The 121,896-nt window shown below is 44.2% G+C and overlaps 3 protein-coding genes and 1 pseudogene across 7 annotated transcripts; 2 read left to right on the top strand and 2 right to left on the bottom strand.

Annotated features, from left to right (window-relative positions):
* Positions 1-4,781: 4,781 nt before the first annotated feature.
* Positions 4,782-68,296, top strand: MTMR2 (myotubularin related protein 2). Of its 3 annotated transcripts, none has more exons than XM_068669598.1 (15): positions 4,782-4,957; positions 26,759-26,864; positions 43,023-43,098; positions 46,659-46,753; positions 46,957-47,067; positions 49,106-49,207; positions 50,029-50,112; positions 57,833-57,982; positions 58,775-58,963; positions 59,969-60,154; positions 61,035-61,241; positions 62,595-62,687; positions 63,804-63,917; positions 65,214-65,390; positions 66,282-68,296. In XM_068669598.1, exons 1-15 carry the CDS (start codon positions 4,872-4,874, stop codon positions 66,441-66,443), a joined length of 1,938 nt encoding a protein of 645 aa, XP_068525699.1. In that variant the 5' UTR covers positions 4,782-4,871; the 3' UTR covers positions 66,444-68,296. The 3 variants fall into 3 exon arrangements, with proteins under 3 accessions (XP_068525699.1, XP_068525714.1, XP_068525707.1); XM_068669606.1 differs by lacking the exon at positions 4,782-4,957 and adding an exon at positions 20,942-21,128; XM_068669613.1 differs by lacking the exon at positions 26,759-26,864 and having other exon boundaries at positions 4,786-4,957.
* Positions 14,292-16,807, bottom strand: LOC137850028 (ankyrin repeat domain-containing protein 13C pseudogene; annotated as a pseudogene).
* Positions 68,297-69,350: 1,054 nt separating the features above from the next.
* Positions 69,351-85,701, bottom strand: CEP57 (centrosomal protein 57). 2 transcript variants are annotated; one of them, XM_068669624.1, is made up of 11 exons: positions 85,549-85,701; positions 82,966-83,122; positions 79,804-79,983; positions 79,388-79,509; positions 78,409-78,522; positions 74,807-74,884; positions 73,641-73,745; positions 73,409-73,489; positions 72,853-73,097; positions 72,036-72,180; positions 69,351-70,580 (listed from the first exon to the last, which is right to left on the bottom strand). In XM_068669624.1, the coding sequence occupies exons 1-11, from the start codon at positions 85,642-85,644 to the stop codon at positions 70,344-70,346; spliced, it is 1,560 nt and encodes a 519-aa protein (XP_068525725.1). In that variant the 5' UTR covers positions 85,645-85,701; the 3' UTR covers positions 69,351-70,343. The 2 variants fall into 2 exon arrangements, with proteins under 2 accessions (XP_068525725.1, XP_068525735.1); XM_068669634.1 differs by lacking the exon at positions 69,351-70,580 and adding an exon at positions 70,612-71,178.
* A 144-nt stretch (positions 85,702-85,845) lies between these two features.
* Positions 85,846-98,444, top strand: FAM76B (family with sequence similarity 76 member B). 2 transcript variants are annotated; one of them, XM_068669653.1, is made up of 10 exons: positions 85,846-86,021; positions 86,996-87,060; positions 87,173-87,227; positions 88,811-88,966; positions 89,891-90,087; positions 92,021-92,068; positions 92,268-92,348; positions 93,023-93,155; positions 95,118-95,219; positions 95,869-98,444. In XM_068669653.1, the coding sequence occupies exons 1-10, from the start codon at positions 85,914-85,916 to the stop codon at positions 95,956-95,958; spliced, it is 1,035 nt and encodes a 344-aa protein (XP_068525754.1). In that variant the 5' UTR covers positions 85,846-85,913; the 3' UTR covers positions 95,959-98,444. The 2 variants fall into 2 exon arrangements, with proteins under 2 accessions (XP_068525754.1, XP_068525747.1); XM_068669646.1 differs by having other exon boundaries at positions 93,020-93,155.
* The last annotated feature ends 23,452 nt before the right edge of the window (positions 98,445-121,896 follow it).

The raw sequence follows: 121,896 nt of genomic DNA, 5'->3' as shown, positions 1-121,896 counted from the left end.
TGCCATTAAAAATTAAAAGCATAAGGCAGTTAAAAGGCGGGTGAAGTGCCCGGCTCCAGGCAGCGGGCCGTACGCACCGAGCACACGTTGGAATGGGTCCTGACACAGCCATTAGCCCGTCTGATATGTGATGTCTCACTGCGAGCTGGTGGGGGGGGTGAGGGCGAGAAACCGCTCCCCAGGCAGAGCAGCAAGGGGGATAAATACTCAGCCTGTCAGCCTCTGGAAACGGGCAGCAAGGTATCACATGCAGGAGTAGGCTCCTGCACAGATCTCCACACCTGGAGCACCCCGTACATGTGCACAGCTACATAAAAAAGACATCAAGTGACAAAATAATAATAATAACAATAATATTATCAATAATAATAATAATGGTGGTGGTGATGATGTGTCAGAGGCCCACTGATCATCAGCTTCTGCTTCTGTCAGGCGCGTGGGCTGCAAGGCAGAAGCACGCTCTGGGTGCCATCACAATCCAGTAAGGAAGCACACCACGGGTGAGGCAGGGCAACCACTCCGGTCAGGATAACCTCAGGAACAGCGATCCCGGAGACATGGTGACAAACAAAGTGTGGCCATAAGCCCCTCTCTGGGTTTCGATGAGATTCCAGCTTTGACGGCGCAGGCACCGTGCATCAGCAGGGCCGAATCTGTGCATGTGCCCCATGACCAGCTTGTAACAGATGTTCTTGCAACCACAAGCAGCTCTAGCTCCAAATCACAGCCGCAGCATGTTGTTCTCCATCAGCCTCTCTCTGTGTGTGCCAAAGCTCTTGCTGTTTCTGACCTCACACTCTATCAGCTGATGGGGCTCGACAAAAGGAACACATGCCACCTCCAACGTGCTCTGGTGATCATACATCACCGTGGGATCCAGCCAGCGACAATCTGCCCTTCCCAAGGCACTGAGAATCTTTTATCAGCTGCCCACTGCCCTTAAGCTGTACAACAAGGAGACAAGGAACCGTAATAAATCTGAGAGCCATTTTAATGAATCAAAGGGAGAGACGAGGGTGTCTCTGGTTGTGTGGTTTTCAGAACAATTATGGGATTGAGTCATGCTCCAGATTTGTTGGACCCACTGATGTGGACTACTGGAGAAGAAGGCACAGTGTGTGAAGCTGCTACTGCCATGAATTATTTAGTGTTGGTTAACAGGGCACAGGCAGGGGTAGAGGAATGCATGAGTAGCATGGGGAAGATATGGGAGATCCACAGAGCTCCATCAGGGAGAGCAAGATTTGGACTGGATATGATTTTAACATTGGCGTTGGAGTGAAGGAGACAAGGGTACCATTTTCAAAAGGGATTAGGGCACCCGTCCCTTATTATTTACCAGGCTTTCAGATAACTGTGTTGGGTTGTGTGATGGGGAGGAGGGGAGAGAAGGGAATGCCTGATGAGCTGTACCATGCAAGGGCAGGTTATGACAAAGATTGCAGTGGGAAATGCTTTCTTACAATCGATTCAGCACATGGTCCTGCCTCACGATGCACCCTTTGACTAGTGCAGAAGCATGACTCCTCTGCTCCGGCACCCACTGCCCCGGCTACATTCAGTCAAGGAGTCACAGACCTTGGCCAGACATTCCCATAAGATCCCTATGAGCAGGGAGACAGAGACAGGTTGTGCCTGGACGCTGGGCAGCGTGACCGACCCTAGTTTTGGGGAGCGCTGTGCTCGTAGTGTGAGACACGAGGCCTGTGTGCTGAGCAGCAGCAAAGCCAGGGAGTTCCAGGCATGGGATATTTGTAACATCTGGCACATTCATCTATCTTATACCAGATGTATGCACCACACACACACAGCTAGAAAGGCCCTTGCTTAACAGGCACGCAGTTTAAATACAATGGACGCAAACACTATCTCCCTTTCACACTTGAAGGACTGAGCCAAAAATTTTACTTCCTCTCACTTAATCATGTTTTACATGGTGCATAAAATTATCCCCTTTCCTCTGTATTCACTAGAGCTTTGGCAGCCTCTAAACACCTAAGAAAGAGGGGCTATATATTTTACACTTCTTTTGTGTTATAATCCAAAGTTAGAACCGAGTACAATTTCAAAACCTACCGGAGGATGTCTGCTCATCCTTTACTTGGGAAATATCTTCCACACCTTTGCTTGAAGAAACTTTCTTGTCAGTCTTCAAGGACATTATTTACTTCAGCTGTGTCAGTGACATGTCTTTAAAGACGAATACCGATAATTTTATTATTTATCCTTCACGTTAATTTTCCTCTACTGTTTCCCATGCTCAAATCACAAAATGATGGTGCATAAAAAAACAACTGATGATACGTGTAAAATAATGGTAATGAAAGGGATGTGGCAAGCAAAAGTAGGCTAACATACTGAAATGTGGTTATTTTGTGTCAGTTATAAAACAGTCCCGTGAATTGCCCTTAATTGGTTTTGGTTATGCCAGGGCCTTTAGTTAATTCTCCATCACTTTTAGGAGCCCTGAGGTAACTCACTTCACAGACAGAAAATTCTGACTGACTCTGAAAACGTGGTATTGTTGAGCAAAAAGCCTCGCTGAGCAGACTGGTAGTTTCTTTCAGCAGCAGGAGAGATCCAGGAGGTGATTAGCTTTGTTCTCATTTACAAAGCACCAGTGGGAATTTCTAAAGGGCTTCACAGGCCCTGGGGATAAGGCCAAGAACAAAACAGGGCAGTGAAAAGCAAATAGAGCACTTCATCAATAAACTACTTAGAGATGCCACATCAATGGCAAATTAGGAAGAAAAGAAGGCACTCTAATACTTCCACATAGCAAAGGGGGCTTATATATTGTTTTTATTCCTACTTGACTTTTTTTTTTAAACTGCACCACTATCAAACTATGTCGGGCAGTGGGAGTAGGGGTAATAGCACCTCACCAGGAGGCTATCAGTCTGATAAGCCTTGAAAGGGAGCCCTGCACAGCTCCACACTACTTCTACAGCACCAGCCTCGCCTAAGGGTTACCACCTTCAGGGGCTCAGTCCTGAAAGAGACTGGGAAGAGACTGCAGCAGTGGGAGAAGGTTTCCAGGAGCTGTGTGACTGCTTCCCACAGCTGCACATCCACCGCTGCTACAGCACCCCCTGCCAGCTCCTCTCCGACAAAACGCAGCTCTGGCAGGCAGTCTGCTTGCCCAGACGCAGGTGGGGACGGAAAGCTGAAGCAAAAAGGAGTGGGGGAAAACAGTTTTACATTTTCCACTAACAAATGGCACTTCTAAAAGGTTTCCCGCCTCAAACTAGGGGGAAAAAAATCAACGTTTGAAAAATTTTTACAGCAAGAACAAAATCAGGACAGGTCCATTAATCATTTTGATAATGTCAAAGCATTTTGTTTTGACTTTAACCCTGTGATAACACACTCATAATTAATTTTAATTGATTTTAAAAACAGAAATCTCACTTCTAAGCAGAAAACAGTTCGTGTTTTAGAAAAGTTTACAGGAGCTCAGTTTTTTACGCTAAAAAGAAAGGCTAGACAAACGCATTTGCCAATTTATAAACTTTTTTTAGAACTCGAAATTAAAAAAAAATACAGTGAAAAATTGCTTCAACAAAGCCGTGCTTTCAAGTTTAAACCAGCTTGAAAACCATCCCACATCAAGCTTGCTCAACAGCAGCCGAAAGACGCTGCGGGAAAAGCGAGGGAGGAAATTTCACAGCAGCCTAGCGCTGTCTCAGGCAGGGCTGCTCCAACATCCTGCTCGTCTTCACCGGCCTGCGAGTGACTCAAAGTGCTCCAGAGTTATACCCCAGCGACAGGAACAGAACGGGAAATAGGCAGAGATATATCACCCAGCTCGCTCTTTGGAGAGCAAAGGGATGTTTGAGTAACCATTGACAGCCACAGAGCGCTCAGGCTGTTCGTGTTTCAAGTGGATGGCCATTTGGGGTGATGTTCATGGCATTGGGTGTTTGCTTTACCAACAGGCAGCATGGATGAGCGGGGTTTAGTGGAAACCCACCTGCCTACTAACAGGTCCCCAGTGTTTTGGTTTCTTGTCTGCCTTGTAGGATTTTTGTCAAAACAGCTGTGTGTTCAGCACCCGCCCTGTGCGAGAGGGGAGCGTCAGCTGCAGTTCCCCAGTCTGTAAATAACGCAAAGAGCTCTTCTCTCGCTCGCCAGATTGCTTCAAGGAACTGAACGTTGCCCTTCCTGCAGAACTACCTGCGTTTCGATAGCGATCTTTGATGGTAAAGAAATGGGCACAACCCGTGGTATCTGTACTCAAGCTGTCAGCCCAACAACTTCTTCCTCCACGTGTGCACAGTGGATCCACGCCAGCACCCTGTGAAGCTGAGTAATTTGGGCCTGGTGGAGGCCATCATCTTCAGATGGGATCCTTGAGTGATTAAGCATTGTGTAAGGGTGATTAAGGATTTTGGGAGCACAATTCTTTTTTAGTACGTGAACAGAGCTTAGCATAAGGGGGGAGGGGGGGGGTCGTGCCTCCTGCAGGCTAGTGTAACAGAAATAATGCCACTAACAGAGGCTACAAGCCTCTAGGAATGACTTTAGTGGCCAGATGCAGAGGGTGAATGCCCAGGGGAAAGGAAGGGTGACCAGTGACTGGATTTGGCCAGGCTACCACGGGTGGCTCCTCGCCCATTCCGCCCCCCACCCTCTCCCCCATCCCCACCCCTCTTCCCTCGCTGCCCCGCCACCCCACACACAACCCCAGCCTCCCCCTTCACCCCCAGCCACCACCAGCCGATCCCCCAAGGGCTGAGGGCAGGCTGCGGCAGCCGGGGGCCGAGCCGAGGCAGAGCCGCCCCGCCTCAGCCCGCCCTTCCCCGCGCAGCACGCCGGGCCGCCATGGCCGCTCCCTGCGCCCGGGGCTGAGGGCCGCCCCGCCGCCCGGCATGGAGGAGAGCTCCAGCTGCGAGAGCCTCGGCGCCGGGCGGCCGGCGGCCGTGGGGAGGCCGCCCAGCGGCGATTCCCTCTCCAGGTAACGAGCAGGGTCGTCCCCCATTGCCCTCCATACCCGCCCGGGGTCGTAGCGGGGTGTGGGATTTGGGATTTGGGATTTGGGGGATGGGGGGGAGAGGGTGCTCGGAGGGATGTAGGGCACGGCGCTGGGGCAGCCGCTATGCGACCGATTTAGGAATGAATTGTAAAGGTTTGGTAGAGGTGCCCCCGCCGTCAGTGTGTAATCATGCTAATTAAAGCCACGTTTCTGCGGTGGGTTTGGGGAAGGAGCTGTAAAGGTGGGGGTCTGCTGGGGCGGCAGGAGGGGTGCCAGGAGCTGCCCGGGGGGCTGCACCCCCAGGGGCGCTCGCTGCGTGCCAGGCTGGGCCTTGGTCTGTGCCTTGGTCTGTGCCTTCAGCAACAAATCCGCGGGGATGTGTCCCCTCCCAGCCCTAATTTGCAGTCTTAATGGCCTTTTAATTCTCTCTGGGTGATTTCCGAGGTCCTTCAGTCACACAAACTGGAAAGAGGCGTCCCGTGCCTTGCACAGGTTATCGGGGAGGAAATGAGAAGTATGCAAAGCAGCCATCGAATACAGCATCCACGTACTGTATTTATACCCGAAAAATCAGTTTTCTCTATTGGTATTACTTGAATATGGGATGGAACACACAAGAATTACGTTGGTCTGAAGTTCACGACTCGTGGAAATGCTTGATAATTACATTTCAGGTGAATTTCATCGTAGAAGTTGAGGGGAGGCCTCATCAATGTGTTTAAATATCTGGGGAAAGGGTGTCAAGAGGATGGGGCCGGTCTCTTTTCAGCTGTGCCCAGTGACAGAATGAGAGACAACGGGCACAAACTGAAGCCCAGGAGGTTCCAGCTCAATACGAGGGGGCACTTCTGTACTGTGAGGTGACAGAGCGCTGGGACAGGCTGCCCAGAGAGGCTGTGGGGTCTCTTCTGGAGATATCCCAAACCCGCCTGGCTGCCATCCTGCACAACGTGCTCTAGGTGATCCTGCTCGGCAGGGGTTGGACTGGGTGATCTCCAGAGGTCCCTTCCAACCCCAGCCATGCTGTGACTCAAAAGCACGTCTTGCTGTAGGGTGTAGGAGCACGGGGCAGGGGAGGGATGGGACCTCAGAGTGCCTCAGCCCTCTGTCCCAGCAGGGACAGCACTGGGGGCAGGTCAGGCTGCTCAGGGTTTTTTTCCAGACTGGGCTTGGAAACCTGTGAGGACAGAGACCGCACAACCTCTCTGGGCAGTGCATTTCCTCAGTACCTTCTGTGGAGGCACTAGGGGTGCTCATGGATCCATCCTAAGCCTCTCTGCTCCAGGCTGGACAAGCTCAGCTCCCCCAGCTTCTCCTCAAAGGGCATGTGCTCCAGCCCCCACATCTCAGGGGCCTCTCCTGAGCTCCCTCTGGTTCATCGGTGTCTTTTCTGTACTGGGGGGCTAAAAGCAGGATGCCAGAAGCACTACAGTGAGTGCTGAGTAGGAGGGATGATCTTATCCCTGGATCTCCTGGCTCTGCCCCTGTTCGTGGTGGGGTTGGCCTTTTTACCAGGTCACCCACAGGCCCATGCTCAGCTTTATTGCCCCCCAGGAAGGCACAACCCAGTTTTCTCCTGGGATTCTTCCTTCTTGAGTCCTTCATGACTCCTCATCCTCATTTTGCCCTCCTTCATCAGATTATTCTGTTCTCTCTAATAGTTTCTTTGTGCAGTTTACCTGTGCCCTGCCAGACACCTAGAGGCTCTTTTCACCTTTTCCTCGCATCCCCAGTATACATTTTTTTTCCCTCTGCATCAGTTTGGGCAGTGTGGACCCATCTGAAGGTCAGTCACCATAAGAGACATGGCCTGAGGCCATGGAAGGAAAGCTTTTCTTGGAAGAGCCTTTCTCAGCAGCATGCCCTGCACTGAGGGAATTACTGGGAAATTGGGATGGTAAATCTGTCTCTACTGAGCATGCACAAGACACTCCTCCAAGTCTTGAAAGGGCCTCCACTTGAATGGATTTCTTGGGGTATTAAAAAGCTTATCCTAAAACTCCAGAATTTCAAGTCTCTTCTCCAATGTCTAACTTGGAGGAGAAAGCTAGCCAAATTTTTGATGTTTTCCAAACAACATTTCTTTTTCTCTAGCTGGGTATCAGAAATACATCTTTTTCCTTTGCTGTTACTGATCGAAAAGCGCTTGTCTTGAGTATTCTGTGAAGTGGTTAGTTGGAATGGTTAAGATTAGAGCAAAATTACATGGACGTAAAATGAAGTTCTTGTAATGACAGACGCCTGGGGACCTTCAGAATATTTATTACCAGCTCCCCCTACAAATCTGGTGATACTTGTACACAAATAATCAGCTTTCGTATGAACTGGACTATGATCCCTTGCTCTTTTTATTTTTATTTATTATTTTTTCATTAAATCTGCAGTGCAATCTGATTTTATGCACCAAAACAATCTCTCTGAAGCTAACGCGTCGAAACATATTTGTACGGACACACTTATTTTCATCTTTTTCTTACTGTGTTTATTTAGTTGTTTGTTTGTTTTTTAAGTTCATTTTGGGGTTGATGTGGGGAGCACAATGAATTATGAGGGTGTTGTTATCAGGCTTTGTAATCTCTTTTATTTAAAAGGAACGACAACAACAACTGGGCAGAAAGGCACTCATCCCAGATTCACAGTTAACTAGCAGTGTGAAGAGTGAGAGTTTTGTTTTGGTGACCTGTTTTATGCAAGATTCCTCATACTTGGAAAGGTGCTAGTATCAAATATATCCAGCAATACATACTTTGGATTCTTTCAGTTCCAGCTCAGAAGCTAAGTGAGTTGCATATTTCTGGAGATATTTACGACCTAACACCTCAGCAAGGCACGTCTGATAGAGTTTATTCACACGTGAAGTTGCTCACATAAATAAATGCCTTAAAAAAACATATATTATTATGTTCATTTGTCTTTCAATAGTGAAAATGGAGTATTATAATAATGGTATTTGACAGCAAAAGTCGCTTTGACGTTTTAATAGACCCAAGTAATGTGCAGTACCAGTGATCCTTGAGTAAGATATGAGAATAACCAAATAAACGTTATCTACTTTCCGTCCCAATTATAAATATTTGAAAAAGTGTGTGAGGCCCACAGTATAGCTGTTTGTGCGTTGTAGAAAACCCCCAGCTCCGTGTGGAAATACTGAGTTGGTTTCAGATGAGCAGGTCACAGGCAATTAACCCAACTGCCCTCTTAATTGTGCTGATAGAGCTATTCTGCTTCTCAAGCCTGAGCTGTCTCACCTTGTGCTAGCTTTGGGTGGCAAGGCACTGGGTTCTGCAGCACCCTGGGGTTTCCAAAGGACAATATTTAGGATGGGCTTTCCCCCAGATCCTGTTCTTGTGGAAGGCAGGTGAGCATGAGTCAGCTGCTCCTAGAGAGATGCACTGGTAGGGAACTAGCAGCTTGCAAGGAGTGCTTGGGTGCCAATCCAGGCCAGGAACAACCCATGGGACAGAAAGGAGCAGGGTAAAACACTGATCCTAATGTTGTCTTTGAACTGCAGCATGGCTATGTGCGGAAGAGCAAGCTTTACTCAGTGCTTTGGACTCCTTATTTATCTTTAAAATGGCCTGGGGATGCTGGGTGAGTGAGAAATACCTTTCACCTGCGGTAGGTAAGGAGACTTCTTTGGAAAGACCTCCCTCAAAATGAATTTTTAGGTGGAGTTGTGGTTTTGCTTTTTAATTTGAAGCCGCACGTGGGCCCTCTGACCTCTGGAATTCCGAGTAACAGCCAGCAAAACTCCGCCGTGACCTTGCCTTTTGTGAAGGAAAAGCCAGATATAGCCGTGAATGACTTTAACAAAGCACGCGACCTTAAGGAAAAGGTGACATCAAACTTCAGATATCTCATTTACTTTTCATTAACGGGGATTGGGTATTTTGTTTGTGCAGCGTGTGATTCTGTGCCTTGGTGTCTGAATGAACATATCTCCTTGTGTTCCTGTAAAATGTTCCCTGAAAAGCATATTGCAGCCCAGCCTGAACAGTGGTCAAAGAAAACAGCTGAGAGTCTTTCTCTTAGGCCCGCTGGAGGTAAATTTGTACTGCCTGTGCAAACGTGTGGAGGTGATTGTACTGGAAGGAAACTGCTGCAGGAGATGTCAGTGATACCTCAACCTCGGTATGCAATGAGATAAGGCAGTGGGCAGATGTTTCCTGCCAGCGCGAGGGTAGCAGTGTTTGATGTTACCACTTTCTGGTTGCTTGTTGCCACCTCTCTGCCTGTGATTATCATCCGCTGAGGTATGCAGCTACAGAGGATCCCGTGCACTTTCTGCTGCAGCATGTGAAAATAATCACGCTCCTTGTCCTTATGTTTGCAGGGATAATGCTGAAAGCATAAGCTCTGTGTAAATCAGTGCAGCCCAGCCTGCTGAAGCAATAGCTCCATGAGGTATGAACTCCCCCGTTCATCTCCAATAAGGTCCTGTCACTACCTGCTCTGATTTAAGGCTGTGTTGAAGGAATTCTTTCCCCGCAGATGAGAGCGATGCTGGAAGGAGCTGGGGCTGTAAGCCGTTGGCTGAGGAGGGCTCGCTAGCACCACATTGCTACCAGATGTGTGAGATTTGCTGATTGAGTTGTTTTGTGATGAGTCATTGAAGTTAGAGGCTGAAAAGGAAGATTTTTGCCAGTTCTGGTGTTTGGTGAAATGTGAGTAGCTGTCTTTTTCTTCCTGGAGTTTGAGAGTATTTCTTGCATTTGATTTCTTGTATGTACAGAGCAGGTTTTCTCGAGCATTATTGCTGCTGAAGACAAGTACATTGCTGGCTGAGTGTTGATAATGAACTGATTTTCTGTATCTGAGAAACTTAACACTGTGCCTAGAACCAATTAGCAGCTCCAGGCAGGCTCATTATCGTTAATTTTAATAAGAGAGTGATAATTTATAACACTTACTTGCAACTAAGGTCTGTTCTGAGAGATGTTCTTCAAGTACTGTATATTGTGAAGATAAAGAACAGTTTGACTTCATGATACGTAAAATCATGGATTAACAGAATGGTTTGGGCTGGAAGGGACCTTAAAGCCCACCCAGCTCCAACCCCCTGCCATGGGCAGGGACACCTCCCACCAGCCCAGGTTGCCCAAAGCCCCATCCAGCCTGGCCTTGAACACCTCCAGGGATGGGACATCCAAAACTTAAATGGGAATCTGTATTTAGAATATGAATATTTGGGGCAGAAAATCGTGAAAATACGGATCTGAAGTCTGTTTGAATGGCTATTTTTTTGCACTGCACTTGGGAAGAGAAACTATTACCTCTGAAGAACACAGGAATTGTTTTTAGCAGCAGTTTTTGGCACCTGTGTTTCAGCTCCTGCCTCTTGGCATGTAAGGCCTTTGCCCTTAGTTTTCCTGTTGGGCACGCGCAAATTCCTTTTTCCAGGCTCTAAACGCTCAGTAAAAGTGCACACGTTTGTTTTTTTAAGTACGTTTCCATTTGAGAGCACAAAATATAATTGACGTTCACCTGTTTCTTGTGTCATAATTAACGTTGTATTGCTGTTCAGAGGCTGTTTCTGTGTTGAAAAGCCAGGGACCAGCTATTGCAATATGCTGAAGCCAGCACTCCTCTATTTTTACGAACGCCTGGTGGGCCGCTCCACGAAGCTGTTGGAGCAGAGTGCTGGGGCTCCTTGCTGAGATACTGGGCGAAGAGCGAGAGGATCTGGGGATGAGATGAAAAACTGCTGTGGGGAGATGAGGCAAGAGCTGACAGCTGGTGTGGAGCAAAGCTGGGCTCAGAACACGGCTCCCTTGGGTCCCGTCAGGCACTGCCTTTTCTGAAGAGAGCTGGTGCTGTTGTGTTGACTAACAGCCTGTTTGCTGGACAGCTTTAGGTCTTACGCATGGCTCCTTAACCACGGGCTGCTTGCAGCACAGGCACCATCGCAGAGCCCGAGTGTTAAGACTTCAGCTGATCTGGTGATGCCAAATTACACAACCCCTATCTGTTACGTGATTGTGCTCCTGCTATAACTTAACACTGATCTTGAACTGCTTTGTTACCTATTTCTGACACTTTAATGGTCACTTTTGCTTCTTTACTAATTCTTTTATCGCTCTTGTACAAAGGCAAGAACTGCATTTGAGAAGGTCATAATGCTTCTTGGGCGGCTCAGCAGAATCGGGAGTCCGCAGCTTCTTTTTCAGGAATGTTTTCCTGATGCCCTGCCTTGCTGTTACTGTTTTTTCCTGCTGGAGGTATTGGGTGATGTAAAAAGAGACCCAATCCATACCCGAAACAGCTTGTGTTACCAGAAGGGGGGGGAGAAAACCAGCAAGCGTGTGTCAGAAGTCTTCCAGAGGTCACGCTGATAAGGTGCCATGTACAAGGTGTAGCTTGTAAAAGGGGACGTGAGAAAAGTGATCTTGTCATTTGTCCACGGGAAGCCCATTCCAGCGTAACGAAGAGGGCGCCGGGAAGGTAATGAAGTGCTTTGCTTGTAGAGGTGATGGGGATAACCCCGCGATGGGAGACTGCAGAAGAGATGTTTTCACAGTAATTACCCCAAGTCTTTGTTTTTAACTAAAAAACATCTGGCTGTTTTATGGCCCCAGTAACTGGGAGATAATTGAAGAAAAATTCCGTGAAAGACAACAACAGAAAATCAGTGGAACTTTTCAAAAACAAACTCTGTTTTTCCTTTTCCTACCATCTGTGGTTTCTTTTGCCAGACGATGTTCTCACTCAGTAATTTTCCAGTGATTTCAAGGTAGTTCTGTGCCTTGCTTCTCTTCCGCTTGTCTGCTCCATAAATTCTTTTCCATTGTTTTCTAAGCCCTGATGCATTTGATGAAGGGAAAGCGTTAGCAGTTTTCTCGTCCATAACCCCTACAAAGTGATGTTTCCAGTCATTTTGCTCCCACTTGACAGATCTCGTCATCCTGCAGTCTTCTGGCCGTGGCTGCAGTATTACTGATGTTAGATCACCTGAAGGTTTGTGTTTGATTTGGATCAGGTGTGGGTGTGTGATAATGTTTCTGCTGTTAGTTAGAGAACACAAGTTTATGGCATTTTTTTTTCCTTTATTCTGGGAAGACAGGTGACACCTGGTTAGAATAAACAGTTTTATCTGGATTAATTTACTGTGATAGAAAGAGTGTGTGCCAGCACAAAGTGTTGCACTCAAAATCTTGTTCATGGGCAAAAAGGCAACACAACTGTATCTAACAAGAATTTGTTGTTTGGGTAACTGAAATCCTGCAAGCCAAATCGTTATTTGTCCAGATTGAATTGCTACAGAAAAAGAATAATTGGTTAAAACTATTATACGTGCAGATGTTAGTTTCTGCCCGTTTTCCTGGAGTTAGGCTCACCCCTTTCTTGCTCCTCTGGTTTTTATGGATGAAGGTTTTGTTCTGGTGGTGGTGGCTCTTACGTAGAGTTGTCAGTATCCTTTGCTGTGAGGAGTGAGAGGTTCTTGGTGGTGGTGTCTGCTTTCCTTACTGCAGGATCCACCTGGGACCATTTCAATATATTTGATAATACAACTTTACACATTTCTTCTTTCATCAGTCTGCAATTCCATGTTGCCTCTGTTTTTTACTATATCTGATTGGTTTTACAGATACTAGATATTCTTTCTGTGTTCTCTGTTACCCCTAAAACCAATTTTGTCCAGCTCCTAGTCTGCGTTTCTTCAGCTGACCATTGGTGAGTTGTTTATAGCCATGGGGTCTCCGTGCCAAGCCCTTAGCATCCTTTGTGCTCTTCTGTGCCACGTCCTGCATCTTTACTTCTCCAAGCCTTTGCTATCGTGCTGGGCTACTGCATTTCTGTGTAGAAAGTTGTAAGTATCTCATTCCATATAGAATAACAGCTTAGTACTGCTGTCAGCACAAAACTGTGGTTGCAACATACACAGATAACAAATACGACAAATTAGGTATAGACATCTGGCCAAAGAGAGAAATTGCTGTCACAACTAAACCAAATTTTTGAACAAAAATTTAACTGATGGACTGAGTTCATGTCCTACATTTATTTATTACATTGCTTGTTTACTGAGCAAACTGGGTTTGTTATTTATTTTTATTTTTTAATTTTCCTGGCCCAAAAGACACTGATATCTGAATTACTGAACTCCTGAACCACAGCCTCATCCATACCTCCTGCCTCTCCTGAGAGTAAAGCATTCCTGCTTATTTTTATTGTTCTGTTAGGAAATCCCGTTGTTGATTTTCGTTGGTACCACAGTGGCAAGATGGTGGCCTTCTCAAAGGGAAAGATTGTGCAGGTAGGTGGCAGGACCAACCCCATCAGCTGTTTCAGCTGACTCTGCACTGAGCTGGTTGCACGTGTGACTGGAGGAGCTGTCCTGCTGCTGTGGAGAATCCTGCAGATGCTGGAGGTAGTGGGGAGTGACTGCAGCCTGCGCTACCAGAGAGGCACTGCTGGAGGCACTGATGGCTAAACCAAGCTCTACTTGACTCCGAGCAGAGCTTGGTTTAACCAGTGGTTGGATACCTCTAACGAGGACAAAGCGATCAGCATCTCATAGTAATATTAATAATATTTGTAAGCGGAACACCTCTGGTAAAGAGATGAAAAATGGGGGATCTTCTGCTTCCATTTTAGCCAGGTTGGCTTTCAGAGTAGGCTTCTCTTGAAAATCTAGGCTGAGTCCTTCAGTCTAGGAATCGTCATCCCACTTCTACATAGAAAATGACCCCTTACACCTCTGACAAAGTTTTTCCCAAGCCTTTTTGCTCAAAGGTTAGGGATGCTATCAGAACGGTCACTGAAAGCCAGGGTGAGAGGAATAGGATGGGGCTGTTTGTGGACGTGCTCAGGGCTTGTGCCCTTCACTTGCAGACACTGCTGGGGTGCAGCTCCTGGTGGCCACTGCTGCTTCTAGCACCATGGGGGTGATATCTTTTTTTTCTTTTTTTTTTTTTTCATTTCTTCTAATATCACAGAATCTCTAGGTTGGAAGAGACCTCAAGATCATCGAGTCCAACCTCTAACCTAACACTAACAGTCCCCACTAAACCATATCCCTAAGCTCTACATCTAAACGTCTTTTGAAGACTTCCAGGGATGGTGACTCTACCACCTCCCTGGGCAGCCTGTTCCAGTGCCTAACAACCCTTTCAGTAAAGAAATTCTTCCTAACATCTAACCTAAAACTCCCCTGGCGCAACTTTAGCCCATTCCCCCTCGTCCTGTCACCAGGCACATGGGAGAACAGACCAACGCCCACCTCTCTACAGCCTCTAAGGTATCTGTAGAGAGTGATAAGGTTGCCCCTGTTTTTTTTTTTTTTTTTTTTAATAATGATACATAGTTTACAATTCTCAAAAACAAAGCTTGAAAGAATGTAATACCGTCATCTTAAAATATGGTGGGATGTTTTAAAGGACTGATATCCAGCTAAGACATTTCCACTTTTACGCTAATGGTCCAAGAGTGCTTTTTGTATCACCAAGAAATGTAAAAAAATTTAAAAACGAATGATAGTCCTCACAGCTGTTAAGTATTCTCAGGGTCATTGAGGTGTCAGACTACCATGCTTGCAGTACTGGATGTATAAAAGTGTGAACAACACAGCAGGAGACTTGCTGTAAATCAGGAACTAGATTAGATGCCCGTTAGAGTGAGTATTGGTACACCAGTCATTTGATGCACGCTACCTTTTATTCTGGATTAAGTTTATCCCTTCCTTTATGACCCACTCCTTTATCTACATCTGTGGGCTGTTTGCATCCATTTGCTCTCACTGTGGTACGCTGGTATTGTTATTGTTATTCACCATTAACCTTCCAGTTTAATTAGAGATCAGGGAAACAGCTGGGGTCCTCCTTGTAATCATCAGGAATAGTGAAGATGGATTCATCAAATTCATCGTAACGGAACTCCTGAAAAGTCACAGTGGCTGTGATGGTGGGAAATACAGAAATATCTAATTTTACAGGAAAGCCTGGTGGAAGCTTCATTTGAACAAATTCTCTAAGTTTGTTAAAGTGCTTGAAGGGTGCAATTACTTCTAAAGCATTCAATAATGATTCAATTCCTAAGGAGAATTCCTGGCTCATAGCTATTGTGGCTTTAAAGGTCTTCTTGCTTTCTTTGCAGACCAGCTCTCTACCCAGATGAGGAGCCTTTCCATTTTCAGCAGATATGTACTCTTCCCATGTAATTGTATTGGGTGATGGTGGAGTTAGTGACTGCCGTCTGACAGGCTCAAAATTTTGTTCCATTAAGTTGCCACCTTTACTCAGGCTCTCCATGATAGCTTTATTTCGAAGAATATCCTCTTCACTGAGATGTTCTCTTCTTTTTCTTAATTCTAATACAAGTCCATTAACTAGGTAGAAATCTGCCGAAAAGTTTCCTACTCTTTCTGTTTTGTCTTCTCGAAAAAGCCATCCTGTTTGGGCACGCGTGAAGGTAATTGATTTGGTTGATAATGTTGCTGAGTAAATATCACTGCTCATCAGAATGTCAACCTCTTCCTCTGTTTCCATCTCCGATTCCTCGTGATGTATTCGCCAGTAAACTTTTTGTTCATTGTCTAAAACTACAAAAGATTCAGAGGGTGCTGCATCACCATTAAAAATGAAGCTTAAATTCCCTTGTTGGCACTTCATGTCTGTAAAGTCTATGAGAGTGTCGTGGTTCCGCTCGAGTGGGCAGCCGAGCTCCACCACAGCCGCTCTCTCACTCCCCCTCCTCAAAGAGGAATGGGGAGAAAATATGTGAAAGGGGCTCAAGGATTGAGATAAGGACGAGAAAATCACGCAATAATTAGTGTAACGGGCAAACCAGACTCAGCATAAGAAGACAGATAGTAAGATTTATTGCTCATTACTAACAAGCTAGAGAAGTGAGAAACAAAGGAAAGAAACCAAAAGCACCTTCCCCCCCCATCCACCCTCTTCTACCTCCTCCCCCCGAGCGGCGCAGGGGAACGGGGGAATGGGGGTTATGGTCAGTCTACAGCACTTCTTCTCTGCCGCTCCTTCTCGGTCACTCTCGTCCCCTGTGCTGTGGGGTCCCACCCACGGGATGCAGTCCTTGACGAACTGATCCGGCGTGGGCTTCCCACAGGCAGCAGCTCTTCCAGAACTGCTCCAGATATGGGTCCGTACCACGGGGTCCATCCCTCAGGAGCAAAGGTGAAAAATGCTCAGGGATGGAGCCCTCTTGCAGAAGCCATCAGCTACGGAGACAGACAAATGATTACAGCACTCCTAAGGAAGCTTCAACAGCAGTTCAGGGAAAGTGTTGAAGAAAAGCGACCTCGGTTATTAAAAGCCCTGAAAGAGCTAGGTGACTTCTATATAGAGCTTCACTGGGATTTTCAAAGTTCGGTGCCTTTACTTTCCCGAATTCTGCCTTCTGATGCTTGTAAAATACACAAACAAGGTATAAATATCAGGCTGGACACAACTCTCTGTAGTGGGTTTACGTGGCAAGGCTTTGGTAGCAGGGGGCCATAGGGGTGGTTTCTGTGAGAAAGATCTAGAAGCTGCCCCATGTTTGGGAAGGGCCCCATTGTTTTCCAAATCTGAGCCAATAAGCATTATGGGCTAAAAGCAAGTGGGCACATTCTTTATGCCCCAACATCACAGCAAGATGCAGAGGAGCGTTTCCGTGGCTGTCCTTCTGGCCGATGTCCTGCGTGCGGATGAGGGCCGAGAGACGCCGCACGTCGCCCTTGAAGACGGATTCGTGCACCGGGAAGTGCGCGGGGTCCCTGCCCCCGCCGGGCGCCGCCGCGGCCGCCTCCTCATCGCCGGGCCCCAGCATCCCGCCGCCCGCCTTGCAGGGCCGGTGCTCGCGGCGCACCGAGCGCAGCTTCTCGCTGGTCATGGACGGCCGGCGGGGAGCCGTTGGCAGCCGTTCGGCATCGCTCCCTCCTCCTGAGGCCCAGCCCGCAGCCGGCACCGCCCGCCCCGCCCCGCTCTCAACGGCCCGGTGCCGCCGCCATCTTGGCCGGCGCTTCTAATTAATAACTTTCTTCTAACGACTTCTAATTCTGGACTCCAGCTCGTGCTTCCACCTTGCATAAAGAACAATACAGGCATCCTGGATGGGATTTGCCTGCAGACCTCTCTGATGCACACCTCTGCTAGTCTCTGGGTTTCTTTTTGCAGACAGTGGGGACTCATCTCGGTTTCTCCCCAGTGCGTGTATGAGAGCCTGCAGCGACAACTTCAGATGCAAACACCTCCACCCCCTCCTCATCTTGTGTCAGGGACAAAGAGTGTATGGAGTTTGGCTTGGTCTCTGCTCCAAAAAAAGGAAGGAGCTATTTCTTAACTCCTGTTATTCCTCTTTTTCACATGGTAGCTAAATCTCTTGGCAACTGAGAAGAGAGCAGAGATTTGTAGCCTGGTTTCCGAAGCCACGTTTCTTCATGTGCGGGTGTACATCTGCTGTGGCCACCAGTAGATTCTGTAACCTTTGAACAACTTTAACCATGCTTGATGGAGGAGTAAAAGTAATAACTTAGGACAAGCTTTGCGTTTAAACAGATGGAGCTGTGAAGGGTGTCCACATCAGCTTTTCCATTAAGGAAAACGCTTGTTCCCTTTTCAACAGAAGGAAATACCTGGATGAGGAAGATGTCGTGAACGTGTGCGGATTCTCTTGGACAAGACTTCTCTCAATAGAAGTACTAATCTCTCTTATTCTTGCTTTTCCTTCTTTCCTTGTGCCTACTCTGGTGTCCACAAAAGGCCGTGCTCAACTGAAAACAAAACCAAACACAAACCTCTGTGCCACACGGCACTCACCTTGTGGAAAGCAGGGTAGGACCCAGCTCAGATCTCCTTGTGGGGCAGGTATCTAACACCTCCCTGCCCTCAGCACCAGCACACTCCCCAGGTGATTCAGCTGAGCAAGGATGGCTCTCAACACTGACAGCGCAGAATGATGTTCTCAGCTCCCCTGACAGGATTTCCATCGGCTGAGTGGGAGCATGGAAACTGCTGGTATGTGCCCGGAGGAGCTGAGCCTGTCCAGACCTCGTTGTTTCTATTCCTTACTGGGTTAGGTTGATCTCTGCAGGCACTGATTGCTTCTGGAGGCAAGCAGAAGTATCCGGAGGAAGTGGCTGTGGCTAGATGGTGGGAGATAAGCTCATATTCAAACACACGGGAACTGGTATGGACAGTGTGGGAATAGAAATGTTGTTTTTGCAGAGTTACATTGTTTAGAAGGAGGGAATGTGGTACTGAGATATGCTTACAGTGATAAGAAAGTTTAGCAGGCAACCTAGTAAAATGCAGACAACCAGTCTCCTTAGGACAATTAGGTGAAAATCACGGTGTCAAGTCAGATAAGTGAAGAAACATTACCACTTCAAGCAGTAAAAATGTCAAAAGAAATTTGAAATTTAACAGGCCGGCAACTGAAGACTATGCATTGTTTGTGAAGCATCAGATAGATTGTGAACCTGGATTACCCACTCAGTGGGGAAACAGGGGAGGGTCCTGCCATCAAAAGGTATATAAACTGTGTTTTGGAACTAGTAGATGCGCTCTCTCCTGCTTGTGGGGCGCCCGCCATTGCAATCGCGAATAAATTACTACTTCACTGAGATCCTCGCCTGAGCCTAAGTTATTGGCTACGGAGTGTTTCTCACAACAGAAAACCTTCAGCTGAGCTCGTAAACTTTGTGTATGTCTCACTTCAGTGTAAGGTGCCTTTGTTTTCAGCGTGTACCCAACCTACAGCTGGCCAGTGGGGTGGGCGCGCGGAGCCCTTTGGCAAACTTGGGCCATAACAGGAGGAGTCGATGGCTGCTGAGCACTTTGGAAACTGGGCGTTGTATTTAGGTAATAAATGGGATTATGTTCCTGGAAAACCTGGACCCAGCTGTGAGTGGTGAACCTGGGGGCTTTGAAGAACCTCAAACCTCAGAGTTGTTGAGCACGTGTATCTTCTGTCAGCTTAAGGAGAGCCCAACGTTTATGAAAACCTCCTTGGTTTGAACTTCTGGAAAGAAACCCACCAAATTATCAGACTCTTGATAGTATTTTAGCTTTGTAACTCCTCTGGGGACCACCTTTGCGGAGGGACTGTGCTGCAACAGAGCATTGCTGTTCCAAATCCTTTTTTGAGCTGTCCGTGGCAGAGCACGCAGCTGCACGGTGTCTGTGAAAGCATAGCAGGGTATTTTGCTGGGTGTTACATGACTCTGCAGACTGGCTGTATTTATATATCCTTCCCTCCTTCATTTGATTATTCCCAGTATGGAGCAGCTCCTGTCTTTGATGAGTAAATAGCTGGTATTTTTAATTCCTGTGGGTGTTTGGTGTATTGGGGTGAGTGGGTTGCGTGGTGCGTGTTTGAAAGAAAATGAGAACATTTAACAATACGTGGTACTTTCTTACCCAGGTGTTTTTTAAACAGGGACGTAGAAAAGAACCTAAGGAAAAACTGAAAGAGCACATGAACTGGGGGAAGTACCCATACGTTTGGATAAACCACACGTAACTGGGCCTCAGCATGTAGCTAGAAACAAGAATTACCAGAATACAAGCAGTAAAAGAGAAGTTGTACCTGTCTATTTATCCCGATTTCCTTCCTGTCTTCAGATGAGTCCCTCCCAGGATAGGTAGTATTTTGATTTCTTTCCTTGATCAAATGAATAGGTTCCTTTAAATCAAAACAGAGAACAAAAAAACAAGGTTTTTAAAATAAACAAAGTATTTATTTTTGTTTATAATGCTTTGCTATATGAGGTCATATGTTGCTCTCTGGTTTCCTGTTTCTCCTTGCCCTCAAACTTTTGGGTTATTGCAATTCAGCATGGGATTGTCAAATTTGCATCAAAACCCCCATCTTTGTTTTTCTTGCATGTTTTACTCTGGCTTCATATACTTTGAAGGACGGAGGTGGAAGCTTGTATGGTAAATACCGTGAGCAGCAAACGTGGTTTTGAACAGCGTTTATGATTTCCATAATGACTTTTGTTTGTATTCAAAGTACCCGAGGAGGAAGTTGGGTGTTGCCAGCCCTCTGTAGCCAAGGTGCGGTGGTAAATCCGAGGTTGCTCTGCTGGAGGAGATGAGAACACCACCCACGTCTCCTGCTTCTCTGCATGAAATGAGCCCAGGAAATGGCCTCTTGCCCAGGTAGAGCTGAGACACTGATGGTCTCTTACCACCAGCAAATGCTTGGATTTGGATTCCCAAAGGTCTGACCTGGAGATTGGACACCCAAAAGTTTTTAAGCACAGCCCCAGATGCGCAGAAGCACCTGCAGAAAGTGTCAAACCTCTTTGACATGAGCAGTAGGGCAGAGCCACAGCAGCTGGCCTGACTTTCCCCTCATCTCAGCTGGAGATGGGTCGCTGGCCTTGCTCACCCATCCATTAGGAACTGGAATCAGACGAAAGCGTTGGATTATCAGCCTGCTTTCAGGACATAGGAACTGATTTTGGACTCCGAGAAGCTGGTGAAACAGAGGCAAAATGTCAGTTCCAGCAGAAGTCTAAGAACTCCCTGACAAAATACATTTTTTTGGCTTTCTGTTTCCTTCCTCCTATCATCCCACACCAGCCCGGAGCTTGTCAGAAACCCAGCACCCCTTTTGTTCCTCATGTGAAAGCAGATCATTTCCTGATCATCTTCCACGTGCTCATCAGGACACATTGGTTCAGGCCTCTCACTGCTGCTGTTCTTCCTCTTTCTTTACCTTCTGGGTCATTTGACTCATGACAGCGTGCTACGTGGGGCTGCTTGCTGGTATTAATTACATGCCCCGTATTGGTTTGTCTTTGGGTGTTGGCTTTCTATTCTTGGAATCCTGCAAATATTTTCAACAATCGGCCTATTGTTCAGCAAGCGCTCCACGCACACTGTAGGCCTTTTGTGATTTTCTGGTAAGTAAAAAAAAAATAAAAAAATAAAAAGAATGACTAATGGGGCATGAACAGTGCTCGTGACACTGTAGTGCATTGTGTAACTGTTGAGAGCAGCATCTGCATTCCTAGAAAAGCGTGCTCACGGTCAAAATATAGGACGTTCCCTCTGGCTCATGGGAGAAGACGTACTCTATATTCAGCTCGGGATGCTGCCTAAAAGGACCAACTTCTACAAAATGACATTTTCTTCCCCTGGAACGTGAAGTCAGGCTGAGACCCGCGTTTGCTTGGCAACAGGAGTGAATCCTTTCCGTTCAGGCAAGTGGCACGGGGGCTATTTTCGGTCTGTCACGCACATGCGCGGCGCTTTGTTTGCTGAAATCTCTTCTTTTTATGTTGCCAGCTCTGCCATTGGCAGCTCTGGTGAATGGCGAGGGCACGTTATTTTAGTATATGGACTGGATGCCAGGGAGAGCCTGGCACCCGCTTCTCTTCTTCCCTTCAAGAGTGTGTTTGTGTGAGGCTTTCTGCCACCTCTGAGCCTGTGGCAGGTTGAGCAGGGGAATGTGTAGGGCTACGTGTGCAGGGGACTTCCCATACAAACACAAGTACCTATAAGGACTGCGGGGTCCTCCTCGCCTTGCTCAGCCCCACAGGGAGCTGCTGGAAGCCGAGAGCCTGATCTCTCAGCAGCTGGGTTCCCCAGGCAGCTCCAGCCAGGACAAAGTGATATTCACGGGGAACAAGCGCTGGTTTGTCTCCTGCTGCTCCCATAGGACCCAAAAGGTTTTTTGGTATTTTTCTTCCCTTCTGTGAAGGAAACAGGAGCCTTGAAAGTATCGAAGAGGGAGAGCTGTTGGCTTGAGTGTGGGAAGCAAGCGGGGAGTGCTCAGTACCTCTGCGTAATTCTGCTCTTAAGAAAAGTGCCCAGGTGCTGCAGGTGCTGTCAATTCGAACCTGTTGGATCCTGTTCCCTTGGCATCCAAAGCTTCCAAATGAAATTGTATTTGCCACCAGTCGACATTAATTTGCTGTTTCCACCTTGATTAATTTTTAGGAATGCGCGTAATGAGAAACTTCCACAAAAACAGGAAGAAAGGAAATGGAAATTTGCGCTCTGCGGTGCTTTTCTCATTTATGACCTTTGCAACTCAAACTCCATGTCGTTCCTGTGACTACTGAAACAAAACACACAGGTTGATAGAGGAGAAATGGTGTGAGCAGCCGATGCCAATTAGCATCTGAGTAATTGGCACACCTTTGCAGGCAAGGAAGCAGCTGCTTGTAGTGGCAAGGAAGGAATATTCCTAAAGAAGGCATTGGAGAGATGACTTGATCATCTGTGGCTGCAGTTGGGTTGTTAATTATCAGAGGGAGCCAGGTTAGTATTTTCAGATAGCAGTTGAAAAAAAAAAAAAAAACCAACATAAAATTGTAATTATTATTAATTATTTTAATTATTATTAAAATTATAAAATAAACAGTGAGTAGTTTTTCAGAGAGTTGGTACCCAGTCCCTTTCTGCATAGGATTGTTACTTATCTTTAGGAAGGTGTCTATATATATATGTATATATATATAAATAAATGTTTTTGCCAAACAGAAAGAGGCAAGCCTCCTAAGAGCTCTTCCTAGAGATCTCCTAGGGGCCTGAATTCACGGGGTTGCTCCTGGACCCTCATGTGGTCAAATTGCCGCCTTTGCTTTCTTCTTCTCTGGAAAACTGTTGCTTATGTACTCTAGGAAAGCAGTAATTTCATCCTCAGACTCCCTAAATAACAGCTAGCAAAGCAAACAGCAGCAAGTTTATGTTCCGTGTCCTTTGCCTTTGTCTACACCACATTATTTGAATCGGAACAAGGGTCGGGGGGTGGAGGTTGCCTCGGGTGGCTCTGGCGGATGCTGTTTGATGGCAGTTTTTGAAGCGACCGAAGACTTTATCACCGCCTTCCCCCCCAGATATTTCCCCTGCACCTTCATAGTGTAAGTTTGCGTGTCTCAAGACATTTGTTTGCAGTTTCTGTATGTTGTTGCTGACAGTTCAGGCTGAGCGTGCTGGCGTTCCCTCAGCGCTGCTGCAGCCAGCAAGACCTTTCAGCTGCCTCAACAGGAATCACCAGAGGGCATCTGTCTGGGGTTGGGTTACGTTGGAAAACCACCTGGCGTGTTGTGGGGTAGTCTTTAATAACAACAACGAGCACTTCATCAAGAGTTGAGGCGTTGTGCTTGGTTTCCGTTGTGCTTCTCGCATGAATTGTGTGGACGGGTTCCCTCCAGCCCAGGGGCTAATGCTGCACGGTGTGAGACCCTTGTGCTGGCAGCCCTCATTTGGGCTCATTTCTCACTCAAAATCTGGCCGTAAAAATGCATTTAAATAAGAGTAATTATTAAGCTGAAAGACGTATGTCAGCGTTAATGGCATCCTGACCCCGTTTTCTGCTTCTGCTGGGGGAGGAGTGGGAAGAGCAGTGACAGGAGCAAGGTGCTTTCCCTGACGGTGCTCCTGAACCCAGCAGGGTCTCTTCTGGCACCTCACAGACATCAGGACGGGTGCTGTGGAGCTGCCTGGGCATGCAGCATGCGAAGAGCAGTGCTCCTGGAGGTCCTTGGTCTTCACGGGTCTGTTCTGGAGTGTCTGCACTCTGTTCCCTTCCTGTAGGAAGAGCCAAAAGTACTTGGGGAGCCCAAATGCTGTGCCCTAAAACCGTAATGATGTTCCGAGGCAGTGGCTATTTACGCACCTCCCGGGCTGCGGGATCTTTCTTCTTGTATTGGCAGCAGGGACGAACTCTGGATTGCCTAAACCAGTGAAGCTAATCAACTTCTTGTGTGCCATCAGGCTAATTAGCTCTCCAGGCAGTGGATCTGGAGCCTGAACGTGGCAGGAGGTGAGGCAGCAGCGGTTCGGTTCTCCGCTCCCTCCTGTGGGCAGCTGAAGAGGACAGACACGAGCAGCCCCTGCACGACCTACACGCAGCTGTGCGAGGGGACTGTCCGTGTGCACGCAGGCTCTGCTTCCCAAAAGCTGCCCCTGATGCCACTGGTGGCGCCACTGGTGGCTTCTGCTGGAGCATGGGGACACTGGTGGAGGGATGCTGGTGCTGGGAGCCTCTGAAAAAATCCCTTCTAAAATGCAAATGCTTTCCTTCATTAAAACCCACTTGAAACCAGGCGTGATCAACAAACACAAAATGCTGTCACAGCTCAGGAACGCTGTGGATTATGGTTCTCTTTTCTTTCTCTCTCTCTCTTTTTTTTTTTTTTTTCCCCTGCACAGAGCAGTTTGCCCCTCAGCCTGCCAAAGCAAAATTAACCAAGAATTTCATAAAAAATCTTTGGTTTATTATGATTAGATAATCACTGCTTGTGTAGTAGGTAAGGGCTGGGATTGTACGGGGGCAGACAAGTTGTGTAAGCAGAAAAACTTTAATCATTTTGGTAGTGCTTTCCCCTGGGAGCAGTTAGGAGCAGGCCAGACACAATGTGGGGTTGCTTGGGTGTAGCTTGCCCTAGCTTGGGGGCAGGGGGAGAGACTGATATTCCCGGTGAAAGGTCTTCCCAGCTTCATTTTCTGTGACTAAAGGACGTGAAATCCGTGATGCAGATGTTTTTATTAACACCTCACTGCTCGGTGACTTGGCAGTGGTCACTCTGAGGGTGCAAACGAAGCCAGGCACCTGGGTTAGGCGCTGGTGCGTCCCTCACTGAGTTATTTCCACCTGTGCTGAATGTCTTGAAAGTGTTGCTCACCTCAAACACACATTTCAGTGCACACAAGCCTGGGCTGGCGGAGGCTCCTGCCGAAGCTCTGGCTCCCCCGGCTGGAGCTGCGGGAGGAGAAGGCGCAGCGGGGGCCGAGGGAGAGGTGTCGGAGCCCGTGGCACCTCCAGCATCTGCTGAGTTTTACTAAGTGCCTTCTCCGTATTGGGTTGCTGTGCAGTAAATTAGTGCTGCTTTGAGGAATGACTAAAAAAAAGTGTGATTTTTTTTTTTCTTAATGTGCCTTAAAAAATCAAATTAGTTAAACAGTTGCAAACACCAGGGTGAGCGCTTGGAAGGTGAGGTCTGAATGTGAGGAAAGCGCGCTGAAACGAGGTTCGAGGGCATGCATCCAGGGGGTCTGAGCTGGTTTGAGGGAAGCATCATAACGCTGTGGTTTAGGGCTAAGCCTGATTTAGCATGCCTGCGGGCTGCTGCGAGCAGAAGTGCTCTCAGCCTTCCTCGTCATCTCCAGATACGGATTCCCTCCTCCTCCTGTGCGCTGCCTCACATTTATACGGCCACGTGGTGAGTCCAGCCAGCGTTGTTACCCAGCAGAAGATTGTCTTCGTGTTTAGCAAGTGATTGCTGCCCTGAGAGATGAGCAAGTGGAGCCGCGTGTCCCCGTGATGCTTGCCCAGGTCGAGGAGAGGAGGAGGAGGTCGGTTTGGTTGTCCCACGAAACCCCGAGCTAATTCCATGTACACGGGAGGACCTTGGGCCTGGGAGAACAGCAGGCTTGGCTGATGTGGTTCCCGTTACGTTGGTGTGTGATTATTTTCTGTCTGGGCCAGCCACGGCGGCGTTGTGTGCTGGGGTGATGCTGTCTGTGGCTGGTGAGCTGAAGGGTTAAGCGAGCTGGAAAGCCGAGCGATTAGTTCATGAGCTGCGCACAATAAATGCATTCAGCGGAATCGTGCTATTCAATTGGCACAACGGCATCATTTATTTTAATTTTATTTATTTATTTTTTTACTGTTCCCCAAACTTCCATTTCTAAGTTTCTGTTTCATAGGATTAAAAAGTTGCCAGCGCTCTTTAATCCTGGAGGGAAAGGAGTGAGTCCCAGCAAGAGCCCAATTTTAGCACAGCACCTCCTGTTTCTAACGCCGCCCGTGTCATACTTTGCCAAACTTCGAAGAATAGAAACAAACCCGGAACATTTTGGCCTTTCAGTGCCTGTTTACCAGCAGTTAAGCAGCAAAACAATTTTCAGACAATTAACAGATCTCCAGGCCCTTTGGAAGCTCAGATAAAGCTGTTTGACGGCTGTCAAATGTCTAATTAATACAACTACTAAGGGGAATGCTCCTGGGAATATCCTGCCTTTGCCAGGGCTGGGTTTGCAGCTCGGTAGCTGCTCCGTAAGGGTGGCTTTACACCCAGGTAAAACCTTCCTGGGGTCACTAAGGGCACTGATTGCTCCAGGTATTGCTGCCTTGCTGTGGCTTTGGGGTTGGGGACGTTGTTCCACAGAGGGGCTTTCTTTACAGTCACGTAGGGTTTTAAAAGCATTATTATCAAATGCTAATTTCAAGCAATTACAGTTCTAGGAGAGCTTGCAGCATAAAAATGCCATAAAATAAGCTTATTTTAATTGCTTACAGCTGGCCTAGAAAAAAAAAAGTATAGAAAAAGATGATGGCTGGTTTTGCTTTGTTTTCTAGCAAGTCGCGCTTTGTATCGCGGCAGAGGTGTGCTGGTATGCTGCGAGTCTTCCTAATTCTCCTGGGGTTGTGCTTATACCTGAAAGAGGAAAGCTACGTGTGATGGAAAGAGTTTTAATCCTGAATTTAGTCCACGGCTGTAAAGCTGTGGTCGGAGTTGTGCTGGCGGGCGTTCAGGATCCTGTCTGTTTTCATCCAGTTGCAGCGCACTAATTCCTCCCATCTGAAGGGCTGAAATTGAGGCCCTTGGTTTCGGTGATTGAGGATTTGATCAAGTTTGCGATCGTGATGGTGTTGGCTCGCTGTGAGCTGGGATTTGGTAGTGAATCGCGTGTGCTTTGGTAATACGCAGCCACAGAAGGTAAAACAGGTTCTCTGAAACTGCTGCTGGGGACTAAATAACAGAATGGGAAAGGTGGAAACTGGGGAAAACTGCCTGATAGACTGCAGGTGAGTGGCCTTACCTGTTAGCTTTTGAGTAATGGTGAGCACAGTTTAATTCTGTGGTGTTTCTCTTTACAGTGCTTCCACTTCTCACTCGGACCACTCTGTCCATACCAAGTCTGTTTCTGCTGTGTCGTCGGACTCGGTCTCTACCTCAGCAGACAACTTTTCCCCAGACTTAAGGGTATGTGTGCTTTGTCTTAACAAAGAAAAGGAAAATATGTGTGTGTGTGTATATACAAATATAGCTAGTGGCCTCCTTCACTGGCTCTTTCTTGCTCCTCTGAGTTTGGATACGGTGAAATGATTTCAGCTTTCAGGGTAATGCCAAATTGTATGTAGCCAAGGCATGAAAGGTCCCAAAGTCAAACAAGTGAAATAGAAATTGAACTTTAATCTCTACCATATTATTTCCCTCTTTATAAAATTGTTTAATCTTCAAAAAGCTGTCTCTGCAGCCCACATTTGGAGATGAATTTTCAAAGGAATTCCTTTTTCTTTTAAGTGCTTTAAGTAAGTGAAGATCCTCAACTAGCCAGTTACATATCCTTTTCTTTCCTTTTTGTGTGTGTGTGTGCATATCTATGAGACGTTCTTTTTGAAAACTCCTGCTTGTTTGTAAACACTGAGTCCTTGGAAGTATCTTTCAGAGAAAGATCATTATCTTCAAGCTGATAAAGTAGTCTTCTGTTACAATAAATTGCTCTTGCATTAAAAGTTCCAAACAAGGCTCTTCCAGGTCTGTTAGTGATTTGTTAATGTCACATCCAAAGCTTTAGTTGAGTGTCAGAAAAGTTTTGAAAACTGTCTGTGCGTTCCTCTTAGGAAACCGAGGGGTTTGATGATTTTCCTTAGCTTTGCAAAAAGGTCCCCTGAGCACAGAACTGGTGGTGTCAGGGCTTTCTGGTAACGACTTGTAGCATTTCTCAGCTGTGGTTGAACAGCTCTTCACAAACACAACTGCATAAAAACTCTGAACGCAAAACTGATTCCTTCCTCTGACAACCGTGACAATTTTTTGTTTGGTGAGTTGTCTCAGTAGTTCATAATTAGCAGAAAGTCTTCCTGTTCATAACTGGCAAGAAAGCAAATGTTTCTTTTTAAAGGAGTCTTATTAGCCAGTATTAAGCTATGATTTGAAAATGAATCAGGAGTTTGTGTAAGTGTTATTTTTGCACCTTTTACCCATGGATACCAAAAAAACAGTCTTCAGAACACGTCTGGATAAAGTTACATGTAATAGGTCTGAAGTTTTTCCCCTGTGAAGTGTTCGGTTTCCCCAACATACAGAAAACAGAGTTCAGGCTAAGTGATTCATTAATAAAATACAAATAGATTGCAAGCACTGCTACAGCTGTAACTGTGTATATAATGCCATCAATTTTACACTGACTTTTTTTTTTTTTTACACTTAATTTTGCACAACCCGGTGCACAACTTGACTGCTCTTTTGCAATTTTTGTTGCGTGTGGGGATTACCTTTACAGATAGAGAACCAAGTAATGTTCTTCTTCTACATTCAAGGCTGTCTTTGCTTCCTGGTGGTTGAAGTGGCTCAACACATTTTCCTTGTGACTCCAGATGTGTCTTGTGTCTCCTTCCCTCCTTTTGTCACCTTGTCTGCATGACATGTGAGCCCTCTGGGGCAAGGACTCCTCCTGCCATGTATTTGTCTGGTTCCCCCTCCAACAGGGCCCCCATAATTGCTGGTAATCAAAAATGATGTTAGCAGAGGAATGTTCACTTAGCTGCATGACACGTTTTTCAGCCTGAAGATGCGTATGAATTGTTTGCTGGAGGTTATTAAAAACCACTACTTCCTTGCTGTGCCCCGGTTCCTGTAATTTGCAGAATGATTTCTTCACAGCCTGCCTTTTTATTTTATTTTATTTTATTTATTTTAATTATTAAGCAACCTAAATTTCTGCCATGGCTGGAATAAATGCCGCTCCCCTTTCATTTTACAACAGCGTTTAAGGAGGGATGGTGAAAGCAGGGGATTATTTGTCTACAATAGAGGCGCTTCAAGCCAAGTGTGAGCACATGCCTCTGCTGGCAGAATGCTTCCTGCTGGTAATGTGCATCAGCTCTGTCGGGCCTGAATTCAGCATCTCCTGCTGTGCTCCACCTCAAGCCTGCTCCCGCAGAGGTGGTGCGAGTGGCTGCGATGCTGTCGTGTGCAAGCACAAAGCTGGTTCCTGTGATTGTGCTTGGGTGAGAGCTCGTCGATGCTGGCTGCAGAAAATTGATTCCTGTGCACCTACATGTAGTGGGGTATGGTGAGGAAAGCCTGGTTTCTATTAGGACAGGTTGCCTTTCTCTCTCCTACAGGATTTCCAGCAATAACCAGGTTGTTCTTCATGGCTGAGAGTGACTGGTGCTGGCAAACAAGCCTGGGAGGGTGTGATGGAAATCTGTGCAGCCTCTTGTGTTGGTATCGCCAGTGTGGCTGCAGTCCCACAGCCTGTCCTCAAGGCAATTACAGCCAGCACTGATGTATTTGTGTGTTCTGGGCTTGTTCTTGCAGCCCAGCACTAGCTCCTCAGTGAGAAGGCTCGAGAATGGAAGGTTTGTTCTGTCTGCTGATCAGCTAAAACTGATGGCTTTCAGCTCTCAGTGCAAGTAGAACAGATGTACTCGCTCTGGGCTCATCATTCTTCATCCAATTTTCTCTCAGTTAACATCTCTGCCATGTGACACTTCTTCATTATTTTTTTTAAGCCAGCTCACTGAGAAGTTCTTTGAGGTCCCGATTGTTCTTCCAATTTTCTTTGACCTTTCTGAGATGTGGCTTTGCCTTTGAAAATGTGGATAAGTTCACAGCGTTACCTGAAACAGCAGCACGAGTGTGCTCTGCACACCGGGCCGTTCCTTGCACACCTGAGCATCTCGTGGCACTAGGATTGACACAAGACAGGGAGAACTCCCAAGTCTTAATACCTACTGAGGTTTGAGCTAAACACCTTATTTCTTCTAAGAATGAGAAGTTTGTTCCACAATGCTCCAGGAAAAGTGTAAGAGAATAAGCACTGCAGTGGGAACTAACACGTTTCTGGTACCCCTGTGATACGGGAGACAAGTGCCTGGGCTCCCTGACGTTCTCGCAGGAAGGGGTTGCATCAGTGAGCTTTAAGAGGCTGAAAATAAGCATTTCAAGATTTGGGAGTGGATCTGCCACCCGTGGGGTTGTGCTCCCGATGCATATTTCAATTTTCCCCGCTAGAATGAATCGCCGCATAGATCCATCATCACTCCTACCTCTGCTTGCTCTCTGCCTCTGTGTGCGCATCGACTCAAATTTAGGAGCTAAATTTCTGTGGTGATGGAAAAACACTTTGTGATAGCTACAATTAGCACTCTTTTTTTTTTTTTCTTCTTTCCGTGGGGAGTTTTTAGCAGGGTAGTAGGCGTCCGTCACGGGGAGGGAACGAATGGGAAGGACCCACATCATTTCTTGCGGTCTGTGCCTGCGGATTTCTTTTGGAGTGCAATTAACACTCAGTGTGTGTGCGTGCGTGTGGGTAATGAGGTAAATGAGACAACCACTGGGGATTCCTACTGAATGCGTGTGCAGTATTTTTCCTAAATCCTTTTCCAAAGTGGTACATAATAACTTTCATGATTTTTTTTAATGTGTATTGAGCATTTCAGTATCTGGAGCTAGGATTAAATTTATACAACACTACAATTTATAGAATTTTCACTTCATAAACTAACTCTAAATAACTTTTGGCTGCTTTAGTTGGCTGGAATTTTAAATAAAATAAATTAAAATACCACCCCTCACCCCCTTCAAAAGCCCAAAGCGCTTTTGGGTTCTAGTCCCCTACTGCCCCATCCCTGCCTGGTCTCAAATCTGAAGCTGGTTAGGACTGATTTAGGGAATGTGCTTTTTGAAGGAATTTTTAGCAAATATGCTGCCATGTGTTTTAGCATAAGTTGCTGATCAAGCAAGACCAGAACTGAGTAATTAAAAGTGAAAATGAGCTGGAAATTCATAGATAAGTTGTAATTTGGGATGGGAGTTTAAAAACGCTTTGGAGCCAACGTTGCCAAAGGTGCATAAGTCTCTCTTACAGATTTGGGAACTTGGTGATTAGTAAAGCACAACGAGATTCTTGCTCCACAGTCCTAAAGGTGGTATCTTCTCTTATGTACATGGGCAGGTGAGGCTGTGCAGTTTATAGCATTTCTCTTAAGCTTTGTTGCTAATGCTCAAGCTTATCAGTCGGGGCTTTCATTTTGAGTTGGCTGTTGATTTACAGGGTAACGCCTGAAAGTTACAACACTGAAAGCTTCGGAGTAGCTGTTGGAGAAGGGTTGGATCCCTTCCATCTGCAGTTGGGAAGTGATGCATGCGGCCAGCAGAGTTTGCAGCCACTTTCCTTAAGAACAATACCTTTGCCTGAAAGTTAAAGGTTGATTGTATTTAGTTTGGGATTGTATGCAGCAACAGACCGAACCAGAGCTTGGAAATTCATCGTGTTGGCTTTATGTTGCTTCTTGCTGCTGTTCTGTGGGCAGAGGAAAATCTGTTAGCAAGTCTCCAGTACGCCAGACCCATATGTCACCTGCTTGGTTGTGCAGCCTTCAGAAAAAGTGGTTCTGATCTTTGATTTTGCCTTTGTTCTTTGTGACCACTTTGTGTCGTCCCCTTTGAGGAAAACGCTGAGATCCACAATTCCTGTGATTCCTCTGATGTCAAGCAAGATATTGTACAAGCACGTGTCCTGTTCTCCATTATGGTCTGCTCCATCCATTGTAGCATTTTTTCCTTTAATATAAGAGGAATCAGTGGGTTTGCAATGGACCTGTATAAAAGATACAAGAACACTTTCATGGCGTTCCCAGGACTCAAAGGTTAGGAAAGGGAGGAAATGCGTAGTTGCTTGCATAACCTTCGTTTGTTATCCATGGCGTGCATTGTTGAAGACTTTAGGCAAGCCCATGTGGTTTGTTTTGTAAGATAGATAACTCATGCATGACAGAAGGTATATGAAGTAGTTTTTTCCTTCCAAGACAGTGAATGGATGCCATCCCCGTCTTCGGTAGGCTTCCAGAATGAAATTCTTTTGAGCAAGTCTGCGTTCAAGCTAGCCAACCACAAGTTCTCTGTAGTCAACGGAAAGAAAGACGTCGTTTACAACGTGATTTATTGTGATTTGTTTAAGGAAATGCCACGCTAGGTGAGAACACGATGTAGCTGAGCCGTGGAAGCCCTCACTGCAGGACGTTGTGAGCGCTGTTGGAGGGGCAGCAACTGGTTGTTCGGAGTGGAGCTCACCTTCAGCTGAGCTCCAGTGAAAGCGTATTTCAGTCTCGTTGGAAAACTCTCTCTCTTTCTCCTCCAGTTACGAAGAGAGTTCAGAATAACCCGTCCAGATGTAGACCTCTAAAATTGAAGTAAATGCCGTCCCTCGGGCCGTGTTGGGTAGGATTAACTGCAATGCCAGTCGCTGACTTTGCCACCTTCACGTTACTTTATTCTAGCTGTGGTGCAAAGTGGCTTAGACTGGCTTTATGTAGAACATGTATATTGTTAGTAGGAAAACATATTGAAGAAAGATGTGATTTTTTCCCCCCTATCCTTTGCTGTAAATCACTGGAACTAGCCTCAGCGAGCTTTTCCATTGCTATCTCCCTGCCAACGCAGGAAGTGTGTCAGGCTTTGGTTATGCGTAACACATGTTCGGCGAGAGCGGGGCTGTAGGGAGAGGCATCACTTTTTAAGCTTTAGGCATTCATTGAAGCTATTTTTTAAAACTTTTGCTTTTAAGGCACTTCTTGGTTAGTGGATGATAGCTTAGGAGCACTAAATCATGGGGAAAACGTCTGCCTGAGCACCTCCAGGGTAGTTCAGGGCACCGTCCTGCCACTCGGTCCCACCCCTCGCGCGGCAGAGCTCTCCTGTTTCGGCCTGGCCCGTGGCCCTTCACGTGGGGCTGCCCACAAGAAGACCGGTTTGTAGGAAATGCAGAGATGTCTCTCGTGATGGGAGCCCTCCTTCCCAGCTCACCGGACTGCAACTGCTATTAAATTACAGCCCATATTGCATAGGCCACCAGATGGGGAAGATAATTGACCCATGGTCACAGAAGGCTTGGCTGGATGCGAACTGGTGATGCTGCAGTGGATGCAAACAAACAATCCATCTTTTTGCTGTCATCTGTGAAGACCTGACCATATGTGTTGCTCTGTGTCACCACTTTGGGCACTGTTATAGCCTGACACAGAGGCACAGCTCACATTCCTGCAGGTGTACTGAAGTAGAAGCTTCCAGGGGAGAAAACCCAAAGTGACTGAACTGGGTGCCAAGTCCAAGAGGGGCCGAAACTTCACACTATCACAGGGAGCAAGCAGGGGGGACTTAGGGTGTCTGAGAAGTAGGAAAATCTTAGGGGGAACAATTCTGACTGTGTTGAAATTCTGGTTTTTGGCTATCCTAGTTGCATGTGTGTGTCTGTGGGAAATGGGCTTCCTTTCTCCTCTGGAGCTGACGACGAACAAAGGCACAAAAGGCTGGTTCTGGAGGATGAATGATGCTCTTGTCCATAAGCATGGTCATTCCAGGGCAGCCCAGCGAGGGACTGGAATTCAGCCCCCGCCGTCAACTTGTTTTCGTAAGACTCCAGTTTCCAGGACTGTAACTGCTGTATATTTCATGAGAATTACAAGCTTTTTAATCTGTTTTAAGAGATGGAAAATCTCGGTCCCTTCCCTCCAGGCTCTAGCCATTAAGTCCCTTTCTGTACCTCCCCCGTCAAGGAAACAGAAACACTGAGTAGCCAAACTCTGGGTTGCAAAATATTGATTTCATGCAAATTAGATGGGGGAAAAAGCCAGATGCAGTCGGTTTTCTGTCTCCTTTACACGGGAAATAATACTCCCTGAGTGCTTCTCTAGTTAGAAGAGAGCAAAGACAGCAATCGTAGCTAATTTTTATTATGTAGAGGTACCTGAACGTCTGAATATGAAGTAATGGGAAGTGAAGGAAATCTCTGGAAGTGTTTATGATTGCCATCTACTAGGAATGGAAAATTGAGGAGAAAAAGAAAATGGCCTTCAGATGTTCCTCAATAATATTTTCAGCTCCTCCTGATCAACTGCTGCGTTTCTCCTAGCTACAAAGTGCAAGAGTTCTCCTTTGGCTGATTAAAACCGGGTAAGAGGTGGTTATTTATTTTTCCTGTAGTTTTAGTTTTGTAGATCGAAGCACGAATTGGGCAGGAATGAACAAGCATGGTATTTAAAAGGAGCAGTCAGATTTGTGACTGCATGTAGCACCTGCCAAGATCTGATTTTTTCTGTAGATGTTTTTGCATTGAATGAAATGTCTTCTTTCCCCCATGTGTGATTGTTTATTGGTTGTAACTATATAATTATTTATGTCTTGACTCCTTGTCATACACACCACTCATCTCCTAACTGAAGTTCCTGGTAACAGAGACACTTTTCTGTGGCTTATTTTGGTTGGCAGAATTTTTAATTCATTGGTCAGAGCCTTTTTCTGTTATTTTTTCAGACTGATGGTAAGAACTTCACTGACTGAGTTCAAGGTTTTCCTTGAAAATTGTAATCTCTTTTCCCTTATCTGTTTGCTAAACAAAGCAGAGTAAAAGCAAAGAGAGGAGAGAGCGAGCCTAGAGTGCTGTCCAAAATTTTTGAGCAGCCAATGGAGAGCAGAACTGTTGTCTTTCAGGATCCCTTGGCTCTGAGGAAGGTTCTGTATTAAAAATTGTTGGACTTGTTCGAATAGATAATATCAGCAGTCTTCTGTGCCAGGGACTGTTGCTGTGTCGAGTCAATGACGACTTTCTGCCGGAGCCTAACAAGAGAATTGTCTGGAGGCACCAAGCCATGCAAACTTGAAGAGACAAGCCAGCCGTGGTTGGGCGAGTGGCCCTCAACAATGCGTTCCTTTGAGCTTCTGAGCTTTGCCTTGTCTTTGCGCAGCAAGGGCCCACAGGACTCAGCAGCCTGAAGAGACTGCTCTTCACCACCAGAAGCTTGGGTCTGAGTGGAGAAGGCTCTTTGTGGAGAAACAAAGCAGAAAACCCCAAGGAAATACTGCAAGGTGGCTGCTTCCTCCTCCAGAGGAGTTCCTTTACTACCCAGCTGTCTATATTATTATTTTTTATTTGTAACACACTCGTCTCAGTTTCTTTCTAAAGATTTTTCAAGGCGGTGGGAAGGAAGCAAGTGGATTTCTCAAGCCTTTTTATACTTTCTCAAAGCACACACGGTAGGTAGAGATCAGAATTTGTGATTTGTTTTTTTAGACTAGGAAAACATAACTGAAAGGCAGCTGTGGTGTGTGTTGTATGTGATTATCTAGAGTGCTGTAATCATCTGTTGTCAGAACATTTTGTTGATAACTTAAATGCCTCTTGTGATTTTTTTTTTTTTTTTGACCAAGCTAGGAAGCCACCTTTGGTTGTATGCTTTCTTAGGAGCTGAATAAGTTTGATGTGGTCTTGAACAGTGTGTTTGATTCTCCGTGTGCTATTCTGAAATGATCCATGAGCTCATGGTGTTTTGTCTTTCTCCCCTATTCAACTTCTAATATCCCAAAAAGGATAAGACACAAAGCATTTCCCTGCGATTAATATCTTGCTGGTCTGAATGTCTAACAGTTTTCCAAAGCATCTGGTCATAATCCTCAGAAAAATCCCCGCGCCTCAGACATGCAGAGATACTGCTGTTCTTTCTGCTGTGGTATTCTTAATGATTCAAAAATAAGCAATGAAGTCCATTTACTTGCTCAATTTGTGTTTTATTACATTTCCAGTAGGATACTTAGTACATAAATCTTCTCAGAGTACACTCGAAATAGCCACAAGTGGCAGCTGAAAATCTTGCCAAAGTAGCACAGCATTTGCAGTCTAGAGGAGGATTTATCAAGTAAGCACAGCCACTGCTTCACGGCTCTCCTAATTGAGCATTAGGAAGGCAGAAGCATCTTGGCAGCAAAATGCTAGGAAAAAAACGTGCCCTCAAAATTTACCCCTTCTCTGGTGTAATAAGTGTTTCATTTAGAGAGGAAATCAGCGTACCAATGAAAAATTATCTGAAAGAAGCGTGTGGGTTTCGATTCTGCACATATTAGTGGCAATTCTGCAGCTTTTGTTAACACAGGTTGGACAAAATTAGGCCTCCATGTGTTTTCTAAGGTGAGTGGAGAAAGAGCTTCTGTATCTGTTTTATTTTAGAGTTTTTCACACCGTCACTGGTGTAATGATGCATCCTCATACACCTAACCATGGTGGCACTGTCCTTTGTTGATTGGCATGTATGGCAACAGTTGTAAAAGAGGAAAGGGTTGTGGGGTGGCAATAAAGGGGAAGCAGCAGGTGGACGTGGTCTGAGACAACAAAAAGGCAGTTCAAAGGAGAAAGGCATTGGTTACTGTGATTTACTACTTAGATTCACAAATAAAATAAAAAATAAATTAATAAATCAAATAAAAATAAATAATAAAAATAATAAATCAATGCAAAAATAATCCTATGGCTAAGCCTTTGCAGTAAGACTGATGTGATACTCTGAGACAGGAGGAACCTAAAGCTGTCACTGGTAACTCAGCTAACAAGCCCTATGCTTTGAGATCATGCCTGTTTTAATGAATTTGATGCAATTTTTGGATCTGAGCATGCTCATCTTTTGCTGTCTCTGCACACAGTAAGTTTGGAGCTCTCTGGAAAGTACAGGCTGACTTCTCTGCGGGATGTGCAGAAGACAGGGCACTGCTACACGGGACACAGTGAGACCCAGGAGCTGGGTGTCACCCTGCCATACAGATATCTGCATCAGAGTGGGTTATCCTTGTTCTCAGTCATCCTAAAGGTTAATCTTCCCGGTCTCCCCCTTTCCACTGGCTGTAGAGAGAGCTCGGACGTAGATCTGTGGTTTTAGGTGAAATAGATACTCCTGCAGTGTGCTGGGTGCCCTGCCTGCGGAGCGGCATGAGTGCTGATTCAGGAGGGCACTTAGTCATCTGCCAGCCCTTGAGAGAGAGAAAGGCAAAAAAAAAAAAAAAAAAAAAAAAAAAAAAAAAAAAAAAAAAGGAAGGCTTAGATTGGGTAACTACAAGCAGATTCCCAGGTAGTCCATTACAATTGGAAGCATCAGACAAATGTTTTCCTGTCAGAGATAGAAACCTTTCCTTGGCTATCGAGTTTCAAATCCACAAAGTTTCTCCCATAATTTGAGAACAGCTTATTTTTACACACAGAGACATAGCAGGTTTCATTCTTACATACACATATGCACAAATTCTTGTGCCCCCAGCACAGATCCTGCCTGCTGCTGCTGACCGGCGCACGATCACGAGACAGACATGCCAGACCCGTGAGTTCAGGGGCTGTAGATGCAAAGGCTTTTTTTGTGCATATAATGTTTGTCTGTATGCCCAGGTTAAATATGTTTACGTCAGGGGACCAGGTAAGAGCCCAGTTTCCTGCTGTAGGAAACAGAACAGGGCTGTGTGTTGCTGGAACAGACGCAGCTCCAAGCCTGGAGAGCTCGGCTTTTGGGTAGACAGAGCAGACGTGGTTTGGGGGGAAGGAATAATGCAGGAGTGGGGTGGTCAGTGCAGGCCTGGACGTGGCTTTATACATAATTAATCTATTCACAGAGTGCAAAAATCATTTGGAGTGTGTAGGAGGTTAGCGAAGAGAGATTAACGCAGAGGGGGAAAAAACGACAATAATTTTTAATTGTCGTGCATTTTAATTTTGTCTGAAACAGAAAGGATTCATTTTGTTCATTCCAGTTGTGGTTCACAATAAAGGAGTCTATGCAGAGACGGTTACACAGCGATTTGTTAACACACACCTGCAGTCTCCCTTAAAAAAATATGCATAAATTCAAAAAAAAAGAAAGTTGTGTTTGGGTTTCAGGACTCAAGTGTTCAGGAGAAAGAGAATAATTAGAAAATGGGTAGGAGAGGCCCCAGGTGCTCTCTTAGCACACCTCTTTGTTCTGAGGCTCCTGCTTTGCTACCAGAAAGTTTGAGCTGTGGATGTTGGTGTCAGGGCCAAAGGTACTGTCCCAAATCGCAGAATGGTTCGGGTTGGAAGGGACCTTAAAGATCATTTAACTCCAACCCCCTGCCATGGGCAGGGATGTCACCCGCTAGACCAGGTTGGCCAAGCCTGGCCTTGAACGCCCTCAGGGATGGGGCATCCACAGCTTCTCTGGGCAGCCTGGGCCAGGGCCTCACCACCCTCACAGTGAAGAACTTCTTACTTATTTCTAATCTAAATCTACCCCTTTTTAGCACCTCTCCTGTGAAGACAGGCTGGGGGAGTTGGGGTTGTTCAGCCTGGGGAAGAGGAGGCTCCGGGGACACCTTACAGCAGCCTGCCAGTACCTAAAGGGGGCTACAGGAAAGCTGGGGCGGGACTCTTTGTCAGGGGCTGTGGTGATAGGACACGGGGAGATGGCTTTAAACTAAAAGAGGGGAGATTTAGATTAGATACAAGGAGGAAATTCTTTAGTCAGAGGGTGGCGAGGCCCTGGCCCAGGCTGCCCAGAGAAGCTGTGGATGCCCCATCCCTGGAGGTGCTCAAGGCCAGGCTGGATGGGGCTTTGGGCAACCTGGGCTGGTGGGAGGTGTCCCTGCCCATGGCAGGGGGTGGAGCTGGGTGGGCTTTAAGGTCCCTTCCAACCCAACCCGTTCTGTGATTTAAAAAAAACCAACACCACAACATTAAGCTAGTCCAGGCATCTTGTCTGAACCAGATATGGGAGCAATTATGTGAGCCGCTCTGCTGGCAGGTTTGACAGGAGGCAGTGATCCTGGCTCAGCCTCAGCCAGGGCAGGATGTGTGCTGTCATCCTGGCCGTGCAGCACAGCTGGTAGGTAAAAGCCCGCAGGAAATACAAGAAGAAAACCTATCAATTGTTCTGTTCGCAGGCACAGGGAAACTCGAAATGCAGAGTTTGAGGCACCCTCTCAGGTACCGTGCCCCAGCACCCAGCAATGCTCAGAGCTCTGGGCCCTGCACGTGGGTTTCTGGCACCAGGCTGGCTCTGCACCCCCCGAGCTGGCTGCAGCCATGCAGGGTTAGCTGCCTGCGTGAGTCGTGCAGGAACATGAATCGGGAGAGGGATTTTCTGGCTGCTGCTTTAGGAAGCAGCATGAACACGTGGCTGGAGAGGCTTGGCAGGAGCGCACCGTCCTGAATCCCAACACAAAGGCGTGAGGGATGAGGCGAGGAGCAGCCCTACCCCCTTAGCAGGACCTGAAGCTCCTTGCCTGCCCCTGTCCACGTGAGCAAAGTCACTTTCTTGCTGAGATCTGAAGGGTTTGCCTGCAGCAAAGGGTTTTCCTGCCTTTGGCACTGTAAGTGGGAGGGTGGGAGAGAGCTCTGCTTCCTCAGCCGGGGGCGGGTGGGACGGAGCTGACACCGGCTGGGATCCCGGGGTACGAGGAGCAGCTGTGAAACGTCGCGAGTGTGGGTTTGATCTGCCAAGTCGCTGCTCGAGAGCAGGACAAAGGTGGGTGGTGGCATGAAGTCCTCGCACCCTCCCCGAGCTGAGGCAGGGCTGGGTTAGGTGCCGAGGTGCTCGCTGTTATGGGTATGATGGGTGCAATGGGGAGATGTTGTTGCTTGGTAAAAGAAGGCAAATAAAGATCATTCTGGCGTGTAACTAACCTCATCATCCTCCTGGAGATTCAGTTACCAAGCATCATATTTTTGTGAGGAAGAAGATACTGAGGACCTAGTTTAGCTTAGAGGCAAGGCAAACTAGCCCACAGGTTTTTGGTGCTTGTGTTTGTTACGGAAATCAGTGCTGGCTGTGATGGACACGGCCAGTGCGTGGCTCTGCATCAGAGCGGCCCCATCCGAAGTAACGTGATTCTGCCCAGCTCTGGCCTCAATCTTTACTGTGGATCTCAGAGCAATTATTTTTTTTTTTTTCTACTGAAAATTTAAAAACCTGAGGCTCAAAGAGGTGCAGCATCTCACTTACAGGTGTGTATGATTGCTGAGGCATCAGGAGCCAGCCTGCTTCTCAAGGCTGCTGGACTGGTGTCCCTGAGCTCACCTACCTGCTTCCTTGCCTCCCGGTAGCCCTTACTTTTGTTTTGCAAGATGTGCAGAGGGTTAAATTTACGTTTTTTTTAGGGTCCAGGAGTGTTATTTTTAGAGCCTTGAAAATAGGCTAAAGTACATCAAAAGGATTTTTCTGACAGCTGATGAGCCGTTATGGGGTGGGGGACCCACACGCAGTGAGATGGGGAGGCTTTCACATCATTTCCTTACTCATACAAGGGCAGAGGGTCCCTCCAGGGAGCTAGTGGTATCCCAGAGCTGCATGTGGCTACTTCATCATCCCCTCCTTTCTCTCCCCTTGATCCGTTTCCAAAAATGTTCTGTTCTTATCTACCCATTTCTCTTCCCTCCTGTAGCTCCCCGTCCTTTAGTGCTGCCCCAGATGTCTTCCCCGTGCCCGCTGCCTGCGTTGTCAGCTGTACACAGATTGTGTTTCCCCAAAATCAATCTGAAGGAGCCATCGGTGGAGGCGGGTTTCAGCAAAATGCCTACTGCTCGTTTCTAGGTTTCTGCCAGGATGGTTTCAGGTATTCCTGTTCCAGCTTGGAGGCTCCTTCAAGGTCTAGCGCTAAGCAGACGCCGCAAAGACCAGCACACTGGGGAAGTGTTTGGGCTGGGCTTTCTGACCGTGTCTGTCACAGCCTCTGGGAAGGGTGAATGTTGTATCCCTGGGGCACATGCAACCTGGGGCTTTGCAACCATCAGGAAAGAAGTCCAGGCAGCCCTGAGGTGTGTCGTGTGCCTGAGGTCAGCTGGAGGATGGTAAAAACACAACGATTTAGCCCTTAACTCTGCAAAAAAGAACAAAATAAAGCGGGGGGGTGGGGGGGGGGAATAAAAGACAAAAAGCCTCGACCCTTGAGTGCTGTGCTTGCAGGAGATCATCTGTCCGCTGCCCTGCGTGGAAGCGAGCGTGGATTTGGATCGCTAACCCCTTCCCCTGGCCCTGGGGACTCCGTGTGTCAAAGAGCGTGAGTGAGCAGCTGGATTTTATTAGGCGTAGAAGAGCTGGTTTTTGAACCAAAAAGGCTTTGAGCTTTGGCTTTGACAGGATGGTGAGGATGCAGATCTGTCCTCCCTCCCCTGCTTTCAGTGCAGTGCAGAGCCCACCAGAGCGCTGCCCACCTGCTGACCGCAGCAGCTCTTTGCCGTTCTGAGTGCTTTCTCTGTACCTTACCTCATGCTCATTTTGGCTTGAGACAGAGCTCCATCCTCTGCATGTTTACTGCTGGACCTGCTCCCACCAACATCTGCAGGAGAGCGGTGAGCCCAGCTGGTGGCCGGGGCCATCCTGCAGCAGCTGCTGCCCTCTTGGGCACGGACCTGCCCGGAGGAGTCGTGCACCGCGTCCCGAACGGGGTTCTCACATCCTTCCAAGATAAAAGGCAGCAAAGACGCCCACTGCTCAAGGACTAATTAGCGAGAAGCCTCCGTCTCATTTGGCATAATCCGGAGGACATCTGGGTGACGCCGAGTTTCAGCCCGGCTGATTTCAAGGCTGCTGTTGGAGCGCAGAAGTTGCCGCAGAGGAGCTGGGGCTGGGGCTGCATCACAGGCTGTCAGTCAGGGCTCTGATGGGGCGTGTGATCTTTGGCCAACACAGCTGTGCTGACGAGAAGTCCCCAGCACAGTTATACCAGCAAAGCCCTGTTTTCACCGGTATTGCTTTGGGGGGGGCAGAGGGAAGAGAAGTTTTCCTGCGAGTTCAGTGCTGACCTCCCTCTGTCCGTCCCCCACACCCCAGCCCTGCTGCACTGGCAGCCTCCCAGGTGAGAGCTGGTGTAAGTGGGTGCGTTCCTGTACTGCTCTTCCTGCTAGGAAGTCAGCTCCACGCTTGCTCTTTTGTCTTTTTTTTTTATTATTGTATTTTTTTAAGTCACTTGAATGCTTTTTTTTTTTTTAAACGTACATCTTGTTCTCAAGAAGGCTTTGATCTCGGTAATCTTTTCATCTATCCATCAGTCTGCTGTGTGAAAATGCCCGAGCGTGCTTTTATTGTGGCGTGGGATTTCTTTGGGTTTTGTTTTCCTTTCTCTGCATAGTTTAGAGAATTTCTCCTCCCCGAGGCTCTCCCTCTGGCTTGATCCTACATGAAAGTTGACCGCAGATGTGTCAGGCTCTAAGTGCCACTTTAGGCCGTGTCTTTGAATCTTCTTTGTAGGGATTTCCTGATATCAAATTAAACCAATTCTTTCTCCTTCCTCACGTTAAGATAAAGGAGGCATTTTGGCCAGGTCTGCACGTTTTTGTGAGCAGCCGTGAGCGCTCTCTGCCTATCTCTACCAGGAAGGATACATGCCAACTTTAAATCCAAGCTCTTGTGGCTGTTACAGGATGAGGCAGAGGCTGGGCCAGCTTACCTGCTCTTCTCTGCCCATGTTATGAGGTTGAGCAATGTGGCTGACTGTGTTTTTTTGGCTGATTCAGGGCATTACCATTCAAATCCATCTACATTTGGCCATGTAGACTTAGCCTTAACCTTGGTCTTGCCTACTTCTTACCTGATGTCCAAACCCATGGTTGAGTTTCCGTAGTTGGGGATGTGCTTTCTTAAAATGGCCATCTCCTTGTGCTGTGCTGTTCTAGTGAAAATTCCTGTTGAAATGCAGTTATATCTGTGAGAAGTAACGCCCTGTGCTTAACTTCCACCCAAGGGAAGACAGAGGAGAGGTCATTTGGCAGACACCCCTTAACCCAGACACCCCAGAAAACCTGATGCCCTTTTTACAAGTTATGACTACTGAGCCAAATCGAGGTCTTTGCAGTTTTTGGACCCTCGTTGGGGACGTTGATGTGATAAGTTGTCTGCTGTCACTCTCCTTAACGTAAACTACCAATTTCTCTACACAGTGATCGATAGCATCCTGGCACTAGCTGATGACTTTAATCAATCCCTTTGGTTCTGCGTGTAGCTGTGTGGGCAGAGAGTTTACCTTGTGATGGTGTATAGGCTGAGGAGAAGGTTGGGGTGTGAAAGCCACCAGGTAAGTGTGCTGCCAGAGCACACAGCCCGCTCCAGCAGCTTCTCCATCACAAATATCCTCGCTTAAACACTTCTACCTGGCCTAATGGCATGTTCCAAGATTGCAGGACTGTGTCGAGGTCTCTCTCATGCTCAGTCTTGACCTTACAGAGGCTGAGACACTGGGCAGTACCTCAGGATCCTTGAATATTTGTTGTTCTTGACGTTGTTGGCCTGTTGCAGGCCAACTTCTTACTAGAAGTAAACTTCTTAGTGTATGAAAAAGTAATGATTTTTTTTTCTGCCTCTTTTTACGCAGGTCCTGAGGGAGACTAATAAATTAGCTGAAATGGAAGAGCCACCCTTGCTACCAGGAGAAACCATTAAAGACATGGGTAAGCGAAGAGTAAATTTCCTGTTGTTTGCTTGACCAAATAGAAGATCACAGAGCAAAATGCCCTGCTGGTCATTGACCAACAATAGCAAATTGCTGATGTTTTGTGACACACAATCAGGTTATTTCATTAATCATTGGGCATCACGTGAGCCAAGGTAACTGTGCAGTTCCTCTTAGCATGGAGCAAATACAACACTATTCAATCTTCCCTTCCTCTGAAAGTGATATTGAAGAACACAACTTCAGTCTTAAAAACAAAAAAAAAACACGAGCAAGTTTGCTGATGACACCAAACTTGGAGGAGTTGTGGACTCGGATGAGGGTGGAAAGGCCTTGCAGAGGGATCTGGATAGGTTGGAGAGCTGGGCGATCGCCAACCGCATGAAGTTCAATAAGAGCAAGTGCCGGGTCCTGCACCTGGGATGGGGAAACCCTGGCTGCACGTACAGACTGGGCGATGAGACGCTGGAGAGCAGCCTAGAAGAGAGGGATCTGGGGGTCGTGGTAGACAGCAAGTTGAATATGAGCCGGCAGTGTGCCCTGGCAGCCAGGAGGGCCAACCGTGTCCTGGGGTGCATCAAGCACGGCATCGCTAGTAGGTCGAGGGAGGTGATCGTCCCGCTCTACTCTGCGCTGGTGCGGCCTCACCTCGAGTACTGTGTGCAGTTCTGGGCACCACAGTATAAAAAGGACATGAAACTGTTGGAGAGTGTCCAGAGGAGGGCTACGAAGATGGTGAAAGGCCTGGAGGGGAAGACGTACGAGGAACGGCTGAGGGCACTGGGCCTGTTCAGCCTGGAGAAGAGGAGGCTGAGGGGAGACCTCATCGCAGTCTACAGCTTCCTCGTAAGGGGGTGTCGAGAGGCAGGAGACCTTTTCTCCATTAACACCAGCGACAGGACCCACGGGAACGGGGTTAAGCTGAGGCAGGGGAAGTTTAGGCTTGACATCAGGAGGGGGTTCTTCACAGAGAGAGTGGTTGCACACTGGAACAGGCTCCCCAGGGAAGTGGTCACTGCACCGAGCCTGACTGAATTTAAGAAGAGATTGGACTGTGCACTTAGTCACATGGTCTGAACTTTTGGGTAGACCTGTGCGGTGTCAAGAGTTGGACTTGATGATCCTTAAGGGTCCCTTCCAACTCAGGATATTCTATGATTCTATGATTTGTCTAACCCCCCAAAAAAGCCAACCCCCCAAACCAGAACATTTCAGTGCTCAGTCCTTTTCTCTGCTGCTTTCCTTAAAGACTCTGAACTCTTCCTCTAACCATGGGCTGCAGGCTGACATCTAACTCACTCCACAGGCACAGTTAGCTCTGACAGCAAGACTGTAATCTGTTCCTGGGAATGGTTTCCAGTGTCTTTCTTCCATATGGATTCTTATATCTAACAAAGACTGAGCTTCTTAGATTTCCCATTGGTAGCAGCACTAGTACAGCCCCTCTTTCACTCTTGCCATCCATTCTCCCGAGCAGCGAAGGAATTTAATACCTTGGAGGAGCCTGTTCATCAGATGGATGCTGCTGGAATCATACAACCATGGTAGGGTTAAAGTCAAGTAGCCAGGCATATGATGCTACGTGTGTAGGTGTGCAGGGTAACTAACTAAAATTGTTTCCTTAGGAAACCAAGCTAACAAAATGTAAACACGAAGTGTGGTGTGCTTTGTAAGTTGGTAAGACCAGCTTGAGATCCTGCCTAGGCTTCCTTACCTAGAAAACATTTTTCTAGCTCCTTTTCCCCTTTACTGAGAAGTCAGACGCATGTGCACATTTTTCTTATTGGCTGATGACGATGATGATTATTATTACTACTATTATTATTTCAGAACATTTGGAAACTGCTCTTTCAATAAAGAGAACTGTAGTGGAAAAGCCAGGCAGGGTGCCCTCACTCTTATTATGTGTTTCATGAGGCTGCTTTCAAACCCCTGTCAATCTACTCTTTGAAAAAAGTGATTAATAATCAGCCAGTAATGAAGTATTGGTTTAATTAGAGCTGAAACATTTTGTGTTTAATAGCCCTTCCAACAGTGACGTTTCAATTTAAGTAAATAATGAAGTCACTAGCATATTTATTTATTTATATTTTAATCCCGAAATTCTGTGCTGCCTGTTTTGCTCCGAACTCGTCACTTCCCATCCCTTTTTCCCTTGAACTTTCTAGCTGAGGCTCTGAAAGGAACCAGAGCTGGCTCAGGCTGACGTTACTGCTGCCCTGCAGACCCTGCCTGCTGATGATTTTTCAGGATTCCTCGGGAGTCAGCGGTGACTGTGTAGAAGCAGAGCTGATGTGAGGGTGAAACGAGTGCCCTAGAGCCAAGGCAGTTTGCCTCCCTCCCTCTCTCCAGGCTGAATCTCGTGGGATAAAGGCAGAGGAAATTTGGGGTGTCAGGAAGAAGACCCAGCAGCTTTGTGCCCCTCGTGCATGGAGGCTGTCACCTGGCTGGGAGGCGAAGCTTTCTTTACAGATTTCATGCAGCCCTTTGCAAAACGAATCCCCTAGGGCTCGGACGCTTAAGGTTATTAAAACGGCCCGGGGTTTTTTTGTTTTCTTTTCCAAATTTCATGGAGCTGGCAGCTATAGTCGGTGGCTCTCCTGAAAGGCTGCCTGTGTGTCCAAGGAGTGTTGCTCCTCGTTGGTGACAGCATCAGCCGTGGCCACGGCACCGCCAGCCAGCTGTTTGGGGACAGGAGGTGTGACGGGTCGTGGTGGGCGCTGGGGGCAGGGAACAAGGCGAATGTCGGTGTTTTTAATTGATGGAAACCAGAAAGGCAGTCAGGAGAGGTGTTTGCTGGGGAAAACCAGCAGCACCTCTTGCCTTTCGCTGGCACAAGAGAGCAATGTTTGAGGCTGTTTATGAAGGGGACTGCTTTGAGTCACCGTCACTCAGGTTCAGAAGGAATTGAATTGGTGCAGGGTAACTTGATCACCGGCTCAAGGCTTCACATCGCTGGCGATTGGGTGCTATCCAGATTTTTGGCTGCTGGAAGTCACTGTAGCTCCACTGGTTTCAATCAGGGCCATTAGCAGGGACTCTACATCCCAGGGCTGACTCTGTGCGTAAGGGCGTACAGGAGGACCTCAGCATCCTAAAAGCCATCTGTAGGGGAGCTGCTTTCTCTAGCTCTTGATGGCACAAAACGGATTGCTGGCAGTCATTAGTTTTTCATGCAGATTGATGTCAGCTTCAAATACACGCATTCAGGCAGGAATTGCATCCACTTCTCTCACGCGATGATCTCAGCTACTGGTAGAGCATTGCTTGGTAAGGATGGCACCAAAGTTTGCTCCTAACGCTGACACCCCTACTGGGGTAGTGGTTCTGTACAGGTGGGGGATTCCAGGTGATGGTACTCACCTGGAGTTTGACTCACACCCAAACTCTTCTCAACAAAACTAAAATTTCCATCTTAGCTCTAGGTGAGCACCCCCGATTAAGCTTCTTTTCATTTCATGGTCTTGGAAGGTAGAACTCCCTGAGTGCTTTTGCTGTAATAATTTTCCTCCCATAAATTAATCATGAAATTAACTCATCTTTCTTTCTTTTTTAAAGCTAAGGATGTCACATACATCTGCCCCTTCACTGGAGCAATCAGAGGAACCCTCACTGTTACCAATTACAGACTCTATTTTAAAAGCATGGAACGGGTAAGCTTTTGTAACCATCTGCTTTTGTGGGTTGTTCAGTCTTCAGACCTAGGTGTGTTTTGTTTTGTTTGCTTTTTATTTTTATTTTTTTGTGTTCTGTGTGAATCCTAGCTGTATGGTTGGGCGTATTGGCATGAGGGAACAGAAGCTGGGTTTTTCACCCCCCTCCCCTTTTTAAACTCACAAATTTCAACTGTCTACAGGACCCTCCTTTTGTCCTAGATGCATCTTTAGGTGTAATCAACAGAGTGGAGAAAATCGGAGGTGCTTCCAGTCGTGGCGAGAATTCATATGGGCTGGAGATTGTATGCAAGGTAAATTTTTGTGTCTGTTTTACATTGGGGAAGGGGAAAATATATTTTAAAAGGTTTTCTCTATAGTACTGTAACAAGTTCTGGATGAGATACAAACCTTTTTTCAGGCTTTATGCTAGATAATGGCTTTCTTCATGGTAGAAACCTAGGTCTGCATCCCAGTAATGCAGTCCTCAAGGCTTCTGTGTTGCTCACCAGGATATACCAGGAAGACTTCGCTCATTGTGCTGCATGGGATGACTTTCATGCACTTGAATTTCAGAAGCAAGAACGGGGTGCATGTTTCCCTTGAAATCATTAGCTTGTGTCTACCTGCTGCTGTGCTTTGTGGTGAGGGACGAGTGAGTAGCCTCCTTGAGGCTATTCCCTTCCTTTCAAGGGAGTAGACATTTGAAATACGCTTCTCAAGAGCCCTTGGAGTCATTGAAAATGCAATCTTTAATAAAAATTAGCAATTCACCTCCCAGTGTCTATTGTAGGCTCGCAAAGTAGATAAAGCCACTGTCTCCAGGCCTAAAGCCATACCTCCTACCCACCTAGGGCACAGCCCCTTTGCTTTCCTGGGTGGCAATGTAGGAAGAGCTGGATTCTGAACCTTGTAGGTCTCAGGCTGCTTAGAGCTCTTTCCAGGCCCCCCTGAAGGCAGAACGAATGCTACTTTCTGGATAAAAGCAGATGGAGGCCTGAAAATGAGCCCCAGACAGCTCTGGTCACTGCTGTGATGTTGAGGCACCGGGAAGCTGAGCAGACTCTGAAGCTGCGGGCACGCTGAGTCACGAGCGTTGATATTATCTGCACCAAATCATCCAGCTGCTCCCTCAGCCTACTGCAGTCGTAATCCTCTCTGGCCACCACGGGGTGCCTGTGCTGGCAGGCCAGTTTGTTCCCTGTTTTGCTTTGAATTCTTGGTCCTCTTCTCAGCCATTTTGCCTAGATGCAGACGTGCACACACAGTCAGGTTTGGAGAGAACTGCCTTGTTCCCTTGGGTGGGAAACCCAGGCACAGAGGAAATGATAGATATCTTGGCCCCATACAGTGTATTTATATGCATTATATTTATATATATATGTATATTTCTTTATATATATATTTAAATTATTGCCTATAATATAATATATATTATATTACTGCCTGGCCTACCTGGCCCAGGCAATGCAGAGCAGTTTAGTGCTGGTAACAGAGTTACAGATACAGCTTCTACATCCTACATTTTCAGTCTGAGCCCTGCCACCTCATCTCAGTCTTGTAAGACAGCTAAGTCCTTAGCCATTTTTCTCACTCCCTGGCTTGCTGTGCTGTCTTCGTGTGTTTGACCTTGATGGATCATTTCCTGCTGGTGGCTTTTAAACTGTTTACTACAAGCGTTTGAGTTGTAGGCTTGGCTGAAAAATCTTGGCACCTTGGAGATGCTTTATTTAGGTTCTGTATTTGATTTTGGAGATGAGTGCAGAAAGGAGGTCCTGGCTTGCCACTTGTGGGAACTGTGCTGCTATGCAAAGTGGAGGAGTTGTCAGCTTCACACAGCCTTTTGAGTGCTCTGAGATGGAGGCTTTCAAGGGAGATGGCTTCAGTTACTTTGCACTCAACTAGCTGGACTTGGGCTCCCTACATGCAGTAGCTCTGTGGAGATGGTTTTTGAGGCGGTCCCTTCCAGCAGTCTTGTGGCACAGCTCAGCTTGGGAGCCCCGTAAGAGCTGGGAGGTCTGCCTCACAGGGTGCTGCCGATCAGACAGAGCCTGTCCCTGAGCCAGGTCTCTCCCCTAGGCTTTCAGCAGGTGGAGAGCTTCGTTTAGAGGCAAGGCAGTGCTGATCAGTGGCACTTCTGCACTCCCTTTGCTCTGCTGTGGTTGTGGCAGGCTTTGCTGGAGGCTTTGAGCCAAGCTGAGTTGCTGTGCAGCACTGTTCAGTGTGCAATACTGAATCGGTACTCGAAGGAACATCGTGACATGAGCCTGTGGTGAATGCTGGGGTTTGGAGTTCCTTTGGCTGCTCAAGTGAGTAACAAATCCTACAGTTTGACTTCCTTCTTTTCCCTAGGACATTAGAAACTTACGATTTGCTCATAAGCCTGAAGGGAGAACTAGGCGATCCATATTTGAGAACTTGATGAAGTATGCTTTCCCAGTTTCAAATAATCTGGTAAGTGTTTGGGTTTTTCCCCCCCCACCCCATTACCAAAAGATGCAGAGTGGCAGTAAGCTGTTCTGTTGAGTCTCATCTGTCTGGTACAATATTCACATCATGCATTTTTTGTTGAACAAGTAGAAATGCTGATTTTTAAATCAGTCTGAAAATTAATTCTGTAGGAATTCAGATTGTATAGAGAACAGGAAAAGTCTAGTGCTATGGGGCTGGATTACTTCCTGACTGGGGAATGACACTGATCATCCTCGTACTGGATGGAAAATATTCAAAGCACAGTGACATCCATCAGAGATTTGCAACTAATGGTGACTGCACTGCTCCCAGATCTGGAATGCAGTTTGTCTGTTCACTGTACAGAGTCACTTTATGACTCCACAGTTGTTGCTTCAAATACTGGCTGAATCACCCAGGCACTGGATAGCTGAGGTTGGAGGTCATCTGGTCCAGCCCTCCTGTTCAAGCAGGGCCACCTAGAGCAGGCTGCCTAGGATTATGACCATGTCGAAAGAGTCTAGTTCTTAATACGTAAGAGTGTTCTTGCACAAGTAGTCTTTCCTTTCTCTTAGGAAAAACTCCTTGTCCATGAAGTATTGGGTCGTGGGCAAGAAGGATCAGGGATACAGAGGAAGGTACATTGTTGTTGTACAAATTTCCTACTACAGCAAGTGTGGTGATCTTTTTCACAAAACCCTAAGAGAAAAGTAGTAGGGTAGGGGCAAAACAAGAAGGACCAGTCAAGAGCTGTTACTGCAGATATTAAACATCTTGAAAACGGGCTCTGAGTGGGCTTTTAAGGACAAGTTTTTTTCTTTCAGCCACTTTTTGCGTTTGAGTACAAAGAGGTTTTTCCAGAAAATGGATGGAAGGTGTATGACCCCATTTGGGAGTACAGAAGACAGGTGAGTACCGTGCCACATCCTTCCTCATCCCCTCTACTTCTCAAAAGTGAGGCTCTGTGCAGCAATACGATTACCAGTTGCATGGAACAGAGAACGATCCTGCTGACAAATGTCTTGCAAAGAGGACTAGGACATTGTTCTCCATAGTGCAGTGACTGATGACAGCAGTACAGCTTTAGGGGTAGTAGCATCCACTGGGAGATTATTCAGGCTGCAGAAGGCTGACTTCAGGCTTTGGTAGAAAAAGACTTTTGCTCTGGCTTAGTCGTCTGCCACTGCTGGTGGTAAGGAACTCAGGTAGGTATTTTTGCAGGTATAGACATCTCATTGTGGAGTTTCACGCCTCTATTTGTGCTTCTATTAGTTCTAATTCTTTCCAGATTTCTGTAAGATATCTCAAAAAGGAACCTGGGAGGAAACAAATAGTGTAGAATGCCTTCATTTTCTTGGGGAATCAGAGCAGGGACAGTTGTAATGCATCTAGAATAGACTGGTCAAAGGTTTTAATGATTGTGAAGTCACAGGCTGTCAATTAGGAATGCCAGCATAAAAATCAGAATGTTTCTCCCTGAGGAAAAAAAAAATATAAGTGATTATTTATTTTTTTTTATAATGAAATCATTCTTCTCGTAAAATCCTCAAGTTGAGGAAACAACACACTTTGGTGGCAGTTCTGCCCTGGATACAATAAACTTTTGCCTCATCCAGATCTGTCAGGATAAAATCAATTTTCCTGTGTAAAATTAAGACATTTACAGCCATATAATTTAAAGATTTATTTGGATCTTGCCCATAAAACAGAAGGAAACAAGACCTATGTCCCAGTGTAGTTGTTCATCTGATTCCTAACATCCAAAACCTAGGGAGGGGATTCATTTTACTAGCTGTAGTCTTCTAAAATCTGGGCACGCCTTCTAAATTGCTTATCTAGGCCTGTCATTAACAGATGGGGAGAGAGTGCTTCACTGTTGGGGGTGATTTGTTCCCTCCTAAAATAGCTGCCTAAGATAGATCACTGGCTTCTAGGCTGCTATTTGAAAGTGAGATGAATTTTACCCCCTATCTTCATTGCAAAAAAAAAAAAAAAAAGTATGTATTTTGCAACGAGATACCACAATGTAAAATCACAGAGACAAACTCAGATTAGGTATGATCAGGTTGACTTTGACTAGTTATACCAGATAACGCAGAGATTATTGCTGCATTTACAGTCTTACCTCCTGGGAGTATTTTAATGATCGGTTTTATAAAGAAGGATCTGCAACCCGAGTTGTGTGGGAAGGATGTTTCTTTACAGGACTGGGAACTTTGGTGTAAAGACTACAGGGTATGTGTTTGCTATCAAAATAATCTGTATGGAAAAGCACAACATACACTTAGCTAAGCTTCAGTTAAAAAAGACGGAGGATAAAAGGCATTCTTACAATACCTGGAAAGAAGGAAGGGTGACCTTTGAGGATTTCAAGGAAAATGAATCCAGCTTCTCAATCCTGGCGTGTCTGTTTTTAGCATATAGGGCTTTTCTGGCCATAGGAGCTTATATATTCTGATTGGCCATACCTTAGATTTGTCAGGAGCTTGGAAGGATACAAACTTATTTAAGTGCATGAGATTTGAAGCTCTTATGGTCTTTCTGGAAAGCAATTAAGACTTAGTGTCACGGGGTCTTTGTTTCTGGTCATGTGAGGTTGTGTGTTAAGTATCTCATGGTCATGACGTTGCTTCCACATGAGCTCCTTTTGTTACGACCTGCCTTTGTATCATTTTTGAGTGGACAGGAAGAACTTAGCCCAGCTGCTTTTACGTCAAGAAACCGAACTGGTGTCCATGTGCTAACGCCCCCAGCCATTTGCTTATATTGGGAACTGCAAAAATGAATCCCAACCGGGATATTTGCAGCCATGGCCTATCTGGATTTTATCCATGATGGGTTATGGGTCATTCCCATTCCAGATCACACAATCCATCAGTCCCAACAGCTTATCTCCTGAAGTGACCAACGCCAGCTGCTGAAGAAGAGGCAAACCATGCTGCGGTAGATGTTTATGTTGTAAGCTGGCCAGGAGGAGAATTTCTTCCCTTTCGCTAGAGTTGATTTAGGTCCTGCAACATGAAGTTTTATTTTCCCTCCAAAACTTTAAGCTATTTCAGTCTGTTTATTTAATTTTGGCATTTATAACTATGGATGTTCAATTTATCTGTGTGAATGTCTTAGCCTTTTTTTTCTTGCTCCAGCCATGTTCTGTTAAAGCAATAACTACTGCTACAATAAATCAGGATTACATCCTGAAATGGCAGCAGGGATTCGTTAACAGTGAAACAAAACTGGCATCATCAAATCAGATAATGGGATTACCTGTCTCTGCCTGTATGAATTGTGATCAGAAATAGAAGAGCAGGACGCGTGCACTATCTGCAGGACCTTTTGGAATTGGTTTAAAACCTAATACAGAAGAGGTGGCCTGGGGCATAAGCAACCCAGCAGTACGGTCAGGCGTTAACTTGGTGCATTTTAGGCAAGGCCAGTTGGTTCCCTGTGGGAGCAGGGACACAGAGAGGGGAGCAGAAGCAAACTACAAGGTATCCAGAAAAGACTTTTAGAAGAGGATCCACGGTAGGATCTCTGTCTACACTGGTAGACGTGGCAAGTTCTGCGTGTGGTAAGGATTTTTTTCAGATTAATGTAAGTGTGTTGATACAATAGAGATCGTAGCAATTAGGAAAGACATTCAGCAAACCTCCAACTTCGCTGCTAGTGTTCTTGGGAAAGATGGAAATATGTAACTTATTAAAAATCTGCGATTGTGTAAAACTACGGGGAGTAATAAACAACCTGTGGAGAACAAAAGGAACTCAGAGAGATTTGGGATTTAGTCAGTAAATGGAATCACATGTGGCAAATGAAATTTAAAACTGAAATTGCTCCCTGATTTTTATTACACACGGGCTGGCAGAGTATGAAACAGAATTGCAAAGTGAGTAAGACTCAGTTGAAACCAAAAGGCCTTGAGATGCCTTTGGAGTAACTTAAAGCTTTCATTTTCTTTAACAAGGTGGAGAGGATTTGGAAAATATTACAAGGGGTTGTGAAGCTGGAAATGTGTGATGTTTCCCTACAGAAGTTGTGCTTCTCTAATCCTGTGCTCGGGTCTAAAGTACCAGGGAGCCACAGAACAGGGCTGTGGCTTTCAAAGAAAGCATGTGGAAATGAATTATTTAGAAGAGAAGCTGGAAGTGGCAAGCATCGGTTCACAACTGGAGCGGGGGAGTTAGAGCCTGAGAACAGAAACCTACAGAGGAATGGTGTGTACAATTTAGGAGAGAAAAATGAGAATTGAATTGTTAAATTTCCCATAGTTTAACAGATTCTGCTTATGCAAGGTGTGTCTCTTCTACAAAACAGGTCACAGCTCTCTTGTGACAAGTGGAGACAACCTGGGCTGAGCACATGGCAGAGGGGCCAGCTCGGCTCTGGCAGCTCTACCCTCTGTTGGTGCAGGGATGTGCCTGAGCAGCTAATATGCTCAGCCTCTTGGTATCTTATGGCCCAAAACCAGTTTGGGAGGGGAACGACTGGTCTGTAACTCAGGATCCTCCTTGCCTTGCTTAGGGTGTACCTGTGTGGCTAAGCTCAGCATCAGTCAGTTGGGTCCAGCAGAGAGATCCTGCTTGACAAGGACACGATGTCTTTTTCCTGTCAATGCAAGATTGTCATCTGCTTAAATTTGAACATGTCTGTGTGCTTTGCAAGGTGCTGATTTCAGTGTTGTGCTGGTTTGTCTTCAGCAGTTTCAACCTGCGGACAAAGTGAACTCCAGAAGGCGTGCAGCGTGTAGGTCAAGTGATAACTGAGCACAGGCGGCTGAAGTAAGGCAGGGGTGACTAGCCAGAGGAACACTGAGTCTGCTTTGTGCGTGGAGATGATGCACCAGCTGTGTCTTTGTGGTTAGATGATGTGGCTGTAAGGAACATAACTGAGCACTGTGGCAACTTCTTTGTGAGTTCAGGCATAGCTTCAGTCTCTAACATGTCAACTAACATGGTTATTTGGCAGCCATGTTCCCCAGCAGCTTCTGAATTGTTGTACCCTGTTAGTGAGGCGTGCTTGGGTTCCTCCTGCAGGTGCTCCTGGTGCTGGTCCTGAGCCTTCAGATGATTCCTGAGCTGCATCTGTAACAGTTTGGGTTGACTTGATAGTAGGCTTCTGGGTGCTTACCACTTACCAGGAAGCAATGAAATGCATCTTATATAAAGCACACTGGTATTTCCTCACATCAGGCTTAGCTTTTTCTATTGATTCCAGCTGGAGAAAGTGCAAATCTGAAGCAACACAAATAAATGCATTAGTTACACCGCATCACAGCAACTGTCCTGGGAAGATGTGAGTTCAGCTCCTCTTCCAGCCCACTTTGTTTATTTCTGCTTGCTTCAAGTCCTTAGAGAGAGTCATGATCTGAATCCCAAGTCCTCTTTGGGTGGTGCTGTGATTCAAGGCTCCTGTGCTGGGGAAAGCAGACATCCCCTGTGATTCAAAGGAAGTGAAAACCTCAGTGACACACACCCTTTTCTTTCTCGGGAGGATGTCATGGATTTTCTTGGTCTGGGCTATTGCAGAGGAAGGATTTCATTTGGATTTGTCATGGTGGCAGTAAGAGTGGCAGCCACAAGACTTGGAGCTTTGGAGGTGTCAGTTCTGGGCTAAGCAGTGTGTGCTGGAGCCATCCTGCCCAGTGCTGTGAAGAGGATGCTTTGCAGTGCCACTGACTGCTTAATCTTCTCTGTGAACATCAGCAGAACTAAAGGAAGCTCTTCTCCCATGCAACTGTTTGTCAGCCCCTGTTTTACTTGCCAAGACTGTGCCGAGAGTATGGTTTTGATTCAGATTCGGAGGTGGAGGGGTTGAAATCTCTGAGCATTGCTGATGGATGCAGCACAGTCACATACTGTGAGAAACATCTCAAATAATTTTCTTCAGACAGGATCTTTTGTGAAGCTATTTTATTTGTGATTGCAATGGCGGGCGTCCTGTCAATCAGGAGTGCATTTTAGTAAACAAATCATCACCTTTTATTCCGTATTACCTGACACCTGATCACCTCCCCTGTTTCTGCATTGGCTGAGTACTACAGGTTCACAAGCTAATTGATGCTCCTCTATCATATATGTACATTTTTTTCTTTTTTTCAACCCTTTAATTTATTCTTTCTTACGTTTTGAGAACTTGTGATCTTTTGTTTTACTGTTCTCACACTGTTCTTCCTGTTTTTCTCAAGCTTCCTCCTTATTTTGGAACAGTGGGGCCTTCTACTGTCCGCTTACCTACTTAGCATTGGCTGCACAGCTACCTTGGAATACAGAAAATTATTTCTCTGCTGCAAAAACACAACTTATTTTCTCACAGTACTTATTAGGATAGGACTGAGGACAATTTAGTCATTTACTGTTAGTTCACTTCCAGGTAGCAATCTGTTTGATCATGGCTGGTGGACAGTGCCAGCTTTCCCCTGGCACAGGAGCCTTGCACTGCACCACCTCCCAGTCCTGCTGTTCCCTGGCTGGCTGTAGAGCTGGGGGAACCAGGAGGTCTCGGCCTTACTACGTACAGCACATGCTGAGCATAGCATCACAGAATCATGAGGGTTGGAAAGGGCCTCCAAGATCATCTGGTCCAACCAACCCCCTACCACCAGTGTCACCCACTAAACCATGTCCCCAAGCACCACGTCCAACCTTTCCTTGAACACCCCCAGGGACGGTGACTCCACCACCTCCCTGGGCAACCCGTCCCAGTGCCTGACCACTCTTTCTGAGCAGCAATGTCTCCTCGTTTCCAACCTGAACCTCCCCTGGTGCAACCTGAGGCCATTCCCTCTAGTCCTATCACTGGTTACCTGTAAGAAGAGGCCGACCACACCTTTCAGGTACCTGTAGAGAGCAATGAGGTCTCCCCTGAGCCTCCTCTTCTCCAGACCAAACCCTCCAGTTTGCTCAGCCGCTCCTCATAACCCTTGTGCTCCAGGCCCCTCACCAGCTTCGTAGCCCTGCTCTGGACACATCGAGGGCCTCCATGTCCTTCTTGTACTGCGGGGCCCAAAGCTGAGCACAGCACTCAAGGTCAACACTTTTCATGAAGTTAACTTTAAGACAAAAGCAGTTGGTCTCACAGGGCTCATACCCACCAGTACATTTGGTCTGTGTGTATGTATAGTTTATTCAAGGTTTCTGCCACTTTTTTGGTTTCGGACAGCACCAAAACCAGCTTTTCTCTGAGGTTTTTGGACACCCACAGTCCTGGCAGCTCTGCTAACTCCTCGTAGCAGCATTTCCTCAGGGCGGGCCTCAGGCCCAGGGGTGTTTCACCAGCTGGGTGTGAGCAGTGTGAGACACGAGGCCTGTCCTCTGCCCCCTCAGTTTTCTGTCCAGGACCTGCTCTGACAGGATGAGCCACTGCTCCCATGGGGAACTGCCTGCTGCTGGGGTGGGTCAGCCCTAATTACTACAGCTCATCTGACCAGGGTTAGGTTTGTCATTTATTTCCCCCGGGAGCCTCGGCAGCGGTAATCAGCCTCCCACCACCCTCCTTAAAGTGAAGCGGTGTTTATTAGAGCAAAAGCGTGTATTAGGAGCTGATCTTCCTCTAAAACAGGCTCTCTGCTCAACACCCCAGCCACACTCACTGCACAGAGGACCTGTAGTAGATGTGTCTTCTCCCAGAGATGCTCAGTGTCAGTGCTCACCCCCAGCATGTGTCTAAATCTCTCCATGCGGGCATGCAGCAGGAACCACGCCGTTTTGATCTGCTGCCTCCCAGCGTTGGCCAAGCTACATCAGCAGGTTTTCAGGATCCTGTTGTGCTTCAGGAGTTACCTGGAGGGCATTGCTTGGGAAGCTGTGAGTTGCTTCTCACCCAGGGCATGCTGAGTTCAGTGTGTGCCTCTCCCAGCCTGAGTCGGACTGACACAGCCAGAGAGCTTAGGCTGAGGGGAGCACTGCGGGTACACATCCCTGTCCTGATCACATACAGACACACAGCTGGAAACATGCAGTTATGAGGCTATTGGTGGTTTTAGGGGATTGCACAGCTGTGCCACAAGCACTGAATAAGGCCCAAAAGAGAAGTACCCTTTGCTATTTTCCTATCCAAAATGCCCCTGAGCAAATAACACTTGATACACTCCTGTGCCATACAACAGTCCTTATTTACAAATGGAAAGTCTTTGTTGACCCAGCAGTTTCTTTATGTCCCTTGGCATTGATTTTTGAGGTTTCTACTGCCTGCTCTCCCTTCTGACCTCCCCTCCATCCTGTCTGGGAGCTCTGCTTTCTGTCTCCAGTTGCCACTCACCACGTTTGAGCTGAGTGCTGTGGGAGGAGCGGGGCTGTCAGCCACCAGTTCTGCCCTGCTCCTGGCCCTCCCCTAAACACCACTGTGAGAACAGGAGTTATGTTAAAGAAGCTCTCAGGGGATCGCCTCATATGTAGCCTCCACGGTTCGTTTGCCATGGATCAGCCTGCCTGCAGTCTTCTAATTTTCGTTTTCTTAATTGACCCGAGCAAAACATCTACTTCTCTGAAATGCTAGTTAGATAATGCAGTCTTGGGCTCCAGCCCCAGAAGTCCTTCATTAACAAAAGTTTCCTTGAATTTCAAGTCTTGGAATTTGACTGTGCCAAGGCCTCAGAGCAACTTGTTTGCTAACCTGCTCTTGTTTTCTCTTCAGGGAATTCCTAACGAAAGCTGGAGGTTGACCAAGATTAATGAGCGCTACGAGCTGTGTGATACGTACCCTGCCATTCTAGCTGTGCCCGTAAACATTCCCGATGAGGAATTAAAACGAGTAGCATCTTTCAGATCAAGAGGACGCATACCAGTGAGTGCAACAAGAGAAGCTTCTTTGATGTGGTTTAGTTACATACCTTTGGGCCATAAATAATGCCAAGATAGAGCTGAGTGGATTCCAGGGACCAAATAAATGGTCAATGGATAATAAAAGTGACAGCAGCATGTTTGAGGAGTTAGAAAACAACATTATCTGCTGGAACTACTGTTGTGAAAGAGATGTAGACTAAACCAAAATGAGGAGATAAGATAACTTAGCACAACCCAGACTGAATCTCAGTTCCGTTCCTGGGAAACGCAGAGTAGTCCTGTTTGGTTGTTGACATTTGTCTGGCCTGCTCTTACTTTCAGGACAGAGGAATATTAGGGATACTCGTTGTGAAAATGCTTATTAAGTCAAACCAAGACAAATGACATCACTATGATGTTTTTTTCAGCAGTAACAGAAAATGGACTGTTTTACTTCTCAGCCTTACAGAAAATTAGATCTGTTCCCAAAGTGCTTACATTTTCTATGCTGTAACATGGAGAAAGACATAGCCCAGTGATTGTAGCGTGAAAAGGTGTGTTTGTGACTCATACAACAGTGAGAAAACGTTCAGACTTAAGCCTATTCAGTCACCTCTTGTTTGTTTCAACTTTGGGAAGGTAACCAGAATGAATAAGTACAATAAGTTTCACTCAATCACGATTTAATGGATTCCAGCCTTTTGGAACCAACTAATGTATGGCAGGGTCCCAGAGCAAGCCATTGCAGGTAAAACACTTCACTGGTTTAATGAATCCATATTTTCCCTCATTTCTTTCTCATTTGTTTCCACAGGTATTGTCATGGATTCACCCAGAAAGTCAAGCAACCATCACTCGCAGTAGCCAGCCAATGGTGGGAGTGAGTGGCAAACGAAGCAAGGAAGATGAAAAGTACCTTCAGGCCATCATGGATTCTAATGCTCAGTCCCATAAGATCTTCATATTTGATGCAAGGCCTAGTGTGAATGCAGTAGCCAACAAAGTAAGCTTTGTTTTTTTTTTCTTTCCTTTGTCAAAAGCTAGGAATTTAGAGCACACATCACACCAACATTTCAGATCATTCCTCAGGATCACAAAGGGTTTTCCACTGAGGATACATCCACGCTGATCTGATCTGCTAGGTAAGAGATTTGCTAGACAAGATTTTCTAGGCAGTTTTACCCCTGTACTGGTAGCAGTAGATGTCAGCATGACTGCTAAAGGTCCATTTGGATTAATCCATAAATCAAAATGAGATTGGAAGGGGAAAAAACAAGGTGGCTGAAAAAGACACAGGCTACTGAGGTCAGTAGTATCTGCCAGAGAGACTCTAGCATGCTGAATCATCTACGTCACCATCCTTTACTCCACATAAGCTGAAAAACTGCCTCCTCTGGCTGTACCAGACTCTGTCCTTGCTAACCCTGAAGGGAGCAGGAGATGTTCAGCACATCTGAAAATAAGGCATCGTGATCTTTAATTTCAGAAGGAAGCTGGGGTTCTCTAATGGCCAGGAACATCACTGTGTTCTTCCTGCTGTTGTGTTTCATGCAGTCACTGTAATCCATGTTTTAATGGTAGAACTGCTTTGCTGCACTAATGTTGAATTATTTTTTACTTTCCCACTACTTAGGCAAGGCAATTAGTGTGTGGGATATACTCCTCTGTAATAGAATGGTAAATTTGTAAATGACAGAGTAGTGAATCTAATGAGCTAGCAGCTTGAATGGGGAGAAATGATAATTACTGAGAAAAAGAAAGCTTGTAATGTGATATTATCCAGTAAAAGTTATAGCATTCATTACTATTGCAGGAAAGAGAGACAAAGTGTGTCCATGTACATGTTTGTTCTCAATTGTAAAATAAATCCAATGTTTTCTGCCTGCTTTAGATAGCATAGCCACGGGGGTATTTTGCCAGCCGATCCCTGCTCAGGACAAACTACTGGGATCAAATATCAAATATGCTTTCACTTAGCTAATTTTCTATGGATTTTCTTTTTCTTCAGGCTAAAGGAGGAGGCTATGAGAGCGAGGATGCCTATCAGAATGCAGAATTAGTGTTCCTGGACATTCACAATATTCATGTCATGAGAGAGTCGCTGAGAAAACTGAAGGAAATTGTGTATCCCAATATTGAGGAGACTCACTGGCTGTCTAATTTAGAATCCACTCACTGGCTCGAGCATATCAAGGTATGCATCCACTGGATGAGGCTGAGTATTCACAGGTTTCTACCAGTCTGTTCATTGGAAAATATTATCCAGAGCTAACTCCAGTGACAGACTTTCGATTAATAAGAAATTTCAAGATTAAAAATGTTGCTTTTAAATAGGAAATTTTAAATTTACAAATCCACAGTTTCCTGGAATGGGGAATTTTGAAGAGGTTGGAAATAGAACAGGAGAGGGAGGTTTTGAAATACTGAAAGATGGTGTTTTCAAAGTGAAGTGTGTTCCTGGGTAATGTGTAATCATAAAAACCCTTGGTAGAGCACAAGAGTCCCAGAGTTTCCAACCTGTTTACTCTGGGATTCGTGGCATCCTGGTGTTACTGCCTGGCCCAGACCAGCAGGTGTTGGGAGTTCTGCCCTCTCAGCCTTCCAGGAATCCAAGCAGAATCAGAATGACCAGGGCGAAATAAATGTTCTGGCTTCTACAAATGTTGGCTTTCAGACTAAGCTCTTTCCAGGTCACACTGTGTCTGCCTGTTAATGCAGAAAGGAGCCAGTCTGCTTCTTGAGCAGTTGCAAAGCGATGACCGGTTGTTTTCATGTTCAGACACAGAATGCTCCTGGGCTCAAATCTTCACCTGTCCAGACACTGAGCATAGTGCTGGGGCTCTTCTAGAGTTGTGCCTGCATTGTGGTTTAGATATGTTGGCAGCTTGGTAGAACAAAAAATGTGTTCACCAATTTGCTGTCCTAGTTATGAAGTAGTTGGAACTGCTTTGCCATTCTCCTTGAGGCAGATGGAGCCCTTGGTGTGCCCTGTGTTGTCAGTAGCCATTTCTCACGCATAGTTTCTGTTCCAAAGAGATTTTCATAACTTATTTTTTTTTTTTCTCTTGTCCTAGCTCATTCTTGCTGGAGCCCTTCGGATCGCTGACAAGGTGGAGTCAGGGAAGACATCTGTGGTTGTACACTGCAGCGATGGCTGGGACCGGACAGCCCAGCTCACTTCCCTCTCTCTGCTCATGTTAGATGGCTACTACCGAACCATCAGGGGCTTTGAAGTACTGGTGGAGAAGGAGTGGCTGAGCTTCGGCCACAGGTTTCAGCTGGTGAGTTACTACCCCTTGGATGGGACTGAACAGAAAGTTATTGCCCACCTTGAAATCAGAAGGATTTCTGCTGGTAGTAGGCAGGGGACCACTTTTTTTATTTTGTCTGTCTTTTTCAGTTCAGTCCATTTTCTGAAACCACTTGGACACTGTCATCTAACAAATGCCTTGGTGTTGAAGACACTGAGGATTTTGTTGGTGGCCTTGATCTCACATTTTCTTTGGGTACATTTTGCTTTTGAGGAGGCTTGCTAATTGTTCAGGCAAAGGACCAGCAGCTTGAGTAGTTTGTGGACGAGTGCCCAGAGTCTTCAGAGGGGCAACTTTGTCAACCTGTGGCTTGGCTGTTTGTTACCATTTGCGTTGATGGAAATTGGGAGGACACTTAAATAGTATTCTTTGTCTGTGTTCCTGTCGTGTTTTGCTCATTGCTGTTCTCTTGTGGTTGTTTAATTTTGGCAAGGCCTAGAACAAAGTCTGTTTACAACGTAGGCAACAGCAGTGTGCTCAAATGCTGTTCTCCACTTCCAAAGAAGGCAGGATAACTGAGGCACCATGTAACTAAGGGGTCAGCATCAGCAAAACTGTTACCTGGTGTTTGAACTACGAGCATTTTAGCTTCCAAGTCTGTAAAAAGGAGATGGCATCGATTTCCTCTGCTAAGAGAACAGTGTTACAGAGGAGTTGGGGATTGCTCTGTTACTTACGTGCTCTTGTTCTGTCTTTGCACAGTGCTGAGGGCTCGCGGGTAATACATGCCAGCAATGTACTATCCTAGGAATAAGGAATCTTGCCTCATGCCTTATCCAAGGCCACACAGCTGGGGCTGGAGGCCTACTTCTGGGGCTCCTTTCATAATTGCCTCTCTGGAGGTGGCAGGAGATGGGCTGGGTTGCTGTTTGTACAGGGCTTGGAAGCTGCGAGGTGTTGCGTGATGGTTATCACCACACGCTGTGGCTGTAGGTAGTGGTTGGATCCAGCACACGCTCCTACTGCAGTAGCCAGGACAACAGCTGCAACCGAAGCAAAAAGCTTTTTTTTTTTTTTTTTTTTCCTCCTTCTGAACTTTAGCTATTAACTGAAATCAGTGCCAGCATAGCATCTGGAGCCTCTACTCAAACAACTCTTGTTTTAATTTCACATGGAAATATCCCCCTAAAGAAATTTCACTTCAAAGACTAAGGGAGTAGCTATCATTTACTCCTTTACCCACTAATGAGGACAAAGCAAAATCAAGATTCATTTGAACCTTCTAAGAGCTGTTGATACAGGCTTGGGTGACAGAGGTGAGGCCCCCACCTTTTCCCCATGAAGCCCTGAGTGACTCCTGTTCGTTGTCCTGCTCTGTTTCAGAGAGTTGGCCATGGAGATAAGAATCATGCAGATGCGGATCGCTCTCCTGTCTTCCTCCAGTTCATCGACTGCGTCTGGCAAATGACAAGACAGGTAAATTGCTGGGTGGCACATGTGTCCACAAAGCTAAGGTACATCTGCAGCCAAACACGTTGCTCCTCATTCGTGCTCGAGTTACAGAGCCAGGAGCCAAGTTCCTCACTCAAAATCAGGCATGTCAAAGGCATAGTTTAGGAGGGATCCTGTATGGCTGGTGCGGGTTTTTATCCCTATGTGTGTGGGGCCTGGGAAATCCTTATGGTCTGCTGTGATCTCTGTGCTGTATTTTGAAGCAAATACCAGCAGTGATCAGGCAGTTGACTGAAAAAATCAGGCTCATTATGGACTATAACAGGTGAAATGGGGAGTAAAAAAAGGATCCCACTGTACATGAAGCCGTACTGTATCCAGGCAGAGAAGGAGGGAGAATTGCCTTCCTCAGAAGTCACGTCCCCTGTGCTCTCCTCAGAGCTCTGAGGAGCCCACGTCCTGATGTGCAGCCGGTGAGGCAGCAACCAGGGCAGTCTGGGGAGAGAAGGGTGTTTTCCGAGGGAGGAAGGCCTCCAGCTGGCCTCTCCGTCTCCCCAGCACATCTTGCACATACACGCCGTGCGCTGCGTGCGTTCCTCCTGCCCCTTCGTGGCGCGCCAGTTCTCCCTGTGACGTTTGATTGTTCTGTGTGGTACCTCAACAGCAACCACAGCCCCATCCGCACAGCGCCATTCGTCCTGCTGCTCGGTGGTGCGTGGTGCCTCCCTCTGGAGAAGCACTCTGTTGGGCACACAGGTTATTTCCTTTTGGCGCCAGGGAATTTTGGTTTCTTTTTATGTATTATTTCACATATGCTCCAGCCTTTTGTCCATGGCCTCGTTGCATGGTCTGTCGTAAGGGGCAGAACAAGCTTCGACGTGAAGCAGCACTGAGTGTGTGTAAACACAGCGGTCAGACCCTTCGGACCTCTGGCTTCTGCTCAAAATTCTTCTCTGCACATGTAAAGCAGCTTTCCAAGAGAGACTCTTGCTCCTGGAAGGAACAAAATGATACCAAGTATCCAGACAGCCAGAGAACAGAGACAAATCCTGTTTTAGTAATGAGACTAAGACCACAGAGTGGGAGAATTTTATTTTATTTTATTTTAGGCGATTTACTGTTTTCTGTTTTTGTCCGAAGTTTCCTACAGCCTTTGAGTTCAACGAGTACTTCCTGATAACCATCCTGGATCACCTGTACAGTTGTTTGTTTGGGACGTTCCTGTGCAGCAGCGAGCAGCAGAGAGTGAAGGAGGTAAGGCTGCTTCTCTCCAAGGTGAAGGTAGGGTGCTGCGATTGCTTCAGCTGGCCAGGTGTTGCCTGAGAAATTGTTTGAGTCCTCAAAGCGAGTCGTAGGTGCAGTTCTGGGTACTGTGTCAGCTGCTGTCAGCCGGGGATTTTACGTTTCAGAGCACCACCATTCCCTTCTGGACAGGTCCACTCTTCTCAGCGTGGCCTTTGGCTACTTGCTGCTGGCTCAGTAGCTCCTGGCATTTCCCAACTAGCTAGAAATCCAGTGTTCCTTTGTACTTCAGTTTAGTTTAATCTTCTCTGTGGAAACTGGTACCTTTTTGCCCCCCCTTTCCTTGATGTGGCCCCTTTAGCAGGCTGCTCTAGGTTTGTTGGTGACCAGCTCCCAGGGAGCTGTGTGTAGCTGTGTACAGCCAGATACATTCAGACGCTGCCCTGCTCAACGCCAGCTGGGAATCAGAAGGAAAGGGAACAGCACGGAAAGGGAACAAGCATTCTCTCTCCTACCTGAGGACAAAGCATTTTATCACTGAGAGGTTGCAGCCCAACATCCCCCAGGACAGCGCTGTGTGGGCTTGCTGTGATGGTGTTTGACAGCTCACCAGTTTAAAAACTAAACTGAACTAAACTTACTGCTGTACAGAAGCAATGGCATTATTCAGACGTGAAATCAGAGTCCCTGTTTCTCTGGAGTCCACGGTGATTGAATAATTGTGATTTCCAGAGATGAAAACCTGCCTGCTGTTTGTGGCTTTGGAATTTTTGCTTTTTGTTTTTTCTTCTAAGGCCTCAGCTTAGTGAGGTACTTCATCTATGAAGCCCTTCAGCTCCGGTTTCACTGGGACTATTCACAGGCCTAATTACTCCACTCCATCAGGGCCTGAGTCAAACGCGGTGGACGGTTTTGTTTTTTTCCTCTTTGCCCTCCAATTCCATACTCCAGCAAGTCCTCCCGGAGCTCTTTAAAGAGCTGAAGTTTAACCAAGGCGCTGAGAGTTCACGCACCAGTTCTGCAGTGTCCCCTTTGCTGCCCCAGTGGCGATTCCTGGGCTGTACTGGGAGCTGGGTGCTGTGCCAGGGCACATGTGTGTGCCTGCCTGCAGGCATCCATGCGCTTCGATTACAGAAACCACATCAAAAGAAGAGTGCTTTTTTTTTTTTTTTAAGCTACACGAAAGCAATCAGATCTGTATTAATGACAGGCACATGTATACGCTGTTGTAAGCACTCCTAAAGCTTTTGGAGATAAATGCTAGCATTTGTATGGGAAATAAAACCTCCTCTGCCCCTCCTGTTGCAGGGCCTTCCGAAAAAGACTGTGTCGCTTTGGTCTTACATCAACAGCCAGCTTGAGGACTTCACCAACCCCTTGTACGTCAGCTACTCCAACCACGTCCTCTACCCCGTGGCGAGCATGCGCCACCTCGAGCTGTGGGTCGGCTACTATATCCGCTGGAACCCCAGGATGAAGCCACAGGTACCAGGCTTGTTTCACTTTCTTCCAAGGATTCTGCTTTCCTCTCCCTCTGTGCTAGTCCTAATGCTGTCGTGGTGGAGCTCCAGGCCTTTAAAGCACGAGAAGTAACGTTCAAACTTAAGCTGCCACCACTTACATCTAAAAACAAAAGCCTAAGTTCAATGGCATGCGAATTCAGAGCAGGATTTCAGCTGGCTGGTGCTTGGCTGGAGATCGCCACCTTGTGAGATCTGCAGGAGCTGAAGCTGCTCAGCAATTTGTAAAATAGTTTTGAGGAGCAGCAAAAGTATCCAAGTGTCTCTACAAAAAAAAAGAACACACCTAAAGACCCAAGACTTGTTTGGGTATCTGAGCTTTGGGGCTGCAATTAGATTACTAGTGGAAGGAACCTGCTGCTTGTTTTATGTGCCTGCAACTTTGGTAACAGCAGAACTGGTTTCTCCAAGGCAGGCACCTGAGATGAGCAGTCTGAAGATGGCTCTAAATGCTTAAGTTGCTTTTACATAGAAGGGAGACAAATTCTGCCTCTACATGTATATCTTAACTGAACTTAGCAAAATTTTGCAAATCTGGAGCCCAACAAACACTTTTCAGTACTGTTTAACAGCCAGGGCTATGTGAAAATACTTAGAAAAATTTATATTGCTCTTTTTACCCAAAGCTCTGAAGTTGTGGCTGGGCTGAGATTCCAAGGCCAGTGTCTCCCAGAAACGTGAGATCAGAGTTCTGTAATTTTCATCTTTCAAACTAACCTCTTAAGTTTTGTTTAGCTGCTGTTAGTGTAGCTGCATGCATTGGGTAAAGTACAAGTATCCCCAAGGTACTGCTGCGTGGTTCAACTTCCCACATCCACCCTTCCCTCCCAGCACTCAGCTCCGTGTTTCCTTGCAGGAGCCTGTCCACAATCGCTACAAGGAGCTTCTTGCCAAGCGGGCTGAGCTGCAGAAGAAAGTGGAGGAACTGCAGCGAGAAATCACCAACCGCTCCACCTCGTCCTCGGAGAGAGCTGGCTCTCCCGCACAGTGCGTCACCCCCGTGCAGACTGTTGTATAACACTGACTGTTTTTTTTTTTTGCCAACTACCTTCCCAAGACCACCGGGACAGCTTTTCTGAAACCCTCCGGATTCCCGTTACGGTGTCTGGGAGACACCAACCTATTTATTTATTTCTCTCCAGGATAATTTATTAGTACTGTAGCACTAGAGGAAGCTTAAGCAAAAACAGAGGAACAACTGAGGCCCCCTATGCAATTAACCTTCTCAGTGGCTAGGTAAGGATACGAGCTACTTGCACTTGCCACTTAAAAGAAACCCAGAACTCTCTTTTGCTCACTTGTGTTGGAAATCACTTTACTTTCAAAAAGGGACTGTGTGCTAGAACGAAGTACTATGTAGGAAAAATGTCTACTCAGGAGTTTGAAAAAGCTCCCTGCTAAAGGCTTTGAATCTTTGTCAGAGCCTTGAATACACCTGTGTGAAGTCATGAAAGTGTGGTACTAACACCTGCATAGCAGTGCAAGGGGGTTTGCCAACACACTAAGAGTAGTGCTAGAAGCCAGAACATACCAGTTATTTTTCCTTTGACCTAGATCTAGGAAGCCATGTAATGATGCCTTATTTAAGAAAGGGCATCTTCTACCCAGAGAAACAGTGGTAGAGGAGCAACCTCCATGACTTAACTTTATAGGACTATGTTTACTTCCATCTTGGCAACTAGATTTTTGCTCATGGTTTACATGGATCATGCCAGGGTATAAATTAAAGCACCTTCATTCCTGAGGGATGGAGCAGAGCAAGGCTCCCTCGGTGCTTCCTGCAGCTCTTTGTTCTCCAGTGCCTCAGCCACAGCAGGAGGAAGGTGGGGGGATGCCCAGGGGCACACAAACTGCTGGGAGCAGTCATTTCATTTTGCTTGGGTAAGCGTAATTAGCAGCATTTGTGCTTCTGTGCAGGCTCATAGTGGCATATTTAACAGAAAATTGAGTTATTTAACTAATAGAAGCAACCGTATCAACCAAAGAAGCCTTTTTGCCTACACTGCAACTGGTACTTCACACCACTCTGGTAGACTAAACAGCTTAGCTGGTTTCTGAGCCCTAGCATTGAAGTCTTTTTCCTCATAGCACCCTTCAAGAATTAGTGACACCTGACTAAACTTAAGTACAAATTCAGTTTTAATACAAACTTTTATTTTAGAAGTAGTGATGAAAAACATCTGGTGAAACCACACCTGCTGCATTGCTTCTCAGACACAGAAATAAGGGGCTGTAGGTGGTAGGGCTGACACTGTCACAGCACATCTGCAAGGATCTTCATTCACTCCAGGCTGCTTCTCACCTCTGCAAGGAAGGAAATCATGCATGGCTTGGGCTGGGTCCCTGTGCTGCTCATACAACAGGGTCCCACACTGTGGGCTGCTGCTTAATCTGCTCATCAGCATGCTTTTACTCTTAGCCTTTCTCCCAAGATCGGTATTTTTGAGAGGGTAGAAGAGTGGACAACTCACAGATAAGGAATTGCCTTCCAAAAGCCACATTCCACCTACGGAATGACTTCCAGCTGCAGTCTATTTCTACCTGCTCTGCTGCAATCAACATCTCGGTACTCCGAGGGAAATCCACTGCCACCTTCTGACAGAATGACTAACAGCTCGTGTAGCACTACTGCGGTTGTACAGGGTGGGCTGAGTTCATGGCTTAATAGTGCACAGAACCCCCACAAAATAGCTTCTGAAGGACTTGAATTTGCTTTAAGGTTGAAGGGCAGACGTGCTCTTATGTACAATCACTCTAAGACAGCTCATAGCATTATTGTCTATTAGCTAATTGGCTGTGTGTATATGTTGCTTTGTTTTTTTAATGAAGGCTGTTTGGTTTCTTTGACACTAATAAAAATAGCTAAATGGATTAAGTTCTTCTTGGACTCATGTTTTCAGCTCCATGGTTAGCAAAAAAGGTGTAGGCATGTGAACAAGAATAGCACTGACCTTAGCATGTCAAATCCGAATCTTACTCCTCCTTACTCATGCAGTTGGGTTTGCAAAATGCTCTTGTTCCAGCGCTGAAATTTAGAATCACAGGGAAACAACTGCTCTTTGGACAAGTTTCTCTTACCCTGTACAGACCACTTTCAGCACAGATACAGTACATGGGTGCATGGTAGTACAAAAGCATTTCTAAAATGACAAATAACCCATCTCTGCAATTTATAGTGCTTTAGTACAGGAACTTCTGTGAAAGAGTGTCCTGGTTTCAGTTAGAACAGAGTTTTCTTTAGCTGCCAGCCGGGTTAAACCACAACAAAGAGGAACGTTCACATTTCTCCATGGAACTCACGTTAAGTCCAACTTCAGCAGGATAATTTGAGATCAACAGCTCAGTGCTTACTCCCTGACACTCCCATTCCCAGTAGGCCTAACTACAACCTATGCAGTGCACAGTGACTGAGGTACGTAGCTATGGAGCCTGAAATACTCCTGAGCCCTACCTCATTTACAACAGCCTGAGGTACTAGCCCTCCTCCAGCCATCCTTAACAAGCAAACTCAGTGATTATAACCTCAGCCACAGATTTCAGGCCCCTCCAGGAAGAATTTCAGCTACCCAGAGCCCATGTCCCCAGCCCCAGGGAAGTTCAGGAGGCTGGCACCAGGTGTAGTAGACAGCTTCTGACTTCTCATAGCTAAAACCTCCGCTGCCTCGGACACAAGGAGATGACCAGGGTGCATCACCTAGAGATAATTCAACTCAAATTTAAACTCAAATCACTTCCACCAGACTCAGTCTGACCTGCACTGACCCCACAGCCATCTCTGCTTGTTTGGCTACACCAGGGTGGACAACTGACCTCACCTTACCCGCAGTTTGCTTGCTCACATCACCAAGAACACACACTAGAAGGGGCACAGCGCTGCTGCAAACACTCAGCCAGTTCAGAGGAACTGCAGCTTTCCCACACTCCATTCAACAGGCAAGCTGGCTTTATTGTTTTTCAACTGTATAAACAGATGATCTGGGTCTTCCATACATTCCATGAATAGGAAATTCTTTACATTATTAACATAATAAATAACATTCACTCAGCTGTGCAAGTCAGTGCAAAGCGAGTTGCACCACTACCAAAAATCGATAGCTCATTAAAGCACGTTTCAAGTTAAAAGCAAGATGCCAGGACCGAATGGCATGATTGAGGCACTTGCAGTTTAAAACACTTGTGGTTTATCTCACTCCTTTACTGCCCAAAGCCATGGGCTAGAAGAAGGGTTGTTACCCACATTTCCTATAGCTTTTTCAGGGAAGTACGAGTTCTGAAGAAAAATTCACTCTCCAGACCTTAAATACAATCATTATGCAAAGTAGTTTGAAGTCACTTTGCTCCTTTTGAGTACACAAACATCCACTGCCATTAATGCTGACTAATGAATGTGCAGACCTAGGAATGCTTTGTGAGAACTAAAAACACTTTAAAAAAAGGAGTTTACCTGTTCTCCCTTTCACTCAGTCTGAGTAAGGGCAGCTGCACACAGCTCAGAGCTGACAGCAGCCCTCAGAACATGGCACTTTTCAAAGAGATGCATCTCGAGAAGCCTCCCAACGCACAGAGTTCAACAACAGCAGTGTGAAATCACACTGGCATTTCACACAACCCAACCCACACGGACACCGCGTTGTTTGGGGTGCTGAAAGGAAAAAAGGGAGGGACTGCTGGAATCCTGACATGAGGGGGGCTGCTGGGGGGAGACCTGTGCTGGGATACCTTAAAAATGGAACGCACTTTGAACTAGGCCACAGTATATACAGCCAAACCCACAGGTGGAGGGACTAAGGACCCAGATTGCCAAAGTGCACTTCGCATACAGTAGCCTCTTTCACACAGCAAGAAAGGCAGCTGCTTTATATCCAGAATGTGAGCGAGCTTGACTGGGGCGGCTTCAGGAACATCTCCCACAGAGCAGTCAGTAGTCCCAGCTGATATCATCTTTCTGCAGCGAGGTTTGGATGGTCTGCATGTCCCTCAGCAGCTGAAGGTTTTTCCGACTCTTCTCCCCAGGTTTCACTTTGATGGGACCAGCATCCTTCCCTTTCGTGGTCACGGTAGTTGTGACTTTGACCTCGCTGACAGGGCGCCTGCTGTCTTTTATTGGTTTAGCAGGAGTCTTTCTGGGCTTGCATTCTCTCTTCAGTCTCTCTAGCTGAAAGAGAAGCCCAAAGGAAAACAAACTGAAACAAGGTCACTGCTTGAAGCTCTGCAATTCTTCCAGACAGCTGGAACATCCCACTGCTCATCTCACTCAGCTAAGCAAACAGAAGCTTCCACACCACCCTGAGCGAGCAGTATTTTATTTTCCTAACACAGCAGTGCTATAGCCACATCTGTAGAGATGTGACAACCAAACTGCAGCACAGGTAGCTTCCACAGGGCCCCTCATTTTACGTAGTGATGGGCTCCCCTCCCAGTTTATAGCAGGCAGCATTTCTCCTAAATGCTGACTCTGAGAACTTGTCAGTAGCTAGTCAAAAGGCTGAGTATATGGAGAATCTTTACTACTGGGGACTACTGCACATCTGTTCCTCTGCAACAGTTCCTCTGCAGATCACAAGAGAGATCAAAGGTAAAACGCTTTTAACTGCTTGAAAACATATTTCACATGCCTCCCTTTTGGATGTCATCAGCAGTGTGCTCAGTACATATTTGATGTATAAGCTACACCAGATGAGGGTGAATCTTCATGGTTCACAAGAACTGGGCTGGATTAAATACATCAGGTTAAGCCCCTTGGAAAGACTTCACTAGAATGATTAGAAAAAAACAGAATTGAAAAGTTTTTATAACTTTGAATGAACAGGTTACGTTATTCAAAAAAACTTTGAAAGGGGTTTGAAGTGAACAGATATTTCAGGTTTTATAAAGTACAAATTAAAACAAATAGGCTGTTAGCACCAACAAGAGGAGAATCACTAAGAGTGAGCTCAACAGTGAAAGCCCCTGGGAATCTACCTCTTTTTAAACCCAGTGTAGGTTACTAGAAGCTCTGAGTTTCCTTCAATGTAAAGAACAGCATTTCATGAGGCCTTTCCCCTGCACACGATGTGCAGCTGGCTGTTACTAGGACCTCCCTGCAAAGCAAATGCTTTAGTTAATTCCCCATCGCTGTTTCACATATGCTGGAAGCAGGAGTGGGACTGATCTGAATGCACAGGTACCCGATGTGTCAGGAGACACAACCAGGAACACTTCCAGACTGACTGCTGGCTGCCCAGGAAGTAGGCTCACCCCTTCTTGCCCTATGTGCTGTTTCTCAGTGTGTGTGCTGCCCAGCCAGTTTGTGCTGTGTTTTAGACTTCAGACAGCTGTGAAATTTGCTATTGTACTCTTCCCTGTTTTGGGGATGAAAGGAATATAGAAGGCAGAGTAAGAAGAGATGCAAAATTCTGCATGGCATGGGATAAGGAGTGAGCACAAGGTAACATGGCAAGAAATGGAAACACAGAGACAGGCAGACTCTGGGACATGAAGCTAAATAAAGCTAGGCACAATGCTCTACAGTAGTTATTTCTACTTTATTGCTGCTACATTAGGATGTAAGGCAAAAAAAACATCTTAAGATAGCAATTTCACCGAGCACAAACACAGGCACGTAACTCACCTGCAGCCAATGCCTCCGGACCTTGCTGATCTGGTCTGCCTTTGCCTCCATCTTTCCCACCAGTGTCTCAAGTTCCCTCTCCAGATCTTCCCTCACTGCAATGGTTGGAGCTTCCTGGACAAGCTTTGACAGCTGCTGGTGGTCACTAGCATGGGATTTAGACAGAACAAAGCTTGCGTTAGACACTCCCAGTTTCTAGAGCTTGTGTAAATAGTTCAGAAACAACACTTCCAGGAATCCACAGCATCAGCAGCCCAACACATTCAAGGCGTCAGAACAGTTTTGTTGGTGAGTAGCATCAGTGAAGTAGCACACCTTAGCAGCAGACAGCTGCAACATTAAATTGTCAACAAGAAGTGGCTTCAAACTTCAGCATGCACACTTAAAGTTACCAAATGACCCCAGAGGAAAGCATCTCAGCACTTGTCCCTTCGCTGTTTTGTACATTTGCATTTCTTGCAGCTGTGCAGTCAGGTAACAATTCATGTTCTGTTAGCCAGGATGCACAAAATGGGCCTTTGAATACGGAATATTTGTCCACTGCATCAGGGCTGTTATCACACTTTCCCCCTACTCTTCACAAATTTGATATTGATGCATATAAACACCGGTATGGAGTCACTGTTTATCAGAATCTGCCTTTAACTGCAAGGAGAAATGAAAGCCTACGCAGCCAACAGAAGAGATCAATTACATGCTAGAGATTTTACAAAACTAATTCCTTTCCCCAGAAAAACCTTCACAACTTTAAAGCAGAAAGACAAAGATATAAAGCATCCACATTCATAATCTGCAACGTCAAATACACCAAACTTACAAACTCATCTGCCCGAATTCATCCTGTAGAGTCAGCAGAACTTCTGAGAGCTCTTCGTGGGATGAGGAAGAGTCCTTTGGCAGCGATGCCTTTCTGCTCTTGCTGGCGGGATGACCAGTGCTGATGGATTTTGCTAGCGGGGTGTCATTTACCACACGGTTGTTACACAAAGCTTTGGTGTGCTGCTTCATCAGGTGCAGGACGTGTTGCACATTGGCGCCAACTGAATGGCTGGGACTGGTAGACTGGAAGGAAAAGACTGCTTTTAAATGACATTGTCAACAACCTCCTTGATTATAATGGAGAACACCAAAACAATATTTATTTTTGCTTAAACATGCATAACAAGAGCAGCTTGACTAGCAGCATGGAGGGAGCTCATTTTAGGAAATACCAGCTCAGCAAGGTACTGATATGCAGCAGGCCTTTTGAAGATAAAGAAGCTCGTCAAAGAGCACAAGATGATCTGACCGCTGGGTGTCAGGAGCGCACCAAGCCAAAGCCACTGAAGGAGCTGCAGCTACTGAGTGTGAAGCTTTGCAATTCGGCAGCTCACCTTCCCAGCTACAAAGGGTACATCGCCCAGACACAGTCTGTAATGGGGCTGCGTAGTGAGATGGCTTGTGGAAGAGCATTTCTGCAAGGAAAGGAGAGAGAAACGTTTACCACAGATGACACTACAGCAAACCCATTTTTTGCTTTGCAATAAGAGGCAACTTGCTTTCTGATTGCATGCACAGATCCTTATTTAACTCCTCAGTAATTGCCCTTCTCTCCCCCTCTGTTACCTTCTCTGGCTGCTTAGTTTTTTTCCTGGGTTTTCTTGCTTTTGGAGAAAGCAATGGTGATGCTGCTTGAATCAACAGTCTGTTGGTTTCCAGGCCTGTCTGAAGCTGTAATTGAAGGAATGAGGGAAGTTATTGAAATTGTATTAATAGATGATCAGAGAGAATGCACTAAGATTTGCAACACAGCATTTTTTAAACACAAGCTCTCTGAAAGTAAGGGCTGCAAGTGTGTAGGATGCCTCTGCAGTCTAATTTAAACATTAAATGGGATTTTTGCCTCAGATAACACATCTCATCACTAATCTTGGTTAAGTTAAAGAATCGTTCGTAGTGAACTACTCCCATGTAGGCAAGTGCCAAAACATCAGCTGTATTTTATACTTGGCAAAGTATTAGGGAAGTCAGGTAACCAGCTCTGACTGCTCACTTGATTTTGTGGCATACAGTTAGCAGACAGCTATTCCTTCTGATCTATTAAATTTGACAGGAAAAAAACATCTCTTGAAAGAGCAGAAGATTAGAATTGTCACTGTCAAAGACCTCTATATACTTTGTTTCTATCAACATAAAGAAAAAACATAGCTTTAGAACTCATCTCCTAACTGATCTCATCAAGAAGCATTCACAACACAATTATTCATGATTAATTTGAGCTTAGCACTCATTAGAAAGGTTAATGCCTGCCACGTTACTTACATACTTCTTAGCATACAGCTGAGTATGTAAAGACCACAACACTTCAGGGTTAGAAGGCCACTGTCCTTAAAGACCCATACCAAATAGTACAGGGCCCTTTTTTTTTTTTTGCCTTTCTGCAATATACATGTATCTAGGTGCAATTACAAAAAAAAAAGAAGAGTATGCTTTTTGACCTTGATGTATTTAAAACAGAGATCCTTATACATCCTCAACTACAAATCAGTCTGAATTTTTTTTTCTTTTCCCACTAGTTTTTTCATTAAAGAAATGAAGCTTCAGTGCAGATGCTGTTAGGAAAAAAATTCTGAAGCACTCTGAGAACTTCAGATGTGGGGTAGAGGGAAGACTACAATGTTTTCATTATTCTCTCTATAGGATAGATTATCAGCAAGTTTAGCAGAGAAAGTTGAGGAAAAGGAAGAGCTAATTACAGTGCATACTGTACTAGAGAAATTTCCTGTTGTTACCTCAGCTGCTTTTTCCTGAACAAGCTTCCTTGCGTGTTCTTCCTCCTGAAGCTTCTGTTCCAGCTCTTTCATTTTTTTCTAGTCAAAGGTGAATGAAAACAGTTACTACTGAAACATTTTTTTTTCCCCTGAAGTGTAAAATACCAAGAGATTGAGCAAAGCTGTTATCAGTTCAGCTTGCAATTTCAGACTAGGCAAAAACTTCAGAATTAAATTCACTGCTGAAGTTCCACCTATACAGGCATAATAAACACAGCAGCCAAGTTCTTATGCCTCTGACTGAATTGATTTTTCTATTTTTACTTCCACAATGGGTATGTGGATTTAAGTCAGAGCCTACAGGGAGAATAATATGCAAGGTTGAACTCTTAGACAAGAAAGATTTTTGAAGATCTAGCCACCTCCTTAATTAAGAGCAGAGATGAAAGTTCATGATGCTTGAGTTACCTTTAAGCAAACATGAATTGACTTAATCTTTTTATGATAAAAATACTGTAAGAATTTCTTAAAGCCCCTTTCAAGAAAAAAGAGTTAAAAGGAGAGGCACACATCTTTGTAGACATTTCAACAAGATGAAAAACCTGTTTAAGTAGGATATGATTAAACTCCCAATATGTAGGTTTTTTAAACAACCTTCTAATTTTATACAGCAGAGTGGAAACGATCCAAAGTTCCAGAGCACACACAAAAAAACAACCTTCCCTTCTCTTCCCCCATAGACTGAATATTATTCACAGAGCCACTAATCAAACCTAAGCCAGAGAAGCATGCAATTCAAAGCAGCAGCTAATTTTGGACACTTTAATTTGCATTATTTATAGAGCCAGTACCCTAAAAACTTAAGAGGTGTTAAATATTTCAATTCACCTTTATTTAAGCATTAACTGTAAGATTAATATAACCAACTGTTACATGAAGGTGTTAAAATGCAAATCCCTGAGTACACATCCAGGACAAAGGCACTGTGTAAAGAAACGAGCTTTTCCTGTTGAATCTTTTTCTCCCCATTCCATAGGAATTAGAAACATTCCAAGTAACTTAAAATCATCTTCTATCCTTTGTGCGTCAGTTTTTGATTTCCACACAGACACCTCCATGAAAATCCTTCTTTAGCCTCTTACACATAATCTTTACTATACAAATGCTGCAGCAAACTTTCTGTTTGAGCTGAAGACTGACATGAACCCAAACCACTGCTTCTGTGCTGAAATGCACCCAGTGTCCACTCAGTCAGTTGTCCTAGCTGCCATGTGCAGCTCAAATCGTGCAGCAAGCTTGCATCTTACTAAGCTTTCAGTGACAGACCACATTGGAAATTCTCTAAGTGATATTTCCAAATTTTTTTTTAGTCAGCACCAAGCTGACTAAAACACTTTGCCTAGCCCCCAGTAACCACTGTAAGAAAAAAAAACATAAAAAAAGCCAACAAATAAATATTTCGACATTATTTCTTCCCCTTTTCTGAAACAAATGAAATTTCATGGAATCACTGCACACATCCTTTGGGCTGTCGCAGAAATAAGTTTCCAAACAATCTTAACAAGAGGTATGACCTCAGAGACATGAAGTGCCTTTATTTCTGCAAACAGGGCTGCTGGGACAAGCACCCAGTTCGGTCCATCAGAGAGGAAGTGCCTGTGGTGTGAGGACAGCTCACATCTGTGCTTCACTACCCTGAATATCAGCACCTGCTTAACAGCTGAGCAGCCAAGTGCTGCACCTGGTGCAGGTGCTGCTTCTCACCACCTGGCAGGTAGGGGAGACAAGAAAAATAAGAAGGGTGGGTGGCATACCTATAGTTACCTCTGCTGGTCACAGAATGGAGGGGTTTTGTTCTCTTTTTAAGTCTCAGTGTTAAGAGGAGATTGATTACTACCAACTTCAGCTCTTCAAAACACATACAGTCAGATTCTGCCCATCTAACACCCGAGACCAGAGCCCTACCCACTACTTTAGGGAACAGCCCCATCCCCTACCTCCATCCCCACACACAGACACACTCAGAGCCTCTCAGCCAGCTGTCCAGACACTGCACTGCAGGACTGCAGTTGCAATGAACACACACTAGGAATTGTTTTTGAGGTCAGCACTCTGATTAGGAGACCATCACATGAATGAGGAGCTCCACAATCCCTTTTGATATGCTTATATGGCTAGGTAAAGTAGCAGCTCTGCAAGTTTTGGAGATTAAATGCTCTCAGCAAGTCAGTAAGACACACACACATTTCACTCTGGCAAAGTCTGAAATCAGTCTAAAATCCTTGCCCACTCATGAGTGGTCATCTCACCAGTTTGTCTCAGTACACTGTGCATGGAAGTAGTCCTTCTTATTTACTTCTAGCCTCAAATTAAACTTGCAAATGTTCCTGTGGTCTTGCCACAACTAAAGCAGAGATCACCAAAAGCAACCGCTGTGACTGTTTTGAGCAGAGTGCAGCCACCCCTTGAGGACTGTAAGGTCCTGAGCACACGGAGGGAGGCTCATAGAGGAACGTGACCAACAAGCACAGAGGTAGCCTGACCTGCTGGCCAAAGGAAAAATGACAGGAAAATGATCATAAGGAAAATCACCTTCAGACAGAGCTCAGTCTGGATTTCTCTTGGTTCTGAAAACTGATTCAAAACTGTAAATTTAATTACAGTTAGCCCAATTCCACTAAGACTGATTTAATTATGACGACCACTAATTTCTAATGATACTGAAAAATCAGTCTGAACCAGGAAAAAAAATTATGCTGGAATTACGTTCACTAGCCAGGCACAAAAAGACAAATAACCCAGCCCCATCGAACTTCAGCTGCTACCAGACAAGAACTTGGTAAAAACTTGTGAAAAAGCAATGCCTGTTGCTGAAGCAGTTATTTCAAACCTGACCCTGGATGAACTTACTGCTGCTTTCAGGGAACAAGAGGTGGGAGAAGCTTCTCTCTTGGAGAGAGGTTTGCCCAACTAACGCGGCCTTTTTTACTCCCCAAAGGGAGCCCGCCACAATGGGGTGTCAAGATCAACAGCTTGTCAAAGTTGCCTTGGGTCAGAGACTCCCAAGAAGAGTTGTAGTGTCTAGAAGGTGCTGCAGCAGACCAGCCAGATGAAGATTTACTATCAAACATCTTAAATACTCCTGGAGTATTTAAACACATGGGAAGGGCTGGTAAGCAGGTGGCAAATGTAAAATTTTGGTAATAGTCCAGAGCTACCCCTAATACCACAGTCTAACAACACACTAACCACTCTGAAAGGGTGGAGAAGTGTCAGAAAACCACACCACAATCTAAAGTGAAGTCTGGGCCATAATTGACTAACAGCCAGCATTCAGCAGAGTACAAAGTAACTCTGAAGTGTTCAGAAACACTATCTTATGTGCCCCTGTGCCATCCAAACAAAAAATGAACACCAACAGATCCTGTTAAGTCTCAACTAAACTCCATTTCTTTCTTGTAGTGACCTACAGCCTGACTTCCAGCAGTAACTGCAAGTTTTTACACCACTTCAGCTTCAAAAAGACATTTTAGCTGCTGTATTTTTCCTGTTATCAACACTGTAACTATGAAATGTTGATTACAATAAACAAGGTAAGTCTGATGCAAGTGCAAGTGACAGACCTCTGCTATGGACTGCATGGTAGTAAGCCTGGTGTACTCTTTCTCCAGCATATCCAGCTTTTCCAATTTAGACTGGACTTGGGATTGATCGAGCCGGTCTCTCTCCAATGAGCCCTTGATGGGAGAAATTAAAAGCAAAACTGTTATAAGCACAAGGAAACATAGCTATAGCAAGCCTTACATCTGCATGATAAAGAAAGACCATAAACAGATCAAAGGAATTACTTTCTCTGCACGATTTTAAGTGCTGCTACAATTAAGGAGCAACTGGGCATTTTTGACACAGTTGGAAACTGTGCCAACATTGGGGATCTCACAGCCAGCCAAAACCAGGTGAAAATGTGCAGTCTCTCCTCCCTCCCAAGCCAAGAATAATAAAAACCCTTTACTCAGCTATTAGAGGTAATTTTCTTAATTTCAGTGAATATTCAATACTCATAAGACAGCCACAGAGACTGTGGAACAGAGAGCACTAAGTGATAGATACTCCTATAAAACAAAATTCAAAAGCTCATTTTAGATATAGGACAAATCCCACAGTCACTGATGGCAGGAAACAAATTTTACTATTATTTCTAGATGAACTGGGTCTGCCATACTGATTCTCAAGAAAAGTACCAGTAAAAAAAAAGAGTTAAATACTGTAAACACAAAAGGGAAGGTTTTTCCACTGGCACACAGGTATTATCCTCTGAGGGATACAGATGAGCTAAGGCAAGTCAGTCACACAGAAGCAGTTAATTCTAATTAACACCAGAACCTACAGAATTGCCTTAGAGACAGAAGCACAAAGACAGAAAAGACCAGGGTCCTCACAGGACTGAAAATTAAATAGAAAAATTACTCATACCTAAGTATATAAAGGCCAGCTCAATGACATCTACAGCTGAAGGTATCAAAATCACAGTAAATGAGAAGTTGTGATGTAGTCACTGATTTTTTTTTTTCATTTAATCCTGAGATAATCTTAGGAGCACACCTGTTTCTCCAAGAGATGTGACTTCTCATTTTCTGCATGCTGGATCATTTTTCTCATGTAGTCCAGCTGTTTCTCTAAGAGGCTGCACCGAGACTCAGCAGCTGCCAGCTGAGAAGCCAGTTCTGTAGGTAACAAGGCAGAAAAATGAAATCATGCACTGCTTGTGCCTGTTGTTTTCAGGACAGTTCAAAAACAAGCAAGAAAAGTACCATCTAAAACTCATATTAAGCTGAATTAACCATTCATGCATATAAATTCCTAAAAATAAGTATGCTTTAGAAATTATTTCTTCAAAATTCCACTGTAAAGTAAAATATACTGAACAAAGATAATTGAAATAGTTTTGTGCATTGATAAAAACTCAAGTTTTATCCACATCAATGTTCAGTAGTGTGTATATAAACGTAGCAAGCCACCTTGATTTTTCTTTGACACTTCAGTTCTGTCCTGCTCCCTGTGTTGCATTTGCTCACTCAGTACTTTCTTGTAGTCTGCTGTTTCTCTGCTGAGGTGTTTGACATTCTCTTCTGCCTGCAGCCGCTCCAACTCCAGCCGACGAATTTTTTCCTGGAGATTCTTCAGAGCAGAAAATATTGCTGTAATTGAGCAAGGACCTTTTGTTAGTCACTCTTCAAGATAACATTGGACTCGAAACATGTTACACAAGAAAGCCAGCGTGTTCCTCACCACCAGCCAGGACTCCTTCCGTGAGTTAGTACCCTAAACTGCAACCAATCCTAAACCAGGTCTTAAATAAATAGGTGCCTTTGGTGCATACCTCCATCTGAAACATCTGGGAAGATACATCCATTGCCCAGGACAGGTCAAATAAATATTCTGCACATTGAGCACAAACAGTGCCTCTTCTGATATTTTTTTTTTTTTATCAGAAGGAAATTAAAGGTGATGACTGAGTAGTTGAAGCAGTGGAAGTTCTCTGTATGCTTATTACTGTTCCTCTGCAAGTGCACACTAGTGGGACAAATATAAAACAGCACTCACCTCGCTGATCACTGAACAGGATAAGTGTTAGAGATCAGAGCTATAAAGATGTTTATTTCTCCAAGCATCAGCTCTTCTGGTTTAGCATTTGTGATGGCCTCCTGCCCACAAGATACGCACCTCCTTTGTGCCAAACAGCTTTCCCACTTTCCATCCACTTCCCTGCTCTAACAATTACTCAAAGCCTTTATATATTCACCACACAAAAAAAGAAAGCAGCTGTAATACAACTCATCTTGCGATTAGACCATCTGCTGGTAATCTGACGTATTGCGTCTGGCTGTATTGTTTAAACCTGCAAAGGGAACCAGAACCATCAGCCCCTTCCCCTGTACACAGTCCTATTAAAGTAAAACGTGAGAACTACCCTATAGGCAGCTCATACAGCAGATTTATCTGCGAGGTCACTCCTTAGCCTACTCCTTTGTGCTTAAACACACTCTAGAGAAAGAATGGAAACACAGGAAAAGTTAAGGCTGTGTATTTGGTTGAGCATCACATTACAAAAAATGAAGAATAGTTATCAGAATGAGTTTTCCAGAGTGAAAACACATCAAATCCTGAAATGCAGGATGGAACAGAGTATCAGAACTACCTACTCTAAGGTAACTTAAGTCATTAGGAAGTGGGTGACAGCAGCCACAGATAAAGGGAAAGTTGTTGATAGCCCGATCCTATTAGCAGGGTCACCCTTTTCCCCTGTTTATGGCACTGTTATCAGGATTCAGTTGAAATGGGCACAGCTGGAACCATAAACAGCTTTGTTACACAACACTTAGAGCTCAATTAAAGTCTGTGTATTTACAGTAACAACAAGCAAAACACATCAATGAAGCAATCTGAGCAGTGGGTAGGTAAGGGTGAAACCCAACAGGATGCCAGGTAGCAGGGAGGGCAGGAAACAAGTGTCAAAGTAACAGATATGTTGCAACAGTCATCACAGATGCACAACATAGAGGAATTAAACCCCAAATAAGCAGGATTTACTTAACTTCTGGATTTTTTGTTTAAGTGTGAGGTAGGAACAGAAAGGGCCCTCAAGAACAACCAAATCTATTTTCTCATCTGAAGATAACTCCCAAATCCTTAACCTTATACACACTCCTGAACTTGTAAACTTACTTCAGAGTTGCAAAGCTTCTACAAAAAAATAGAAGTATTGCATGAACTGCCTGCTGGATTTTTATTTTCTATACGCATTGATATTTACATAAACATTTTAGGAGTCAAAGTCTTAAAAGGCCTTTATTTTCCTAAAAAGGGATATGGCTTTCAGATGCTATCCCTCTAACTGTATTTATTTTAGAGTTAGCAAATTACCTGCCTGAAAAGAGTTGCCAGGTGAAAATTTGGAAATCAAAACTTTGTCACTAATGCAGCACACAATACAGTCTACAGAAATACCCTTGTATCAATCATTTGCAAGTAAGCCCTTAGCTTAACATCCAAATTTGTCATACAAGTCCTTTAGTTTTGTGTTAGCCACACTCAAAACTGATCACGTTGTGCATGCCAGAGCATATATTACATTTTAAATGGCACTTCAGGAACTCAGGTTTCATCTACTAGATAATTAACATAAAAGTCCCTGGTAATTTCTACATGAATTACATTACTGGAACAGGTACTGGAGCCTACTGTGCTGTGTTTTCCCCCCCAGTCTGTCTTATATTTAGAGTAATTTAAGGGTTCATCCTAAATCTCTCACTTTTCTTTCTGTAAGTAATAAAATATTTTTTCATAGCCCTAACCCCCACACAACACCAGTCTTCAGGGGTTATTTTGTCAAGGACCCTTAGCCAAGAAGCTCACAAAGGATCCGCCCTGCCCCTGTCTCCAATTCCCTCAGCTCCCTCCTGTACCTACCCCCAGGCAGCTCTGGGGTTCCTCTCCTTGTAGGAGAAGCCAATTCGTTAAACAGAAAACTAGCAAAAAATGTTTTTGTTCATCTCTGGTCAGGCAAAATTAATGTTTGGTTCTGCTGTTCACTTCCAGATGAAGTGGGAAAGACAGGAGAAGAATAAACCAGAAACAAAAAAAAAAGAATAAATGGGAGCACAACTTTCTTCCCCCTGGGGTAATGGTGAGCTCTCAGTTCAGCTCTTTGCCACAAAACACCTCTTTTCTTCTGTATGTGGTAAGCACTTCCCTGATTCCCACCACACCCTTCGAACATCACAAGCCTTCTCAGTTCATCAACACCGATTCTCTTCCTTTGCTCCAAGCTGTCTGGAGAACTCCAGTCTCATTTCAAACTCGGCTGTGAGCTGGGGCAGGGAATGACTGAGGGATAGGAGGACCAGAAGAAGGAAGGAAGAACATCTCAAGCCCATTTTACAGCTCTCTGCTACGGAAGTGAGCATCCTTCTCCAGCTGTAAGACAGCCTCTTTCATTAGGCATGATTCAAACAGCAAAGCAAAAAGGATTTACAAAACAGGCAATCTGCACATCACTGGGAAGGAATAAAAGGCTAAAGAGACCATATCCTCTGTGTGCACAGATTTTTTGTGATGCTTTCACGCACAGCACAAGCAACTTGGAAACAGGTAAAAAAGCAGCTTAGCTGAAGCCTTACCTCTGCTGTTACTCTCGGGATATGGAATTACTGGTTTCCGCGGGGAGCGCAGCAGGTCTGAGTTGATGAAGGGCTTGTACTTCGGGTAATCGATATACGACGTTGCAGAGAGTCCATCTGTGGCTGACGCAGACCTGTGAGCTTTGTGTAGATCACCCTGAAAATAAAGCAAAGCTGTTATTCAGCACATTTGTTTCTCTGTCACAATAAAAGCAGAATCAATTTATAAGATGTGGAGAAATACTGCTGCAGGAGACCTGTAGCTCAAAGGCTGTATTTTCTTCCTTGGAGTCTTCAGCACATACAAAGTCCTGTCTGCTAAAAACAGTATCAGAAAAAGTTTTGCAAGCTAGTTTCCAATTTCTGCTTTTGTTTACTATTATTTATACGCTTGCTTACTGTGAGAAGGCACTACACCAGACAGGGAGGACAGAGCTCTCCCCGCTGTAGCCCCAGCCCCTCTTTCCCACCTCTATCTTTCACAGCCTTCCACGAACACCCTGAACATCCCCAGCAGAAACACCAAGATGACTTCACCCCACAGCTGATCAGCGGCACTGGCACAAGAAAAGCAGCAGCAAACTCAAAGCCAAGAAAGGAGGTACCTCTGCCTCTCAGTGCCAACAGGCTGCTAGAGCAGCTTAACCCTGGTCTCAAAACAAATGTCCACAGAAGCCAGGTATTTTCCAGCACTCTACATCTGCTTTCCAAGCATTTGATACATTTTAGAGATTGCAATAACCAGAAGGGATCACCTTGTTGTAAATACGCTATGCAGTCAGGACACCAGCAACTGGACGCTTTCCAGCAAAGTTCTCCCAAGCCAAAGGGGCACAGCACTCCACACACCGTGTCTGTGGCTTTGACTGAAACCTACCTTGTCTCAGCTTTGCGTACAAGCTTGGTGGATAAGAGAGAAATAGAAATACGGCTGCCTAGTTTGAATGTGCTAGGAACCTTCCTGCAGCCTGAGGCAGAAATGGGCTGCAAGCAGATGCTCTGGATCCTACAGCTCTTCACAGATTTACTTCACTAATAAGGCAACCGAGTAATCGCTCACCTTGGCAGGGCTTTCCTAAGCTTTTGCAAATACCAGTTATTGTGGGCATATTGTGACCTAAATTAAAATACAAGAAGTATTTGTGCAAATACCTCATGGCAAGTTAGACAATATACCCAAAACACATCATAAGAAATACAAAGGGAAAAAAATAAGAAAATTAGTAAGTCACTTGAAGCCTACACACACTTAATTTTCCTCATACGGAGACAAGAAGACGAAGACCCTAAGCACGCTGAACCTTTCAGGCGGTGTTTCTGTTTTATCTGCAAAGCAATACGTTGCGTGTGTTATCTCCTACACAGCACAAGTGCTTTTCTTGGAATAGCTGCATTTGTACTTTGGCCACTACAAAAAGCTGATTAAAACACAAACGCCTAATTAAGAATATATTAACAAAAATATTTTGAGTAGGTCTGTGTGTATATGGGCTCTGTTTTATGCTTCGTAGCCACACAGAGCAAACTTTGCAGAATGAGTAATGTTAGAACGGAAGGAAAGGCTGTTAGCAGGGACCTCAGCCCTGCAGATACACCAGCCTTACGAGGTGCTGGACCGCTGCGAGTGGAATAAGGAATAAGATTAAAAGAGCAAAGTTAGAGTGAACGAAGCAAAGCACAGCATCTCATGCAATAGGCAGCAGAGCATCACCAGCAGCAATGTGAGACCGAGTGGCAGAAACTATTGATTCTAACACCACTCTGCTATTGGTGTGAAACAAAATTGGTCTGCTATGGGTGAGAAACAAAAGCATCTGATGGTCCTCGGGGCTGAGAGATGGGGATCAGTCTGGGATCAACGTAGGGCTGCCACGGACCTGAATTTTCATAGGTCTCTATTTTTCACCTGGAAAACGTTGTCTGTGGAGAATTAAGAATAACTAGGTAAAACAAACAAACAAAGAGTAAACAGAAAACCTAACCTGCTGCCTTTTTTGGCCTTTTTTTCCTTTTTAAACTGGCAAAAGCGGCACTTACCTAGCCCGCACCAGGCTGACCCCAGGAGAAAGCCTACACGCTTCTGCAAAAACTACATAAAGTAAAGCAAACACAGGCGTGTTGGCTAGCTGCATTTCTTACAAATATCACCTGGAGGGAGGCCAGGGGCACAACTTTCGGTGGCATCCCGTCAGTGCAACCCCTAAAATAAACCCCACAGTAGCGCTGTACAGGTGGGAGCCGCCACCAGATGCATTTGCTACACGTTTAACCAAGCCAGCTCCGCGTGCTGCTTCAGGAATCCCTGCTAAATATTCCTGACTGAAATAAAGAAGCGACAGAATTCCGGAAATAGAGTCCAGGTTAAGATCCATTTAACGCTGCTCCTGCCGCGGGGCGCACCACGGTGCGCTCACCTTAGGAAAACGCTGAAAATTCAGGAAAAAAAGCCCCAAACGGGCGAAGATGAGAGAACTTATAACGCGCTACAGCCCCCAGCCGCCCCCCAGCCCTCTTTCTGGGCAGCCCCGCGGCTCCTTCATGCTCCCAGCCCCCCGCAGCCCCCTCCCCGCCCCCGGCCCTCACCGTGCGCTGCCGCCGCCCGCCCGCCGCCGCCGCCATTTTGTGCGCGGGCGGCCCCCCTCCCCCCGGGGCCCGTCCCTTTAAGGGCGCCGCGGCCATGCGGCGGCCATGAGCCGGGCGCGGGCTGAGCGACGGCCGAACCGACCAATGGGCAGGCAGGACGGCGCCTCAAGCCCCGCCCCCCGCCGGCCTTGAGGGACGCCACAGAGCCGCGCTTGAGCGGCGTGCCCGCCGTCCAATGAGAACCGAGGGCGGAGGCTCCCGGCCAATGGCAGGCCGAGCCCCGCGGGGCACCGCCCCCCGGGCTTCCCGCCCCCCCCCACCCCGGTCCGGGTGCGGGCCCCGCGTCCCCGCCGGGTGAGGCGCGGATGGCGGCGGCGGCGGCGCAGGCGGCCGGGCCGGCTCTGTACGCCTGCACCAAGTGCACGCAGCGCTACCCCTTCGAGGAGCTGTCCCAGGGGCAGCAGCTGTGTAAGGTGAGCGGGCCCGGGGCCACTGGGGGTGTGTGTGTGGGGGGGGGAGGCCGGGCAGGGGGAGGGCAGGCGGGGAGGGGTTGGGGCTGGGGGGGAGGCCCAAGGGAGGGGGAGGCCCAAGGGAGGGGGGCCAGGGGGGAGCTGGGAGCTGGGGGAGGCTGAGGCTTGAGGGAGACCGGGATCCAGGGCAGATCAGGACCAGGGAGAGGTTGGGATCCAGGGGAGGGTGGGCAGGGGGAAGCCAGGATTCAGGGGGGGTTGAGGTTAGGGGGAGGCCGGGACTTTGAGAGGTTGAGCACGGGGAGGGCAGGATCCAGGGGAGGACAGCACCTGGGTGAGGTTGAGACCCAGGGGAGGCTGGGCAGGAGGAGGTTGGTACCCAGGGGAGGCCAGGAGCCAGGGGAGGACAGCACCCGGGTGAGGCTGAGACCTGGGGGAGTTCAGCCAGGGAGAGGTTGGGACCCAGGGGAAGCCAGGATCCAGGGCAGACCGGCACCCAGGGAAGGTTGAGAACCAAGGGAGTCTGACCAGGGAGAGGTTGGGACTCAGGGGAGGACAGCACCCTGGGGAGGCTGAGACCTAGGGGAGTCCGGCCAGGAGGAGGTTGGTACCCGAGAAAGGCTGGGATCCACAGGAGGACAGCACCCAGGGGAGGTTCAGACCCAAGGGAATCTGACCAGGGGGAGGTTGGGACCCAGAGGAGGCCAGGAGCCAGGGAAGGACAGCACCCAGGTGAGGTTGAGGTTAGGGGGAGGCTGGGACTCAAGGGAGGTCAAGCAGGAGGAGACCGGGATCCAGGGCAGATCAGGACCAGGGAGAGGCCAGGACTCCAAAGAGGTTGAGCAGGGGGAGGCCAGGATCCAGGGGAGGACAGCACCAAGGTGAGGTTGAGACCTAGGGGAGGCCAGGACTCAAGGGAGGTCAGGTGTGTGTCCCAGCAGAAGGAGCTGACCCCGGTGTTTTCTCTCCACCCCTAGGAGTGCCGCATCGCACACCCCGTCGTGAAGTGCACCTACTGCCGCTCTGAGTTCCAGCAGGAGAGGTACTGGGCTTGGGGGGCATTGGGGTGCCCGGTCCTTGCTGTCAGCACCCACGGACAGAGCGTGAGTGAGTAACCAGGGGCTGGTTCAATATCTGTATGTTTCTATTTCTAGCAAAACCAACACCATATGCAAGAAGTGTGCCCAGAACGTCAAGCAGTTCGGAACGGTGAGTAGGCTCTCGGTTCTGAACGGTCACGTTAGGTCCAGCCGCCTCGTAGCTCTAAAAGTTCAGGTGAGATCCATCCCTTTCTCAGCTCTAAAAGTTCAGGTTAGGTCCATCCCTCTCTCATTTCTAAAAGTTCACCTTAGGCCCTTCCGTCTTTCAGTTCTAAAAGTTCCCGTTAGATCCATCCATCTCTAAAAGTACACCTTAGGTCCATTTGCCTCCTATAATTAAACAGCTTTCAGAACCAAATAACAAAAGCTTCTGGAAAGGTGATGAAAACTACAGGCAGCTCTTCGTTTCCTTTACGGCTTACAGTTTCTGTTTTTTCAGACTTAAAGGCGTTGTGGTTATGTGTGGTTTAACAGTTATGAATAACTGCAATGGAGTTATTCACAGCAAAAACAATGTTAATTCACTTTACGCATGTAAAGTAGTCCTTTGCATATGCTCATGAATGCACGCTTGACAGCAGGAAGACTATTAGCTGCCTGTGTTCTTAATGAGTGGTAAATGGGAAAATCTAATCATACCACATCGCTCATATTATGTAAGTCTTCAATTTTTAGATGCGCGTTAATCATCTTAAGCTGCTGAGTAGAAAAGATTTACTTTATTCCTGTTACTTTGCATTTTGCCCATCTTGAATTTTCAGCGTGGGTTCCGTTAGAGAAATTAAACTTTTTAATATATGAACGTTGTAGCTGAGTGCCCTGCAGACACTTGTTCAGGGAAGGTATCAGGATAATCTCGTTTGGGAGACAAAAGCCCGTAACTTCTTCATACTTGACATCAAGCACGCTAGATGAAATTCAGCTTAGTGGAGAAACGTAACAGCTGTTGGTATGTAGTCAGGCATTTGGTGAATGTAAATGATGTAAACTGAACAAAGAACATTCTTTGAAAAGCTTAAAATGTAGTGCAATTAAGAACAGGGCAGATCCAGCAATGTTTTATCGGTAGTTCATCAAGAAAAGGGAACTGCAGGGAAGATAATCAGCTATTTCTGACCTATGGAAACTGTCAGGGGTTTTATTTTCTACCACTGTATTACTCTGGCTTACTGTCTAATCAGAAACTTGATTATCTGTCCCAGTGGTGCCTGAAGGGCGTTTTTTGTTGCTTCCTTTTATTTAAGTTTCTTACAGAATCACAGAGATGAAGATACACATCCTGGAGGTGCAGGGCTATCACATCCCTGAGTAGTTCAGTGGAGAGGGATGTGTTCAGAACCTCCAAAGTCTAAAAATAACTTGATTACTCTTCTTTTAAATTTAAGTAATTTGTTTAGTAATGTAGTAAAACAGAGAGATAAATATATATAAAAAAGACGGGTATAGCAATCAAAAAGTATTTCTTTTACTAATTTTGTATGTGAGCTTTCTTGGAAAGTGCAGTGTTTTTTGATCTTTGAAGGACTATTACTGTTATTACTAAAGACACTAAAGGCAGGAAAAAAGTTTTTCTTAAGGCATATCATACGAACCCATAGTAGTTTAGAAGCATCGTGTGATTGGAATGAACTGCGTTAATGCTTTCCTGTTTCTGGAGTGAACTAACCTCAGTTCAACTTACCTCTTTTCCAGCCCAAGCCTTGTCAGTATTGTAATATTATTGCAGCGTTTATTGGCACGAAATGTCAGCGTTGCACCAACTCAGAAAAGAAGTATGGCCCACCTCAAACGTGTGAACAGTGCAAACAGCAGTGTGCTTTTGATCGGAAAGAAGAGGGAAGAAGGAAGGTAGGCTTTGTTCCAGAGCTGCAGTGGCTTAGGTTGACAAAAGATGTTCCTGCTTCATAAAAGAAAGATGAACAGGAGTGTTCGAGTTCACTAATATTAGATTAAAGATGCCGTGCTTTTCAGTATTTGAATTACATTCATTAACTTGCAATTTTTACATTCACTACAGGGCTATTTTATTTTAAATTAAATCACTCTTTTTTTAAGTAGGCTTAAGAATACTCTTGACAGTGGCCGCTGGGAGCAGAGCAGCTGAATAGTTCTTGGTGCTTTGATTTTTTTTTGTATTTCTCTATTCATTGCCTCTTAGTATGCCCTTAACTTGATTCTGTCACATTGCCTCTTCCCGTTTGCCTGCCTTGCCTTAAAATACAGCACCAGAGAGGTAGACTCTTTTTCACCTCTCCGTGTTTTCTTAAATAGTTTTGGTGAGTCCCACTTTCTCATTCCAGAAGGTGCTGAGGAAATGACCTCAAAAGCCTCTTGCCCGAACCCAAGACTAATGCGGTTTTTACAGAAGAATTTACTTGGTACGAGTGACACGTTGGCTGGACATCATGATTCTGCTGGAATACCATGGGTTGAGAGAGGTTACATGGTGTCTAAGCTAAAAATGATTTGCCCCTTATAAAAGTTGTTGTCACTTCTGTGATACAGAGTAAATCCAATATTTGCTAAGACTGCCTTCTAGCGTAATTTCCAATGACAAAAATAAAAGGAATAAGCTTCACTTTATTAAAGAATTACACGCGTATGTTGGAGATACAGCAGTGCTGTTTCCTACCAAAGGGATGTCTGGATTTTTCCCAAAGCTATCACACAAATTGAAGCAATTGCAAATAATAACAATAATACTGAAATGCATCATTTTAGTGCGGGTATACCTGGGGAAGAAAAAAACGTGTATGAATTATTTCCCAACAGGTTGATGGGAAGTTGTTGTGTTGGCTCTGCACCCTGTCCTACAAGCGAGTGCTACAGAAGACAAAAGAACAGAGGAAGAGTCTAGGATCTTCACATTCTAACTCCTCATCTTCATCTCTTACTGAGAAAGACCAGCACCATTCAAAACACCACCACCATCATCACCACCACCATCGTCACAGCAGTAGTCATCATAAGTAAGTATTTCAATAATTAAAGTAGCTTTAGGTATCTCTTCTTATTCTGTGTGCTGTTAGTACTGAGATCAAAGTAAAGGAAATCAGAAATGTGGTTTAAAATATGGCATCAAAAGCAGGAGCAGGAGGTCTGTCAAAACCTTTGTATTCTCACAATTTGGCTGAAGAGAAGTCAGTCAAATGCAGAAATTCTTGGTGGCCGTCAGACTAATTGATTTTACAATAGGTAGCAGGGCTAGAAAAGATACTTGCAGGATGGCTGCAGAAAACCAAGGTGCTTGGGGATAAACTTGGATTTCTAAGCAGCAGCTGCTGTGCGATACCTGCTATGTGGCATGCAGTTACCGTGCATGTATTTGCACCGTAACTTCATTGTGCCTTGTTTGTGCGCACATCCTTGTTAAATGGAGAAGCAGGAAAAGCATGGGATCGCCTTCTATCTGCTAGCAGTTTGCATCTCTTTGCTACTCATAATCAAATCCTTTTGTAAGAAGCATTTTGTGAGTGGCTGTCCTAGGAAGACAGGAAAATAACACTGTCAGTTCATTTACTGTCACTGATAACATTTCAAATAGCTATGTCCAATCCCCTGCAACTTTTCTCAGCGTGTCATCTCTGCTGGTGGTCTAAGCAGCATACCAGCTTTAATTTAGATACCCCCCCTATCAAATCATGCCTCCCATGTTTCTTATGCTAGTACAATAGCTGTCATGATTTTTATTTTCATTGACAGGCTTATGGCAGCGTAACTTTAGATCTTCTTTTGTTTTGTATATAGTGTTGGATAGTGAATGCTACAGCTGCAGTGGTAATGACCCCTGTCATGAAAAGACACGCAGACTTTTTTATTCCTCAAGCTTAACTTTTCCAGTGCTTTTTTGTTTTTGACTGAAACTTGTCTGGCTAAGCATGACATAAAGATAGAAGCAAAATAAGCTGCAATAATACTGAGAATGGGGAGAAGAGAAATGTAAATACTTTCAATTTAAAAAGAATACTTTTTAGGCACTTGAGAAAGAAAATTATTCTTGTCATACAGACAATTATTGTACTGTTTCTGTTCTCTAATCTACTGAAAATTGAGTTACAACAAGTTAAAACATCTAATTTAATGCATGTGACAGGTGTAGTGAGGATTAAATAAAAAAAAAGTTAGCTCTTTACTATAATATAGAGCTTCCAATATATTCAAGAGTTACGAAAAAATATGACCTGTATAGAGATACGCTTAATGTTCCTTGCTTAGCAACTTTTTTTCTGTAGCCTGCCCTGGGTCAGTTGCTTCTGGTCCAATAAATAAGAATTTCTTTCCCTCTCCATTTCAGTTATTGTTGAGGTGAGAGAATAATACAAGAGAGGCATACAAAATCGTTGAACTATTTGATTCAACGCAGTCTTCTAAATTTTATTATTCCTATGCCCATGCTGTTCAGTAAAGTTACTTTTGAAATTACTGGAAACGTGTTGTTAGAGTTGAAAAAGTTATTTTCAGGGATCCGAAACTTAACATTGCTTATATGCCACCACATAAGCACCATTTTAGGCAATGTTCATATTGCAGTATGGGAATCCCAAGAATGCTGTTTTAGGTCAGCGTACTGATATCGAGATTAGCAATATGAAGGGCACAAAAATTGGGAAATATCAGAAAAAGCTTTAACTGTCAGTCTTGAAATCTACCCCTTGCATCTTATGGTAGTGTGAATATATAGCTGAAATAGGTTTTTTTTTTAGCATACTGACATAATAGAGTTGTCATGAGCATGACAGGCAATACAACTGCCCAACTGAAATTTTAAAATTGGTAATGTTTGTAATTTACCAAAAAAAATAAAAGGAGGGGGTAATTTGTCTTAAGTACAGATACCGTTCACACTAGCTTAGAAATAATGGCATGTTTGGTCAGTTACCAAGTACATTTCACATATTTCAGAATCAGCAGTCTGAGTCCAGAACAAGATCAGGGACTGTGGAAACAGAGGTAAATATGATATTATTTGTTAATTTCTTGTTAATTTATCTTGCAATTCTTATTTAAAAGACTTTCTTTTTCTTTCATTTCTGGCTAGTCTCTAGCATTCCAGCTAGGAGCATGAGTTAGTTATTTTACATGTACCAAATGGTGTTGTTAGAGAGTTACATAGTACAAGGCTTTAGGTTTACATTTTGTTTGATTTCAGCCATAAATCCTCTGCAGCTATTCAGAATGAAACTCCAAAGAAAAAACCCAAACTGGAATCCAAGCCATCAAATGGAGATAGGTAAAGTTATGTTTTTGTAAAGCTGAGCCATTTCAACCAAAACAGAGCACTGACTTGTGGCCAGTTTCTTCCTTTTCCTTTTTTTTATGTTTGAAGAATGAGGGAGGTGAAACTGTTGTCCAGCCAAACAGATTATTGGGTGGCATCTGAGTGCTGTCAGTTAACTACATTACTTTATCAGCAGAAAACTGGCACAGCATTCCTTCTTTTAGGCTCTGTGGGGCAACATTAAAGGTTAAATTACAAGGCAACAGTTAACAGTGAAATAGTATTCCCTAATATCACTGGTTTTTTAGATTAGGTGCAGGGTTGAACCCACTGTTTAATGTTAACCTAGTATCTAAATAAGTATTTTGGGTCTTAAAGTGTGAGACTGAATCTTTATTCTGTCTCTGACCAAACAGTGGGAATGAATGTAAAAGTGGCTGCTTCAGTCAAAAGGTATTTGTCCCCCTCAAAGCTAATACTTAATTATATTTCTGCAGGTGTATGTAATGTGTGCCATTAGTAAGGTAATTTGCCAGTTGCATCCATTTCTGTCAGGTACATACTTTTTTTGCATTAGTCCTTAAGGATATTTGTGGAATTATTAATTTTTGAATATGAACTTTGAAAAAATGAACTGTTTTTTACTATTGATGTTGCAAGTAATTATTGTTTTCTATTTTTAGTAGCTCTATAAATCAATCAGCAGACAGTGGGGGAACTGACAACTTTGTTCTCATAAGTCAGCTGAAAGAAGAAGTAATGTCGCTTAAACGTCTTCTGCAGCAAAGAGATCAGACTATTTTAGAAAAAGATAAAAAGGTAAACTTTTCATCTGCTCAGTGAGAACTTTATCATTTTATTGTCAGTTTCGTAGACTCCTAACAATGTGAAAATAGTGAGATTAAAAAAAATGCATCTGATTTTTATTTTTCTAGTAACTAATCAGATCTTACCTTTTAAAGGACAAGTATATATATCGTATATATCATATATATTCGTGAAACTATATCTTGAATATGTTTTGGCTCTAAGGCAAAGAGGAATTCACCTTACCTTACTTCAGCCACCTAGACGATAGCAATCTGGTCCACTGTTACTCAGGCACCATGTGTCAAGGGTGACAGATAAAATGCCAGACAGTAGGTTTTGTGTTTTAGATATTTTAAATTGGATCACAGCAAAAGTCCCAAATTACCTCTGTAGGCTGATGGACACCCAAGATAAGAGGAGGAATAATAGTAAGCATTTCAAGTTTAGCATAGCTTTTGCTTAGTTCTAAATTTAAGATACTATAGCCATAATTTGTGAGATGGTGTACAAATGTACGTGTACAATGTATGAAAATTGTTTAGATTTTTAAATACTGTTAGTGTATGTGTAGTGTAGCTTGTCAGATCTTGGTCAGTGACTGGAAGAGAAGTTTGAATTAGGTGTCTGGCAGTCAACAGAAGTTAAGCAAAATATATTTAGGCCCAAATGACTACAGTGAAACTCATACAAGAGATTCACCTTTCGAAAAAACTAATGTCTGGCAAGTAAAGAGAAATAACTCTAAATATGTATAATACTTCTTTTAGTCTTTATTAGAGCTTAGTTCTTTGCCGTCTGTTTAACTGGATGGATTTAAGACACTATCCGTAATGGTGGCTCTAGACTGTCTATTCAGGATTGAGTAAGTTACGAAGTTATATTAATAACTTCGTAAAAAAAATTAATAAAGTTTCCACTTTCAGGCTGCAGATCAGTATCTGAACTTCTACACTTCAGTCTGTTCTGTGGAGGGTACTGGAACCTTTTCAGTTAGTATCACTCTTCTAATATACTTGCTAAGTTTTAGAACTGCTTGCTACTCCAAGCCTTTAAGTGGTTAATGTGAAAGAGATGAGTAGTCTGTCATGGATGCTCTTTAGGTAGTTTCTTCAAAGGACAAGCATTAAAACCTCTCTCTTATAAAGCCTACAGAAGGTCACAAGTCAGTTGGAAATTCACTTACCTATTTTTAAATTTCATCTACCAGATAATACTAGCAAAGGGTTAAGTAAGGAAATGTCACCTATTTCTGCATAGTAACTTTATTTATGCTGTTCCCATAGGGAGAGCATTTAATAATTTTAATATCCCCACTGTTAAAACTGTTTGTTCAACCTCTGAGATCTTTGAACCTAAAGGCTCCTTGAGGCATGAACTATTCACTTTCAGAATGTCACTTCAGCTCCTAGGGCAGGGGAGGAAAAGCTGAGCATACAGTAGAACGTTTGCATAGGTGAAAAATTTACAACAAATGAATGCACTGTGGGGGGCTTGTTTCTTTCTTTACTGTGAAATAGTAAATATAAAGATGCTTGCTTAGATAAAAGTCTGCAAATACCAGTCTTGAACCAGATTTGCGGGACATTCTTGTCCTAAGGTTTGTGTAAGGACGGTGCTTGAACAGTTTGGAGTGCTCCAAAAGAAAAGTCTTTCAAATGTATAACTTGGGGCAAAACCAGCAACTCAATACACCAGCTCTGCAGTACTCTGTAGTACTCATTAGTCAAGATCTCAGCCATGTCACTATCAGTGCTTAATGACTGCCGTGCTAGCATTTTTTGACTTTCTGGATAAAATGTGAGACACCAAGACATTTCCGTAGGTCCCTGAGATTTGACCCTCAGGAAGGAGGCACAATTTCCTGGAAGTTCTGGTTGCATACTTTCTTACAAATAATCCATAATCCATAAAGACTGATTAGAAAGCATATTGCAGCAGTCCAGGGAATCTTCACAGAACTTGTGTTTTTAGTTGACAGAGCTGAAGGCAGACTTCCAGTACCAGGAGTCCAACTTGAGGACAAAAATGAACAGCATGGAGAAAGCTCACAAGGAAACTGTGGAACAGTTGCAGGTAAGTAGCTGCTTATCGATAACCCAAGCAATATTTCAAATGGAATTAGGTATCAGGCTGTTTGCTCACTGCAATGAAATAGTACCGAGTCTGGAATGATCGTTGCTACATTTAAGTTTGTACACATTGTACAGCAAGCAGTTCTGCAGTCAACAATCTCCATGCAAATTAAACTTACTGTAAGAATTGCTTTCTAACCTGAAGAGGTAGAGGCTTACCTCTTGCACCTTCTGAAACGTTTTGTTGGTTTTTTTTTGTCTGTCCTCTGATACTTCATCAGTTGTCAGTGTGCTGTTGATCTGATTTTTCAGCTTAGCATAATGCAATCAACAGTGAAATATTTCATGTTAAACTACGTGTCTACTTTGACAGGAAGAAAACCTGAATTAATTGCCTTACAAATCACTGAATGAGCAGATGTTCAGTGCAATACCTCAGACACTGAATTTTGCTATGCAAGAAGTGTGGTTGCCTGTTCTGTTAAACACGAAATATACATATCAAATCTTCGAGTATTCTTAGCATGTACGTTTTGAAAGATAATTTCATAAATGCAATGGGAAATTAGTGCATGACACTACTATGTGAGGCTTTACAGTAATTCATAAAACATCTTTTTTTTTTTTTTTTTTTTTTATCTGTATTGCAGGCCAAAAACAGAGAACTGCTCAAACAGGTTGCAGCATTGTCAAAGGGTAAAAAGTTTGATAAAAGCGGGAGTATATTAACGTCTCCTTGAGGAACTGGTTATCCGTGGGGTCTACTACTCAATGTAAATTTGAGTAATTCTGTGAAGCCCTTAAAATCCTGTGTAGTCGAAAAAATATTTTTGCACACCAGATTAGTTGGCATGTTTCCTACACATTTTTATAATTAATATGCAGCTTTTTTTAGTTACTGTTCAGATAAAATACTTCAACTGGCTTGAAGAATGTTTTTTATTTTTTTTATATTGGAAACCTTTTGCCAGCAATAGTATTAAAAAATGGCATAGAGAACATAGCAGTGCTCTCTCTAAAAGGACAACATGCAATAACAAACTAGGTGTACTTTTTACAAAGCAGCAACTGAGTCTTTTAAACTGTACGGATGTCAGCCAAAAGTTCATGAATCTGCAGTGACGCTGAACACTGGTTTCTGGCAACTGTTCTTTTACTTTGTATCAAAATACAAATTTAGAATGGAAATCATGGTGCTCAAGTGAAACTGAAAAAAAAAAAGACGTATATGTATTTGTAAATACAACTGTAACGGTTATATTCTTAGTTATAACAAGTAATTAGTGTTTTACATTCTTGTGATAGGGATTTACTGAAAGAGTATCTATTGTACAGTAACAGAGGCAGCGTGTTTTTTGTAAGATTTACTGTAGATTTTTCTTGCAAGTGCCTTTCTCCAACTGTTTATTTATAGGAATGTTGGTATTTTGTACATAAGGTTTTTATGTTTTAAAATCATGTTTAATAAATGTTTTATGTAAATATAAATGTGTGTACAGAGGAATCTGAATCACAGATCAAAGTGGCTAGTGCAGTGCTTGAAGCAGCATCAAGAGCTAGCTAATTCATGGACAGTGAGTATTGGCTTTAGATAACCTTTGTAGCTCGTCTGTGAGGTGTAGAGTTCTGTTAGTGCTGCTCATGCCAAACACGTCCTGAACAAAAAAAGAAATGTTTTTTGTTTGGTTGTTTTTTTGTGACACTAAAGTTTAACAGTTTGTTTACATATCTCTCTATTTGGCACCATGCTATAATTTTAAGTCCATGGCAGGCATTGTACCCCCAATGTAACATTTTTAATTAGTGATATACACTCAAATTTAAACATATATTCCCCACTGTCTGATTTAATTACTTAGTTTTAAATTACGGTTGCTCTTCTTAATGAACTGCAAGGTTCTTATCCCCTGGTAAAGACAGACAACGTGAAAAGAGTAGCCAGAACTAATGATCTTGAAATGGAGAGTGGATATGTTGTCAGAGGGAGGGTGTTTTAACGTTTTTGGGTAGATTTTGATTCTAAATTACATCAGTTTAGTTTTAACTCTGCTCCTAATGGACATCAGTCATGTTTAGAAATTTCTATTAACCATAACCTAGTGTATACCCCAAGGTCTCTGTTCAGGGAGGTGAGTTACAACTCAGCGTAAAGTGAAGTAGACTTACATGAGTAAAAGGTTTAGTTCAGCTCTGGGTACTGACTGGTAGCTCAGTAAGTTTAACTGTAGAGTAAGCTATGCGCCTTTTAATAAAAGAACTGAAATCTAAAGTTACTTGGCTGTCCACCTATGAACTCAACTGTGAACGCCTTTTCAGTAGTTCAAACAAGTTCCAGCAGTGACAGGCTAGCGAATGATTTGAAAAATCATGCTAGCTTGTTTCGTATGGTTTACGTGTATTTTTATACACTACAGTCAACTTCGTATGTTTATAAATTCTCCTTCTTTAAAATTTCTAAACTAGGCTAGAGAAAGCTGCTATCCTTTTGGGATGCTAGTCTTTTTTGGGTTTTAATATACAAATGTATGACTTTCGTTAATTCAGAGTAGTATTTTGATACTATTTTTTTCCACGTGAATGGCAACCCGCGTTTGGTGAAATTGGTTTTAAAACATGAAACTGCATAGCAAATTGAAATATTTAAATTAGAATAACTTCTTGATACCTGTTCAAGCTGCAGTAAGGACACTTTAAAGGAACAAACTGAAATTCTGTGTAAGAAGTAATTGATTTTATAATCCCAGACAAAAACAAAAACTTTTAGGGGCTTCACAGTATTTGGTTCTAATTAAATACCTGCTCTTTTTGTTCCGTGACCTCATTTTTAAACTCGAATTTTTTAAAGTTCTAAACTAGCCAGCTGAATTCCGATCTTGAAAATGGTGTCCTGGAGCTGTAGGTTATTGACCTAATAAACTGATGTTCTTTAAACGTGGATCTGCAAGGAGGTTGTTGTAACGTATTGTGCTTTTTAGCCTGTTTCCAGATGTTGATTAGCGTTGACCAGTAATGGCCATTTTGGCTCAAGTTATTTATGTATTTTAAGCCTGTGAATATTGCGGCCCCCTTTTAGCTAGGATGTCTAAATACGCGTTCTGCAGTGAGGCTCTTCAGCTGTCCACTTGTATAGACTATTGAAATACTGTACTGGCACACATCTGACTGTTGACATTTTGTACCTTTTCTAAATCCGATGTTTCACAATAAAATCTTGTCAAAACATTAATCTCTCCTTCTAAAATCATTCATAAATTCGTGTTTCATGTTAGTCCTTCACGGTATGTCAATAATTAAGACTGTGGCACAAAAAAAAAAAGTCAGAATTTAACATTAACATTTGATACTTAGATTGCTGGGAAGATTAGGCACCTTGAGCTGTTTACAAATTATTACAAATCAGAATTTCAAATTAATTTCTTAAGAAAAATTCTGTTTTTGTACAGCGGGTTCATAATATGTAGGAACCTGTTGTTGAGAAGAAAGAAAAAACTTCAGTTTAGGAGAAAAAAAAAAGAAAGCTTTAACAGACATCCAGTGAAATTGTGATTTAATAGTCTTTATCAAGCTTTTTATGCTCTTCAAATGAGGAGGGAAGATAAGCATCAGCACTTGTATTTAGAAGTACCTGAACTGTTGGTCAGTTACCTACAAGATTGTTCTTCCTACATATGTTGTGTACAGGGAGGTGATTGAGACTGGAAGTGAAGCTGACAATTTCTCTGTCCATTTTCTTTGTTTAGGGAGAAGTTGGGCGCCCATACACTGTGCTCTAAGTCACGGTAGTCCTGGTGTTTAAAGCTTTTGTGCTGTAGTTCATAGTTTTTTTTTGTATTTTTCTCAGACATCAGTTCCTCTTCCCAAAATCTAGCAGAATGCTTCTCATTTAAGAATTAAAACTTCAGAACAGGGGAAAAAAAAAAGTCAAAACAAGAAATAAGAATCTGTAGCTTTCTGGTCAACACAATTATCTACAAGGGGGGAATATTTGGGTTTCAGAGCCCTGCTCTTACAGCAGTGTGAATTTTATATTAGATATAAGAATGAATAATATGTTATTATAATATTGAATTGTTCTTAGCCACATCTTAATGCAAATTTGCAGTGGATTTGGTGAAGCCATTTATTTTTAAAGCTGACAACCAAGCAAAGCCATGTGTGGTATCTAGTTTAGATGTAGTTTCCACGTAACCCATGCTAAACTTGTATAGCTGGCTATGCAACAGATTGCCTCCCTAGAAGAGATTTGCATCATTAGAAGCAAATTTCTTTAAGAAGTTTTATTTAAAATTGATGTCACCTGTGTGTAAGCACTTAAACTATTCTTGATGGTCTTCAGTAGCTTTAGAAGCTCTAAATCCACACTGATCTATTTGAAAACACTTAAGTTTATGGTTTCAAGCTGTAATCTTAAACTTTTTGAAATGGAGTAAAAGCTGTTCATGCAATGTTGTGTTGCTTCAAATGAGTTGCTAATCTTGTTTCAGTTGAAAATATTGCAATAGAAAATAAGTTTTCTCATGTTATGTGCGATTCCTGTTGCTTTCCTCATGGAAGAGGTACTGATAAATAAAATGATGTGTGCTGAATCACACAGAAGTAGTAGGGGGAACCAGGCCAAGGGGATTGTTGGGGTAGAAGACAGATGTTCGACATGTTCCTGAGGAATGGAGCAGGGTGATAAAAGCTAACAGAAAGAAATCTCTGAGGTGTGTTACTCATTCAGGTGATGTGCTGAATCACAAGGAAGTTTTCTTCAAGCCACAGGTATCTAAGTATGCAGAAATGGCAATCCTTTAAGATAAAATGCAGCATTGTCTACGGGAGGGTTTTTGGTTTGTTTTTCTTTTCACAATAGTAGAGAACAAATTCAAGAAGCAAGCAGAGTAAAGAGCTTGAAAATATGAAGATGTGCAATGTAAAATACATCTTATAAGAAGTAAGTCATACTGTTTAGGCCTAGATTAAAAAAAAGTAAAACTGTAACAGAGTACTGTACACGTTTACCACAGCTGGGTCATGGTAGAAGATTCAACATACAACTTGAACCCATTTTGTCCATCTGATCTTACACATTAGACAGAAATCATCCTTGGACGTAAACAGCAAATGAATCATTGATGTTTTCTCTTGCTTTAACCCAAACAGAAAGCACGTCTGGATTTGCAGGTTTCCCTGTGAAAACTTTCATTTCGGTGTGCTGGCACTGCTCTAACTGACCTTCTTACTCCGGGAGTTTCTTGTCTCTATTTCTCCTTCTGCTGGGTAAAGGGAATTCTGCATTTTGACTGAATGGAGTTTAAGTACCAAGGATACTGATGTGCTGAACAAGCCCGGTGAAAGTCAGGTGAAAGTAGGGATTTGTGGTTTTGTTTGTTTGTTTGTTTGGAGAGATTTTCCTTCTGTTAAGGTTTTCCTACTTTTAGAGTGCCTATAAAGTTCCTAAATTTGCAATTGGAAAAGAAGCCTTCCAACCTCTGAAGAATACTAATGGCTGAAGATAAACCTGCATCATCTTTGGGTGTTAAAGGTTGGTTTTAGAGGCATAAGCAGAAGACTGCTTTTATAGTGACACATTTTTGATTAGAGAAGGCTTGTGGACAAAGAAGAGTCAATTGGACCAACAAAGAGGTCAGAGCTGCCAAGGTGATTGTACTTTGGGTTGGGTCACAGGAATTTGATGCATTCCTGCTGTGGCTTTTACAGGTATTACAATTTGCAGCCTAAGCTGATTTTTTAGCTCCAGATGTAACCCCTCTTTCAGTAGTAACTCATAGCACATTATCTGGAACTGGATGCTGAAGTTCTGGAAATGTTTTCCCTTATTTGAATCAACAGATACATGTTTTGCCTTATTTCAACAAAAGATAAGTACATTCACAACTTGTCCTTCATCACGTATATCCGGTCAAGTCCTTTCCCTTTTAGGGAAGTTTTGGGAGCGAGTTGTATTTACAAATGTTTGTTAAGAAACTTTTTAAACTTTCTTAGACAATTCTTTGCGTACTGCTGCAGATTTTGCAGAATTGTATGTGTTAATTTCCCCTCATGTTTGTATGCTCAAAATTCCACTGCATAAATGATAAAATTATTTCCTGGAATGTGTTTGTTCAGTCATGGTCTGCTGTTGAAAATAGTATATGCCTACATTGATTAAAATTCAACTTATGAAAATTTACTATCAACTAAAAACAAAAAATGTTTACTGCCAGAAAAATGTCTTTTTTCAGGTAGAGATTATTCTGCTTGTTGGATGTGAAGGTAAAAGTGAGGCATTTTCTTTCACCACTGAAAGTCTGATGTGTTAATCTAGCTGAGTGCACTGAAGCAGCACTAATAGCTCTCCTACAACCTGGACAGTGCCATAGTTGCACAACACATTACCAAATGCAGCTGGGAATGGTAATTTCAGTAATTCCTTTGGGATCTGCAAGAAGTTGCTTGCCAGTGACTTGTCTGACTCAGGCTGTGCATCATTCATCAAAGTTATCTTGGTGCAAGATGCCTTTATATCATACAACAATAACATCCACCAAAGGTTGTGAGTACTTGTTCTTAGTCTTCCTGGAATAGCATGAAGTCATCTTGCTTCAGAAATAGAATAAAATAAATTGCCTTGCAAGATTCGGCTGAAATTTAATTTGAGTGCTCCTGGGTTAAAGATCATTCAATCTTTCTTCCTCTAATAACTCTGCTCCAGTTTCTTACGGTGTGATGAATAGTCATTTTCCTCGTGTTTTACATTAAAAGTAATTATATTTAAGGATTTTAATTTTAAAACAAACCCAACTTTAGATCTTGTTTATCAAAAGTCTGACGGAATGAAACACCTTTCTTCCTACATTCTAAGTTTACTAACTGAAGCTAGAGCTAAATAGGAATGACTGCCTACATCAGATTAACCACTAGATGCTGCTTAAACCACACAGTTTCTCAGCAGAGTTCAGCTGTAAATGCTTTTTGCACACAATCTGGCACTCACAACGGGTAGCTCTTCCAGTTCAAACAGAATGCTAAAGCTAAAATGGGAATATCCTAACTACTGAAGTGGTTGTACTTTGGAATATATGTTAGAAAATATGAAATATATTTTGGAAAAATAATCAGTGATATTCAGTATATTTAACATAGTTTTATATATATATATGATACTATATAGTGATTTCTCAGATTGATTTACCTTAAGAAAGAAGCACCCGTGTTTTGTACATCAGGAAGAATATGTTGAAGTCTTACTCAGTCAATATAGATGAGTGATAAATCCATAGCGTTAGTCAGCGGATCTAGCATCTGAACCACGGATTAATAATGTAAATGATTTACTCATACCGCAGTAAGCAATACAAAGGTGAAAAGAATAGACTTTTTACTTGGAAAAATAGGGTTTAAAGCACACTATTTTCCTCTTTATTGGAGTCTGACACACACTCCTGATATGCATTTTCCCCTGTTTGAATCAGTAGGTATACATATTTAAAATCTTGTAGCTTTCTAGTGAGAGATGTCTGCTCATCTGCTCATTGTTTAAAGGCAAGATGTCTTGGGTTCACAAGGACCTAACTGTAGTACAAGAAAACATGTTTTAATTTGTACGTTTTATTGGCATTCTTTGCATTGTAATTATATCTTCTACAAGCAGTAACAGCACATCTTAAGGAGGAAGATCAAGGGATATGTGTCTGCAGATGACACAGAACTTGGAAGAGTGGCTGATGTGTCACAGGGTCATGCTGCCATCCAGAGGGGCCTCGAGAGGTGGGCTGACAAGAATCGCATGAGGTTCAGCAAGGAGAGGTGCAGATCCTGCCCCTGGGGAGAAACAACCCCAGGCACTGGGACATGCTGGGGGCTATCCAGCTGGAAAGCAGCTCTGCAGAAATGGACCTGGGGGTCCTGGTGGACATCAAGTTGAATGTGAGCCAACAGTAGCTGAGCCCTGGCACAGGCTGCCCAGAGAGGTTGTGGAGTCTCCTCCTTGGAGATCTTCAAAAGCCACCTGGACGTGGTGCTGGGCAGCCTGCTCTGGGAGTCCCTGCTTGGGCAGGGCTTGGACCAGATGGACCCAGAGGTCCCTTCCAACCCCAACCATTCTGTGATTCTGTGATCTTGAAACTTAAGTGAGTAAACATATTTTTCTTCACTTGAACTATTAAAATACATGACTCTGTTATGAGAGAAAAAAAAAAAGGCTAAGCAATCTTTTGATGTTTTCAGCTTTTTATTCACTGGGTTCAATTTAATAGAACTAAATAATAAAATAAAAATTCACCTGTTAAGCAGCGTTGCATAGTGAAATACTTTAACTGAGAGTAGATGATTGTTATGTAATCACCAAGATAGTTTGCTGAGCTTGGAAAATAAATTGTTTTGCTTGAAGAAGCATTTCTATAAGCTATTTTTGGAAACAAATGTTAAGTAAACAGAGCAGGGAGCTGTAACTTCCCATCTATTTGTTTCCCGTTAATCTGTTGCCAGCATGATATCATTCTTTTACAGCATGGCATAATTTTTTTTATGATTTGAATAAGTCTGTTTGAAAATAGGGAAGTATGGTTATCTCGCTATCCAAAACCTTAAAGTCCTTTTCCATTATTTTTTTATGATTAGTAACAGCATTCTAAACAAGTTTGAGGTGAAGGTTGTATGATGTTAAGACTACATATAGTTTTTGTGGTGTTTTCCCTTTATCCTAAGTCATATATCTTTTAATAAATATGTATGTTTTAAGTGGTGTCTTATGTGAAATGTCAGTATGTAACATGACAGTGTATGCTCTTTGAACACCTTGCTTTTGACAACAGAGCATTTAGTATATATACTATATACCGTGTTTTTTTTTTTTTTTTTTTTGAAGTCCTAAGTATTTTTAGTATTTTTAGAGGAATTTGTGTTTTTTGTTGCTTTCTAATCAGGCCTCGTGTTAATTTAAACTTCGCTTATACATCAAAATCACAGATCATGCAATAAGAAAAGCATTATTTTGGAACTGATTGATTTTATTATGCATTTTTAGTCTATGCATTTACTGTAATCTATATGTCTAGCCTATACATTCTATACATAAAAGAGCTAACTCGAAGTACAGAGTAGTTCCTCACTTCTTTCTTTGTGGCAGGAGCCCGGAGTCCTGCAGTTCAATGATGAATGTAATTTCCCTTTAGTTTGTTGTTTTGATAAGAACAGATGCTTTTTTTTTTTTTTTCTGAAAAAAAAAGTATCTTTCCAACAACACACAGAACATTACTTCTGAGTGAAAACACAGGGAAATAGAAATCACAGCAAAAATCAGATAACATCTTAATCCATTTATAGTACTGTCATACTTTCCATTAAATTGAGTAAACTAGGTGATAGTGGAAAAAAAAAATTAATCCAGATCATTTTGAAAAGCAGTAAATAGAAATTTTATGGTGATTCAGAGTGCACTCATAAACTTAGTTCTGCTGTCAAGATTGCTATCAGGCTGATAAACAAACATTTGATCTCATAACAAAAAAAAAAAAAGGCATGTTTTACAAAACAGCAAAATAACATGTTTCCCATGCTTGGGTTGTAGTTAGGAGCATAGATGTTGATATATTATTTACTGGAATAGTATCAAAGCTTATAAAAACAGTAATTTATCTAGTCTAGAAATATCACTGCTACTTCAGTAGAAAATGAAAGAGATTTGGGGTAATTGATACAAAATACTCTCGTGGCAGATAAGTTTTCTTTTTAACCTGTATTGAAAATTTGTGTGTACCCTAATTTGTTTCTTAAATCTTGTGCTGTGATCTCAGCTATATATTATGAGGAAAAGGTCCACAAAAAGTCATCTACCTGGTCCTGTGCAACGCATTGGACACTGTTCCCCCATGATATCCTTGTGTCTAAACTGGAGAGACATGGATCTGATGGATCACTTGGTGAGTAAGGAATTGGCTGGATGGTGGCACTCACAGAGTTGTGGTCAAAGGCTCAATGTCCAGGTGGACAGCACAAGAAGGACATGGAATTATTAGAGCAGGTCCAGAGGAAGGCCAGGAGGATGACTAAAGTGTTGGAGCACCTCTCTTGTAAATACAGGCTGGGGGATTTGGGGTTGTTCAGCCTGAAGAGAAGGCCCCAGGGAGACCTTACAGCAGCCTGCCAGTACCTAAAGGGGGCTACAGGAAAGCTGGGGAGGGACTCTGTGTCAGGGGGTGCAGTGATAGGACAAGGGGGAATGGCTTTAACTAAAAAGGGGAAGATTTAGATTAGATATAAGGAGGAAATTCTTCCCGCAGAGGGCGGTGAGGCCCTGTCCCAGGCTGCCCAGAGAAGCTGTGGATGCCCCATCCCTGGAGGTGCTCAAGGCCAGGCTGGATGGGGCTTTGGGCAACCTGGGCTGGTGGGAGGTGTCCCTGCCCATGGCAGGGGGTGGAGCTGGGTGGGCTTTCAGGTCCCTTCCAACCCAAACCATTCTGTGGTTCTATGATTCTACATTTCTAAATTCTGTTTATTTCACAATCTCTATGAGGGTTCTTTCTTAGTTAATATGTTTGTTGGCTTAAAACGTAAAGGCTCTAACACTGCCATCCGGGATCGGCATATTCAGAGATCCTCCTACTGTTTTTTATTCAATTAAATGACTTTGTTGCTACTCAGCACCAATGACTTTATCTCTTTGCAGTAAGATGTGTTCTTACAGAAGTAAATATGTTAGTCACTGTGCACATGAAAGAAAAAGGACCCTCAGCTCCTCAATATAAAATGCATTTCCATCTTCTTGACTCTTGTTCTAGTGCTATTTTTTGCCAACAGTATAAATTCATGGGTTTGGGTGCTGGAACTAGTGAAAGAGCTTTTCCGGCTCTCTGTGAAGGGACTCCACTGTCTAGTTCCTCATCTCCCCCACTGAGCTGACCGAGGTCATAGTACCATGGACGGTCCCTCCCGTGTCCACCCGCGGTAGTTCTCCAACAGCCACCATGTGTTAGGGCATGATGGAGCATGCGAGAGGTGAGGGAGGGTGAATAGGGATCCTACTGTAGTGATTGGGACAAATTGATGTCCCCATGCTTATCTGGTGGCAAGAATATGCTCTACAGCAGTGGTTCCCAAAATCAGATCTGGAGCCCCATGGTCGTCATTAAGTAGCTCGGAGCTCATCTGCAAAAGCACGGTGCCTTTGCAATGTGTCCAGTTATACATCTGTTAGTGAGTGTTTGTAGTGGAGTACACATGGTCTTAATGACTCACAGCAAAACACAGTTACAGAAAAATTGAAACTATTCCTTCAGAAAAAGAGTTCCACTTTCTTAAGCATGGGATGGGGTGTTGCTGGGCAGTAAGTCTGGTCTGGATCTTCTCTCTCTTCATCTCTTGAAAGAGTGTTAAAAGGTGTAGAGTTAACCTAACAACACTTATTGGGGTACAGTCAGAGGATGGAAACTCTGGGGGGAGCAAATATATGAAGCTCATTTGAGAAGGAAGGGGCAATCCAGATGGTAGACCCCTGAAGGAAAGAGCAGACTGTTCAAGTTGTGTCTTTATTAGCTAGCTCGAGACCAAGTTGAGATATTTCAATGTCCAGTTCCACCAAAGGGGACTGGTCTGGTCCAGCACATTCTTAAGGCCATTTGTGCTGCCCACATGAGGAGGACAGTCGATCTAGGCTTCCCATCAAGTTACCAGGTTCTTCTAGTGAGCAATTTAGAGTAAAACATGAACTCTCAAATTTGTCCTCTGCCTATTTTGCATCAGTGTGTACATGTCCTAATTCCCTAACTTAGGAAGTGTGAATGCCCACAGGGTAACTTTTCCAAAAGAGGTCTCAGTTGGACTTATTTATTAAAGCAGAGTGCACATGTAAATTCTAGCCAGAATATGCTACTGTGTATTACCTCCTGCATTCCTGCAGGAAATCCTTCTTTCTTTTCACTCATCCAGTCTTTTAAAATGTAATTGCATTCACTGATGCAAGTTCCAGGCAGAGTTCTGTGCCCTGCTGACCATACAATAAGGCTGCTGAACAGACGTATCTGAGTAGCTCTGATTTATGGATATATTGAGAATGTCTGGTTACCTGTCGTTACTTTCACTCAATGCAAAGCTAGCTAACAACTACTGGAAACAGTAGCTTGGGTCCTAGTCATGCTTTCTCTTGTTTGTAGACTTGTTTTCTTCTAAAATCAGGGAGGCTCTTTCCACTCAGCTGCCCTCTGATCAGTCTGTAGATATCAGTAGGATTCTTCTTTGGTTTGAAACCTAAATGGGTGGAATAGGGAGTGGAGAGTGGTTTGGTTTTGAAGTTGTGGGGTTTTCTTGGTGTTTTTCTTTTCAAACATCTCTTTTCCAAATACATCTGGTCATCCCATGAAAGGCCTCTGTTCCCCCGCAGGGAGGGACTGGGATCTGTTGTTGTCTCCAACAAGTAACAGGTTAATGACAGTTCCCACTCAACATTTCCAAAACAATCGCCTTGATAAGCCTCCTGCAGGACACCTCCCAAGTTAAGGTGCAAGTGGGTGAGTACTGTAAGGGCTAATCTCTCAATGGACAGGCAACAGCTTAGGTAAAAGAGAAAAATACACTCATAAATCATACCTAAAAGAATTAGCACACCTCTGATTAATATTTTACACTCAGCAGGAGTGTTTATTAAGCCCAAACCAATCTCAGAGCTGTAGTGTAGCAAAAAAACTGATAAGGTAACCCCAAATCGAGCAGGAGGACAGGCTAGATGCTCTGGTGAATGTAGGTAAGAGATTTCATTTCCTGTATGCCCCAAGCGTACTGTCTCATCGTTAACTCATACTTTTGTTTTCAGTCGAGCTCCTACTGGATGTAAATTGCTAAACTGTTTTCCACTTTGTGCCTTCCACTTATCTCTGCAAATTCTCCATGATCGCATTCTCAACTTCTTTTCAATAATAAAAAAATAAGAAGTGAGCAACCTTTTGTTGCCGATCTGCAGCTGCTGAGTGCGATGCTATGGTCCCAAATAACACAAATTCGGCATCACTGTATCAGCTAGTAGTCGGGCTTGTGTACTTTAGAGCATTTCTGCTTTCTGCTCTGGGATGCTAAACATCATATGTGTTTTGCAGTAGTAGCATATTTCCAGCCATCTGTAATTGCCTCCTACTTGCATATGCTTAGTCACTGCATACAAACATACACCTTCTGCTGAACTTTAGAATTATGCTCCCCTCTAGTAAAGCTCATTATGTTTTTAGCCGTATGGTATTCTACAAAGCCTCTTTTGACAACGTTAGAGCCAAGTAATCCAGATTTACCGCCAAGGAGGCCAGAGGAGATAATTTAACCAAACCATTATTGTAAGTACTTACTTTCTCATGTGATCTGGTGACATTTTGATAGAACTTTTGTTGTTGTCATCAGTTTTGCCAAGTAAATGAAAACACGCTAATATGAAAAAAGTAATGAATTTAATAGTGGTAGAGCCAAAATAGCATCGTAGGAATACTCAAAAACAGCACAATTTAATAACAATTTTACTTGCCCCATATTTTTTATTACAGGTCTTATATTAACCTTCATGCTTTTGCCAGCTGAATACTTCTCAAAATCATGGAGTACTCAAGGGTGCATTTCTCTTTTCCCTCCAGCTACTGGCCTGTAACTCAATAGTTGTCTCTTATTGTCTTGTCTCTGAGTCTGTTTTTTCCAAAGTGGATTTTTGGGGTGGGAGGTTTGCCTACCTCTGAAATCTTGAGGTTTATGAATACCCAGATTTCTTCTGATTGTCATTTTTTGAGTTCATTGACAAGTCTACTGTACAAAGTCTGCCTCCCCTTACCCCACCATTTGAGAATTTAGCCAGATCACAGCTCTCTTTGGCAGTCCCTGTCAACTTAGGGAGAGGTTATTTGGGTCTGTGATCTCCAGGGTCTGGAAGCCAAGGAAGCACACTACCCGTGTTCTCCTCCCTCTGCAAATATCAGTCTGCAGGACACTGTAGAGTGAAGCTAAATACCAGGTTAATGCACTTTGGGAAGCCTCTGTCTTCCAAGCAGATGGCTTCCTAGGATCTGGACCAACACTCACAAGTGGGTCTTTTCATCCTGAAGAGAGGACAAATCTAACAATAATTAGTTGTGTTTGGGGGAAGAAGAGCACGTCTTGGAAACTTGACTCACTTCTGGCCAAAGACAGGATCCTGAAAGAGGAACCAGATACTGAGAGCAAAGATATTCTTTCCACGATCACAGATATTTGAAAATTCCAAAATAGGGAAGACTGTCAGGCTATACCCCGACTTCAGGATTTTTCTCCCTCAGAGTTTGATAGCACAGAGATTTTTAGAAAAGAGTCCTTTTCCCTAAAATTCCTAAATTCAGGTCAAGAAAGACTTAAGCATGGGCCCTGATGTAATGCACCCAGGAGTGCTGAGAGAGTTGGCTGATGCAATTGTGAGGCCACTCTGTCTTTGTTTGATCATCACAACTGGGAGAGATGCCTGAAGATCAGATGAAAGCAAACACCTTTCTTATCTTCAAGAAGGGCAAGAAGGAGGACCTAGGGAACTACAGGTTGGTCAGCCTCACCTGAATCCCTAGGAAGGTAATAAAACAGCTAATTCTAGAAGACATTTTGAGGCATGTGAAGAAGAGGAAAATCATGAGGAATGATTTGCATGTCAGCATGAATTCACCAAGGGGAAGTCATGCCTGACCAACCTGATAAGCTTCTTTAATAAAGGACCAGCCTGATGGATGAGGGGAGGGCAGTGATGGTCTATCTGGACAGCCTTCATTAAGTCCTTTGAAACTGTCCCCCATAATACCCTTGTAAAGAACATGTTGAAGTATGGTCTGGATGAGCAGACAGTGAGGTGGATCAACAACTTTCTGAACAGCCAGACCCAGAGGGCAGTGGTCAGTGGCACAATGTGTAGTTGGAGGCCAGTAACAAGCAGGGTATCCCAGGGGTCAGTAGTGGGTCCAGACCTCTTTAACATCTTTGTTAGTGATCTGGGTGATGGGATAGAGTGCTAAGAAAGCTAAACAGTATTCTTGGCTGCATTGGGCTAGTATTGCTAGAAGGCTGAGGGGGGTGATCCTTCCTGCCTACTCAGCATTGGTGAGGCTGAGCCTGGAGTCCTGTGGCCAGTTCTGGGCTCCCCAGTGTGAGAGAAACATGTACGTACTGGAGAGAGTCCAACATAGGGCAATAAATGAGGAGAGGCTGAGAGAGGTGGGACTGAGGAAGATGAGCCTGGAGAAGAGGAGGCTCAGGGGGGATCTCATCAGTGTCTATAAACACCTGAAGGGAGGGTGCAAAGAAGAAAGAGCCAGGCTCTTGTCAGCAGTGCCAAATGTCAAGACAAGAGGCAACAGGCACAAACTGGAACACAAGAGGTTCTGTCTGAACATCAGGAAGCACTGGCACAGGTTACCCAGAGAGGTTGTGGAGTCTGCCTCCTTGGAGATTAAAAAAAACATCTGGACATGGCCCTGGCCAACTTTCTTTGCGTGTCTGACCTCCAGAGGTCCTTTCCAACCTCAACTATTTTGTGATGTTCTTCCAATCTATGCCATTTTATAGCGGTCTAAGAAAATCCTTTGGAAATGTGTCTAGTCAAACTGTTATTGGCATTTCAGTCTATGCTGCTGCATAAGCTCTCCCAGTCAATCCCATTCCTGTAGGGTTGAACTCTGGGGGACCGATATGTCAGCAACACAGGTAGAGCAGCTATCCTGGGGTATCCTGAGAGAACTGAATGAAGTCACTGTGTAATCTTATCCTTCTTTCCCACTTCTGGCCAAAGAAAATGAAATAATGAGCTCTGCAAACACTTATGCAAAATAGTGCAAAGGATTTAGTAGCTTGATTAGGGATTTGTGGTACCTGCTCACGAAAATGAGGAAATCATCTCTTGCTGCTTACTGCTCCTGTTTGATCTGAGTTCTGTCTTTGTGAGAGAGTTTCAGCATATCGCTAATATCCAAAAAGAATTGGCAGGCTTATTCTGGAGCACTGTACAGACTTCTAGAGGAGGGATATTGCTATGCTACATCCTGTATGTTGAATTAAATTCTGTGGGGAAAAAAAAAAAAAAAAAATAAAAAATTAAATATTACTCCCTATCAAAATTCCAACCAGTTCATAAGAGAGTATTTTAGGAGCTGTTTCATGCAGCAAAATGTTTTATCAAGCAGAAATATGTGGTCCTGATGCTCAGAGACAAAGCAACTGTGCAGTTCTGTGGCTGGTGGGCCCAGCTGGCTGCACCCTGGTGCCTGCACAAGGGGACCTGTGAGCGTGGCACAAGGGGAAGACACACTCAGCCTCTCCATCAGCACTGTGAGCCTACATCTGTTCATGCTTTTGATGAAACCATGCTCACAAGCTCACCCTCTGTGCTTCAGTTCTCGATCCAGGCATATGGGGATAATAGCTCAGGTCTATAAAAATACATTAAGTAAAGTGAGACGGTCGAACACCAAAGTAATGGGGAGTGCAGAAGTACTTTAATGGATAAATAGAGAAGGTTGCAGTTAAGATCCAGATTTTATGTTGTTGTTTATGTGGAGTGTTGTAATTGTGTTGTGATTTGATTAAAATACAAGCCTTTCAGAAAGAACAAGAACAAAACACATTGTCTCTGCACTGAGATTGTAGAAATAATTCTTAAGATGATGAAGAATAAGCACTCTTTATAAGGCAACATTATAATCAGCTAGTTAAAATAATGAGCTGTTTGGAGAAATTATCAAGGGATAAAGCAATTCTAAGGGAATAAGAGGCATTACGGGAAGAATAAATGCCATGCAAGACAACACCAGGAGTTTTTAGTTATCCTTTTCTAGGTTTGTATTCATAAATTGCACCACTATTTACTTTGTCTATGGACACACAGTTTTCTTTTTGTTTTCACACAGTAAGACTAGAAAAGCATATTGATAAAGAGAATAGAAGATGTTGGAAAAGATCAGTAAATACAGTTACTTTAGTAAAACACAGGTCCCTAGATTTGATAGATACGTGAACTGAGAAGCATAGGAAGGAAAACAAGCAGATCTCAGTAAACATGTGATATTGCTCTCTCTTCTTTATAATGGGGAAAAGCATTCAAAAAAACATGAGGCAGATCTACAACTTTGACATTTAACATCTGCAATGTGCAATGTTTTGAAGAAAAAAAAAATCAAAGCTCAGATTAAATCAGATGACTGTGCTGATTAGTCTTAATTGCTGCTCATAAAGGTAGGAAATTAAAGGGGATTTAAGACATTTTTATTACTTTAAAACCTAGCCGAGCTACTTGCTGGATGCTAGATATTGAGACACATATTGAGTCTTCAATGTATTACAATTAAGATAATGGAAGGAAGATTTGAGCTTGACACTGCAATAGTTTTAGGAGAGTGGATGGTTTCTGGCTTTTCTGGTTTCTCTGCTAACCTTCTCTGGACTTCTCCTCTCCATTTAGGTTCCCTGCTTTAGATGGAATTCAGGTTACTTTCTCCTATGCTCCCTCTGTCTTCCTTGTGCATTTTGACTGGAGTTGCTCATACTTCTTTCATGTTCTTTGCCTTTCCATTTGCTCCTATTCATTTTGCAGAAGAGGAGGATGTCTGTCCCCCCTTCCCATGCATAGGTAAGATCTGCATGTGTCGAAGATCCTCCCTGTTCTTAATATCTATGCATGCGTAAATGTTGGTATCACCTGGAATTTGTCACCCACTGTTGGTGATATAAGAACAATTCAGGAATCTTGCTTGTGTCCCACTGGGGAAGGGTATGCCCACTTCCATTTCAAGGAAGACACACTTTCTGTGTGCCAGTGCTTTGTGGTCTTGTTGAATTCCCTGGTGTGTAAGCTTCATTTGCCTATCACTGTTGCACAACTGAACAGCTGTCATCCTTGATCTCCTCATTATTTAACTTAATACAACTATATGTTAAAAGGGGGTAAGCTGTGCTTTTGTGTCTTACAATGGCACATCGTAAGAAGATGGCTGATAACAGGGTGAGAAGAAAGTGGAGGCACCAGTTGGTTCATATCACAACTTTTCTTCCCTTTAAAGGGCTTATCAATTGTTTCTAGCCTTTGCACTGTTTCTTACCTTTCTCTGCAAAGCACTTGCTTGATAGTTCTTTGTACATCCAAGTGTGCAGAGTTGATTCTTCTTGGTTATTAATGTTTTGAGCTTATGCTATCAGCTTACATTATCTGTATCTACTCCAACACCATTAATGGTTCATAGTTTCCATCATTTCAGTGACTACTCTTGGGACATTTATGTCTGAGATAAGCCAAGGATTTGTATGTTTCCATGCCTTCTGGGCACTTGAAGCTCTTATGTACAATCTAGAAAACCGAATGTTATTTTCATTTTCAGAGACTGAGATAAAAGAGCAAATAAACTGAAACCCACCAAAATATGCATGAAACCTCCGGCCCAGAAACTTATTAGAAAAATTCATAACAACTCTTGACAATCTTGGCCCTGTTTTTCTTGCCCCCAATATATTCTTTCTCCTTGTAGTCATTAGGGTAAGCACAGTATGCTAAATCCAGCCCTTCAAGAGGAGCTATCGTAAGGCTTTTGCATTATTTATGTCCCTCTTGAGTCTTCAGAACTGGCCTTTTCTACAGAGGTGAATTTTACCCAGTGAGAGCTAGTGTTTTGTCTCACTGTGTAGCCATCAGCCTCTCGTACAGCCAGGTCCCTGTAACAATATTTATAAGCTCTTTCACATCTACCCTTTCAAATAACATAATAGTTCGTTCTCCCGGGTTGTTGTTCTCCCTGCTTGATTAGCTGTATACTGCTGAATAAATTGCCTGAGACATTTCAATGCCTCAGACACTTCGTACAACTGGCAATTATGCTGGTTGGCCTTTCAAGAGTGTTAAGCCTTGTCCAGATGTTGCTGTCTTGCCTGGTAAGCATTACTGCTTTGGCCTCTCGGTCGTTTGCTGTGCAGTTTTGGCAAAGGCAAGGCTCATGCTTTTGTCCTTCTTTCTCACTTTGAATGGTTCTCTGAAAGTTTCTAATTCACATTCGATACAGAGCTCTACTTTTCCCTCATATCTTATAATTGGTTTTAATCCTATTAACGTGTATGGAAGCTTACAGCAGTTTCTATTGCAGGACTTTGAGTCATCCATGCTTTTTCCAGTATTTAGTTTATTGTTCTTTTTTGTTTCCTGTTTTTCTTGAACTTGAAACCTGATCTTAAATATTCCAAAATCTTTTCATCTCTAAGATAATAGATTTTGCAATTAGTCATTAAATTACTAGCATAATGCACTTACTGGAACTGTCTGGAAATTGTTTTGCCATTTGACTATTTTGCTCGTTAAGTATCTGAAAAGGTATCATATGCTGATCTCATTCAAACTTGCTTAAATCCAGAAGGACTATGCTGAAAACAGAGGAGACACCTTCCTGTTAAGTTCATGTGCTTAGGATAAGGATCTGGGCCCACCTTATTTTTGCTTTAGTCTTCATTTTTGTGGAGTGGAAGAATTCACTTCCCTATACAACGATGTTTAATAAGTTGTGCATCCCAAAACAGAAAGCACGTTTTAACAAAAGCAAATAGCTCTTGCTATTAAACTTTTTAGAAGTGATAATTTGTTTCAAATTCATTTATTTATCATAACACATCCCTGTCAAGGGAGCCATAATAGCAGAAACTTTGTTACTGTAAAAATAGCAGGATGAGATGCTGATATTTACTTAGCACTTTGTTTGCATGTTAACAAACAGTTGTCTTCTACAAACCTGCACACCCTGAGCTTTGTTTGGAAGAAGATATGTTTCCTTCCTAGGAAAAATGTGCTGAAAATAAAAACACAGCCGATTTCTTTCTTTTTGCAGCTCCCTATCAGAAAGTGCAGAAGAATATTCCCACCTGTTGCTTGTCACTCCGTAATCCTGACTCTTCAAGGTTCACAGAACTACAGTCCTTGCAGTGGTTTGAGACATCTGTGCCTATTTTTTGTGTGGAATATACTGCAAAAATGTTTTGTTAACAGCATTTCAGGCTAGGCTGGTAGTCTAAAGAATCAGCTTCAAACAATGGATAGGAGATCATTATTTAACAATGCACACGTGTATGGAAACAGGGCAAAATGCTTATCCGCAGATGTTCACAAATGTGTAGAGATGGCACCCCGTACATTACGTGAGCTGTGAAATGAGCTAGAGAAAGATTTCCCTCATTCACTGATAGTGTAACAGTGTGTCAAACCATACTTACAGCAGGTTAAATCAGATAGTTATGTATGGTTAGTTATTCTCAGTTGTTTACTATTTCATCCTCTGTCACTTAAAGCTTCTCAGTCTCCCAGTGTTGTCCTTCTGCTTCATACATGCCTCACATCTTCCTCTGCCACAATCCCCTCCAGTTTGCCAGTGGCATCAGCTTTGACGTGTCATTTGTCATCGTCTCCCAAATATCACCTTTGCCTTGCCCTACACTGCTCCTATCCACGTGGCCCCTGCCTGTTTTTCAAAGATGTTCCTCCATGCTTATGGGCTGATAATGACAAGGGTGAAGGTAAGCCATGACTGGTAAAATACTTTTATTTTTTATTTAAATTCACACTTCATTATGTCACTAAGACCGTGCATTATCTGGAGCAGAGGCAGTCATCATATAATTTCACGTTTGCTTTTCCTTTTCTCAGCCCTGCACTTCCTTGTCTGTCTGTCTGCACTTTCAAGTGTGCCAGATCTCTGGAAGCAGCCGCAGTGCAACACACGGGTTCCAGTCTAGCAAAGTACTTGACCATATGACTAACTTAAAGCATCTATTAAGACATATGCTTATGTGCTTTGATGAATGCTTTGCCAAGCAACTTCTGTGTCTTGCTGGGAAAAAAATATAATGATAATATGCCAAGAATTTGAAATGACTATGAGACAGTCATTAATGAATACGCCGACATGGAATATTTGCTTTTCCAAATAGGCTTTTGCTATGCATTCTCCTTTGTGCGTGGAATTTCAGAGCAAGGATTGAGTTATTTAACTGATGAATAGCTATGCAGCTTAGTTATACTAGCTAGTAATCATATGAAAGATCTCTTTATTATTGTAAAGGGATAGACTGGAGGGAGAAGAAAAATCAAATATGGAGCAATAATGTAGTGAGTGAGATAACTTTTCCTCTTTAATGGCCATCAGTACACCCAGTGGAGTTATGCCAGTGCCAAAACAGTGTAACTGAGGAGAATCCAAGTAACATTATTTAGAAGGTTGCAGTCCAAGGTGGATTAAGGTGCAGATGTTGTTGCAGCAATGATTGTTGCTCAGGATGCCAGTATTTCAGCAAGAAGAAAGCCTGTGAGACTGCAGAGAAGGAGAGAAATGAAGTTTAGCTACTCATTTACAGAGGCAAAGAAACTGAGATAAGGTTACTTTTTTTTCCCCTCTATCTGGGTTGCCCCTGGGGTTGTGTTATGGGACTGTGGTGCTCTCTGACAGCTGCTGCTGGTGATGTGCTATGTCCTGACTTCAGCCCGGCTCCTGGTACGTTCACTCCTGTGTGAGAAGCCTTGGCGGTGCTTCCTCCCTCGCTCCGTGAATCAGCCGCAGAACAAAGCTATGATAATGAATGGGTCTCTAATTGCTTTCAGTCTGGACCGGTTGCAACTTGCTACCATCGTGGGACAGAGGAGAGGCAAGGATTAATTGTGGCCCTGTGAGGAATCTTGTGCCATGGCTACTCCCAGGACTGCTCCCGAGTTGGAGCAGCCTAGGCCAAATATTTTGCCCCCCTGCAGAGACATGTGGTTGTTTCTATCCATCACTGATCTTCTCTCCAACAACAACACTCTAATGAGTGGCATATGCAAAATGCTCATCCTACGATTGCATTCTCCCCAGCAAGAAATTAATAGAAGGCTAGTAGTGTAGTGGCACTGAGAATATTCAGCTCCACTAGAACAATAGATTGAAAGGAGGTTACTGTGAGCATACAAACTGAGGCAAGAAAATGCAAACCTTAAATGAAGGAGGAAAAAGAAGAAACTGTGGCATCGTGACATAGTTAGGCTCCAATTCCCAGTAGCTAGTTTTTCAGGAAGAATTTTCCATGGTGGTGGTTACCTGGTGGTAGTTACCTCTTTGTTTAGATGTTAGGAAGGACTTCTTTGGGGTGGTGAGGCCCTGTCCCAGGCTGCCCAGAGAAGCTGTGGCTGCCCCATCCCTGGAGGTGCTCAAGGCCAGGCTGGATGGGGCTTTGGGCAACCTGGGCTGGTGGGAGGTGTCCCTGCCCATGGCAGGAGGGTGGATCTGGATGGGCTTTAAGGTCACTTCCAACACAAACCATTCTATGGTTCTACCTAGAGCCATAGGTGGTGCTGGAGTAGTAGTGGTGGCCGTAATTGGTAACAAATTCCTGAAAGGCAGTGCAATGAGTTTCTTGGTGTTATGAGTACCTGTGGACCCTAAGGAGAACCTGTGAGCAAAATGTAAACCACTGAATTTCTGTATTATGTTGCCTAGAATGCATCACTTTCCCCTAAATTTCTTTAAATCACATTTTTGTAGAGAATGAGAGTGAGCTTGTTCTCCTGCACTTAAGTAGATGTATTTACCAAGTCTTTTTAAAAACTCAGATCGAGAGCACTGTACTTCCCGGGGCTCTCTTTTTGCATTCAGCTACATAGTTTTTCCCACAACAAACTCCCTTTCTTTCTCAATTCGTCTGCTTGCACTATAGGTTAATATTTTATTTCAGAGCTGCTAAACACCCAACAGTACCCCACCAAAAACATTTTTCACTGTACCTTAGTGCAGTGAAGTTGGAAGTCTTCAATTTTCTTGGCACACTAAGCACCCATTAGCACTGAGTGGAGTCCATACTCTTAAGTGATGCCTTCACAGACACATCTACGCTGCTTGTCCTTTGGTTTGATCAGTGGTGTGTTTGACCAGTCCCGACAATTAATGTATACCCTCTACTTTAGCATTTGCAGGATCAAGAAGAATATTTTCACTCTTATATTACAAAAGTTGACTGCAGTAAGAGGAGGGAGCAATTTTCCCCCTTTTCTTGGAGACTGGTGGTGGTTTGGTACAGTGTTTCAGTGTGGGTATTTTGCTATATGTCAGCTGCCTGGTTTTGCTTGTTTTGCTGATTGCTGAAGATGTGATTTGGGATCACGAGTTTTCTCCTACACCAGATTGACAATATCTGGGAGGAGGAAAGTTGCTTTCCTCTACAATATGGGACAAAGTTCACTTTGAAAGGCTGGCCTGATTTTCATATAACCAGTCTCCTTCTTTTACAAGGGATGACCTGGAGCACTGGCCATGCCATTTGTTTCTCCTGCTGTCTCCCTATAGACACTGTATTGACTACTTTTGGTATCCACTAGGATTGATGTCCATTAGAAGTGCAGGAAGACAGCAGCCTTGCACACTTGGCAAAATCTCTTCAGTACCTGAGGCTCACCTGAAAAACCTGAGTGAACAAAAAAAGGTTTCCTAGGAAGATTTCTGAAGGAGAAAGGTGAAGCCTTGGACTTATTATGCCTTTCCTGAAAAACAGTCTTGCCTGGTGATAGTAACTGTGGAATGAGAGAACTGTGAGAGAAGGATCTTTATTTCCCTCTTTCATAACAGAACACTTAGGTACAAAACCCCATAATTTCCAAATGAGTCATTAGAAAAGGGTAGGTTTCAAAGGAACCACCGTGAAGTTTGCAGCAGGTGAAACCAGCCAAAAAATGAGATAAGGGTGAGGCATTTTGTGTTCATAGCTCAGTCAGCAACTTCATTCCAGTCAGCTCATGCACATATTGCGTTCATGTGGGAGACCATAAAACATGGTGGGTTTTTATGGAATGAAAAAACAAGAGTCTTCAGAACTACACATGGACTCTAAGGCTCTCAGCTCATCATTTAATCTTGCCTTCAAAGATATTTCTTCTTAAAAGCCTACAGTTGTTAACTGGATTAGCCAAAATATACACCACAAGTCTGCACAAATTTAAGCAAAAAATAAACTGCCTCCTTTTTTATCAGTTTAGGTCACAAACTGAATGTGAAGAAGTGCAGCAGATCCTTCATCCTTGTGTTTTTGCATCAGAATTGGATATGTTCTTAAAAGAAATTATCTAAATACTCCAATTAAGATTTATATGACAATGTATAGATAAAACCCTTTCCCGTGTGCTAGTCTGCAGCTCAGACTTGGTGGCTTTACTTTGCCTTTTAAAACCTGTATTCTGTACAGCAGGGTAAGACTTCTCTTTTTTTCTACTGCAGGGTAAGATTTCTCAGCATGCCTTGAATTGCCAAACTACGTGAGAGTTGATCCAAATGTCATTGAAATCAGCATGAGCAGTGTCAATACCTTCAGAGTGCTAGGGAAGAGGCCCTTAAAGTAATGTGTTTCTCAGGCTAGTTCATCTTCTGTGTCTTTATAGAGAAAAAGGCACAATGAGCTGCAAGGAATATGACTCGTCCTAGCCGTGGTACTAGCTACACGAGTGCCTTGAGGATGTCACAGCCTCAGCACCTACCTGGAAAAGGAGGAAAGGCTCCAGGAAGGGCTGCAGAGCCCTCTGCAAGGGGCCGATTCAACCTGTTGATCCCTCCCCAAATCCACTGTGTTTTGCTGGGTTAGTCCTCTACTAGTTTGCTGAACTGAGTTAGCTCACAGAGGGTTTGCATGAACACTCACAAGAAAGAGATGGGCCTGCATGGTTATGTGCCCAAGCTGTTGGGGTGTATCAGCCTCCCTTCAGAGATGGGAGAAAGCACTCGTGCTTGAAGCTTCTCTTTTTCTTCCTGTATTGATGAGTCTAATATAAGCTCTTACCTCTTCCTATAAACTTGCTTGCTTTATATTTAGACCATCAGAGCTCCAATATTGCTATTCAATAATGCATACAGTGATCCCTCTAGTCATTAAAGGAAATCCCCAGGAGACATCCTGGGTTGAACAACCTCTGGGAAGACCTTCTCAAAGGCTAGTTATTACGTGGAGTGGACAATAAAGGGAAATGAGGTTTACGTTTGCTTATCCAAAAGGCCAGAGAGAGTTCATAGATTATTCTTTGCACAGATAAGCTAGACCTAATGTAAACACTCCTCACTGGAAAGTATCTGCTGTTTGTTTTCCTAACTTTAACCATGTGGCTAGCACAAGCAGAATAAATGAAATAAAAGACAGGCATTTCAATAATAAAAAAACAGCGTCTTTGAAAACTCATGTTACTGGCCCCTGAAAAAAAGTTAAAATGATCTTTGCTACTCGCTGCACAGAACACATGCTGATGTGGCTACAAAGCTTTCTTGTACAAAAAAATTGCTAGGATTTCAATCCCATGCCACCAGATATCCTTCATCATTACATTAGAGCAGAGTGGTCTGCTCATCTTACTTAAACAAACCACTGCTCCGATACCCTTTATTTGGGCAACTGATGTTATGTCAGGTTTGCAATGAAATTAATGGGATATTTGTCCAAGTGAGGGCTGCAGGATTAGAAGGGAGAGTTCTAAAGCTTTCCAGTTCTTCTACAGAAAACTCCAAACAAAATCCTTGGATGAATATAAATTAGTTTAGCATGGCTTTTCAAAATCTCACCCACTACCCATCTGTATCTTCAGGTTCATAAATATTTGAGGAAAAAAAAAAAAAGCAAACTTATCTGCCAAAGCTGTTTACAGATTATTTCAAAACAACCTGTGATTAATTTGTTTGCTCTTCACTGCCTTTTTCAAATGTGACTAAACTTAACAATTTATCTCATCGAAGTCTCCACTCTCCATAGTAAGTTTTCCTACTGTGCCTGGATATTTAGGAGCTAACCAAAGAAGCACAGCTTTACAATGACTCCTTTTTGACAAAACTTTCCACTCAGATGAATAATACTGTCTTTTTTTTTTTTTTTTTTTTTTTTTTTCCCTCCTCGTTTTACATGAAAAAAATCGCAGTGTGTTGTAGAAGAGTTGGAAACATGGGGTTGGGTCAGGGAAAGGAGGACTGGCCCCAGAATCAAAACAGAAGACCTGCCTGTTCGAGCTGGTCCAACGCCACGATGTAGTGATGTTTGTGATAGCTTCAGTTCCTATGGCAACATGACAGCATGATTTACTGCAATAACAGAGGGAGCGAATGTGAAGCTTTTGTTTAACTTCAATGCCATGAGCTCCATGTTGATACCGGAGGGGGAAGTTCTTTGACTTCTAGTAAAGCACATTCCTAATGTGTCTTATGTATAAAGACAAGTCAATAAAGGAGATTGTGGTGTTCAAATTTCCCTTGCATACACATGCATACCATGAGTTTGGCTTCCCTGTGATGCATCCCGTAACACCTGTCCATGATGGAGAGCTCAGGAGAGCTGCAATGTTGAGGGCACCGAAGAGTCAGTGGTGGAGCTGCTGGTTTAGGCTGCCTTCTGTGCTAGGTCTTCTGGCTGGTGGCACTACAGTTGGAAGGCTAGGTGAGTTACTGGGCTGGGATGGCTGGGGACATCCATTTCTGGGATATTTCAGCAGGGAAGGGTAAAGGTATGGCACCAGCAAGCTGAATGGGTAGGTCTTTTGGAGTCTGTGAGGGCTGCAGGGTCCTGCTGAGGAATGGTGGTGTTGTCACTGATGCTGGGAGAAGAGCATAGGTTTCAGAGAGGATCCATACTTATCATGGGATTCCCCAAGTTTTGGAGGGCTAAGATGGAGCTTGTGCTGGTAAACAAAAACTGCTTATAGCTGT

The sequence above is a fragment of the Anas acuta genome, chromosome 1 (genome assembly GCF_963932015.1).
Source record: "Anas acuta chromosome 1, bAnaAcu1.1, whole genome shotgun sequence".
Taxonomy (NCBI): domain Eukaryota; kingdom Metazoa; phylum Chordata; class Aves; order Anseriformes; family Anatidae; genus Anas; species Anas acuta.
Note: the sequence above shows the minus strand (reverse complement) of the source record. Positions and strands in the feature narration are given on the sequence as shown.

Bases quoted from the DNA above. Each gene is read 5' to 3' on its own strand.
- MTMR2 (XM_068669598.1), top strand. From the start codon at position 4,872: ATGGAGGAGAGCTCCAGCTGCGAGAGCCTCGGCGCCGGGCGGCCGGCG. The intron at 26,865-43,022 runs GTATGTGTGCTT...CTTTTTACGCAG, and splicing joins ACTTTTCCCCAGACTTAAGG to GTCCTGAGGGAGACTAATAA. The intron at 50,113-57,832 runs GTGAGTACCGTG...TTTTCTCTTCAG, and splicing joins TTTGGGAGTACAGAAGACAG to GGAATTCCTAACGAAAGCTG.
- CEP57 (XM_068669624.1), bottom strand. From the start codon at position 85,644: ATGGCCGCGGCGCCCTTAAAGGGACGGGCCCCGGGGGGAGGGGGGCCG. The intron at 79,984-82,965 runs GTAAGGCTTCAG...GCTCAATTACAG, and splicing joins TCCCGAGAGTAACAGCAGAG to CAATATTTTCTGCTCTGAAG. The intron at 78,523-79,387 runs GTGTGCTCCTAA...TCTCCCATCAAG, and splicing joins CACATCTCTTGGAGAAACAG to GGCTCATTGGAGAGAGACCG.
- FAM76B (XM_068669646.1), top strand. From the start codon at position 85,914: ATGGCGGCGGCGGCGGCGCAGGCGGCCGGGCCGGCTCTGTACGCCTGC. The intron at 87,061-87,172 runs GTACTGGGCTTG...TTCTATTTCTAG, and splicing joins TCTGAGTTCCAGCAGGAGAG to CAAAACCAACACCATATGCA. The intron at 90,088-92,020 runs GTAAGTATTTCA...CACATATTTCAG, and splicing joins CACAGCAGTAGTCATCATAA to AATCAGCAGTCTGAGTCCAG.